The sequence below is a fragment of the Sapajus apella genome, unplaced genomic scaffold, assembly GCF_009761245.1.
Source record: "Sapajus apella isolate SASKATOON/1434 unplaced genomic scaffold, GSC_monkey_1.0 scaffold95, whole genome shotgun sequence".
Lineage (NCBI taxonomy): Eukaryota > Metazoa > Chordata > Mammalia > Primates > Cebidae > Sapajus > Sapajus apella.
This window is the reverse complement of record NW_022437035.1, coordinates 6,622,368-6,732,153: the sequence shown is the minus strand read 5'-3', so window position 1 is coordinate 6,732,153 and position 109,786 is coordinate 6,622,368. Positions and strand designations below refer to the sequence as shown.

The 109,786-nt window shown below is 52.6% G+C and overlaps 5 protein-coding genes and 1 long non-coding RNA gene across 26 annotated transcripts; 4 read left to right on the top strand and 2 right to left on the bottom strand.

Moving 5' to 3' along the window:
- The first annotated feature begins 4,529 nt into the window (after positions 1-4,529).
- On the top strand, positions 4,530-12,707 carry RNF215 (ring finger protein 215). Of its 4 annotated transcripts, none has more exons than XM_032256879.1 (9): positions 4,530-4,905; positions 5,166-5,309; positions 5,787-5,858; positions 5,939-6,024; positions 7,437-7,593; positions 11,149-11,268; positions 11,345-11,488; positions 11,735-11,837; positions 11,924-12,707. In XM_032256879.1, the coding sequence occupies exons 1-9, from the start codon at positions 4,621-4,623 to the stop codon at positions 11,944-11,946; spliced, it is 1,134 nt and encodes a 377-aa protein (XP_032112770.1). In that variant the 5' UTR covers positions 4,530-4,620; the 3' UTR covers positions 11,947-12,707. The 4 variants fall into 4 exon arrangements, 3 of the variants coding, with proteins under 3 accessions (XP_032112770.1, XP_032112768.1, XP_032112771.1); XR_004262297.1 differs by having other exon boundaries at positions 4,536-4,905; positions 11,345-11,501; positions 11,924-12,019; XM_032256877.1 differs by having other exon boundaries at positions 4,536-4,905; positions 11,735-12,707.
- CCDC157 (coiled-coil domain containing 157) lies at positions 12,670-30,141 on the bottom strand. 10 transcript variants are annotated; one of them, XM_032256868.1, is made up of 11 exons: positions 30,028-30,141; positions 24,331-24,589; positions 21,170-21,341; positions 19,847-20,471; positions 19,075-19,152; positions 18,531-18,721; positions 17,164-17,337; positions 16,846-17,014; positions 15,605-15,810; positions 14,907-14,995; positions 12,670-14,821 (listed from the first exon to the last, which is right to left on the bottom strand). In XM_032256868.1, exons 2-11 carry the CDS (start codon positions 24,576-24,578, stop codon positions 14,389-14,391), a joined length of 2,385 nt encoding a protein of 794 aa, XP_032112759.1. In that variant the 5' UTR covers positions 24,579-24,589; positions 30,028-30,141; the 3' UTR covers positions 12,670-14,388. The 10 variants fall into 10 exon arrangements, with proteins under 10 accessions (XP_032112759.1, XP_032112758.1, XP_032112763.1 ...); XM_032256867.1 differs by lacking the exon at positions 30,028-30,141 and adding an exon at positions 29,820-29,948; XM_032256872.1 differs by lacking the exons at positions 24,331-24,589; positions 30,028-30,141 and adding an exon at positions 29,820-29,947.
- On the top strand, positions 30,008-54,584 carry SF3A1 (splicing factor 3a subunit 1). Of its 2 annotated transcripts, none has more exons than XM_032256866.1 (16): positions 30,008-30,220; positions 34,932-35,053; positions 41,005-41,212; positions 42,652-42,909; positions 45,591-45,665; positions 46,117-46,267; positions 46,583-46,776; positions 47,648-47,765; positions 48,075-48,260; positions 49,190-49,311; positions 49,407-49,652; positions 50,236-50,443; positions 50,945-51,099; positions 52,693-52,794; positions 52,912-52,983; positions 54,064-54,584. In XM_032256866.1, exons 1-16 carry the CDS (start codon positions 30,158-30,160, stop codon positions 54,163-54,165), a joined length of 2,382 nt encoding a protein of 793 aa, XP_032112757.1. In that variant the 5' UTR covers positions 30,008-30,157; the 3' UTR covers positions 54,166-54,584. The 2 variants fall into 2 exon arrangements, with proteins under 2 accessions (XP_032112757.1, XP_032112756.1); XM_032256865.1 differs by lacking the exon at positions 54,064-54,584 and adding an exon at positions 53,365-54,040 and having other exon boundaries at positions 52,912-53,047.
- Positions 54,585-58,035: 3,451 nt separating this feature from the next.
- Positions 58,036-62,963, bottom strand: LOC116535632. Of its 2 annotated transcripts, none has more exons than XR_004262295.1 (3): positions 62,658-62,963; positions 60,387-60,816; positions 58,036-58,331 (listed from the first exon to the last, which is right to left on the bottom strand). It is a non-coding gene; the product is annotated as an uncharacterized LOC116535632 (long non-coding RNA). The 2 variants fall into 2 exon arrangements; XR_004262296.1 differs by having other exon boundaries at positions 60,454-60,816.
- A 9-nt stretch (positions 62,964-62,972) lies between these two features.
- Positions 62,973-99,651, top strand: TBC1D10A (TBC1 domain family member 10A). Of its 3 annotated transcripts, XM_032256857.1 has the most exons (10): positions 62,973-63,339; positions 86,449-86,548; positions 91,430-91,537; positions 95,575-95,681; positions 96,349-96,463; positions 96,542-96,607; positions 97,508-97,697; positions 97,810-97,964; positions 98,766-99,146; positions 99,184-99,651. In XM_032256857.1, exons 1-10 carry the CDS (start codon positions 62,990-62,992, stop codon positions 99,253-99,255), a joined length of 1,644 nt encoding a protein of 547 aa, XP_032112748.1. In that variant the 5' UTR covers positions 62,973-62,989; the 3' UTR covers positions 99,256-99,651. The 3 variants fall into 3 exon arrangements, with proteins under 3 accessions (XP_032112748.1, XP_032112747.1, XP_032112749.1); XM_032256856.1 differs by having other exon boundaries at positions 98,766-99,651; XM_032256858.1 differs by lacking the exon at positions 91,430-91,537 and having other exon boundaries at positions 63,067-63,339; positions 98,766-99,651.
- A 2,585-nt stretch (positions 99,652-102,236) lies between these two features.
- CASTOR1 (cytosolic arginine sensor for mTORC1 subunit 1) lies at positions 102,237-106,875 on the top strand. 5 transcript variants are annotated; one of them, XM_032256859.1, is made up of 9 exons: positions 102,245-102,599; positions 103,222-103,292; positions 104,451-104,638; positions 104,723-104,855; positions 105,059-105,185; positions 105,619-105,732; positions 105,897-105,979; positions 106,069-106,163; positions 106,295-106,875. In XM_032256859.1, the coding sequence occupies exons 1-9, from the start codon at positions 102,487-102,489 to the stop codon at positions 106,361-106,363; spliced, it is 993 nt and encodes a 330-aa protein (XP_032112750.1). In that variant the 5' UTR covers positions 102,245-102,486; the 3' UTR covers positions 106,364-106,875. The 5 variants fall into 5 exon arrangements, with proteins under 5 accessions (XP_032112754.1, XP_032112755.1, XP_032112750.1 ...); XM_032256861.1 differs by having other exon boundaries at positions 102,252-102,599; positions 105,062-105,185; XM_032256862.1 differs by lacking the exon at positions 102,245-102,599 and adding an exon at positions 102,650-102,919.
- Positions 106,876-109,786: the final 2,911 nt, after the last annotated feature.

Genomic DNA, 109,786 nt, shown 5'->3' with positions numbered 1-109,786 from the left:
TTTATGGCATTTGCACAGTCTGGTGTGTGACCAAATAACTCATTTCACAGCAAAGGAAGAGAAGCAGAGGGCTCGGATTCACGGGATTCACTGGCCTTATCATGCACCCCATTTCTGGTACCAGTTCTAAAACATTGTATCCTCAACACCACCACCTGCCACCATTGGGGTAACATATTCCATGCTTCACACTTTCTTTCTTTCTTTTTTTTTTTTTTTTTTTGAGACAGAGTCTCACTCTGTTGCCCAGGCTGGAGTGCAATGGTGCGATCTTGGCTCACTGCAACCTCTGCCTCCCGGGTTCAAGTGATTCTCCTGTCTCAGCCTCCTGAGTATCTTGGATTACAGGTGGACGCTGCCATGCCTGGCTAATTTTTTGTATTTTTAGTGGAGACGGGATTTCACCGTGTTCCCCAGGCTGGTCTCAAACTCCTGAGCTCAGGCAATCCACCTGCCTCGGCCTCCCAAAGTGCTAGGATTACAGGCATGAGCCACTGCGCCCAGCCGCCTCATACCTTCATTAATAACTTTATTTCTTCCTAGGTCCTCCTGCAATTTTGCAGGGTAAAAAGACACAGAGGAATTGGGGCCTTTTCCATATAGGTCTCTGACCAGTCCAGGGCCAGGAAACCTTATAATCCAAGAAACAAGCTACTTGAAATCACAGCATGTCTGATAAAAGGCCCTTCCCAGTCATTTAGTCCAAGCTCCCATTTTACAACTGAGGACGCATGCCAAGAAAATGCAAGGGGCGGCGGGGCGCGGTGGCTCACGCCTGTAATCCCAGCACTTTCAGAGGCCGAGGCGGGTGAATCACGAGGTCAAGAGATCGAGACCATCCTGGTCAACGTGGTGAAACCCCCGTCTCTACTAAAAATACAAAAAATCAGCTGGGCATGGTGGCGCGTGCCTGTAATCCCAGCTACTCAGGAGGCTGAGGCAGGAGAATTGCCTGAACCCAGGAGGCGGAGGTTGCGGTGAGCCGAGATCGCGCCATTGCACTCCAGCCTGGGTAACAAGAGCAAAAACTCCGTCTCAAAAAAAAAAAAAAAAAAGAAAAAAAGAAAATGCAAGTGGCTTATCCAGAGGCCCATGGCCAGAGAATGACAGCCCTGTCCCCTCTAGTTCCCCACCCTCTCTTGGGAGCTGGGAGCTGTGGGTTGGACTACTCCATAGAGAGCCCACGGGGCTGAGGGTCCTGTCGTCCATCCCTGGGAGCAGGGTGGCCTGCGTGTCTTAGCTGACATCCCTTCCCTCCCTTCTAAGGTCCTCTAATCCCCTCCTCCTCAGACGCTCCACTCCCAGGCAGGGCCTCAAGGTCACTCATCTCCTTGCGGTCAATCTCCCGTCCTTGGCTGCCTCACTTCCTGAGCTTACGCTGCACCCCCTTACCCCCAGCATTGGCTCCAATCTTCACTGTTTCTTTACCCACTCCCTAACCCTCCTCACCCCAAAAGCGGCAGAAGGGCCTTGGCTGGGCTGGGCTGCACCCACCCACATTGAGACAACATCCTCCAGCTCCTGTTCCTTCTGGGATAACACACCACAGAGAACGGGTTACCCACCAAGTTTGCAAGGGGGGGACCTCTGGCTCCCATTGAGGGAAGGCTAGGATGTGGATATTTGTGGGGACGCAGAACTGTGTTCTAGGTGAGGGACAAGCGTGAACAAGGACCTGCATCTGGTTGGAGTGTGTATGTTGAGGGGTAGCTAGGTCGGTGGGTGAGGGGTAAGGTGAAAGTGGGGACAGGGCAGGCAGAACATGGAGCCAAAGACCTGGCTGATTGCAGGGTGTGTCCTTGCAGCCCTGTCATTGGAGCTGACAGATGGGCTGGGACAGTCACAGAATTGGAGAAGCAAGCCTTTCCATGGGCACCACGGGGCTTCCACAGTGCATTTTGTAGCTTACGAAGAGCGAGTTCGTACATACGAAAGAACATTAGTAACAAATCCAAGTTATCCCAGCTACTCGGGAGGCTGAGGCAGGAGAATCGCTTGAACCCGGGAGGTGGAGGTTGCAGTGAGCTGAGACTGTGCCACTGCACTCAGACTGGGCAACAGAGCAAGACTCCGTCTCAAAAACAAAACAAAAACAACAACAACAACAACAAAACACATCCAGGTAGTGATCCCTTATGCTTGGACAATACGTTCCAAGACCTTCAGTGGATGCCCGAAACCTCAGATAGTACTGAACACATGCTGTGTTTCTTCAATCTGATAACTCTGAGACCTATTAAGTGACTAACAGGTGGTAACCTTTACAGCGTGGGGAGGATTCACATCCTCTCCATCCCACCCTGGGATGGAGGGCAAGAGATTTCATCACGCTACTCAGAACAGCATGCAATTTAAAACTTATGAATTGTTTATTTCTGGAATTTTCCACTTAATATTTTTTTGGACCTCGGTTGGCTGAAGGTAACTGAAACCTCAGGTAAGTGGGGACTACTGTAGACCAATGGAATGGAATAATCTGGCTACATTCAGTGACTCACACCTGCAATCCCAGCACTTTGGGAGGCTGACACAGGCAGATCCCTTGAGCCCAGGAGTTCGAGACCAGCCTGGACAACATGGTGAAACCCTGTCTCTACAAAAAAAAAAATACATAAATTAGTTGGGTGTGGTGGCACACCCCTATGATCTCAGCTACTTTGGAGCCTGGGTAGGAGAATCACTTGGGCCTGGGAGGTAGAGGTTCCAGTGAGCTGAGGTGGCACCACTGGACTCCAGCCTGGGCTACAGAGTGAGACCCTGTCTCAAAAATAAACAAATACACAATTAATTTTTTAATGCTTAGACTTTTACTTTACTTTTTTTTTTTTTTTTTGAGAGGGAGTCTCTGTCACCAGGCTGGAGTGCAGCAGCGCAATCTCAGCTCACTGCAACCTCCACCTCATTTCAAGCGATTCTCTGGCCTCAGCCTCCCAAGTAGCTGGGACTACAGGCGTGCACCACCACGCTCAGCTAATTTTTGTATTTTTAGTAAAGAAGGGGTTTCACCATGTTGGCCAAGATGGTCTCGATCTCTTGACCTCAAAATCCTCTCACCTTGGCTTCCCAAAGTGCTGGGATCACAGGCGTGAGCCACCACGTCCAGCCACTTTTCTTATTTAGGTCTTTATATGAACTTCATATTTTGTACATGATGTGTAATAAGAGTCTCATTTCATTTCTTTTCCTAATGGTTAATTCAATTTCTTAGCACAATTTACCCAACAGTCCATGGTACTGCCTCCACGTTCTATCTCCACAAACACAATACTTTCTCTGACATACACCATCTTTAGATATGTGGGTCAGTTTCTGGCCTGTTTCATATTTCATTTGTCTGTCTTTAGGCTGATATCAGGGGCTGTCTTATTTTCCCATCTCACACTTCTTCAGGAGCAACTTGACATCCCATATCAGTGTTCATACAGGTGTTCACTGTAAAATTCTTTCAATTTTCTGGAGAAAAAGGGTGTTATGGCTCATCTGGCCCTTGCCCTTATATCACGATAAAATTTTTAAAGGCTCAGGTTTCAGACTGGGCCAGCTCCCAGCAGCCCCGACCCTTGGAGAAAATGACAAGTTTTAGGACAGTAGTGGGACTTCCATATTCCAGCAGACATTTGAGTTATTTGCTGGTGCCCATTTCTTCTTCTTTTTTTGGAGACTGAGTCTCACTCTGTCGCACAAGCTGGAGTGCAGTGGCGCCATCTCAGCTCACTGCAACCTCCGCCTCCCGGGTTCTCCTGCCTCAGTCTCCCGAGTTGCTGGGATTACAGGCGCGCGCCACCACGCCCAGCTGATTTGTAAATTTAGTAGAGACGGGGTTTCACCATGTTAGCCAGGCTGATCTCCAACTTCCGACCTGTAGTGATCTGCCCGCCTCGGCCTCCCAAAGTGCTGGGATTACAGGCGTGAGCCACCGCGCCCGGCCTATGGTGCCCGTTTCACAGATGAGGGAAGTGACCCAGCCTCTCGGCCCCACTGAGGCACTGGGTCCCTGCCTGCTTCGTCTTGCCTTGCCCCCCAGCCCCTCTCCCCTGCCCTTCCATCTCCCCCGTCGGCTTCCCTTGCCAGTCTCTGGTTCTCTACCTCCTGCTGTTTAGTGCGGTTGAGACAGGGAGCACCAGGGAAGACGTGACTTGGCCCTGGCCACCCCGTGGGTCCGTGGGGCTGCCGCAGAACAAGGGTCTGTCACCAGGCCCCCTAGACATCCCTTGCTCCTGCCCTTGTCGGACTCTGATCGTGTCTCTGCTCCCCCAGGTCACCCTTTCCAACTATCTCCCTGTCTCCCAGCTGACGCGTCCGCGGCCCGAGCGCCCCGCTGGCTCCAAGCACCTTCCTGTCTGACTTCGCGCTTATCCGCTGCAACCCCGGTTCTGCCCCTCTCCAGCTCCCTCGGCCAACGGCGCCTGAGTTCTCCGCGGCCACAAGGGGGCGCGCGCGGCCCAGTCGGCGCGGGAGCCGCAGAGCGCCCACCCCGTTCCTCCCGGCGCCCCGCCCCGTCCGGCCGCGGCCCCGCCCCTCCCGGCGCCCCGCCCCGTCCGGCCGCGGCCTCGCTCCCTCCGATCCCCCCGCGCCCGGGACCCTCGGCCCCCCTGTTGCGCCAGCCCGCCTGGTCCGGCCATGGGTCCCGCCGCTCGCCCCGCGCTGAGATCGCCGCCGCCGCCTCCGCCGCCGCCCCCGTCGCCGCTGCTGCTGCTGCTGCCCCTGCTGCCGCTGTGGCTGGGCCTGGCGGGGCCAGGGGCCGCGGCGGACGGCAGCGAGCCCGCGGCCGGGGCGGGGCGGGGCGGAGCCCGCGCCGTGCGGGTGGACGTGAGGCTGCCGCGCCAGGACGCTCTGGTCCTGGAGGGCGTCAGGATCGGCCCCGAAGCCGACACGGCGCCCCTGCTGGGCGGTCGCCTGCTGCTGGTGAGCGCTGCTGAGCCATCTGGCCGCATCACTAAACCCCTCTCCCGACCCGCCCTATAGACCCCGCACCCAGAACCGACCTTCATCCTCCACCGAGCGCTGGCAGTCCAGCGCCCCTCCCCAGGCTGCCCAGCCCCCAGCATTCAGGTTTCCCAGAGCCAGATGCGCTCCGAACTCTGGCCTTGCATCCAGTGTGACGACCCCGGCTCCCTCCTCCCCCACACCCGACCTCTCTCTGCTCATGGCCCCTTGCCACGCAGATGGACATCGTGGATGCCGAGCAGGAGGCGCCGGTGGAAGGCTGGATTGCAGTGGCATACGTGGGCAAGGAGCAGGCGGCCCAGTTCCACCAGGAGAATAAGGGCAGTGGCCCGCAGGCCTATCCCAAGGCCCTGGTCCAGCAGGTGCAGGGGAGGTCTATGGGGGAGAGGGGCTGGAGGAAAGGATTCCAAGGCATCCGCTAGAGCCAGGCCCTCTTTAGGTAGGCCCTTAACGAGCTTGCAGAGAAGCCCTGGGCGTGCATGGGTCAGGTCACCCCAGTTTGAAGAATGGAGTCAGTATGGCCTCGAAGCAGGAAGGTGAGGAGAGGCCAGAGAGAGGTTGGGAAGCTTGACCAGCTCTGAGAGTATGGGGTGGGGGAGTTGCTGCTGGCGGCCACTGTGGGGACTCGGGGACTGCCCTGCTAGGACTGGGAAGGAACCCCGCATCTTGACGGGAGGTAGGAAGAAGCAGTTTCCGCCTTTGACCTCAAGGAGCTATGGCTAGTCTCCAGAGTTTTGCTCACTGCAGGGCGGGAGGCCAAGAGCAGCTGGGGCTGCAGGTGGTGAGACAGGTGTGCAGGCAGAGTATATGCTAGCTTCTCGCCTTCTGTCCCTCTGCAGATGCGGCGGGCCCTCTTCCTGGGGGCCTCTGCCCTGCTTCTCCTCATCCTGAACCACAACGTGGTCCGAGAGGTAAATCAGACCAGGCCGTGAGGGTAAGCAAGCTGGGGAAAGGGGGACCCAGGCCTGCTGACCTCCCTGTCTCCCCGCAGCTGGACATATCCCAGCTTCTGCTCAGGCCAGTGATCGTCCTCCATTATTCCTCCAATGTCACCAAGCTGCTGGATGCACTGCTGCAGTGAGTTGGCATTTAGATTTCAGAGGCCTGGGCCTGGGCACAGAGCGCCCCCTGGCTCTCCCACGGGCTGGGCAGGGCTTGGGACTAGGGTCTTACCTGTTAGATTTTTGTTTGTTTTCTTTTTGAGACAGAGTCTCGCTCTGTCCCCAGGCTGGAGTGCAATGGCACAATCTCAGCTCACTGCAACCTCTGCCTCCCTGGTTCATGAAATTCTCCTGCCTCAGCCTCCTGAGTAGCTGGGATTACAGGTGTACACCACTATGCCCGACTATTTTGTTTGTTTGTTTAGTAGAGATGGGGTTTCACTATGTTGGCTAGACTGGTCTCAAACTCCTGACCTCCTCGTGATCTGCCCGCCTCAGACTCCCAGAGTGCTGGGATTACAGGTGTGAGGCACTGCGCCCAGCCATTTTTGGGTTTTTTTTTGAGACAGAGTTTCGCTTTTGTTGCCAGAGCTGGAGTGCAATGGCACAGTCTTGGCTCACTGGAACCTCTGCCTCCCAGGTTCAAGTGATTCTCCTGCCTCAGCCTCCCAAGTAGCTGAGGTCACAGGCACCCACCACCACACCCAGCTAATTTTTTGCATTTTTAGTAGAAAGACGTGGTTTCACCATTTTGGCAAGGCTGCTCTCGAACTCCTGACCTCAGGTGATCCACCTGCCTTGGCCTTCCAAAGTGCTGGGATTACAGGTGTGAGCCCCCGTTGCCACTGCTGCTGTTGCTGCCCCTGCTGCCACTGTGGCTGGGCCTGGCAGGGCTCGGCCCACCTGTTAGCTTTAAGACTGCCCTCTGTGCTGGTAATGGTGGCTCATCCCTGCAGCACTTTGGTAAGCTGAGGCCGGAGTATCGCTCAAGTCCAGGAGTTTGAGACCAGCCTGGGCAACATGGCAAAACTCCGTCTCTACAAAAAATACAAAAATTAGCTGGGCATGGTGGCACATGCCTGTAGTCCCAGCTTATCAGCAGGCTGACGTGGGAGGATCACTGAAGCCCGGGAGGCAGAGGCTGCAGTGAGCTGTGATTGTGCCACTGCACTCCAGCCTGGGTAACAAAGGGAGACTCTGTCTCAAATTTAAAAAAAAAAAAAAAAAAAAGACTGTCCACTCCAGGCTGAAAAATGGGTGAGGGGATGGGAAGAAGGTTCCAGAGCCTGGAGCTTGAAGCAAGGAGGTGGCTCTGTGGGCAGAGGGGACTGGCCCCAGCAAGGAGGAAGGTGGGCTCCCTGGGCTTGCAGGCTTCCTGGCCTTGCTGGTGTGAAAGCTGGAAAAACCAATAGAGGGCAGAGGGCTGGAGCAAAGTGGAAGGCCTACGGGGGTGACATTCTTAGGTATCCTTTTCCTGCAGAGCTGGGGTGGGTGGATCTGGGCCTTCCAAGAGTCCTTCCATCTGGCCCTGGTGACTTTCTCTCCCAGGAGGACCCAGGCCACGGCTGAAATTACCAGCGGAGAGTCCCTGTCTGCCAATATTGAGTGGAAGCTGACCTTGTGGACCACCTGTGGCCTCTCCAAGGATGGCTATGGAGGATGGCAGGACTTGGTCTGCTTGGGAGGCAGTCGTGCACAGGAGCAGGTGGGTGCTAGCAGATTACAAGGGGCCTGGGGAGAGGAAGCTCATGGGGCCGCATACATCGCCTTGTCTTGCAAATCCTATGGCTTCTCCCCGCCTTGGTGGCAGGGACAGCCTCTCCCAGCCCACAGGAATGCCGTGAGTGTTCAGAGACATGGTGAGGTGAGCGCTTAGTGGGGCGCCTGGGCCAGGTCACGTGCAGTGCATGTTAGCTGCTGTCCTGGTGTTCTCCTGCAGCATTGGGAAGCCTTATTCCACTGCCTGTAGAATAAAGTTCAGGCCCCTTCACTTGGCTTTCACAGCTCTGCATTACTCACTCGCTCTGTTTTTCTAGCCCTGTTTCCTATGCTCTGGCTACCCTGTGCCAGTGACCACACATACCCTGGCCTTCTGCCACTGGGCCTTGTCTATGCCTAGCTGTAGACATGGACAACCTTTCTCTCCGTGTCCACATGTCCTAGTCTAGCTAGAACCTTCACAGCTCACCCTGCCACCCTTCTTTGGAAAGCCTCCCTCGCACCCCAGCTTGAAGTCCCCTCTCTCCCTCTTCTGTATCACAGCAAGGCGTGGTCAGGCCTTTCCTGGGCTTCTCAGGACAGCCTATCCTGCATGTGATGGGGCACATCACTGTCCCAACAGCCAGGACGGTGTTTTATCGTCTCTGGATTTCCAACACTTGGCGTCAGGCCATTCGGGGGTATTCGGTCCACAAGCATTTCTTGAGTCCCACAGTCACGTCTCGGTCTCCTGGTGTGCAGCCTCCAGCAGGCGTTTGGCCAATGTGGACCGTGCAGGGCAGCTTCAAGATGGGCGATCTTGGGGTCAAATCCTGGTTCAGAAACCTTAGCTGACTGATCTCAGGCTGGGAGTTTCTCCGCTGTGGCCTCGTGTCCCTTTGCGAACAGGGACGGTACACTGCGTATCCCCGTCATGGGTGGCCCACACAGGCCTCTGGACAGAGCAGGCATCAGCGAGAGGCCTGAGGTGGGGCTGTGCACAGTCTGCAGGTTGCTCTGGCTGCTCCAGAGAGCAGAGCTGAGCAGCTTGGCCAGGCTACAGGCCAGGGTCAAGGTGGTCCCAACCCAAGTATTGGGTGGTCAAAGCAGCTGAGGTGTCTGAAGGGTGGTTGGGGTAGGCATCTCAGTGGCTGGCCTGATGGGCATCAGGCTCTCAGTCCTGACCCCAGGGCCCAGTCACCATCCCTCTAGCCTCTGAGATTCCAGAGCAGTAGCACCCATGTATCAGGAAGGTCTGATGAACAGCAGTGGCACCATCCTGGCTCACGGCAGCCTCGACCTCCTGGGTTCAAGGGACCCTCCCACCTCAGCCCCCTAAGTAGCTGGGACTACAAGCACATGCCATGATGTCTTGCTAATTTTTATATTTTTTGTAGAGATGGGGTTCCACTTTGTTGCCCAGACTGGTCTCGAACTCCTGAGCTTGGGCAATTCTCCCACCGTGGCCTCCCAAAGTGCTGGGATAACAGGCATGAGCCACCATGCCTGGCTAATGAACAGTCCTTACTGCTCTGATGCCAAACCCCATCCTGCCTTCCATCTTCACCTGGAGCTCAAGCTGTGTTCTCCAGGATGCACTGAACCTGGCGCACATAGGGCTCCCCAGCATGCACTGAGCCTGGGCAGGCTGGGTCTCCGCATGAGCCTGGACAGGTTGGGTCTCTGGCCTGCACCAGAGCTTCAGGCTAGCCGTACCTTCAGCCCACCCAGCTGGCTGCTCTGAGGCTTACGCTGTCATGGCCACTCAGTTCTGGCATGGGGCTCAGGGGAGCGTCACTTTGTCTCCTGATGGCCAGGGCTGTGTTTTATCATCCCTGGATTTCTAACCTTTGGCATCAAGGGTTTTCTGTCCACAAGTATTTCGAGTCACTTCTCTGCCAGGCAGTGATGCCCCAGTCTTCTGGTACAGCCCCCAGCAGGTGTTGGCCAACGTGGGCTGCTCCAGCCCTGGGCTCATGGGCGCCTAATCTGGAGGGCAGATAGGCCAGAGACATGCTGTCACTCTGCTGGGGTGAGCAGAGTTGGTGGTGGGCCCAGGACCCTCTAAGGCATAATAAAGGCACTCAGCCTAGGGCTTGGGGACAACTTCCTAGAACAGGTGGCACTCCCAGCTGCAGCTGGAGGAAAGAAGGGGCAGGATGGAAAGGCAAGCTGGGGCTCACAGATGCTTCCCAGTGAGGGCCCCCAGAACACCTCCACTCTGGACAGAGGAACGGCTCGTGGCGTGAGCAGCACTCAGGCTTGTCTAGAGCAGTGGCCTCTTCACATCAGGCCGTCTCTCAGCCCCTCTTCCCCACATGGCAGTAGATGAACTTCGGCATTGGTCAGGAAGAGAGAGCTTTGAAGTGAACGAGTGTATTAGTCACACACATACGCAGACCCTGTGCAGAGGCGCACCTCGGAGGGTCGTGCCGTGTTTTGCTTACTCCGCAGCACCATCTCCTGATCCAGCTGTTGAGTATTCTAAGCCCAGCAGCCACACCACATCTTGAGTTGAGTCAAGGTCATTGTGGTTCCCTGAGTCACTGTGAGGCTGCCCAGGGCCCCCAGGTTTTAAAGTGTCCTCTCAGTCATGCTTCTTTTCCAAATTCACTCATTCCACAAAGCCGGCGGGAGGCACTGGGTGAGAGTGGTGAGCACATCAGCTGCGGCTGCCTCCCACTGATGGGAGCGCACAGACCAAGGGCAGTTGCAAGGGAACGCTGGGTAGAGCAGGTGTGGGGAGGGCTGGGCAGCGGTAGGTTGGGCGGGGGTATTTGCCCAGCCATAGAGATCAGGGAGCTTCTAGAGCAAGTAGAGGCAGTAGCCGAGGAAAGGGGCGAGGTGGAAAAGGATTTTCAAGACAGGAACAGTGTGGAAAGGCACAGACACAGGAGGGAGCCGGCAGCACAGAACGCTGAGAGGAGGCAGATGACACTCCAGGGAAGGAGCTCAGGCAGGGGAGCTGCGGGGCCTGGGGTGCAGGGGAGAGCCCTCTGGCTGTGGGTGGTAAATGGTGGCAAGGAGGGTGTGAGAGACCCCCCCAGGAGAACAAAGCAACAGGCCTTGGGGGCTGGCTCCCTCCCGTACTGGGGGGGTGTGAATACTCAGCCTGGATGGGTGAGTGGGTGATGGCAGGGCCTGAGAAAGCCGACCAGGAGGAAGTGCAGGAGGATGCAGGTGGGAGAGTGAGTGGGTCCCAGGCTGGGTGCTGGTTTGCTGGGTGCTGGGTTGGGGAGTCTCTGAGGCTACCAGATAGAGGCTTCTGTGAGTGTAAAACATCAGGTTTGTTGCCCAGGACAGCCCTGGGCTGGGAATGGACGTGGCTGTCCTTGGAGCTGGATGGGGAGACGTGTAGGGCAGAGCGAGAGCAGCAGCAGCGGACCCTGAGGAGCACACGGGGAGGAATGGAGCCTTCAGAAGAGGAAGCCAGGGACTGCAGGGACACAGTGGTCTTCAGCACCCTTCACCTGCCTGCTCCCTGGTGCTCCTGGGGGTGGATGTTCCTGAGGGAAGCATGTGGGGGCGGCCCCATGTCCCTGATGACTGCTTCCCTCCGCAGAAGCCCCTGCAGCAGCTGTGGAATGCCATCCTGCTGGTGGCCATGCTCCTGTGCACAGGCCTCGTGGTCCAGGCCCAGCGGCAGGCATCGCGGCAGAGCCAGCGGGAGCTCGGAGGCCAGGTGGGAGCCAGCCCCAGGGAGCCCCAGTGCCATGAGCCCCTGGGCCTGTGAGACCGTGCCTGTTCTCTACCCACAGGTGGACCTGTTCAAGCGCCGCGTGGTGCGGAGACTGGCATCCCTCAAGACACGGCGCTGCCGGCTGAGCAGGGCAGCACAGGGCCTCCCAGAGCTGGGTGCTGAGACCTGTGCTGTGTGCCTGGACTACTTCTGCAACAAGCAGGCTAGTGCCCCGGGTAGAGACCAGCAGCCATCAGCTCACCTGTGATGCCTCCCACCTTATTCCCGAGACCCTGGAACTACCCCTAACAGTCCCTTCTTCCAGCCGCCAGGGCTATAGAGCAGAATTTGGGGGTGTGGGGAAGCCATGAGGTTTCAGTTCCCCAGCTGAGGCGAGGGGCATGGGACCAGGCACCCCATGTGGAGTCCTGCTTCGATGGCCTGAGCCCTTCCTCCCCAACCTCTGTAGTGGCTCCGAGTGCTGCCCTGTAAGCACGAGTTTCACCGAGACTGTGTGGACCCCTGGCTGATGCTGCAGCAGACCTGCCCATTGTGCAAATTCAACGTCCTGGGTAAGCACCAGGGGTGGGGGCCCTCGGCCTACTCCACCTGCTCCTCACCTGATGCCTCCCTCCCTTGTTCTTCCCCTCCCCTGCAGGGAACCGCTACTCCGACGATTAACTGCCCTGCTGGACGCTGCACATGGGGACGGACCCTTCCTGCCTGCACCTCGGTCCTCAGCCTGGGTTCCCAGGACAGGACAGGATGGGACAGCAGGACGGACGGGATAGCAGGCCCAGTGGGTGGAAGGATGAGGGCCCCACCATGTCCACACTGGGAAGGAGAGCCCCACAGCTTCAGACTGAGGATCTAGGGCCGGGACCCGTCAGTCAAGGAAGAGGTCACTTTGGGACCTTCTCTGTAATCCTGGGACGAGAGTCTGCCCTCCTCACAGGCAGCTCCCAGGTTAATAGGAAAAGAGAATATGGGGCCAGTGCGGCTGTCCCCAGGGTTCGGGGAGCTCCCTGTGGCCTCTCAGGGAATCCCTGGGGGCTGAGACTGCAGTGGCCAGGCTGCGTGCTTATTTATTGGAGGGTGGGTTGAGGGAAGAGCTGTCTGGCCTTGGGATACCCTGGCCTGACCATTTTCTGGGATATGTCTTTGTCAAGGCTGTCTGCCTGTTGCCCTTGGTCCTTGGGTGCCGGGAGCCACGGGTCCTGCTGCCTGTCCAGCCTGGCTCCCTTCCTGGGCCTAGCTAGGACCAGAGGCCTTAGAAACCATCCTGTCCTGGACTCCTTGGCTGCAGCTTTGTGCTGCTGACCGGGACACTCAACTCACAGGATCAATGTGGTGCATCAATAAGGGGCATCCATTTTTTTTTTAAAAGAGTTGGGGTAGGGAAGGTTTAATAGTAAAATAAACATGGCTATATTTTAACATAAGATGTAAAATGTGTACGGGTGTTTTAAGATTTAAAAAGTCACCTTAGGTTCTACTGCCTGTGGTAAATGGAATTCTAAGATGGCCCCCAAGATTCCCACTGCCAACCCACCATGAACATGCCCTGTATTAATCTAATCTCTGGAACTGTGACTAAGGGATTTTATGCTCATGGTTGGGTTATGTGGTACGGCAAATTGACCTGAAGAAAGGGAAAGTACTGAGTGGGCCTTGGCCTAACCACATGAGCCCATTAAAAGTTGTTTTCTCCTGGTACAAGAGGAGGAAGTCAGGGATTTAAAGCATGTGGGGGATTCGGTGCCTAAGAAATTCTTTGTTGCTGACTCGAAGATGGAGGGAGCCCCATGGCAAGGAAAGTGGGCAGCCTCTAGGTGGTGAGGCAGGAGCTGGCCTACAGCAGCCAGTAAGGAGATGGGGACCTCAGTCCCATGGCCACAAGGATCGGAATTCTGCCACCAAGTGGAATGAGCTTGAAAGTGGATTCTTCCCCAGAGCCAGCAGAAAGGAACACAGCCTGGTAGATGCCTCGATTTCAACCTTCTGGGACCCTTAGCAGAAAACCCGGCCACACGGAACCTAGACTTCTAACCTCCAGAACTGGGAGCTAATGAATACACGGGTATGAAATTGGTGGCGGCCTGAGAGAGTTGCTCAGCTGTGAGGTCGTTCCCCTGGACTTGGCCACAGGCCTCCTGGCTCAGGGTGCTGAGGGCTGGTGCTCCCCTGTGAGGGGGGTGCCTGGGCCCCTCAGAAGCAGGAAATTAGGCTGACCATGGACCCTCTTGACCCTCCTCTGTGAACTGAGGTGCTCTGACGGCCTCTTCACCAAGGAAAAATGCTTCAGGCACCTGGGAGCGTGCACACTGAGAAGGCCTCAGCAAGTTTTTGGAGACCGTCCTTCACAGGCAAGTGGCTCAGGGCAGACTGGTGGCTTCATGAGGAAAACGGGAGCCCCAGATGCTCGGCTGCATGGCATCCTGGGCTGGGGAGGGGGGCAAGGGACAGGCACGGGACAGCCAGGGCTGGGAGGATGTCCTCTGCTTGAGGGAGGCCTTGCCCTGCCTTCAGTGGCCTCCTGGACTCTGACCTCCAGAAGTTGGAGAAACCTTCATGATGGGCACCATTTCCTAAAGGAGAGGAGTTCCTCAGTGAAAGGAGGCTTACCTCGTGGGTCCTTAATGTAACCAGTGCAGGTCCAGAGCCAGGGTGGGAGGCTGAAGGCATCGCTCCCCTCTGCCTGCCTCAGAAGTCCTCAATGGCCCTTCCTCTGTCCACCTTCACCTGACACCCATCTGAGTCTGTGCAAGACACTGAGCCCAGGTTCACCCCTGGGCCCTTGCTCTGGGGATAGAAAGACGGCCCTTCACCTGGGCCAGGTCCTAGGAGCTTTCTCTGCCCTGGGTGTACTCTCCTATCCCACAGTCTCTGTCAGGAGGGAAGCAGGAAGGCCCCTTTTACTGAGGGCCAATAGGGCTAGGACTCTGCTGGCTGATGACCTACATGGCTGGGGACTCAGTGGCCCCTGCCCAGGACAGGGAAGGAAGGACTCTTTCCCCAGCTCAGCCGTACTGTGAGGCCAAGATTGCTGTGGGCGATTGGCTGGGCCTTTATTACAGTGGGAGCTGCCAGCCACCTGCCATCTAGCCCCAGCCCTACCACAGGCTACATGGGCCGCTCCTGGGGCTGGTGTGCAGAGCCGGCCTGGCCCCAGCCAGGTGACAGTCTCCTCTTCAGCCTGACCAAGGCCCTGATGGGGCTCTGGGTAGAGGTGGCCGAGTGGGTCACATCCTCCAGCAAGGACTTGCTGGGCTGGCTGCAGGGCTGCTGAGGTGGGGATGCGTGGGGCTGCCGAGGTGGAGAGGTGCGGGGCTGCTGAGGTGGAGAGGTGCGGGGCTGCTGAGGTGGAGAGGTGCGGGGCTGCAGAGGTGGAGAGGTGCGGGGCTGCTGAGGTGGGGATGTGCGGGGCTGCTGAGGTGGAGAGGTGCGGGGCTGCTGAGGTGGGGATGTGCGGGGCTGCTGAGGTGGAGAGGTGCGGGGCTGGCTGGGCAGGGTCCTGTCCATCCTGCTGCCAGGAAGGTGCTGTCTGCCCAGGGGCCTGAAGGAAAACCAGATCCAAGATCCTCTGTGAGTGGGGGGGATGCTCCACCTACCTGCCCTGCCTCTGGTAAAGCCTCACTCACCCTGGGGATGTGCTCTGGGTCTGGACTGGCGGTGTTGCTCCCGGAGTTCCCTTGCTGGAAAGGGACAAGAGCTGGTCCTGTCGGATCAGCTGCAAAAAAAAAAAAAAAAAAAAAAAAAAAGCCGGTCTTAGAAGGGCCCAGGAGTCCCCTCCCCACTGTACAGAGAGGGTGTTGTAATCAGGGATGACGAAGGAAGGCCTGAACGCATACCCACAAGCCCTTCCACCTGGGGCGGGGCCTAGGAAGCCTTCTAGGGCCTATTCTCAGCTGCAAAACCTCAGGCAGACAGCAAGTGTGGGGAGGTTTCTTTCTGGCATGGCTTTTTTTTTTTTTTTTTTTTGTAGAAACAGGGTCTCACTATGTTGTCCAGGCTGGTCTCAAACTCCTGGGCTCAAGTGATCTGCCTGCCTTGGCCTCTCAAATCGTTGGGATTACAGGCATGAGCCGCCACGCCTGGCCTGACAAGGCTTCTTGTTGCACTTAAAGGCATGAAGGGCTATAGAGGATATGGGATTGGAAGGCACTGGATCCTAAACATCCTCACGCCTTCTAGAAATGTGAAAAATGTTTCACAAAAGCACAGCCTAAGGCCTCGTGCAATGAGGTGGGCTCCCATAAGTTCCTGGGGCAGAGTCTGAAGACCTCTGCTGGGTAGGGGCTTCCTCCTGTTCCCCAAGGGCCTGCCCTCTCAGGCCTACCTTGAGGCCACCCTGCTGGGCCACTTCCCGGATTTTGGACAGCATTGATTGGAGCCGCCCGTTCTCCTCCTGTAGGACCCGGATGCGGATGTCGTTGGCCTGCACTTGCCTCTCCATGTGATCTGTGACGTTGCCAGAGTCTATGGGACATGGTATCTGGGACTCCACCCTGCTCGATCTGCCTCCTGTGCCCAGTGGGACAGGACCTTAGGAGGGAGGCATAGCAGCTTGGGTGGGTGGCCTGGCACCTGGCCCAAGGGAGCTATTAGTATACCAGGCCTCCCATCTCACCTTCCTTTTCCTGAAGCCTTGTTCCCACCTCCCTGTCCCCCTACCTGCTGGGAAGATGACTATTATATAAAATTTCAGAGCTGGGTGGGGCCTAGAGCTCTCAAAAGACTTGGCAAATAAGCAGAAGAGTGAATTTCTTCCTAGGCCCCGTTTCAGACAGGCCAGAGACAAAATGAGCTGTCCAAGGTCACAGCCAGCTCAAGGGTGGGAATGGCAGGAATTCGGCAAGGCTGCTCTCTCCCCTGCTTTTGTGATGGATGCTTCCTTCTGGCTCCATGAGCCTGGGAGAATTGCTGCCCCTTCTGGTTCAGTTTCCTGCTTTGTAAAAAGGGGCTATGACCTGCCTCACAGAGTGGGTGAGAAGGGGACAGAAGGGCCTGGATGACGTCTTATGGCAGCTAAATTGCAGCAGATCTTCCTGCCAGCTCTGTGAATGGATTCGCCCCAGCACTTTAGGGGGCTGGAGGGGCTGGGAGAACCCAGGTCACCTGATATCCAATCCTGTGCCAAGATGGGTACCTAGCACTTCTGTGCCATAGGGTCCAGGACAGCAGGCAGCTGGGGGCTGTCAGTGGAACTAGTCCCATGGTGTGGTTTGGGGACCCATTCCAAGGACCAAGAAGGGGGACACAGGCAAGTTGAGCGAGGACTGGCATGTGACGTGGTGAAGAGCATGGGCTGCAGGCACAACCACCTATGTCTGGATTTGGCTGTCGTGACTAGAGGCAGTCACATCACTATTAGACTTTCACGTCCCTGTCTGCACAGAGTGGATAATGCATGAAGTGCTTGCATACTGTGGTGGGTCCACAGGGCTGCACTGCTGGCCGCCTGGCTTTACCACCCTTGCTATAGGCTTGGGAGCTGCAGACCCCAGTGTCCTGCCCACGAGCCCTCAGCTGCCGGTCCTGAGCCCTGGCATGCCCTTGGCACCATCCCCAGTCCCCTACCATGGATCTGGGTCTCGGTGGGCTGGTGCAGGTCTGGGAAGGCCACCAGCAGCCGCTCCCGCTCCCTCAGCTCTACCAGCTCCCGCTCCAGCTCCAGGATGGTCAGCCGCAAGTCTGTAGTCACCTGCTCCAGGCCTTGCTTCTCTCTCTGCAGGCTCTGCAGCAGCTCCTGGGGCAGAAGAGGCTCAGGCCTGGCTCCTGAGTGAGCCACATGGCACTGAGGACCCCTGGGGCACCATCCCTACCCCCAAGACACAAGACAGGCCTGCTGGCACTCAGCTGACCAGAAGCTTCTCTGGCAAAAGGGAAGACACCCACCCTCACCTGCTGGGCCTGGAGCTGGCACTGCCCCTGCTCTCGCTCGCTCTGCAGCTGCTCTTCCACACTGGCCCGCTGGGCCTCGGCCTCATCCAGGCTGCCCCGCAGCTCCTCACGCTCCTGGTCCAGGCTGTCCAGCTGCTTTAGCAGGGCTCGCTGCTTGGCCTGCAGGGACTAAGCAGGAATGGACAAGCAGGGAGGCTGTGAGACCCACAGGGTAGGCCCAGCCACATGGAACTAAGGAGGCTACAGCATCTACTACTCCCATCCCTGCTCCCTCATGTGTGTCTAGGGAATGCTGGTCACACATGTGGAAGGGCAGGGGTGGGGGGAAGCCGGCAGCAGGCAGATGCACATCTGGTCAAGGCCAAGACCCCCAACTTAAAGACCCTGGCCCTTGGAACACAGTTGGCTGGCTCTGGGGGTCTCACCCCCACTTCCTTCCAGTCACACGTAGACCCCACGTGGAGAGGAATTCTGGGAACTAAGTTTTTCTTCTCCTTGGGTCTCCAGTGTCACATCACCCCCCACCACTGAAGCCCACACTTCCTAATGCCCACTGAAGGGAAAGCAGGAAGAACTAGCGCCGGTCTGCTCCGAGCCCTGGCTCCACCTTTCGCTAGCATGTGACCTTGGGCAACTTCCTTAACCTCAGTAAGGCTGCATTTCCTCATTCGTAAAGTAGGGGTGACAAGAGTATCTGCCTCCTGCTGTAGCAAGGAGTAAGCATCAGAGGCTGTGGAGCCAGAAGCCAGTGGCTGGGTCACAGCAGACACCTGATACACGGGGCTGTGACGGTTTGCAGGGCACACAGAGCTTCCCCTGTCCTGGGCCCATGCCTGACCCTGGGGACTCTCAGCTGAACTCCCTGGCTCTTGCTGAGCTTCTGAGGGTAGCCCAGCCAGGGAAGCCCCAGACCTGCCCCCTTCACTGGGCAACAGGTCACCTATTCCCTCAACCATGCTTCTGAGGACTCCCGCAAGGCCCCACTGCCCAGAACACAGCTGTGCCCGGGGCCCTGGCTCACCCTCTGCCTGCCCTATCCTTCCACTGGCTGATAGCTGATGTGGTCATGCCCCCCTGCACCCCTTAGCCATCTGGCAGGAGAGTGTGGCATATCTGCTCATCTTTCCCTGTGGGGCACTCCTCCAGAGTGAGGCCTCATTAGGGAGTACCTGTCCCTAGGTCACTGTTCCCCAGTGCCTGGCTCAGGGCAGACTCTCTGTGAGGGTGAATCAACCCCACACCTGGAGGTATCTCGGGGAGCAGATGCCCAAACAGATGAGCCCCTATTCCCTGCCAGCACAGCCCTGTCTCCCTGCAGCCTATGCTGTGGGTTCCCAGGCTGGTGAGGGCCCTGGCCTCACCTCCTGGTGGCGGACCATGCTGTCGACACGGGCCTTCTCCTTGTCCAGCTCCTTGCTGGCCCAGCAGATCTGCTGGCTGGCGCCCTCCAGCTGCCCCACCAGCAGCTGCACCTGCTCCTCCAGATGCTGCACCTGCCTCTCCGCCGCCGCCCTGCACTCGCCTTCCTCCTGCAGCTGCTGGGCCTTTGCCTCTGCAGCATTGAGCAGGTGTGGGATGGGGTAGGACAGGGGAGTGCTGTAGTACCTCAGACCCCGGACGGGACCCAAGCGGGAGATCACATCTCTGGGCCTCAGAGTCCTCAGCCACAAAATGGGATCTAGACCCTGCCTGAGGTGGGTCTAGAAAACAGAAGGTGCTTTCTGGGTGGGAGGTGGCACCCCAGCTTGGCCACTGCCCAGCAGGGTGGTTGGCCAGGCCCACCCTCCTGTGGCTGGTTCCCTTCATCTTTGCCCTGGATGCTCAGGGGACAGAGACAGACGATGCTCATCCAGCCACACGACTAGCTTGAGATGTGGCATGGGGGCCTAGGACGGGGCTCCTTACCCACAGCCTGCGTGGACTCCTGCTGCTGTTTCAGTTCCCTCTCCAAGGTGGCCATCTTTGTCTTTAGGTCACTTGTTTCTATGGCAGCCAAGAGAGAGGCCCTTCAGAGGGTCCCATGGGCCTGGCCGGTGACCTTCATGCCCAGTGTGCCCTGTGCAATGGAGGCAGCCCATTGCCTGCAGAGGAGCCGCCTGTGGTTGTGGGAGGAGTTCTGGGGAGTTGGTGGAGGGGGCTGGGCCCTCGTCCACCCTGCTTCTCATGGGCTGGCTGCCATGTGTCTGCACCTCTCTGGGCCTTGGTATCATACATGGAGGCAACCGTGAGGCTCAGAAAGGGCAAATCCCTCAGACCTCATATCAGTAGGCACTGGCCAACTTCTAGTGCCAGGAACTGAGTCTCTGATGGCTTTTGCCAAAACCAGAGAGGCTGCTCTGCTTGGCTGGAAGTGCCAGGGGAATAACTCTCTGGAAGTAGCCCTCAATGATTGACAGTGCAAGTGGATACCTACCCCAGCTCCCTCCCCGACTGAGGGACGAGTCTGGGCAAGCATCCTAGCCCGGCTCCTGGTGGCCCCAGCGGGACTGAGCTTGCAGTGTCAACGCCGGATGAACACACGCTTCCTTGCTGCCCTCCCTTCCCTGCCTCTTGCCTGTGCCCCAGCCTGGGTTTCCTCCACACAAACCACTTGCCCTGAAATCCCTGTCTCATGCACCCCTGCAAAGGCTGTGGCAGAGCCCCTGGGCACCAGGCGTCCAGCCTCTGGGGCACAGACCTTCGAGCAGCTGCTGCTTGTCATGCTCCCACTCAGCCAGGCACTGCTCATTCTCCTCCGCCTGTCGCCGCCGTGCCCCCTGTTCCTGTTTCAGCGCCTGCTCCAGCTTGCACACCTGCTTCCTCAGGCCATCCTTCCGCTCCTCAGCCTCTGCCAGCTGGGCCCTGAGGGCCTCCACATGCTTACTGAGGCGCATCAGGTCTTTGCTCTGCTCTGCTGCCCAGCGGCCCACTGTGGCAGCTGGCAGTGGCCTGAGCCCCATGCTGTCCTGCACCAGTTGCTGGAACTGGCCTAAGGACGAGGGTAAGTTCTGGCTCTGACACAGGCTGATGACCACCTTGCCCACCTTCGACAGGCTTCCCTGGACGCTGGCACACGCGTCACAGGGCACCAGGGCCGTCTCAATGGTCTGGGAGTAAACACTCCTGGTGTTCTTGGAGGCCGTGGCTGGACACTGCAGGGAGGGTCTGACGGGGATGCTCTCTGGGTCTTGGCAGGTCTGGGGCAAGCCTGGCATTGGGGAGGAGGGTTTGATGAACTTGGCAGTCAGACATTCAGGGCTCCTGGCTGGCTCGTCCTTGGCAGTGGGCTTGGAGGTAGGGGTCTCCCTTTGGTTTGCCCCTTTCTGTGTTCAGAAAAAGAAAAGGGAAACCAGGTGAGAGAAAATGGAGGGAGGCGACTGGTTCCCTGGGCATGTTCTGTGACAGTGTGACAGCCTTACCTGACACTCAGACCCTCAGATGTTTTCTGACACCAATGTAAATAAGAGAGAACTTTCTCCCTCTTTTTCTCTGACTTAACTTACCACACCCAGGCCTCCTCTCTAAGGCCCATACCCCAAACTCCAGGCTTGATCTGATTGTATGCATGGCGTTGGGAGGGCGATGGTGATGGTCGCAGCTGCTGGTTACTGGGCTCTTGCTTAGTGGATGTGCCTGCTTTCATGTCACCATAGCCACTCTCAGTTTTAGTTTCTTCCCCATCATGGTGACAGTGGCCCTTCCCCAGTGGGTGCCTGTGTGGATTATGGGATAGCCCGTAACAAACGGGGCTCACATGACCTCCGCTGTCTGAACCTCAGATTAAGAAACTGAGGTTCAGAGGACGCAGGATTTTTCCAAAGTCCCACAGGGACATCAGAGCCAGAGAGCAAGGCATGACCACCCAAGGCCTGAATTCTTAACTGCCACACTGTGTGGGCCTTGATTGGGAGGGTGGTGGAGGCCAGTGAAGGCTGCGGTGCACACGGTGGTAGGCTAGGAAGCCAGAGTGGTGGCGAGGTGTGAAGGCCACCACAGTAGGGAGACAGAGGCTGGGACCTACCTGGGGGAGCGCCTGCTGGTGGAGCATGCCCAGCCTCAGCAGGCTGTCCCAGAAGCGCCGCACCGTGAGCCCCACGGACATGCAGGGTCCCGCAGCCCGCGTGGGGGGCATCATCTGCTCTGAGCCAAGGTTCTCCAAGTAGCTCATGCAGCTTTGAAGCAGTAGCAGGAGCCTGTGGGCAGAAATGCCAGATTGCTGGGGCCCTGGCTGGTGCCAATGTACCCTCAGACCATACAACTGCAGCCCTGGCTCTGGGGAACTGGCCCAGACATCAGGGACTTGGAGAGTCTCAGAATACGCTCTGCTGGGCCAGCTTCAAACCTAACCCAGGGGCTGCTTCCTCCAGGAAGTCATCCCTGGCCTTAATCTCTGCTTGGGAGCTTCTGCTGGGTCTCCTGGGTGGCACTTCTGCCTGGCTCTTCTCCACTGGACCAGGGCTCACTGTGAAGCCGAGCCTAGCCTTACCTCAGTTGTACCCTGAGTCCTTGAAAAGTGCTGGGTGAACAGCTGCCCTGCATCCAGTGACCCAGAGCCTCTGACAGATGACAGAGCTGAGACCAGGAGAGGGGAGGAGCTTGCCCACAGCCATAGGTTGATAAGGCAGAGTGCAGTGTGTGCACAGTCTCCTGAGGCTAGTCAAGGGCTTCTGCAGGGTGAGCTGCTTCTGCAACAGTGGGGACCTGCGTCACGACAGCTAGGTCTCTGTCCTAACCTCTAAGTTCAAAATTAGAGTCAGGTGTGAATTATAAGAAAACACAATATTATAATAAAAAGCTAAGTTTGCATTTGCATGGGAACCGAGCTATTTTAAAGAAGTATTGTGTTGACAACACGCACCAGGAAGATAAGTGAAATTAGCTTGTTGCAGGTGCAGCGGACTCTTCCCAAACCCTGTGGGGCCTTGGGTAGAAAGGGCCTGGGGGAGGAGGTGCCAACCGCCTCCAGGCTCTGCCCCTCTTTGACCAATGTGTCCTCCTCTGCAAACATGGACAACAGCACTTGCCATGGTGCCAGGCAACACCAGGGAAGGGAGAAGCACCTGAAAAGAGGACACATCATGACCCTGACAGGGCAATCCGTCTGCCCAGACGGACCGACCCTAGCAGTGGGAGACTGCGGTGCTGCTGTCTGCAGCCTTAGCCGTGATCCCATCCCTGCCATGAACTGAGCAGCTCAGTGCTACACCATGTGGTGGAGGCCAGGGCCCCAGACTCCAGGGTTCACAGGCTGGTCTAGGTCTCACCCAGCAGCCTCTGCCAGGAATTACTTATACACACAGGAGCCCAGAGGAGGCTTTAACTCAGACAGAGGTAGGCAGAGGGGTCAGGCAGGGCAGAGGGCATGTCAGCGACAGCTTCACGGAGAAGGGGGTGGGTAAACCTAGCCATGACAGATGGGCAGGGCATTCCTAGCAGAGGGACAGTGTAATGCATAAAGTCATGGAGGAAAGGAGGTGTGTTCTGTGCTCATCATTCAGCCACTCAGAGGTTACAGATGGTGCTTTTGTACCAAGGGCTCCTCCTGGCCTCAGAGTGGCTTCTCTGTCCCTGAGCAGTTCATCCTGAAACCACTGGAGACTGAAGTCCCTCTCACATTTTCTATCACCTGTCTGGCCTTCAGGGCTTTAAGGTTGGTTTTATGTTGGGTTTGTTTTTTTTTTTTTGAGACAGAGTCTTGCTTTGTTGCCCAGGCTAGAGTGCAGCGGTACAATCTCAGCTCGTTGCAACCTCCAATTCCCAAGTTCAAACAATTCTCCTGCCTCAGCCTCCTGAGTAGCTGGGACTACAGGCGTGCACCACCATGCCCAGCTCATTTTTATATTTTTAGTAGCTTCCCAAGTGGCTGGGACAATAGGCACACAACGGCTGGGCACAGTGGTTCACGCCTGTAATCCCAGCACTCTGGGAGGCCAAGGTAGGTGGATCACCTGAGGTCAGGAGTTCAAGACCAGCCTGGTCAACATGGTGTAACCCTGTCGCTACTAAAAATACAAAAAATTAGCCAGGAGTGGTGGCAGGCACCTGTAATCCCAACTACTGGGGAGGCTGAGGCAGGAAAATCTCTTTAACCCAGGAGGGAGAGGTTGCAGTGAGCCAAGTTCGTGCCACTGCACTCTAGCCTGGGCAACAAGAGTAAAACTCTTGTCTCAAAAAAAAAAAAAAAAAAAAAAAAGGCATGCACCAACACACCCAGCTAATTTTAAAACTATTTTTATAGTGATGGGGTCTCCCTTTGTTGCTCAGGCTAGACTCGAACTCTCAAATGATCCTCCCAATCGGCCTCCCAAAATGCTGGGATTACAGGTGTTAGCCACCATGCCCAACACACCATGTCATTTTTTTTGTTTGTTGTGTTTTTTTGAGACAGAATCTACTCCATTACCCAGGCTGGAGGGCATTGGTGTGATCTCAGCTCACTACAACCTCTGCCTCCCACGTTCAAGTGATTCTCCTGCCTCAGCCTCCTGAGTAGCTGGAATTACAGGCACGCACCACCATGCCCAGCTAATTTTTGTATTATTAGTAGAGACAAGGTTTCACTATGTTGGCCAGGGTGGTCTTGAACTCCTGACCTCAAGTGATCCGGCTGCCTTGGCCTCCCAAAGCACTGAGATTACAGGCGTGAGCCACCGTGCCCAGCCAACCATGTTAACTTTAGAAGTGATGGGGCTGCAGGAGAATCCACGAGGCTCTTCCCAGAGGGTTATGATTTGGAAAAACGCATCCTGTGTCTGGCCTTGTGATATGCAGAGGGAACAGCACAACCCACAGGACAACAGGAAAGAGAGCCTGGGATGGAAACTGTGAGAAGCAACTATGGTGTCCCGGACACAGAAACCCTGAGGAGGCAGCTGGGAGTGGCTGAGAGGCCCAGGTCACAGCTGTGGTGCAACAGAAACCAATGGAGTAGAAATCAACTGCCTGAGGTGGACAGGCTAGGCTAGGCTAGCCTAACACGGCATAGCACAGCACACAACACAAGATACATGATAAAAGTACTTGACCACTTTGAAAGTCCGAAGCCGATGTGGCTCCGACAGGTTCAATGGTAACTGTGTTACCAACATCACCCCCGCCTCTGGAGGGGCTTCTGCAGCTGCCACTGGTTTCAGGGGCAGGTACCAGCATCCTGAGATGACCAGGTTTGGTCAAGGCCCTCACCTGTCGATGACCAGCTCCAGCAGCACAGCATGGGACAGCTGTGTGAACTCAGGGTCACCTGGAACATGGTCATAGTGCTCCAGCAGGGCCACCATGTCAATGTCACAGGCCACGCGATCAGGGAACTTCCAGGAGGGGAAGCGCACGGGCCCAGCGTGGGAGAAGACGTCTACGATGGCACCCTGCAGGTCGGTGAGGTCGTTGCGCAGGCTGTCCATGCAGGCCTGGCTGCCCAGCAGGTGTGACATCCTCACAGCTCCTAGGGCGAGCACAGAGGAGCCCTGCCAGCTAGAGCCGTGTGGCTGCTGCTGGAGGAAACTCCCTGAAACCGTGGGTAGGCTGAAAGTCTACCCCAGACCCTGGGAGAAGTTTGTTTCCCAGCCCCACGTGACACAAGGCCTTTAGAACCTGGTTCTGAGTGGCCTCACCAGCTTCTCAGTCCCCCTACCCCGAGCACATACTGCAGAGTCCATCACTCCACAAGTCCTTCCTGAGGGCTTATATGTGTCAGGTCCCGTGCTAAAGGCTGGGTGGGTTCAGCTATGAACAAGAATATGCCTGCTGTCCTTTCCTCCCAGAGTGAATCCTGGAACAGGGTACACACAACTGAAATAGAGAGTTACAGCTACAGCGTGATGGGGAGTGTTGGGCCACACCAGGCCACTGTCATCTCCTGCCTAGACCACTGCAGCAGTTTCCAGCTGGGTCACAGGCCTACCCTCTCCAATCTTCTGAACACCTTCAGCTCCAGAGACCTGGACCAAACTCTATTGGATCACGTCATGCTGGCCACAATGTCTCAGTACTCCCTTTGGCCTGTGGACGAAAAGCCACCTCTGGACACCTGCCTGCCTCCAGCCTGAGCAGAGGGCATTCTTCGATAGTGCTGGCTTCGACTGAAGAACCTACTGTGTACCACTTCCCTCAATCTCCCTCATTTCTACAGAGGAGGAAACTGAGGCTCTGAAAAGTTAGGGAGCTTGCCCGAGGTCACTCAGGAAGCTGAGATTCTGAGTCCACAATCTCTGCTCTGTCCTCAGGCCATGCTACTTCCAGAGTAGCAGTGTCCAGGAGAAATATAACACAAGCCACACATGGGATTTTAGGTATTTCTACTAGCCACTGATGGGCTACAGGAAATGGTACCCAAAAATATGGCACCTTGGAAATGCAAAAAACTGCAGAAGCAGGAAGGCCACCCTCATCTTCCCCTCATCCTTCCTCCCTAAAGCAGACCACCAGGAAGGTCAGTCTGTAACCTCTCCCTTCCTTCTACCCTGAAGACCCTCATGTGACAGGTATGCTGCCCTATACCCAGATGGGAAGAAATGTCACACAGGGATACCAAGAAGAATCTGAGAAAACAGCCCTTGCTAGATCCATTCCCTCCCTCATTTATTACTGTTAGATCGTATCTTTTCTTTTCTTTTTTTTTTTTTTTTTGAGACAGAGTCTCACACTGTCACCCAGGCTGGAGTGCAGTGGTGCAATCTCTGCCTCCAGGGTTCAAATAATTCTCCTGTTCGGCTCACTATAACCTCTGCCTCCTGGGTTCAAGCAATTTTCTTGTCAGACCATTCCTGTAGTCCCGAGGAGCTGGGACTACAGGGACACACCACCATGCCCAGCTAATTTTTGTATTTTTAGTAGAGACGGGGTTTCACCATATTGGCCAGGCTGGTCTCCAACTCCTGACCTCAGGTGATCCACCCAACTTGGCCTCCCAAAGTGCTAGGATTACAGGCGTGAGCCACCGTGTCTGGCTAGATCATACCTTTTGGTCCACCAATCATAATTCTGAATGACTATCCATGAAAACACAGATCTCCAGGCTGGGCGCGGTGGCTCACGCCTGTAATCCCAGCACTTTGGGAGGGTGAGACAGGAGGATCATGAGGTCAGGAGTTCAAGGCCAGCCTGGCAAACATGGTGAAACCTCGTCTCTACTAAAAATATAAAAATTAGCTGGGCATGGTGGTGCGCGCCTGTAATCCCAGCTACTCGGCAGGCTGAGGCAGGAGAATTACTTGAACCAGGACCCAGGAAGCGGAGGTTGCAGTGAGCCAAGATCGTGCCACTGCACTGCAGCGTGGGGTACAGAGCGAGACTCTGTCTCAAAAAAACAGAAAAACAAAACAAAACAAAAACCCAAAAAACACAGATCTCCTTGTTTCTTTGGGTTTTCATTTCTGAAGGTTTCCATGTCAGGAAAAACTTTTATTAAATACATTCGTATCCTTTTCTCTTGTTAATATGTTTTTAAATTTTATTTCTCTTATTTATTAGAGTCAGGGTCTCACTTTGTTGCTCAGGCTGGAGTGCAGTGGTGCTATCATAGCTCACTGTAACTTCAAACTCCTGGGCTCAAGTGATCCTCCCACCTCAGCCTCCTGAGTAGGTAGGAGTACAGGTGGGTGCCACCACACCTGGCTAATTTTTTTTATTTTTTGTAAAGACAGAGACTTGCTGTGTTGCCCAGGCTGGTCTTGGCCTCCTGGCCTCAAGTGATCCTCCAGCCTTGGCCTCTCAAAGTGCTGGGATTATAGGCGTGAGCCACCTTAATCTGTCTTTTATTAAACCTGTGATGGATGAGGAAAATATATTACTTTTTCTCCTCTACTAACCATTTCAAAGTTCAAAAGCCACGTCGGCTGGTAGCTATTGTACTGGATGGCGCAGAGGGTCAGATGCTGTGTGTGCAATCAGCAAATGAGGACTGAGCATCTGCTCCATGCCAGGAGGCACTGTGTCAAGACCAGGAACACAGCAGGGCAGAGGAAGCCCTGTCCTCCAGGAATTACCAACGATATCTGAGGGTCTCTGCAAGGGGTAAGCTTGTGTGTGCCAGTCTGACCCGTGGGATATCACCCAAGTGATATGTGTCTGCCTCATGACACTCAAAACACACATGCCCACATCCTGCACTCCTGTTGTCTTGCCAACTGCCTCTCATGAGCTATTGCTGCCCAAGAGATTTTGTGTCTCCAAGGAAGGAGGCAGAAACAAAGGGAAAATAACATAGGCAAGTATTCTGGGTTTCCTTCCTGGAATGGGCATGAAGGAAATAAAGCAATCAAGAAGCCCCAACCTGGGAGGAAGTGTATTCAAGTGGCAAAGCACCTGGAATTCATAAGCTTGCTTGTGAAGGCACCAGGAAACGCTGATCTGCTCATCTTCAAATAACTACAGCTGCCATATGAGGCCATCTTGGATATCAACTCCCACTAGATCTTGGTTCAGATAATTAGCAGTAAATTACCTCACCTTGTTTCTTCTGAAAATTGAGGTCACGCAGATATAAGCATGGTTTAAGTACTTACGTGCTGGGTGCGGTGGCTCATGCCAGTTATCCCAGCACTTTGGGAGACCAAAGTGAGTGGATCACCTGAGGTTGGGAGTTCAAGACCAGCCTGACCAACATCGCAAAATCCCGTCTGTACTAAAAATACAAAAGAAAAAATTAGCTGGGCATGGTGGCACATGCCTGTAATCCCAGCTACTAGGAAGGCTGAAGCAAGAGAATTGCTTGAACCAGGGAGGCAGAGGTTGCAGTGAGCCAAGATCGCACCATTGCACTCCAGCCTGGGCAACAAGAGCGAACCTCCGTCTCAAAAAAAAAAAAAGAAGTACTTATGTGCGTGTCACGTGAAGACATAAGCAATCTCTGTAATTCCTGGGTCTTGAGTGGAGGACTCAAGTACTGCACTGTCGCTGTGACCACACAGGTGACAGCAGTAATTGAGCCCGTACGAAGCTACAGCAGCTAACTCTGCCTCTCCTCAGTTTCCTGGGGCTCAAGGTGGACTTTTGACTCCCAGAGAAGAGAGAAGGAGCCTTTCCTACACTTCCGTTCAACATTCAAGCACCTTCTCTCTCTCAGAACTAGTACCCTACCCCTACTGAAAGATTGTCTACTTCCCAGCCAGGGGGACTGCTGAGATTCAAAGTCACCACCATGAAAACACGGAAAACTCTAAAACCAGCTATGTGGCAAATGTCAGTCTCAAACATGACACTGTTAATTGCCTGGATCCCTGGGGACACTGAAGGGACTGAGTGAGGACAAAAGAGTAACTGCACTAGTAGAGTAAGAAGCCTGGCTTGAACTTGCATTCCTACTCTACCAACTTCAAACTTCACTATCCTCATTTGTAAATATATTGCTATAAAGAATAAGTGTACTACGTGAAGTGTATTGGCTCATAGTAAGTGACCAGTACATCCTAGCTATCATTATTCTACATTAATAACAACATTGAGGCCGGGCACAGTGGTTCACACCTGTAATCCCAGCACTTTTCGAGGCCAAGGCGGGTGGACCACAAGGTCAGGAGTTCAAGACCAGCCTGGCCAATATGGTGAAACCCTGTCTCTACTAAAAATACACAAATTAGCTGGGTGTGGTGGTGAGCGCCTGTAATCTCAGCTACCTGGGAGGCTGAGACAGGAGAATCACTTGAACTTGGGAAGTGGAGGTTGCAGTGAGCAGTGATTGTGCCACTGCACTCCAGCCTGGGCAACAGAGCGAGACTCTATCTCAAAAAAAAAAAAAAACAACAACAACAACAGTGACATACAGCTATGGTGTGTGGGGGAAGGAGAAGGCTTGAAAGAGCAACCTTTCCTATCACTCCCTCATTTCACAGGTGAGGAAACTGAAGTCCAGGCACAGGTTCGGAGCCAGGTCCCCACTTTCTGAAGTTGGGGAGGGGAGGAAGGAGAGAGGGGAATCTCAGGAAAGGGTGAGAAGCCGGCAGGGTGCCAGGTAGGCCTCCGGGGAGTGCGGGTAGCTTGCAGGGCCTTACCTGTTAAGAGTGAGGGATGAAGCCTAAAGCAGCAGCCCTGCGGTGGCGGCTCACGCCTGTAATCCCAGCACTTTGGGAGGCCAAGGCGGGCGGATCATTTGAGGTCAGGAGTTCGATACCAGCCTGACCAACATGGTGAAACCCCGTCTCCACTAAAAATACAAAAAAACTAGCTGGGTGTGGTCGGTGCCTGTAGTCCTGGCTACTTGGGAGGCTGAGGCAGAACAATAGCTTGAACTCGGAAGGCAGAGGTTGCAGTGAGCCGAGATTGAGCCAGTGCACTCCAGCCTGGACGACAGAGCCAGACCCCGTCTTAGAAAAAAAGTAAAAGAAAGCAGCCGCCTTGATTTGAGAGGGAGGCCCCAGGGGGGCTGGAGGGCGGGACTACGAAAGGCAGAGGGTGAAAGCAAGAAAAGGCAGACCCATGGGAAATGGGAATTAAGGAGGGAGGATTCGGAAGAGGGGCTTGGAGGATGTGAAATCAAAGAGGAGACTATGGGAGTAGGGAAGTGGGGCTCTGAGGTGGCGAGCCTGAGGGGACCCGGGCTCTCCTAAATAAGGCCAATGGGAGTGAGCTGGGCTCTTGGGAGGCGGGGTCGAAGGGAGTGAGGCGCTGGCCTGTGGAGTAAAAGAGCCGCGAGGTGAGTGCAGCGAGGGTCAGGCGGGTGATGCAGAACATCTCACCTGCCTTCAGCTTCACAGCTTTAGCCTCTGTGTCTGATCGGCTACCGAAATTGTATCCAGCGCGCCTGCGGCACCTGTGATCCCCGGAAAGCCCTAGCCTGGCCCAGGCCGTTGCCTTGGCAACGGCGTCGAAAGCTGCGGTGCCCGCGGGGAGGGATGGGAAGCGCGCCACGGAGAGGGGGAGGTCCCGGAAGTGCGTCAGTCTCACCTTCGCGGTCACAACTCGCTCGGTCGCCGCCATCTTGCGAGCTCGTCGTACTGTCTGAGCGGGGAGGCTGCCTTGAGGCGGCACCCCTCACCGACACCGAGGCGGACTGGCAGCCCTGAGCGTCGCAGTCATGCCGGCCGGACCCGTGCAGGCGGTGCCTCCGCCGCCGCCGGTGGCCACCGAGCCTAAACAGGTACTTCTCCCCCAGCACCTCAGCCTGCAGCCCGAGCGTGGGCCTGGGTGCTCCTCACTCGCGTAGGAATAAGCGGCAGCTATGAACGGCTTGGAGGGACTGCAAGTCCCAGGAGGCTGCGCGTTTTGCGCGCTTCCCACGCTACGGTGTCGTTCTGGTAGTGAAAGGAACCGCCCTGAACAGGGTTCTCCAAAGTGGTCCGCGGATCCGCAGCATCGGCACGAGCGGAGAAAAGCGGAGTCTCCGCCCTAGACCTTTTTTTTTTTTTTTTTTGAGACAGAGTCTCGTTTTGTCGCCAGGCGCCAGGCTGGAGTGCAGTGGCGCGACCTCCGTTCACTGCAACCTCAGCCTCCCAAGTAGCTGGGACTACAGACGCGCGCCACCACGCCCAGCTAATTTTTTATATTTTAGTAGAGACGAGGTTTCACTATGTTGGCCAGAATGGTCTTGATCTCTTGACCTCGTGATCCGCCCGTCTCGGCCTCCTAAAGTGCTGGGATTACAGGCGTGAGCCACCGCGCCCGGCCCCTAGACCTTTTAAATAGGAATCTACGTTTGAACAAAATCCTAAGGTGATTGATTAAAGTGTAAGAGGCAGTGATCATTTGATCCTCTGAGAAGATCCTCTGATCTTCTGTGGCAGTTGGGGCCACTGGCCCCAGCCTTTGCCCACTAATGCCTAATTTCTCAGCCTGCGTGGTATCTTTGGATGTTAATTCTCAGAATCTGTTTCGGTGTCTCCCCCAAGCCAGACACTATAGTAGGCCCCCACGTTTACCAGAATGAATGGGGCACAATCCTGTCTAGGGAGCTCACAGGCTAAAGGAAGGCAGACATGTGAGAATGCTCACCAAATGTTTATTGTCCCCCTGATGACCATCAATGATACAGTGACAGCCCGCCCATAATAAAGCTCTCCAATGTCAAATGTGCATAAACTATTGTAGTATGGTGTGATATGCTCTGTGATAGAAGTTTCAGGTACAAATCTAATCAGCATTGCTTGCTGGGGTAGAAGGGATATTAAGGTAGGGGAAGCTCACAGGAGTGAGAGATAAATTCCTTCTTTTAGAAAAAGGAATAGGTGGCCGGGCGCGGTGGCTCACGCCTGTAATCCCAGCACTTTGGGAGGCTGAGGCGGGTGGATCACGAGGTCAAGAGATCGAGACCATCCTGGTCAACATGGTGAAACCCCGTCTCTACTAAAAATACAAAAAATCAGCTGGGCATGGTGGCGCGTGCCTGTAATCCCAGCTACTCAGGAGGCTGAGGCAGGAGAATTGCCTGAACCCAGGAGGCGGAGGTTACGGTGAGCCGAGATCGCACCATTGCACTCCAGCCTAGGTAACAAGAGCGAAACTCCATCTCCTCAAAAAAAAAAAAAAAAAAAAAAAAGAAAAGAAAAAGGAATTGGCCAGGCGCCGTGGCCTTGGGAGGTCAAGGGGGGTGGATCACGAGGTCAGGAGTTCAAGACCAGCCTGATCGGTAAAGTGAAAACCCATCTCTACTAAAAATACAAAAATTTGCCCGGCATGGTGGCACGAACCTGTAGTCGCAGCTACTTGGGAGGCTGGGACAGGAGACTTGCTTGAGCCTGGGAGGCAGAGGTTGCAGTGAGCTGAGATTGCATCACTGCACTCCAGCATGGGTGACAGAGTGAGGCTTCTCCTTCTCAAAAAAAAAAAAGGAGTAGGAGTTTGTCAGGTAGGTGACTAGGGAAGGGAAATAGCATCCTTTATTCATCCAGCACATATTTATTGAGCACCTGCTGATCACCGCTTTGGGTTCAGAATAAGGGGGGGACATGACTGAAGAAGCCATGCCTTTTCCACAGATATTTAAGTGCTTGTGTGTCCCTGGAATTTTTCCAGGCATTGGGGAAAAATAAGGTAATGGCCAGATAATATGCACACAGATACTTAGGTAAGAATCAAATGATGTGTCTAGTCAAGAGTAAATGAAGAAGTGTTGAAGGGTAGACTTAGGAGAATGGTGGCAGGAGATGCAATTCTTACTTAGGATTTGAACTTTTCATTGTAGACAATGGGAAGAAAAGAGAGGGTTTTTTTTTTTCCTAGTCAGAAAATTCATCCATGATCAGGAAAGGGAGGGTTTTAAGCCAGATAGTGACATTTGTGTTTCAGAAATTCAGATAGGCAGACGTGGAGAATCACTAGGAAGATGGAGGTCAGTCACACTGTTCAAAAGAGGCTTAAGGCCTGGCCTAGATTGGGGCAGAGGGTGGTGAGCAGGTTCTCCAGCCAGAGTGATATGTTAGAATCCTGGTTCTGCCAGTTGGAATAAGCTCGCCGTCTCTCAGTTCTGTCATCTGTAATGGGAAGATACTAAGAGTACTTGGCCCGGTCCGGTGGCTCACACCTGTAATTCCAGCACTTCAGAAGGCTAAGGCAGGCAGATCACTTGAGTTAGGAGTTTGAGACCAGCTTGGCCAACATGGCAAAAGTCTGTCTCTACTAAAAATAAAAAATTAGCCATGTTTGATGGTGCACGTTTGTAATCCCAGCTATTCGGGTGAGAATTGCTTGAACCTGGGAAGTGGAAGCTGCAGTGAGCCAAGATCATGGCACTCCACTCCAGCCTGGGTGACAGCAAGACTGTCTCAAAAATAAAAAATAATACTTAATCTCATAGGCTTCTTATAAGGTCTATAAGAGTTAATACATTTAAAGTACTTGGGAAAAATACCAGGGATCTACTCTGTGCTTGATAAAAAATTGTTTTATTTTTATTTTATTTTATTTCGAGATGGAGTCTTGCTCTGTCACCCAGGGTGGAGTACAGTGGCATAATTTTGGCTCACTGCAACCTCCACCTCCCAGGTTCAAGCGATTCTCCTACCCCACCCTCCTGAGTAGCTGGGACTATAGGTGCCCGCCACCACACCCAGCTAATTTTTGCATTTTTTAGTAGAGATGGGGTTTCACCATGTTGGCCAGGCTGATCTTGAACTCCTGACCTCCTTGATCCGCCTGCCTTGGCCTCCCAAAGTGCTGGGATTACAGGCATGAGCTACCACGCCTGGCCAAAATTGTTTTATTAAGACACAGGGTGTTGTTCCATCGCCTAGACTGGAATGTAACGGTGCGGTCATAGCTTACTGCGACCTCAAATTCCTGGGCTCAAGCAATCCTCCTACCTCAGCCTCCTGAGTCAGTGGGATTATAGGTGCAAGCTATTGTGCCCAGCTTGATAAATGTTACTATCATTGAGTGTGGAAGCTGAGGAAGAGAGAGGAGCCCCAACTTTCTATCGTGGATGACTGGGTAGCTACTCCTGAGGAAAGAGGTTAGAGACAAAAGTGCCCAGGAGTCAGCTGGACCCAAAGCTGTTTGGTACACAGGAGTGTTCTGGGACATTGAATTGGGCCAGATTGTTTAGCCTAGAGGCAGTAGGGGAAGTGGAGGACGCTGAAAACTGAGAAAACCAAGAACAGAATTGGGCGGGGTCGGGGGGTGGGAATCACCAACTATACAGAGCAGGAGGTAAAACGGGGGCCAGGAAGGAAACTTGAATGGAATAATGAGCAAGACAGGAAGAAGGGAAGAACGGGGCCGGGGAGTTGAGCGTTTTGTGAAGGAGTGCTCACCATTCGTGCCCAAATAATGGCGGTGGATGGCTGTGAGCAGTTGTTTTTGACTTTGCTGAGAGCACTTAAAATGAATGGGGACCAAATGGCAGGTGAGGAAGTGAGACTAGCAAGACTGAAGAGAACTCAGGATGTTTAGCTGCCAAAGGAAGGGGTGGGAGAAGGTAGTGGCAGAAAGGAACCTGAAGGTAGAGGAGAAACCTCATTTTTCTAAGATAAGAGACTTGACCTTTTGTTTACTAAGGGGAAGAAGCTGCTGGAGAAAATATTGAAACTTCTGGGATAGTTAATGCTGAGCATTTCGGTGGAGGTTCACAAAACACTTGAGCGTTGAATGGTGGTTAAGATGTGGAACAGAGGCAGAGAGAGAGGGCATTCAGGGCAGAAGAAGCTGTCAGCAAATAATTTTCCATTTCTTTATTAAAAATTCCATGCCAGGCCGGGCGCGGTGGCTCAAGCCTGTAATCCCAGCACTTTGGGAGGCTGAGGCGGGTGGATCACGAGGTCAAGAGATCGAGACCATCCTGGTCAACATGGTGAAACTCCGTCTCTACTAAAAATACAAAACATTAGCTGGGCATGGTGGCGCGTGCCTGTAATCCCAGCTACTCAGGAGGCTGAGGCAGGAGAATTGCCTGAGATCAGGAGGCGGAGGTTGCGGTGAGCCGAGATCGCGCCATTGCACTCCAGCCTGGGTAACAAGAGCGAAACTCCGTCTCAAGGAAAAAAAAAAAAATATTCCATGCCAAGCCCAGCGCTGGGTGCAGGTTTACAGACAAGGCCTGGATTCTGCATTGGTTTCTCAGTATGTAGTCGGAGTCCCTGCATCTGAATCACCTGGGCATTAGGTAAAAATGCAGATTCCTGGTCTCACTGAGACAATCCAGCTGGAGAAGAGCCAGGGAAACTACTCTTTTCCCGGGTCCCCAGGAGCATCCCTGGCAGGTGCAGTGAACTTAACTGCTTTTCTGAAGCAGAAGGTCCTAACCAGAGGGAAGTCTGAGTGAAAGTCTACCCTGAATGATGTCCTAGAGGAGTTTCACAGTGGAGAACCTGTGCCGAACCAGGGACTTGAAAACCTTCTTTCTTTTCCTGTTTTCACAGCCCATAGAAGAAGAAGCATCTTCAAAGGAGGATTCTGCACCTTCTAAACCAGTTGTGGGGATTATTTACCCTCCTCCAGAGGTCAGAAATATTGTTGACAAGACTGCCAGCTTTGTGGCCAGGTAACGGAGCTACTTGGTTGGGTCAGAGGTGGGTTTCAGCATGCAGAGGTTTCAGCACTGAATCAGCACAAGGGTTTTTAAAGGGGCATTGGCTTGGGCCTTTTAGTTAATAAAAAAACCACAACATGGCAGTGGGTTGGGCAGTAGGCAGGATTGGTGTCCCTGACACAGCACAGCGATGGCCAAAGGGAGAGTCACACTAACCCCATGGTCACCAGGAGCCTCTGCTTCCAAAACGGGCCTGAGGAAATGCCTGGAGAGCTACTTCGTCACAGATGGTGTGTGTCTGTGCCTGAGCTGCTGGCCTGAGGAAGATCAAAAGGGGAGTGTGTGCAAAGACCACATCCCAAGAGCCTTAGATGACCTATCTGCAAAATGGAACAAAATGCCATCTCAGAGTTGTTTGCTGTGAGACAGAAGCAAAGTCATGGGACCGTATGCCAGTGCTAGCTGTCTTCTCAGATGGAATGGGAATTGCTCCGAGTTCCTCCCGTCTCTTTCCACTGTACTTACACTCACATCCTTAGATGGAATTTTTTTGATGGCCCCTTGACTCCAAAGGTCAATACATCCTCTAGGGTATTTAAGGTGTTCCTTTGGCAGCCCTCAGGTCATGTCCAGCCTACAGATGTTTTGCTTGTCCTCACGGTAATTTTTTCAAAATTCAAATTTGTTGCCACTATTTTAAAATGAGGACGCCAGGTGCTGTGGCTCTTCGCTGAGTCTTAGCACTTTGGGAGGTCAAGGTGGGAAGATCACTTGAGCCCCAGGAGTTTAAGACCAGCCTGGGCAACATAGCGAGACTCTGTCTACAAAGAATAAGTTGTTTGGCTGTGGTGGCATGGGCCTCTGGTCCTAGCTACTCAGAATGCTGAGGCAAGAGGATCAGTTGAGCCCAAAAAGTTGAGTCTGTAGTGAGCCATGCACTCCAGCCTGGGCGACAGTGAAACCCTGTCTCAAAAAAACCAAAACAAGTAAAAATGAGATTTCGCAATCAATCTGGATTTCTGGACAGCTCCTTCATGTGTGGAAGCAGGCTCAGTCAGAGTGTGTGCTCTCCAGGGACCCATGTCACTCCCCTGAGGCAGTGCCTCAGTCAGTGTAATCATGTAACCTTATTCCTTCCTTTCCCAATCTATGAAATTAAACATAAAGATCAATAAAGATTACTTTGGTTAGACCTTCTTGCCTTTTTTGAGATGGCGTCTCACTCTGTCACCAGGCTGGAGTGCAGTGGCGTGATCTTGGCTCACTGCAATCTCCGCCTCCCAGGCTCAAGCGATTCTCCTGCCTCAGCCTCCCAAGTAGCTGAGATTACAGGCATGCGCCACCACACCTGGCTAATTTTTGTATTTTTAGTAGAGATGGGGTTTTACCATGTTGGCCCAGATGGTCTCAATCTCTTGACCTTGTGATCTGCCTGCCTTGGCCTCCCAGAGTGCTGGGATTACAGGCATGAACCACTGCACCCAGCCTACTTTGCTTAGACTTTCATTGTGTCAGATCTGTAGATTCATCTCATTACATTTCAGGGGCTTTGATTAACCTGGGTATTAGGTTGAAAACTGCTCTGTACTTGATTGAACATTATGATGGTGATGGTGATTGGGTCATGTCAGATTTAAACGGTAAGTGTGTGAGATAAATGTTTAATGGCTCTTAGTAATGTTCATGCTTCCCCTTTTCCCCTGATATTTTAAGAGCAGAATATACAGAAAAGAGGTGTTGGGTTAAGAATCACCATATTCTCATTACCAAAATAGTTTCTGCCAGCTGTTTTCACTTTTTTGTTTCCTTCTGTCCTTGACATCCTTTTTTAGATCCTTGTAATACTAGCAGAGATACTTTTACATTCCACTCTGTGTTCCTGCCACCACACTCAGCTAATTTATTTTTTTATTTTTTGTAAAGATAGGGTCATTCTGTGTTGCTCAGGTTGGTCTTTAACTCCTGGCCTCAAGTGATCCTCATGCCTTGGCCACCCAAATTGCTGTGATTACAGGCATGACCACTGCACCTGGCCTGTTCCCAACATTTCATTTTGGCAAATGAAGCTGTGGGGAAATCTCTGAATACTTTCTTTCCCTTTTAGATTGTTTCCTTAGAAGAAAATTCTGTGTGGCTCATTATTGGCTGAAAGAGCATCCTTAAAAGATTTCATAAACATTTTGCCAAGTAGCTTTCTAATTTTGTGCCATTTTCGGCTGCTGAAGAAATAAGAGTGCATCCAAGTTCCCTTAAAAATAAATACATGTGTCGGGCGTGGTGGCTCACACCTGTAATCCTAGCACTTTGGGAGGCCAAGGTGGGTGGATCACCTGAGGTCAGGAGTTCAAGACCAGCCTGGTTATCATGGTTGAAACCTCATCTTAAAAAAAAAAAAAAAAAGAAAAAATCAATCAATCAATCAGTATATATGAGGCAGGAGCAGGGCTGGGAACCAGGTTAAAAAAAGAAAGAATCAATCAATCAATCAATCAATAACTGTGACCAGCCAGGTACAGTGGCTCACACCTGTAATCCTAGCAATTTGGGAGCCTAGGGTGGGAGGATCACTTGAACCCAGGCCTTGGAGACCAGCCTAGGCAACATAGTGAGACCCCCTTCTCTACAAAAAATTAAAAAAGTTAGCCGGGCATGGTGGTGCATATCTGTAGTTCTAGCTGCTCAGGAGAATCACTTGAGCCTGAGGGGTCAAGGTTAGGATCATGCCAGTGTACTCCAGCCTGGGCAACAGAGCAAGACCCTATCTCAAAACAAAACAAAAGAATACCAAAACCATGCACATCCTAGATTGGTTTTTAGCTATGGTGATTGCTTTTGTAGACATTTCTAAAATCTGTGAGCTGGGTGTGGCTCACAGATTTTCCAGCACTCTGGGAGACCAAGGCAGGCAGATCACCTGAAGTCAGGAGTTTGAGATCAGCCTGGCCAACATGGTGAAACCCTATCTCTACTAAAAATACAAAAATTAACTAGGTGTGGTGGTGCATGCCTGTAATCCCAACTACTCAAGAGGCTGAGGCAGGAGAATCACTTGAACCCAGGAGGCAGAGGTTGCAGTGAGCTGAGATCATAAAACTGCATTATAGCCTGAGCAACAGAGCAAGACTTCATCTCAAAAATAATAATAAATAAATAAAATCTGTAACCTTATCATTTATGTTGCAACGAAGAGACAGACTAGTGTTGAGTTAAAGCAGGCATGCAGAAATCTGTGCTTCACTTCTCCTGAGTTCACATATATCTATGGAGCATGCAGTAGAAATCCACAACTGAGCCGTTTTCTAAAAGGAGTTTTTTCACTAGGTTAGGCTTATCATTTCCTGCATGTTCCTGTCCAGAAACTAAAGTGGAAATTACCCTTAAAAAAGCCCCACCAGCTGGGTTGAGTCAGAATCATGTCTTTTTCTGTTGAAATCTATTCCTTGTGGTAGAGAGTATGATTCTAAAATTAACGTTAAGATAATTTAAAGCAACAGAATAGCTTGGAATGAACCTTCTCATTGTTTCATCTTTCACATTGTTCCCAGATGGGGTAAAGTTATGGCTTAGGCAGCGATACAGGAGATGACCAGGGCCCCTTTTTCTAGGAGCCCTTTGTCTGTCCAAGGCATTTGCTGGGTATAGAGGTCTAGTTTAGCAGGATTTAAGCATGCTTTCACCTTCATTCTTATTTGTGGTTTGCATTATTCAAGGAAGGGGGATAATTTTTTTTCCCAAAGCATGAGGTTCCAGTTGGACTAATGCACTGTCAAATTGAGACCTCAGGGTATTAGTCACCCTGCAGGGTATGACCAGGTCTTGCTGAGGAGCCAGTCTGGGTGTTGGTCACTAGTGTGGCACACATTGCTGTGGTGCCTGATCTGGGGCACAGCACTGCCTGCACCATGTCTCCTGTGTCTCTCTTAAATTAAGAAAAAAATTTTTTTTAGAGATAGAGTTTTGTTTTGTTGTCCAGGCTTAGATATGATCTTCTGGACTGAAGTGATCCTCCCGCCTCAGCCTTCTGAGTAGCTGGGACTGCAGGTGTGCGCCACCGTGCCAGGCTCCACCACCCCCTCTTAAACTCACGGGGCAGGGATGTGAAAGGCAGAAGCGAGTAGAGCCAGCCGGCTGGCACCAGACGCCAGGGCCATGTCTTGATGTGTTTGGGGCAGCTCTGAGTACAAGGTTCTGGCCAGAGGAGCAGTGGAAAGCCCCACAGACATCTCACACTCAAATCATCTAAAATGTTTATGGAACAACCCGTCCTGACCCCTTGCATTTGCTGGCTACTGTATGATTTGAGAAAACTTTGAGGGCCAGGTTCAGTGGCTCACGCCTGTTATCTATCACTTTGGAAGGCCAAGGCATGCATATCACTTGAGCTCAGGAGTTTGGCACCCGCCTGGGCAATGTGGCGAAACCCCATCTCTACAAAAGTATAAAAAAAATTAGCCAGGCATGGTGGTGCATGCCTGTAGTCCTAGCTACTCAGGAGGCTGAGGTGGGAGGATCCCTCGAGCCCAGGGGGTAGAGGTTACAGTGAGCTGAGATTGTGCCAACACACTCCAGCTTGGGTGACACAGTGAAACCGTGTCTCTAAAGCAAAACAAAACAAAAGACTTTGGCATCTCCTCAATAATATTTCAAGGTAGAAAGGGAAACTGGTGTTAGCTACTTTTTACACATGGGGAAATGGAAGCAGTGAGTAGTTGGTAACTTGCTCTGGGTAAGAGTGAGTCAGTAGTGAACCTGAAACTTGAATGTGTTCCTATCCTGTGTCTTTAAGATTTGTGTATTTTCTGACTGACACAGGTGTTGTATGTAAGCGTGGCACTTTGAAGGATTACCATTGGGACTTTTTAAAAATCAGCATTCCCTAAACATCATTACAGGGATATTTTTTCATTATCCTGAGGTTTTGAAGGCTTGCTGGGAACATGGGGGTTATCCAGGGGACCATTCCAGATGCAGACAGTGGTGGGAGGCCTCCCTGCTGATCTTACCACACCCCTGTCATCTGAAGGTGCCTTATACAGCTGTGCGAGCTTGGGTCCTTGCTGTGCATGTTTCCTGTGTGGGCCTTACCAGTATTACTGGGTGATTTTAGGCAGTACTTGAACAAGGCATTAAACCAAATAATCTGGTTTTTTGTTTTTGTTTCTTAAAGACAGAGTCTCACTTTGCTGCCCAGGCTGGAGTACAGTGACACAGTTCTTGCTCACTGCAGCCTCAGACTCCTGGGCACAAGGGATCCTCCCACCTCAGCCTCCTGAGTAGCTGGGAATACAGGTATACCGCCCATGCCCAGCTAATTTATTTTTTATGTTATTTTCTTTTGTAGAGATAGGATCTTGCCTTGTTGCCCGGGCTCAAATCATCTAAATTTTCTTGTCTTTCAGTCTTTCTCGTTACTCAGAGGACAAAGCCTAGGTTTGGTGCTCATGTACTTTTTACACCTACCTCTCCAGTACTTGCTACCCCTTTGAACTAAGAGAACTAGTCTCAGCAAACTTCAAGACAAACTTTGACAATATTACTTTATTTGCATTGTATTCACTTTTGACTACCTTTTGTGGGTAAAGGCGTACTGATTTTTTTTTTAAATTTTAAGTAGTAATATATACCCTCCATTTTAAATAGATTTTTCTAAGTAAATAAACTTTATTAAAAGAAATGAGCAATAGCCTAAATGGTTTTGGAAATGGCAGAACTGGAAGAGGAGCTAAGGAATGACTGAGTTCAGGGAGACCCTGTGGCAGAAGTGGCCTGGTTCAGGCTGAATGAGACAGATGGCACTGATCGCTAATGCCAGGAGGCTGGAGGAGGATGTCTGCTGTGTCTGGAGGCTGGGCTGGTTTGAGCAGTGGGTGGTGGCAAGAAGGGTGTTCAAATGGGCGGTGTTCTGGATCTCAGCCGGCACAAGGGGTGTGGTGTGAATTCTTCCTGTTTTTTTCTCCCTCCAGAAATGGGCCTGAATTTGAAGCTAGGATCCGACAGAACGAGATCAACAACCCCAAGTTCAACTTTCTGAACCCCAATGACCCTTACCATGCCTACTACCGCCACAAGGTCAGCGAGTTCAAGGAGGGGAAGGCTCAGGAGCCGTCAGCTGCCATCCCAAAGGTCATGCAGCAGCAGCAGCAGGCCACCCAGCAGCAGCTGCCCCAGAAGGTTTGGAGCCCAGCCCCACCCCGCCTCACTTATGCAGGGCTGAGAGGGAAGCAGGGATAGGGAGGGGGTACACAAATAACTCTGCTATCCAAACCTCACAACCACCCAGGGAGAGAAGTGAGGCCGTCATCCCCATCTCAGAGAGGCAGGCTGAGGCCCAGTCAGCAAAGTACTGATGATAGTCGCTGTTTCCCGAGCACTGCTTGTCAAGCTCTGCGCTTTACTTCAGGAGTCTTGTCTCATTGACTCTTCACAGAGGCTGTAAAACAAATCTGAGAGTTGGGGGAAGTGGGATTTATTCCAGGCCTTGCTCAGGGTGTGAGGGCAGTGCCATGATGTGTGAAGGACTTCCTACCTGGTTGTGCTGAAGGATGCAGTGTGGCCTGTGCTATCCCTTCCCTTCTGTCTCTTCTTCCCAGGATCCCTCCATCTGGCCTCCCCTAATACCACCCTCCCTGTGCTGAGGCCCAGCACTAGGGACTGTTAGGGTTATGAATGAAGAGAGAGGCTGACATGTTGTTCCTCCTGTCCAGACCTGGGCAGTTCCCTTCATTTTTCTGCACTCCTTAACCGTGGTGGAAAAGACAGCCCTTCCTTTTGCAGTGGGATATAGAGGCTGAAGTCAGGTTCTAAGACCTTGCATTGCAAGGGACTACTCCAAGGCCTCAGGCTACCTTGGTTTCCTCATCCATAAACAGGTAAAGCATACCTGTTCTGCATCATGCTTCATGCGGAGGTCATGGAAACATTTTGTACAGTGGGGTCCTGCACACATGCAGGCCTTACTGTACTTCTATCCCTCTTGGGTGGGATTTTTTGTGTGTGTGTGTGAGACAAAGCCTTGCTGTTGTACCCTAGGCCAGAATGCAATGGCATGATCTTGGCTCACTGCAACCTCTGCCTCCTGGGTTCAAGCAATTCAACTGCCTCAGCCTCCTGAGTAGCTGGGATTATAGGTGCCTGCTACCACGCCCAGCTAATTTTTGTATATTTAGTAAAGATGGGGTTTCACCATGTTGGCTAGGTTTCTCTTGAACTCCTGACCTCAGGTGATTCGCCCGCCCCAGCCTCCCAAAGTACTGGGATTACAGGCGTGAGCCACCGCACCCAGCCTTGGATGGGATTTAATAAGCTATATTTTTGTTGGATCTTCTGTCATCCAGTTTTGCCTCTCTATTTCAAGACAGGTGCAGCAGAGATGCAGAGGGGCGTGGTTCTCACTGGAGCCATTCATGGAGTTGAGGCCATAGTTGACTGGGAACTCAGTGCTCTTGTGATTTAGAATTCTCTCACACCAAGTGCTAGTGGTGCATACATAATCAACAGAATTCTAGAGGTTCACAGCCGTCCTGCTGAGGGGTGCGTGCCCATGCCCCCTCCCCTCCTCTAGAGCTTGTCCACCCCTGTGCCTCTCGCCTCATACTCCCTTTGCATCTTAGGTCCAAGCCCAGGTAATCCAAGAGACCATCGTGCCCAAAGAGCCTCCTCCTGAGTTTGAGTTCATTGCTGATCCCCCCTCCATCTCAGCCTTCGACCTGGATGTGGTAAAGCTGACAGCTCAGTTTGTGGCTAGGAACGGGCGCCAGTTTCTGACCCAGCTGATGCAGAAAGAGCAGCGTAACTACCAGTTTGACTTTCTCCGCCCGCAGCACAGCCTCTTCAACTACTTCACGAAGCTAGTGGAGCAGTACACCAAGGTGCCTGGGCAGGGTGGGGCTGGGGTCCTGCGCCCAGGGAAGGAAGGCATCTTACCCTTGGAAGCACTGTGTCTACTCACTGTCTACAAGGACATCGTTTCTCCATGGGGCCTCTGAGCAAACATTATGAATCCCAGTTTGATGTAAAATCCTGATTTCTGTTCAGTTATTTCTGTAAGTGCAACACAGACTGCTTGTTTCCAAAGGGAAGGGAAACACATGGTTGCTAACTACCATTAGGCGATTGCCTGCTGTGTGACAAGGCCCAGTGGTGCTTGCTGCTTGTAAGTACATTTCCATTTTCAGTTGCCTAATAAGGTCCTAAGAAGAAGCAAGCCTTTAACAGTTGCCTCATTTTACCTAATTTAGTCCTCACAAGAAGCCGTAGGTAAGTGGTTTTTTTCCCCCAGCTTTCAAAAGCAGAAACAGGCTCAGAAAGGTGAAGTCACATACTCAAGGTCTGTCAGCTAGTAAATAGCTATGCTGAGATTTAAACCACATTTGACCCTAAAACTTTGGTTCTTCAGCTTATAAAGTACCTTACATTGGAAATAGCTCTTAAATAGGCATTGAGAGACGCTTTGATGTGTTATACGTCCATATAACTAATGTCACTAAGAAATTATGTATGCAGCTTTTTCTCATTTAATCTCCAGTAGCCTATAAGGTAGTCACTATTGTTATGTTCACTTTACAGAGGAGAAAACTGAGGCCCAGAGAAGTTAACATGGCCAGGGTCGCATAGCTAGGAGGTGACAAGCCTGGGGTTTGAGCTCTTGGCATTTTTACTCCAGACCCTAAGAGCTCAATTACCATGTGAGACAGAGCTGCAATCAAGACTCTGGACAAGGCCAGGCGCGGTGGCTCATGCCTGTAATCTCAGCACTTTGGGAAGCTGAGGCAGGCGGATCACCTGAGGTTGGGAGTTCAAGACCAGCCTGGCCAACATGGTGAAACCCTGTCTCTACTAAAAATACAAAATTAGCTGGGCATGGTTGCTCATGTCTGTAATGCCAGCTACTTAGGAGTCTGAGGCTGGAGAATCTCTTGAACCCGAGAGGTAGAGGTTGCAATGAGCTGAGATCACGCCATTGCACTCCAGCCTGGGCAACAAGAGCAAAACTCTATCTCAAAAAAAAAAAAAAAGAAAAAGAATCTGGACAATTCAGTTCTGGCATTTAAAATAATCAGAATATAGGCTGGGTGTGATGGCTCTCACCTGTAATCCCAGCTCTTTGGGAGGCCAAGGTGGGCGGATCACCTGAGGTCAGGAGTTCGAGACCAGCCTGACCAACATGGAGAAATCCTGTCTTTACTAAAAATATAAAATTAGCCAGGCATGGTGCTACATGCCTGTAATCCCACGTACTCGGGAGGCTGAGGCAGGAGAATGGCTTGAACCACCCAGGAGGGGAGGTTGTGGTAAGCCGAGATCACACCATTGCACTCAAGCCTGGGCAACAAGAGTGAAACTCCGTCTCAAAAAAAAAAAAAAAATAGAATATTAATTTATTGCAAAGTGCACTGGTATAGCTTTGCCTGTGGCATATTTTTCTTGCTACGTACATCATAGTGGTTGCTTTCCCTTTTCAGTGGGATGGTCTGTACATCTGTTCTTGATATCCAGAAACAACACCTCAAAGATCTGACTTGAGAGGATTTCCTAACTTTACTCACTCTAAGTATATAATTAGAAAAAAATTGTAAAAATGTGTGTGTTTAGAAAATGACCAAATCCAGAAGCTAGTATGGCAGCTAAAATAACAATCATTGAAGGTCCAAGGCCAAAGGGTTACTATAAATATACAATATCAATTTTAAGTGAGCACTGGATTAATTTCTCCCAGTGGACTGCTTCCAGTGTTAAAGGTCCCACATTATTTTTTATTCTGTTACATTCCTGTTTTTTTTCTTCTTCAGAACTTGGGTATTGGCATTTACCACTCTAACTTGAGTACTAGTGTCTGTTTCTAGCCATGGAAGACTCTAAGCAGATAGATTCTTGGGGTAGAGGTACAAGGAGGCTTGGAATAGAGCTGAGCCACTTTGCCAGTGGCAGTAGAAGCCGTTGGGGCTGTTTAGAACAAAGGCCGCATTTGTTCTCTCAGTAAATATACATCGTCAGACATTATTCAGGGTGCTAGAGATGTAATCGTGAACAAAAGAGAGAAATCCCTGTCTTCGTGGAGTGTCTAGTCTAGTGAGAAGTCAAGTGCAATGTTAGTGTCTGTCAGATGGTGCTACATACTATGGAGAGAAAGAAAGCAGGGGCAGAAATAGAGAGAGGTGGGGCAGGTAGGCTATGGTTCTGAATAGGATAGTCGGGATACCTGTGTAATATTTTCAAAGGGATAAGAGCAGATCAGTCTCATGAAAGCAGCCGTCTCATACTGGCCGTGTTCTAGGTAACCTGCTAGTGTTTTGCGTGCTTTCCTGCTAATCCTTAAAGTAGCCTTTTCAAGTTCATGGTGCCAACTTTGGTGGTGCCACTATTTTGGAGAAGGAAATAAGTTACTGAGGTTAAGTAACTTGCCCAAAGTCCCACAGCCAAGTGGAACTGGAATTGGGACACAGAATCCCATGCTTCTCATCTCCTATGCTTTAGCACAGGCCCAGGAAGGTTGCCTCTTTGTCCTGCCTTATAAAGCACTGACAATTGCTTTAACTCTTCTGTATTTCAGATCTTGATTCCACCCAAAGGCTTATTTACAAAGCTCAAGAAAGAGGCTGAAAATCCCCGAGAAGTTTTGGATCAGGTAAACTGAATTGGATTTCTTGCAACTAGTTACTGATGGTAGGTTCTGTTTTATGTTCAAAAACGGTCTCTGCAGCAGTACCTTGTTATGTTCCAGTCACGGGAATGGTGGGAAAAAGGCCTTGCTGGCTACAAAGTCCAAAGAAACCTGGAGTCCAGATGCTTCCCAACATACCACAACTTTCTGCTTTGCTCTCAGCCTCAGTATGTCTCCTTTCTTACTCTAGCTAGAAGGCAGAAGGCCAACTCCCAAGCCAGTCACAGGGTAGAATTTCCATTCTTTCCAGACTCTGGGTATGGGTGGAACCAGGTACAAATACCATAGTTTGGAACCGTAGTTCCATTCTGTTTTGAAGGAGGCACTGGCTTTGATGAAAGCCCTGGAGGTGGTAGCCTTATCAGGAGCAGACCCTGCTTCAGCTTAGCACCAATCTCTTTTCCCATCCCTGCAGGTGTGTTACCGAGTAGAATGGGCCAAATTCCAGGAACGTGAGAGGAAGAAGGAAGAAGAGGAGAAGGAGAAGGAACGGGTGGCCTATGCTCAGATCGACTGGCATGATTTTGTGGTGGTGGAAACAGTGGACTTCCAACCCAACGAGCAAGGTGGGTCTGTGACGAGTGACTCCAGATGGGGAGCCAGGAATTCTGAGACTTCCCGGGATACCTTGCGCAAGTGTTCCCAGAGAGCAGCAGAATCTCTCAGAGGACTTTATCAGTATCTATTTCCTCTCTGCTCCCAAAAAACTTCAGTTCTACCACTTTGCCCAAGATAGATTCAGTATGTACTTGCCAGACCCTAGATGGGCGTCTGGAGATAGCTGGAGAGAAAACAGACATAGCCCCAGACCTTGGAGAGCTCAGACAGGGTAAATAGATGGGTGTTTGATAAGGAATGCCTTTGCCTCTGGCTCCTTCTAGGGAATTTCCCACCCCCCACCACACCAGAGGAGCTAGGGGCCCGAATCCTCATTCAGGAGCGATATGAGAAGTTTGGGGAGAGTGAGGAAGTTGAGATGGAGGTCGAGTCTGATGAGGAGGATGAGAAACAGGAAAAGACGGAGGAGCCTCCTTCTCAGCTGGATCAGGACACCCAAGTGCAAGACATGGATGAGGTAAGCTGCTGGGTGGGCCTGTGGGTTGACCTTTTTCCCTGAAGCCCCTGGAGATAGAAGTACTCTCCACTAGTCAGATCCAGCTCCGTTGTGAGCCTTGAAAGGAGGCGTGGGGCCTGAACAAGGCTGTACAGCTGCCCAAGCCCAGGCAGCACAGAGCCTCTTTCCAGCTCCAGCAACAAAGATTCATTCATAGGCAAGGATCTAAAAGCTGTGCCGACCTGTTCTGTGGCTGCCTTCCTGGCCCGGACACTCTGCTCTCACTGCCTCATGCCAGCCCTCAGCTAGGGAACTCTCTGCATGACCCTATTCTGTTTTGATCTCTCAGCTGGGCTCCAAGCTCCCAGAGCTCTTGTAAATGTAGCCCACACTTCCTTTCAGGCATCCCTACCCCCTTCAAGCCCAGGCCCTCCAAGCAGGCATGGAGTCTCCAGAACCAGACCATTCTCCCCCGCTCGGAAAGAATTTGTGCATAGCTCGAGAAGAAAGGGCCCCTGTGTCTGTGGGAATTGACTTTTTCTCTCCCTCCCAGCATTGCTGTGTGAGCGGCTACCATTGATTGCCGACTCGCCCCCCCACCCCACTGGCCCCCACAGCATGTTAAGTGCCCTTGGCCTCTTGGGACTGCCTGGTGCCAGCTGCTGGAAATGCCTGGGAGGAGTGCTAGGACCATGGCCCCAGCACTCCCATTCATGCTGTGAGGAAGCAGCTTGGCCTGCTGCCGGCTGGCCTCAGCTGCCCTGGGAGGCTTAGCACATGGATGCTGGCTGGCAGAGGCCAAGGCTCCTTGCCACCCAGAGAGCTGCCAAGCTCAGCTATAGGGAGGTGGCCTCAACCCCTCTCTGAGTCCTGCTATTGCTTTGCTTTTCAGGGTTCAGATGATGAAGAAGAAGGGCAGAAAGTACCCCCACCCCCAGAGACACCCATGCCTCCACCTCTGCCCCCAACTCCAGACCAAGTCATTGTCCGAAAGGACTATGATCCCAAAGGTAGGGTCTGCTTCCCCGCCCTCAGGCTGACCAGGAAGGTCCTGTGTGCCCACGTGTGTTCCTCACACCCGTCTTTCTAGGAGGGCTTGAGGTGCAGCTTATTGTAAAAGCATTGCCAGCCCATCTGTTAGAGGTTTCATGGTGGGGAACAGGGCCCAGTCATCTCTGGTGCCCTAGTGCCTTTCACAGTGCCAGGCATAAGAAGGACACTGAATGGATGCCTCGATGAATGATGCATGAATGAAATACCACCCACTTAACCCAGGTGGCCGCCCACCAGTGTTCTTACTGAAACATGTTTCCTTTTAGCCTCCAAGCCCTTGCCTCCAGCCCCTGCTCCAGATGAGTATCTTGTGTCCCCCATTACTGGGGAGAAGATCCCTGCCAGCAAAATGCAGGAACACATGCGCATTGGACTTCTTGACCCTCGCTGGCTGGAGCAGCGGGATCGCTCCATCCGTGAGAAGCAGAGTGATGATGAGGTGTACGCACCAGGTGAGGTGGGGGTTCCAGGAGAGGCCATGGTAATCTCCAAATTACAGTCAGCTGTTTCTGAGCAAACATGAAAGCAACAGTTGAGGTCAACTAAAGCTTTTGAGGAGAGATGCAGCCTATGATATTGCGAGAGAACTCCCCACTTTCCAGCAGGACTCCCCAGAGAAATTCCCCAAAGGCAGACATGAAGGAGGTGACATGTGCCTGTTGACATCCCAGAGCAAGCTCAGGCTTTAGCTGAGGGGGCTTCCTGTGACTGTTGAGGAGAGCACTGATGGTTGGAGTACCCTGAGCTGCTTGGAATGGGGCAGGAACTGTGCCAGAGGTGGGAGACGGGGCTTCTAGTTTTGATTCTGCCACTTACACCATGTGGCCCTTTGCACACAGCTGCCCTCTCACCAGCCTTTTCATTTTATTTATTTATTTATGTATATATTTATTTATTTGAGATGGAGATTCACTCTGTCGCCCAGGCTGGAGTGCAGTGGCGCCATCTTGGCTACTGCACCCTCTTCCTCCCAGGTTCAAGTTGTTCTACCTCAGCCTCCCGAGTAGCTGGGATTACAGGCATGATCCACCACACCTGGCTAATTATTGTATTTTCAGTAGAGACAGGATTTCATCATGTTGGCTAGGGTGTTCCTCCCGCCTTCGCCTCCGAAAGTGCTGGGATTACAGGCGTGAGCCACTGTGCCCAGCTTACCATCCTTTTATAAGTCAGAGGAGTTGCACAAGCACTGGGTTTATTGGCTTAGTACCTATAGGGTAGCTTTCCCCAAGCCCAGAGAAGAGTGCTGTGTTGGGGCCCCAGGTCACCCTCATCCCATGGAACCAGCCTCCACCCTGCACACCAGGAAAGCTACTCTCTTGTCAGGACACCTGGTTTAGTTTCCCTTTCTATCTTCTGCCTTTCTTTTGTGACTGTACAGGTCTGGATATTGAGAGCAGCTTGAAGCAGTTGGCTGAGCGACGTACTGACATCTTCGGTGTAGAGGAAACAGCTATTGGTAAGAAGATCGGTGAGGAGGAGATCCAGAAGCCAGAGGAAAAGGTGCGGCTAAAGTGGATCCTAGTGCTTTCTCTGCCATCCATCTTCCACACTTGGGCTTAGTTCCAGGAGCATTGTGGCTTTGCTTTCACTTGCAGGTAACCTGGGATGGTCACTCAGGCAGCATGGCCCGGACCCAGCAGGCTGCCCAGGCCAACATCACCCTTCAGGAGCAGATTGAGGCCATTCACAAGGCCAAAGGCCTGGTGCCAGAAGATGACACCAAAGAGAAGATTGGCCCCAGCAAGCCCAATGAAATCCCTCAACAGCCACCGCCTCCATCTTCAGCCACTAACATCCCCAGCTCGGCCCCACCCATCACTTCAGTGCCCCGACCACCCACAGTAAGCCAACATCTACCCTGCAGCAACTGGCTTTTTAGAGCTTGGTTCTTGAGGTTGGACACTGTTGGCTGAGAAGGGAACTGTCTTATAGTGGGACCTGAGTTTTGGGTGGGTCAGTTTGAAAGAGAAAAAAGCCTTTAAGTGCAAGTGGGCACCTCTAGCTTGATCTGTTTGTGGAGGAGGAGGATAGGAACAGGGAGGGAGGTGAGTGGCAAATGTAAGAAACCAGTTTGCGTCGGATTAGGGCTGTGGGGCTTATTGGGTCTTTAAGGACTGCTGGCCTGTCTCCAGGAGGCTTAGTCGAGGTCTCAGCCTCTGAAGTAGCTCTCTCAGTGTTTGCCACAGCGGCTGGTTGAGTTTGACCCATGAAAGTCCCAAGCAGAGAGAGTGTCACCCTGGGGCTTTCAGCAGCTCAGTTCCTATTGGATGCTGAGTGTAAGGCCACAGTTTCTCAACCCCAAGGGGCCAGGATGGAGCTGTCTAACCTCCAGCCTCAGAGCTACAGGTGGCCAGTTGCCAACTGTGTGTGCACCCGGAGTCCAACTTTGGCTTCCTTTAACTTGTGGGTCTCTTTCCTGCGCAGATGCCGCCTCCAGTTCGTACTACAGTTGTGTCCGCGGTACCCGTCATGCCCCGGCCCCCAATGGCATCTGTGGTCCGGCTGCCTCCAGGCTCAGTGATCGCTCCCATGCCGCCCATCATCCATGCACCCAGAATCAACGTGGTGCCCATGCCTCCCTCAGCCCCTCCTATCATGGCCCCCCGCCCACCCCCCATGATTGTGCCAACAGGTCAGTATCTCTTGTGTCACTTTCCAGGCCATTGGGTTAGGGACCACAGGCCAAGTACTGTCAGCAGAGCAGTGGCTTGATGCCTAGTGCCAGCTGTTCCAGCAGGGAGTCCAGCTCAGAGGAGAGCCCTGGCTTCCCATGTGAAAGATCCAAAACCCTAGAGCTGGGAGCCACAGCTCCTGGTAGAAATGGGAGGCTGAAATGGTGTAGCTGGTGCCTGTGCATTCAGGGGTCAGGTCCCCAACAGGCTCAGAGACCTTAGAAATGCTTATTGTTGCCTGGCACTAGCTCCTTCCATCAGTCCTGCCCTCCTGCACACCTCTGTTGTCCAATCCATGCAGAGTCCCAGGTTCCCCCGAGGAACCTGCTAGCTGCCAGACTCAGCAGGGAACACAGCACTTCACACCTCTGACTAGAGGAAACTTTTGCACCCTCCCCTCTCAGCTTCTCACCAGCCCTGAGTCCTGGGCCCCTTCAGCCCTCTTATTCTTATCTTTGCAGCCTTTGTGCCTGCCCCACCTGTGGCACCTGTCCCAGCTCCAGCCCCAATGCCCCCTGTTCATCCCCCACCTCCCATGGAAGATGAACCCACCTCCAAAAAACTGAAGACAGAGGACAGCCTCATGCCAGAGGAGGAGTTTCTGCGCAGAAACAAGGTATGTGATCCCAGAATGCTGCTGAAGTTTCTAGCTGGAGAGTTCAGTCCCACCCCTGTCATACGCTTCCCAAACTGACCGTGTTCCACTCCCAGTCTTGCTTCTGGGGCCTAGGTCAGCCATTGGAGGCATCTAAGGGCTTCTGAGCACACAGTGAATGTGGGGCCAACAATTGGAGGAGCAGAGAGCATTAGTGGTGATGGGAATGGTGGTGGTGGCAGAGGTGGTGACTGTAGTGGTCCTCCTGGTGTGGACTTACAGAGGCCAGCAGGGAGAACAACTCACTTGTGGGAGAGACCCTAGGCACCTGGAGGAAATTTTGTATGGTGTTTTAAAGTTTAATACGGCCTTCCTCCCCAGCTCGAGCCCTTAGGAGGTGATTCTGCTGGGCTCCTGGAATAAGGGGATGTGGGGACCTTGTCACTGCCAATCTCTAGGGAGGCTGTCAGGCTGCAGTAAGGAGGCAGAAACAGCCCCAGCCTCTGCTCCCCCAGTGTATTTGACCAAATTATTTATTATGGTGGTGTGTTTTGTTTGTTTTGTTTTGTTTTAACAAACTCTGCCTCCCTGGTTCAAGTGATTCTTGTGCTGCAGCCTCCTGAGTAGCTGGGATTACAGGTGTGCACCACCACACCCAGCTAATTTTTGTATTTTTAGTATTTTCATAGAGACGGTGTTTTGCCATTTTGGCCTGGCTTGTCTCGATCTCCTAGCCATAAATGATCTGCCACTTTGGCTTCCCAAAGTGTTGGGATTGCAGGCATGAGCCATCACACGCACCCTATTTGTTTGGTTTTTAATAATCTAATTTATTAAACACTTAACTCAGCTGGGCATGGTGGCTCACGCCTGTAATTCCAGCACTTTGGGAGGCCGAGGCAGGTGGATCACAAAGTCAGGAGTTCAAGACCAGCCTAGCCAAAATGGTGAAAACCCAACTCTACTAAAAATAAATAATTAGCTGGGCACAGTGGCAGGTGCCTGTAATCCCAGCTACCCGGGAGGCTGAGGCAGAAGAATCTCTTAAACCTGGGGGACGGAGGTTGCAGTGAGCCGATATTGTGCCACTGCATTCCAGCCTGGGCAACTAAGGGAGACTTTGTCTCAAAAAAAAAAAAAAACAAAAACGCTTAACTCAAGTAGCAGGACAGGATAGAGCTAAGTAGTTTACAGACACTTGTATTTAATACTCAAAACAGTCATGATCACCCCTGTCTGATGGTTAATGACACTGAGGCTCAGACAGACCTTGTTACCTGGGAAGCTGAGTTGGGAATCCAGGTCTTCTGACCCTGCAGGTCATATTCTTTTCCCTTGGGGTGTGCAGAGTATTTTCACCTAAGTTCTTCACTTTAGCTCCAGACTCACCAGGAGACAAGATAAAGATTGTTTTTTTTTTTAAAAAAAGAAACCTAGTCTTGCAAAGGGGGAGTGACTTCTACAGCCTCACAAGTGGTATCAGTGGTGAATCAGGCCAGAATCTAGCAGCCCAGATTCACCGATAACATTGTCTGGATAGGCCTAGGATGGCAGAGCAGAGTTCCTGACTGGCTCAGGGCCCCCTGGGTATAATGACCACCTCCTGTTTTATAGGGTCCAGTGTCCATCAAAGTCCAGGTGCCCAACATGCAGGATAAGACGGAATGGAAACTGAATGGGCAGGTTCTGGTCTTCACGCTCCCGCTCACGGACCAGGTATTATGGGTTGCTGCCACAAACTGGCATCAGGTGCATGAGAACCAAGAGGTGAGGGGAAAGCTTCCTCCAGCTGGCCTTAGCAAGGAGTTGAATGACCTCTGCTTGATTCCACAGGTCTCTGTCATTAAGGTGAAGATTCATGAAGCCACAGGCATGCCTGCAGGGAAACAGAAGCTACAGTATGAGGTGAGTCAATTTGTCCACAGACCTGGCCCTTGGATCCTGACACCTCTGCTTACACAGAAGCTAAATCTCTCGGCCGGGCGCGGTGGCTCAAGCCTGTAATCCCAGCACTGTGGGAGGCCGAGGCGGGTGGATCACGAGGTCAAGAGATCGAGACCATCCTGGTCAACATGGTGAAACCCCGTCTCTACTAAAAATACAAAAAATCAGCTGGGCATGGTGGCGTGTGCCTGTAATCCCAGCTACTCAGGAGGCTGAGGCAGGAGAATTGCCTGAACCCAGGAGGCGGAGGTTGCGGTGAGCCGAGATCGCGCCATTGCACTCCAGCCTGGGTAACAAGAGCGAAAACTCTGTCTCAAAAAAAAAAAAAAAAAAAGAAGCTAAATCTCTCACGGAAACAGAAAGGGGAGTGGAGTGATATCTGGTTGTCGCCATCTGAATCCATCCTAGAAGTGATGATGCTGGGTGGGAGTGCTGGGGCAGTTGTGCCCAACAGTGCAGGGCTCTGGTAGGGACACAGTACAGTCTTATAAGGGATCTGTAAGATTCTTTGCCTCAGTGACTGGGGATAGAGATTTAGGGACAAGACTTAGGCATACTCTGGTTCCAGTGATTGGGCTATCCCTGCTGGTATGACCTCAGGCAGCCTGACATGGAGGTGAGAGTCTAGCCCAGCCTGATGCCTGCCAGGTCACATGGAGAGATTATGTTCTTCTTCTCTAAACTTTAACAAATCCCTGCTCTGGGCCTCAGTTATCTCTATAAATTGAGGCTGTTGGACTAAGTAATTCCTAAAGGTCTTGTGATTTCAGAGTCAGAGCTCCATGGGGTTGGTCAGGACCAACTTTTGGGGGAGTTAAGCTTTTGGGTCAAATGTTGATAAAGGAGAGGTACATAATTGGTAGGAAGAAAGCAGACAGTGAGAGGAATGAGAGGCCTCTAATCCCCAACACGCTACCGTCTCACAAGCTCCCGTATTCGCTAAGTTCAGAGCACAAATGGACCAAGTGCACAGTTGTAAGGTTGCAGCAGTATGCTTGAAGCTGGGTTGCCCCATGCTAAGGCATGCTCTCTGTTTTCCAGGGTATCTTCATCAAAGATTCCAACTCACTGGCTTACTACAACATGGCCAATGGTGCCATCATCCACCTGGCCCTCAAAGAGAGAGGCGGGAGGAAGAAGTAGATAAGAGGAACCTGCTGTCAAGTCCCTGCCATTTTGCCTCTCCTGTCTTCCACTCTCTGCCCCAGGCCCAGGAGCCCACCTGAGGCCTTGGGCCCTGTCTGCATATTTGTTTCCCTCTTACTCAGTTTGAGAATTCAAATTGTCCTGCCAGGAGTTCATTCCCCTGACCCCTTCCCACATTGGTAAGAGTAGCTGGGCTTTCTAAGCCACTCTCTGGAATCTTTGTATTAGGGTCTTGATTTGAGGACATTGAGCTCTTCAAGCAGCCATTAGCAACTTGAGAGCCCAGGGATGTCCTACAGGATAGTTTCATAGTGCTAGGTGGCACTTGGCTAATAGAATATGGCTGTTAATGTCATTAATCATTTTGTACCTTGACATGGATTGTCTAATAAAACTGTTGGACCCTTCTTGTGAAATCAGTTACATAAGACTTGTGCACTGTCCAGACTCGAGGCACAGGTAACACTGCACAGGGCCATGTGACTTCTCTGCTCTGAGGATTCTTGCGTTTTGTAACTAAATTCTTGTTGCCATCATACTTTTTATGTATTAGAATCATATTCGTATTGCCCTTTTAAAACATTGGGATCCTCCAAAGGCCTAGCCCCGTGTATTTAACAGTGTAATACAGGAAGCACACCAGGCACCACGACAGACAAGGATGGATGGTACAGTCCCTATGTCAGTGGGCGGTGGAGACACGTGCAGATGGCACTGGAGGTTTCCTGCCAGCCTGGCATCACCCATTCACCTCATTGACTGGCTCTGTGGCTCTGGGCAGATGCCTCACAGGTGTGTGGATATGATGATGTTTCTTTAAAATGTATTTATTTAACAAATACTTAATTGTGCTAAGGTAATGTGCCAAGGACTTTATAAAATTCAAATAATTTACTATTTTAAGGATTTTATCATTTTAACTCGTAATCCTCATGCGAGTATACCTGTTGAACACTTGGGCAAACTGAGGCACAGAGACCATGAGTTGCATGCCCATAGTCACACACTATGAAAGTGAAAAGAGAATGTGTGCAAAACACATCACAGTCCTGGTTTCTGAGTAAAGGCAGGCTGTTATCTTTAGAATCAAGCTATCACAGGGAGAGAGGCGATGCTGTGGGTGTTGAGGGAGGAAGGTGAGAGCCTGTTGCTAACAGTTTCCTGGTTTTAAAGCTAAGGCTGATTTCATTGGGAAGATCTCACGTGTGTGTAGCCCCTGAGAGTTCCCAGTGCCTTTTATTTACGGTCCTTCCATTTGGCCCTCTTAGCTGCTCCATCAGGTCATCTCCAGGGCTCAGAGGGGTGAGACCATTTCCCAAGGTTACAGGACCAGCTCTCTAGTCACACCCTACTCCTGCCTCTCCCCATCAGCGAAGGTCAGTACCAGTTTTATGGCTTTATTAAAAACTGTTGGGTCCCTCCCATTTTTAACTTGACTGATGGGATGTCACTCCTTACGGTGTCTGACATTTGCCTCTGGCCTGGTTGCTAGAAGTTTGCCCCAGGGGCCAGAGTTGAAATTTGGCTTCCCAAAGTGGGCTTTGTGGTTTGGGTGCCTAAAGTGAGGCCACTGCTGGTTGCCTGTCCGTGGCCAAAACCAGAAATCCCCCTGAGCACTACCTGAGTCTCATTCCAAGAAGGAAGGGGGTCAGGAGATCTGGGGAGTCTCATACTCCAAGCTCTCCTTTCTTTCTGGGAGCAGTGGGCAGGTCATGGTGTCAGGGCACTCACCCCCACAGACTGGCAAAGCCTGCAGAACCTCTGTGGCTGAGTCTGTGACCGGAGGCCAGGAATGCTGCTGGGTGGAATGTGAGTGAATGGGCCCTTTGAGCTGCCCTCTAGAGAGTGAATCCAGTTTCCCGGAGTTCCTGAATGAACATCTGTCTTGGCTTACTCAGACGCAGAAGCTCCATTGACCATGAGGCCTTGTGAACATTGGTGGCCACAGGCCCAGTGTGCTGCCTGGCACTGCACTGGTTTAGGACCCACAGCATGTACATAGCGTCCTGCTGTTTATAATACAAAGCTGCTTTGCACAGCTTTTCTGATTCTTCTTGTAATCTCCTGAGGATTATCTGCCCCATTTTTAAAACGAGGTAGAATACCCAAGGTCATGTAGCCAGTGAATACTCTGGAAAACCAAAGCAGCTCACCCCTTCCTGGAGACCACACTCTGCAATGCTCCACCAGACCATACTATGAAATAGGAATAAATGCTCCTGTCGCAGGACTGCTGGGAAAACGGGTGGGGCGGGACTTGACTCAAATCATAATTTTGAAGACTTGTACACACAGGGCTCCTGGAATTGTAGAAATTAAAGAATTTCACTTTCGGTTCTACCCACTAAAGTACTTGTCACGTACTTTTAGAGGAGGCCACTGATACCATTTCACTTTAATATCGATATATTGTATTAGTGAATATATTAAATGGTCACATTGGGTTATGTTAGGCTATATACTTGGATGGAAGTATGTGTTGTACTATTAGCAATTATGTCGTATTTCATTTATCCCTGTCATTAAAAAATCAGACAAGAAAGCATAATATAGCTCTACTCCTGGGCACACACACGTGCCAGTGTATAAGATTTTTAGAAGTTTGCTTTTTTGTGTGTTAGACAGTCTCCCTCTGTTGCCCAGGCTGGAGTGCAGTGGCGCAGTCTCAGCTCCACCGCCTCCTGGGTTCAAGCGATTCTTCTGCCTCAGCCTCCCAAGTAGCTGGGACTACAGGCGCACATCACCATGCCCAACTAATTTTTGTATTTTTAGTAGAGATGGGGTTTCACCATACTGGCCAGGCTAGTCTTGAACTCCTGACCTTGTGATCCACCCACCTCAGCCTCCCAAAGTGTTGGAATTACAGGTGAGAGCCACCGCACCTGGCCTAGAAGTTTACTTTTGAAAAATAATAGCAAAATGTAAGATCTTGGAGTTATGATCATGACGTCTACCTGATAGGGAGATTTACTCTTTACTATTCAACATTGTTGCATTTTTTAAATTCTTCATTGTAGGATTCTGCATTAGAGGCTGGGCACGGTGGGTCATGCCTGTAATCCCAGCACTTTGGGAGGCCAAGACAGCTGGCTCACCCAAGGTCAGGAGTTTGAGACGAGCCTGACCAACATGGAGAAACCCCATCTCTACTAAAAATAACAAAATTAGCCGGGCGTGATGGTGCATGCCTATAATCCCAGCTACTCAGGAGACTGAGGCAGGAGAATCACTTGAACCCAGGAGGTGGAGGTTGTAGTGAGCCGAGATTATGCCATTGTGCTTCAGCCTGGGCAAGAAGAGCAAAACTCCGTATCAAAAGAAAAAAAAATTGCATTGTTATATAAAAGAGCATTCTGCCTGGTGGATGCCCTGACACCATGCTCTGCTCGCTGCTCCCAGCATGTAAGTCAACAATTCTAGGTACCCCTGGGTGCTATAATCCATGAAGCAGGACAAGATAAACTCATTCTAGGCACGGTGGCACACCTGTAGTTTCAGCTGCTTGGGAGGCTGAGGTAAGAGGATTGCTTGAGCCAGAGAGTTCGAAGTCTGCCTAGACAACATGGCGAGACCTCATCTCTAAAAAAGTTTTTATTTTTTAATAAAATAGATCATTACGGAGAATACTGTTACTACTGTTGCCTTAAGCTGAATTCCATTAAGCCCATCAGTGTTCCCTCTCCCTGAACAGCTCCTGTTGATTAGATCAGGGGTATGCATGTGATACTTAAATGTATAATGGGATATACCTGAGGTTAAGAGTTTGAGACCAGCCTGGCCAACATGATGAAACCCTGTCTCTACTAAAAATACAAAAATCAACCAGGCCTGGCGGCACATGCCTGTAGTCCCAGCTATGTGGGAGGCTGAAGCAAGATAATCACTTGATCCTGGGAGGCAGAGGTTGCAGTGAGCCGAAATTGCACCACTGCCCTCCAGCCTGGGTGACAGAGCGAGACTGTCTCAAAAAAAAAAAAAAGTATACTGTGATGTATAAATGGTTGACCCATGAAGGAATGCAGCCTCCTCACCTTTGAACAGAACCTAACAGAAGACTTGTGTGGATGTGTGAGGCCTGGAGCTGGTACCATAAAGGGCACTCACTTGAGGATGAAGCAGCCAGCTGTTCTTGCCACCACTCCTGGCAACTATTTACTGTCCAGCTGAAGGAGGACAAAGAAAAAAGGAGGGAAGAGCAACATGAGCCCATAGTGCTGGTGCTACAACCTCTAGCTCAAACTGCTCCTAAAACTTACCACATTGATGAATCGTTTTACGCTATGGAGCCCACTAAGTATAGGTTTGGCTTAAGCCTATTTGAGTGTTTTCTGCTACTTGGAATATTAATAAAAGATTCCTGTTATCCATGTTGTGATAAATAAGCTTTATAGTTTCCTTGTGCTTCATAAGCTGCTGGGTACCAGCTGTCTACCTTTTGAGCCTCAACCCTGCAGTCTATTCTGAATTAAAGATACGGCATCTGAGGCTGGGTGCAGTGGCTCACTCCTGTGATCCCAGCACTTTGGGAGGCTGAGGTGAGTGGATCACATGAGGTCAGGGGTTCGAGACCAGCCTGGCCATCATGGTGAAACCCCGTCTCTACTAAAAATACAAAAATTAGCTGGGCACAGTGGTGCACGCCTGTAGTCCCAGCTACTCAGGAGGTTGAGGCAAGAGAATCGCTTGAAGCTAGGAGGCAGAGGTTGCAGTGAGCCAAGATCGTGCCACTGCACTCCACCCTGGGCAACAGAGCAAGACTCCATCTCATAAATAAATAAATAAGGCATTTGGACTTTTTCTCATGGCCAGTGCTCACAGGTTTCCTGGGCACATGCCAACTACACATTCCAGGATCCAGGAGAGAGGCCTATGTCTGCTCCTTGAGCCCAGCTGCTGGGAATGACCCAAGCAAGATGAGACTCTGGGATATCAACACATTCTATCTTCAAAAGAATGTCTATAACAGCCAGTTCACCAGGATGTTCCACAGCATTGCCTAAGCCCTCTTAAATTCTGTATTCCAGTGAACCACATGATTCTGCAGGCATCCTTTTTGATCATTTATTCATTGGCTCACTGCTCCCCCTGCTTTCTTACTTCAATCTAACAACACAGCTTGCTTCTTCTTCAAGGGGAAACAGCATCTGCAGCCATGCTTCTAGTATACTATTCTCAGCCCTGCAGAGGAGCTCCCTCATTTTCGGCCCCCACCACCTCCCCAACACCTACTCCAGCATTCTCCATACCTTACCTGGCTTTATTTTCTTACCCTCACTGCCTGACAAATGTTCTATGCTTGTTCATGTTGTTGCTCCTCCACTGGTCCGTAAACTCTATTGGGCCAGGACTCCATCTCTCTCAATCACTAGAGCAAGCTTGTCCAACCCACCCATGGCCCAGGATCGCTTTGGATGTGCCCCAACACAAATACATAAACTTTCTTAAAACATTATGAGATTTTCTTTTTGCAATTTTTTAAAACTCATCAGCTATATCATTAGTGTATTTTATGTGTGGCCCAAGACAATTCTTCCAGTGTGGCCCAGGTAAGCCAAAAGATTGGACACCCCTGCACCAATGTCTGGCTCGTTATAGGTGTGTTAAATCCATTGGCCGTGCATGGAGGCTAACGCCTGTAATCCCAACACTTTGGGAAGCCAAGGTGGGAACCACTTGAGTTCAGGAGTTCCAGACCATCCTAGGTCACACAGTGAGACCTAGTCTTTACAAAAAATACAAAAGTTAGCAATTTTGCACAAGGATACCCAGTTGTTGAGGGGTACAGCCATGAAGTGAAGTCTCCCAAGCCATGTGCCATAGATTAAATTGGGCAGAATCACCTGCTGTAGCCACAGGCTGTAATGGGGAACACTTAAAACAATAATGAATTTGCAAGTGTTTTTGCAAACTTCAAATGCCACCATCCTGACTGGCCGGCCTTCCTTCCTTCCTTCTTCCTTCCTTCCCCTCTCTCTCTTTCTTTCTTTCTCATGGAGTCTTGCTCTGTCATCCAGGCTGAAGTGCAGTGGTACAATCTCAGCTCACTGCAACCTCCGCCTCCCAGGTTCAAGCGATTCTCCTGCCTCAGCCTCCCAAGTAGCTGTGACTACAGGCTCCTATCACCATGCCCAGCTAATTTTTGTATTTTTAGTAGAGACAGGGTTTCACTATGTTGACCAGCTTGGTCTTGAACTCCTGATCTCAAGTGATCCACCTACCTCAGCCTCCCAAAGTGCTGGGATTACAGGCATCAGCCACTGTGCCTGGCTTCTGGCCATTATTTACTGGACTTCTCCATGTGCCAGGTGCTTAGTGCATACTGTTACAGTAAAGTCTCAGAACAACTCTTCGAAGGATGTATTTTTTCAGGATTTCCAATTTATAGGTGAGAAAATGGGCTCAGAGAGAAGTCATTTGCTCAAGAATGTCTGGGCCACTTGGCATCATCAACTCTGCAGTAGGTGACAGGCTCCACTTGGGGCCAACCTGGAAAGGCCGGAGCTTGTCCAGGTGAGTTCTTGTGATTGGCAGCCTGGAGGAGGGTGGGGAGGGCTGTGGTGACAGCTGCCCTGCCCCCATGCGTTGGGCCTCCCAGCCTTGCCTGCCACCTGAGCTCCAACCGCCACCTCAGTCGCTGAAATTCAAATCCTGGTAATTTGATTAAAGAAAATCAGAATCTGGAGCATCAGTGGAGTAACATCTATGCAATCTCCTAAAGATGAACACTCAGGGTCTCTAATCTGCCCCTCCCCAAATATCCCTGGGGTGAACATCTCTGTATTTGTGCCTTCACAGAGCTGAATAAGAACATGTTTGGGATATGACCCTAGGAATAGAATTACGAAGTCAAAGGGTCTTGGATACTTTGCTGTACTTGAGGATTCACATCTGCCCCAGGTATGTCTGGCTCCTCCCCCTCCCTTTCCTGGGATAGGCCCACACCACCATGAAGGACCCATACTGCCCCTCCTGGGAGCTGGGATTGGAGCCCACCACTGTGTCTGGAGTCACTGAAGAGAAGGAACATCCTCCTCGACTGAGGGTTTAAGACCAAAATAGCCTATGCCCACTCCCATATTTGCTCTTGCCTTGTTTACAGAAAGCCAGAAACCCATGGAATGTGAGGATTGCACAATGAAGTCATCAAGAATGTCTGGGCCACGTGGTGTCAAGGTGAAATCACTCAAGGGTCAAGACCCCCTCTTGGGGCTCGCCTTGGGGCCCTGAGGAGTCTGTCTGAGGCCCTGCAGCCAGGCCTGAGTCTTCTGGTCCCTTCACCTCTCTAGGCTGTCTCTCCCACAGGTCTGCAGGGAGTATCAGATGACAACATACTGTGACTTGTAAACCATAAAGTACTAGACATAAGTGAGGAGATATCATTATATTATAGATCCACGAGTTGACAATCTCGGGGGTCAGAAGTCAGCTGCTGGGGGCTAAGCCCATATAGATAAAATTGGCCCATCCCTGCAAATATAAGCAGTTGGTAAGAGCTAAGTTCAAATCCTGGCTCTATTTACAGCCAATTCTGTAATTTTGGGACCTTAGGCCAACTGACTGACTGACTTTACCTCAGTCTCCTTAACTGTAAAATGGGACTAATAATGGTATATACTTCATTGCTAAAAGATCACAAGACACTTTGCAACAAATTTGGAAAACAGTTTGCCAGTTCCTCAAAAGGTTAAACAGTTACCATATGACCCAGAAATTCCACTCCTCCGCATCTATCCAAGAGAAATAACATAGGCCCACACAAAAGCTTGTACCTGAATGGTCAGAGCAGCAGCATTCATAATGGCTAAAAACTGGAAACCCGTGAATGGACATCACTGATGAATGGATAAACATAATCTGGTCTAGTCCTAACTCCCAGGAGGGGCAGTATGAGTCTTTCAAGTCCGTGTGGGCCTATCCCAGGAACGGGAGGGTAGGAGCCAGACATACCTGGGGCAGATGTGAATCCAGAAGCACTGATACATGCTACACTGTGGATGAACCTTGAAGATGACAAAGAGAACAGAGTCCAGACATAAAAGGCCATATATTGTATAATTCCATTTATATGAAATACCCAGAAAAGGCAAATCTATAGAAACAGAAAGCAGATTAGTGGTTGCCAGGGATTGGGGGAAAAAGGATGCAGAGTGACTGCTAATTGGTAGGAGTTTCTTTTGGGGGGTGATGAAAATGTTCTAAAATTAGAGTATTGTGATGGTTGCACAACTCTGTAAATATGCTAAAAATCACTGTACACTTTAAACGTGAATGTATGGTATGTTAATTATGTTCCATAAAACTGCTGGGAAAAAGATTCCAGGAGAAAGTAGGTAGAGCTTCGGGCAGTGAGTGGCTCAGTAAACGCTGATTATTATTAATGATTAGGTCTCACGAGATAATTTAAGGCGCCAGAAGCAGTGAGTGCGATGGGACTGCCAAACTTCTGGCTCAGGCTGGGCCTTTAAGCCTCTCTGCGTCCCTGAACTCACCTGGGTCTTCTCAAAGTTCCTCATAAATCAATGAGCGGAACAATCCCCACCCACGTCCGTGGGGTCTCGCGAGGAGCGGGGCTGAGGAGGCAGATGAGGAATCCATAGAGGAAGCCCTGGGCCTCCGGCTCATGCTCTGCAGTGAGGTGACAGGCCCGGCTTTGGGCCAACCCGGAAAGGCCCGAGCTCGTCCAGGTGAGTTCTTGTGATTGGCAGCCCGGAGGAGGGCGGGGACGGCTGTGGTGACGGCTGCCCCGCCCCCTCACGTCGGGCCTGTCGGCGCCCGCCGGGGTAAGGTGGGCGGGGCCCGGGGTCTGCGGCGCCCATTGGGCATGGGGGGAGAGCTCCCGGGAGGGCCTGGAGCCCCGCCCCCGTCCATGCGGCGGCCAATCGGCTCCGCGCGTGGGCGGGGCGTCGGTGGCGGCCGGGTGGCTGAGGTGGCCGCTGGGGCTCAGGCGGCGGGCGCGGCCGGGATGGCGAAGAGCAACGGAGAGAATGGGCCGCGCGCGCCCGCGGCCGGGGAAAGCCTGTCGGGAACCCGGGAAAGCCTGGCCCAGGGCCCCGACGCCGCAACCACCGATGAACTCAGCTCTCTCGGGTCCGACTCCGAGGCCAACGGCTTCGCTGAGCGCCGCATCGACAAGTTCGGCTTCATCGTGGGCTCGCAGGGCGCCGAGGGCGCGTGAGTAGCGCCGGGGGTCGGGACCAAGCGCGGTACCCACGAGGGGGGGCGTCGACGCGGAAGGAGACGCCCTCGGAACTCGCCGACACGTTCCCCTCCCAAGCAGGGACCACCAATCCCCCTTCCCTCCTCTGCCCCACCCCCACCACCCCTGCCTTTCCAGACCCGCCCCCTTCGCCGTCCTACTTCCGACCCAGGGGCGGACGGGCCCACACCTCCACCCCGCCACCTCCACCCTCCAGACAGACTGACCCGCCCCCAGAAGGGTCAGTGCCCTCCTCCCAGCCGTGGGACAGAACGACAGACACTGCCCCAAACCCACCCCTGCCACAAAGGCCTTAGGGATGATTGTCTCTGCCATCCCGACAGGCCCCCAGATGGCTGCCCCCCACTCCCGTCCATAGACACGTATTCTCCATCCCTTTCCCTCCCACAAACGCCCTTGTCTCCCCACCCCACTGCCCCACACCAAGAGACCTCAGACCGACTTCAGGACTGACTGCCCTGTCCCCACCCCGTCCCAGGACAGACTGACCCTTTCCTCGAGGCAGACAGACCTCTGGATGGACTGACACTGGTCACTTCCCTCCCACACAGCCCCAACCTGGGAAAGACAGTCTCTTCTCCTCATGGAAGGGTCAGAGAATGGGGCCCCTACCCCCTCATACACAGCTTCCTCCACTGGCACTGGCAACAGGTGGGCAGGTACTCCCCCTTCTGGGCAGAGCACCTACTGGGCAACAGCACCCCACTATCAGGACAGACAGTCAGCTCCAGCAGCCACAGGAGCCAGTTGTGGGCTCTGTGCATGTCCTGGGGACATGCGCCTCCTCCCAAAGGGAGATCTTGGGCATGGGAGGGGGGCAGGCAGGGAGACAACAGCGTTCCTGTTCATATAGCACCGCCAGATGCCCTATCCGGAGAGCACCCAGGCACCCAGCTGGCAGACAGAGAAATGTGGGGCCGTGGAACAGCACCTTCCCTCCATGCTGGGCCACACGTTGCCCCACAGAACCCCCCGAGCCCAGGCCTCAAAGATAAAGCGTACGGGATGTCGGGCCCCTCAGGAAAGATGGACTCCATACCCCACTCCCATCCCAGCTGTACTGTCACTTGAGATCAGTGTTGTGTGCAGAACTGACAAACCTCCCTCCTGATGTGTGCTTTCCATCCCAGTCACCAATAGGAGCTTCTGGGACCCTGCCATGACCCTACTCCAGAGGATGTCCTTTCTCCCCTTTTCTGACCATTTGAGATTGTCCAAGGTCACCCCAGACTCTCTCATGACTTATGGAAGCGCTTTCACTGTCTAAGAACACCGATCACTTCCGGGATTTTCCCCAGCCACAGAGCCTCTTATTCACCTGGACTCTTTCTCCCTTGGAGAAATCCAGGCCCCTCCCCTCAGGGGAGTTCCCTGTTACCCACTGGCTCTGTCTCCTCTAAGCTTAGTCCAGGCCTTAGAGAGAGGGCGCCCCTCATTCTGAACCATCACCCTGACTGATGCTTTGTCACAGTTCCCCAGGGATTCGCTTGTGAGAACTTAGTGGGGACCTGGAGTGTTTTGAATTGAGGAGCAGTCACCAGGGATTAGGGCCCAGGGAGGGGTGTGGTCTTGAGATCTGGGAAAGGAGTTCCCAGTTGCATTTATGGGACCTTGGAAGGAAGAGCTCAGATTTGTCAGAGAATGCTACGGCATGAGAATTCCTACTACATGCTTCTCAGGCAGTCAACCAGATCTTGGGGTGAAGAGCAAATCGATATATTAGGAAAAAGCCAGACTTAGGAATTACACTTGCTAGCTTCATGACCTTGGGCAAGATCCTGAATCCCTGAGCCTGTTTACTCACTGTTAAGGACAACAGTAACTCCCACTTCCCAACATTACTTTGGGGGTTAAGTGAGATCAGATATGTGAAAGTGCCTAGCACAGCGCTTGACACAAATAGTGGCCCAGAAAATGTTAGTTTTCTTTCTTTCCTTCTAAGGGTCTGAGAAATGAAGAGAAAAATGAGGGCATATCTCTGGTATTTGTGGGCAGAGTGAGGCTCCAGTGGAAGCACCTCCCTTTGGCCGTAGTCACCATCCAGGCAGCCAGACATCTGTCTTCCCCACCCCACAACCACAAACATGGGGTGTGGCTCTGTAGACACCCTCTACGTCACTGCTGTCTGTAGGTGTGGGGCTGAGGTGGGATCCCAGGTCCACTCCTCTCTCCTCCTTCCCTCACTTTCTGGAGCCTGTCAGTCAACCCAAAATCTCTGGTATCTGAAAGCTTCAAAGTTCCCTACTTAGTTTATATTGTGGTTTCAAAAAAGCCAAGAGTAAGTCCCTGCCCAAGGCCATAGAGGGGAAGTTATGAGAAGTTTCAGGGTGACCACCCTGAACCCAGTCTCGTGGTTGAAGGCTAGGAGTCCATGTTCTATGCTAGAGAAGTGAAACATTAGCACTCATTGGTAGTGTGGAGATTGGTGGGGACTCTGACCCCAGATTAAAAGTCCATTTCAGCTACCCTGGGCCAAAGGTTGTCTCAAGACAGTTGGGTTGTGGAAGTTGCCAGGCCTAGGGGTAAGAAAGCAAGCAGGTCATAGGTCACCTCACTCAGGTGACTATTAGCTACATGGCATGAGGAGATAAAAAAATCATAGACTGCACTGTAAAGGATCTTTTTTTTTTTTTCTTTTTGAAATGGAGTTTCTTGTCACCCAGGCTGGGGTGCAATGGTGTGATCTTGGCTCACTGCAACCTCTGCCTCTCGGTTCAAGTGATTTTCTGTCAGCCTCCTGAGTAGCTGGGATTGCAGGCACCCGACACCATGCCCATCTAATTTTTTGAATTTTTAGTGGAGATGGGGTTTCATTGGCCAGGCTGGTCTTGAACTCCTGACCTCAGGCAATCCGCCTACCTTGGCCTCCCAAAGTGCTAGGTTTATAGGCGTGAGCCACCATGCCCAGCCTATAAGGGATCTTAATAGATTGACCAGCTTAGCCATTACGTATACAGATGAGGAAACTGAGGCCTAGAGAGAAGAATAACTTGCTTAAGATCACAGCATATTAGTGGCAGAAGTAGGACCTGAACTTAGGTTTTCTGACCCCCAGGTCAGTATGGCTTCCACTGGCTTCACTGTTCATAAATACAGCCTTTGGCCTCTGTAGGACATCAGGTGTCAGACAGGTAGAACAGAAGGGTCTTAGCAGTCACCTGCCTGCTCTTACCTTCCCTGGCTTAGCCCAGCACTTTGGACTCTCTCAGCAGTATATGAGGCTAATAGAAGTGGCCCAGAAAGATAAGAGTATGTTGTCATTTCCAGTTCATTAGACTGATCAGCTTCAGGACTGGGAAGAGGCTCACTCATCTTTTTCTCTTTAGGCCTGCAGTGGACTAATTAATACTTATTTACTGGGAGACATTTCAAGTCAGGAAGCCGAAAATGGCAGGACATGGTGGCTCACACCTATAATCCCAGCAGTTCGGGAGGTTGAAGCGGGTGGATTGCTTGAGTTCAGGAGTTTGAGACCAGCCTGGGCAACACGGCGAAACTCCGTCTCTACAAAAAAATACAAAAAATTAGCTGGGCATTGTGGTGGGCACCTGTAATCCCAGCTACTCGGGAGGCTGAGAGGTGGGAGGATCACTTGAACCCGCGAGGTGGAGGTTGCAGGAAGCCAAGATTGCGCCACTGTGCTTCATCCAGCTCTTTTTTGAGACAGAACATGACCCTGTCTCAAAAAGAAAAAAAAGGCTGGACGTAGTGCCTCACGCCTATAATTCCAGCATTTGTGGAGGCTGAGGTGGGATGGGAGGATTGCTTGAGCCCAGGAGTTCGAGACCAGCCTGGCCAACATGGTAAAACTTCATTTCTACAAAAAATACAAAAATTAGCTGGGCATGGTGACATGTACCTATAGTCCCAGCCACTCGGGATGCTGAGGTGGGAGGATCACTTGAGTCCAGGAAGATGGAGGTTGCAGTGAGCCAAAATCATGCCACTACATTCCAGCCTGGGAGACCTTGTCTGAAAAAAAAAAAAAGTCCAGGTGTGGTGGCTCACGCCTGTAATCCCAGCACTTTGGGAGGCCGAGGTGCCGAGGTGGGCAGATCACAAGGTCAGGAGTTTGAGCCGTCCTGGCTAACATGGTGAAACCCTGTCTCTACTAAAAATACAAAAATTAGCCGGACATGGTGGTACGTGCATGGAGTCCCAGCTGCTTGGGAGGCTGAGGCAGGAGAATCGCTTGAACTCAGGAGGTAGAGGTTGCAGTGAGCCGAGATCATGCCACTGCACTCCAACCTAGTGACAGAGCAAGACTCTGTCTCAAAAACAAAAAAAAAAGCTGAAGGTGACCTCAGAGATGGCCCTCATCATACAGATTGATAAACTGGAGGCCTGTGAGAAATTAGTCTCCTCTCTTCAGTCTATTAGGAGCAAAGCTAGGAATTGAACCTGGGATTCCTGATTCCCTGTCCTAGGCCTTTCCATTTCTTCACTTTGTCTGTCTTTGGAGCCTACTCTGCAGGGAAACTTTACTGAGACTGAGATGGTCCCTGTCTGCTTTTGAGTAGTAGCCACAGGTAAGAAAGCAGCTAGCCAGTAAATAATCCTGTGGGTGGCATAGACCAGAGTGCTGACAGCATTAGTTCTTCTGGCTTGGCTGGAGACCGAGTGGGGCACTGAAGCCCAGGAAAGGCCAGGCGCAATGGTTCATGCCTGTAGTCCCAGCCCTTTGGGAGTCCGAGGTGTGTGGATCATTTGAGATCAGGAGTTCGAGACCAGCCTGGCCAACATAGTGAAACCCCATCTCTACTAAAATACAAAAATTAGCAGGGCGGTAGTGACACGTGCCCATAATCCCAGCTACTCAGGAGGCTGAGGGAGAATTGCTTAAGCCTGGGAGGTGGAGGTTGTGGTGAGTTGAGATCACACCACTGCACTCCAGTCTGGATGAGAGAGTGAGACCCTGTCTCAAAAAAAAGAAAAAAAGAAGCCCAGGAAGGGCCAGATGAGGAGAAAGACATGTTTTCAGCAGGGAAGCATGGGAGGAGTGATGATACCTTTCCTGTCACTTTGGGGCAGGAAGAACAGACTTGTTTAGTGGTCCTTCTGTAGCATAGAGGAAATCGTCAGGAAGGGAAAGAAGGATACAAGTTGTATACTAGGTCTCCTGGCCTGAGGGAAGTGACCTGAGAGAGGTGGTCCCTGACCTTCCTCTTCTTTTCCTATATGATTGTCAGGTCTGGCCTCCTGAGGCTGAGCGCTTCCTACCCAGCTTCAGTCCACTCAGTCGGCAGGCCAGATGAGATGAGGAGCTATGTTCTCTGGATCCCATGGGTGTTGGCTTCCTGTTATGGGAGCAAGGGATCTGAGCTGGGCCCAGGGAGAAACATCTGGAATAGCAGTTGCCTTCTTCAGTTCCCATTCCCTGGGCCTTTCATTACTAGCCAATTTTGGAAATCATAGAACTGTCTTAATTGGCATCCCTATAGTTTAGTGTGTGCCAGTTTTTACTGGAGTGAGGTCAGGGCTCTCCTGGCAGGCCACATCTGACTCTTTGCCTTACCACCACCTTCTCTAGTTTGTAAACTCAGAGCATCTACTTTTCTTGAGCTGTTACGGATCCCAGGAGGGCATGGAGCTGGCGATGGAGTGGACCCTGGGTGGCCCATCTGGAAGGGGGCATTTGTACATATGGGGCCCTGGTCTGTGACTCTAGACCACAGGCCCTCCCATTTTCTCTCATTTTTCCCTTCTTAGCCTCAAAGGAAAATCCAGTTTGGTGGCCCTGTGAGTGTTAGGGCGTCAGACAAGACCTGACTTGGTAAAGGAGGGAGCCAGAACACCAGCTGCTACCCTGGGAAGGTGCCTGCGTGTCCGCCTGCTAGGAAACTCTAAGCTGTGGGAAAGAGATAAGACAGTAGCACCTACTTGATGTTTTGTCCTACCAGCATCTGGGCCTGAAACAGGAACTCCCAAGGGGCAGCGAGGCCTGGCTCTGGCCCAGCCACCCAATCTCTTTATACCAAGGTGGGTGAGAGAAGGTGCTGTGTGCTCCCTCCTCACACAAGCGCCAGAGTCTGACTGGCTGTGTGATCTTGGACATGTTGCTTCACTTCTCTGAGCCTCAGTTTCTCACCTGCAAAATGGTTTTGATAACACTGACTTTGCAGGATCATTTTGAGGCTTAAATGAACTAATGTTTGAAAAAGTCTGGCACAGGGTAGGTGCTCAGTGAATGTTCTCCCTCTTAAAGACTGGAGTGGCTTGTGGTTCTATCTTTTCATTTTCTCCTTTCCATCTTTGGCTATAATGATGAGCATCAATGAGGCCCAGCCCCTGTGGGCAGGAGTGAACCCTAACCCATGGTGACTCTTCACTTCCCCTGAGAGGGGGGGTTATCCCTGTTCTGTGGATGAGCACACTGAAGACCTGAGGAGAAGGTGCCCAAGATTTGCCAGCTGGTAAATGGCAGAACTGGGACTAGAACCTGTTTCTTGGCACTGAATCCAGTAGTAACTACGCCTTGCTAAGGTGGCAGCAGGCAGGGTGCCAGGTGCTTACAAATCCTTAAGGCCCCCACACCCAGGGCAGGAGTTAGCAGGGATTTGGCTGCCTCCCCATCCCAGTATGGAGGGCAAGGCAGGTCTCAGTACAGTGAAAGGTGATGGCCATCAAGCAGGAGAAAGGCACAGGGAGGAAGATCCTTGGAGAGGTCCTGGAAGCATGGCCAGATCAGGCCTGGCCTAGTCCTCCCATAGGCCGGAGTCCACATCACATTGGTCTTGACCCCAACATGCTATATAATGGCCATTTGACTGACATCTCGTCTGTGCCTTTTGGAAGAAGTGTTACTTTGTAGATTAAGCAGAGATTATGTTCCTTATACCAGAGAGGAATCTAAAGGTTGAAGAACTCTTGCTGTTAGTGAACTGTGGAGCCAGATCAGAGAGGGATTCCAGGTCCTTCGACTCTCACCCAGTGCTCCTCTAGCTACATAGCACTACCCATTCTCTTCCTCAGTCAAGCTTATTGAGCCTCCAGGCTCAGGATGCATTGCCGACTAGAGCAGAGCCCTGCCATCACCCATCCATTGTCCTAGCTGACCCCTTTATCCTGCAGACAGTGCACCTGAGGGATAGGAGGCCTCCTTTAAACTGATTAGTCTGTCCCTGGTAAATCTATAGCCGCAATCCTGGGTCCAGAGACCCTCTCCAGCAGGGAGAAGGCTGTACTGGCCACCCCACTGGCAAGTCAATGCTTCTGATACTTAGCCTGCTTAGAAGCCACCACCTAGGATTTCAGGACAGCTGCCAACTTTGGCTTTCTCTGTCTCATCCTTCCCTTTCCCATCTTTCCTGCCCCCACCCTACCCTACTCCATTCTATGTCCTGTTCAGTTCTTCAGAGGCTGCCATAGTTTAGCATGCACGCCTCTTCAGGTAGAGAAATAGAAAGCAGACCCAGCAGCCTGGGAGAGCAAGCCAAGGCTTACTTTTGCCAGCTTATCCATCTTAGCAGTGAGCTTAATTTACCACACATTTATTGAGCACCTACTCTGCCAGACCCTGTGATTTGGACAAGAGATACAGAACTGAACAACACGTCTTGTGTTTTATTGGCCTCAAGGCAGTCACAGACTTGCTGAAAAATAGAACCACAGATAAATCTTTACAGTGTTGAGTGATGAAGGCTAAGGATATAGACCTGATCCTGCCCTCACAGGGAAATCAGACATTAAACAAGAAGTTATAACTTGAGGCATTCAGTTGCTCTGAGAGTATAGAGGAAAAAGCAGCCAGCCCCACCTACAGGAGCCTAGAAAGTAGTAGCATTTGATCTAGGCCTCAGAAGAGGCAAGGCAGGGCAGTCCATTGGATGAGAGGGACCCCATGTACAAAGTCCTCCCAAAAACAGTTGTTTGAGCATGTATGCCAAGAGCAGAGGTGACAAGAGGAATGGGAGGCAGCAGGATGATAACAAAGCAAGGGGAGGTTAGGGAAATGGGTTGGGTGGTCTGAGTCTAGCCTTGACTGTCAGGCTGAGGCCTCCTGTGGTGCTTAAAGGTTAGTCCAGGTCTGGCATGGAGGAAGGCATAAAGAGGAGCTGGACCGCAGGCAGTCAGACCTGTTGGGAGAATCAAGGATAGCCTAAAAGGGCTGTGGTGAGGCCTGGAAGAGGTCTGGAGCAATGAGAATAAAGAGGCTGGCAAATCGGCTGGGCGCAGTGGCTTATGCCTGTAATCCCAGCACTCTGGGAGGCCAAGGCAGGTGGATCATAAGGTCAGGAGTTCAAGACCAGCCTGACAACACAGTGAAACACCATCTCTACTAAAATACAAAAAAAAAAAAAAATTAGCTGCGTGTGGTAGCTCATGCCTGTAGTAATCCCAGCTACTCAGGAGGCTGAGGCAGGAGAATCACTTGAACCCAGGAGGCAGAGGTTGCAGTGAGCCGAGATCGCGCCATTGCATTCCAGTCTGGGTGACAGAACAAGACTGTCTCGCAAAAAAAAAAGGCTGGCAAATCATTCGGGCTTGGTTCGTGACTGCTGTGTGGGCTGATAGAGAGGTAGGAAGGCTCTGGACTACCTGAAGTGGCCTTGGCCTCTTACAGAGTCCATTCTGTAGCCCTCTGGCTATAGGGAAGCAAGGCCAACTGTGGCCTTCCTCTGAAGTGGGCAGTGGGCTGCTACTGACTCTGCTTTGTCACAGCTCTGGGCTCCCCAAGGTGCCTGGTATGGCTGGCATGCTCAGGGCACATCAAAGAGTTCCTTGTCTCCTTCCAGCAGGAGAGTGGGCTGGCTGACCTGGTTGGGGAATGAATAGGATAAGTGGTGTTGAGCTTCATGGTCTCTGCCTGGCAGACATGTTGGATGGCAAGGAAGGATGTAAGGAGAACCACAAGAGAGGAGTGGATCCTGAGGACATGGAAAACCTACCTTAGGGTGGTATGGCAACTGGGGAGGGTGGGTTTGGGCCTTTGGACACAGCATAAAGTGATCAAGGGGAGGCAGATGGCAACTGGGGGCCTGTTTGACCTCACCTAGCACCTTTATTCTGTTCTTAGAGGTGGTACATTGGCTGGGACAGCATCTATGAGAAGGCAAACCCCTCAGCACCTACAAGAGACACCACCAGCAGCATCTTGGAGATGAGAAATTCTGGCTGGAAATGCAGATTTTAGGTTAGTGTGTGAGAAAGGGCTCTGAACCAGGCACAGGGGTCAGAGTGTCAGTGATAGCTCCATCACTGACCTTTTAATATGTGACTTAGGCACATTCCTCATCTGACCATAGGGCTGATGCTTCCAGTTTTTCACCCAGCAGTTACTATATGTGCAGCCTGTGCTAGGCTCAGGATATAGACCTGATCCTGCCCTCACAGGGAAATCAGACATTAAACAAGTAGTTGCAACCAGCCTGGGCAACATAGTGAGAGCCCATTTCTGAAAAGATAAATTAGCTGGGTGGTGCGTGCCGGTAGTCCCAGCTACTAGGGAGGCTGAGGCTGAGCCTGGGAGCTTGAGGCGGCAGTAAGCTATGATTGTGCCACTGTACTCCAGCCTGGGTGACAGAGCAAGACCCTGTTTCTAAAAAAAAATTTTTAAGAGAAACAAGTTACCAGATGTGGTTGTATATAAAGGACTGTGAGGATCAAATGAGGTAATTAGATTAAGAGCATGGTGTAAACAAAGACTGCTGAACAGAGATCTGGAGACCTCAGCCCTGGGCCTTATTGAGCCACTAACTAGCTGTGTGACCTTGAGAAAGTTGCTTAATCTTCACCCTCCCAGGTTCAAGCAATTCTCATGCCTTAGCCTCCTGAGTAGCTGGGATTATTGATGCCTGCCACCAGGCCCAGCTGATTTTTGTATTTTTAGTAGAGACAGGGTTTTGCCATGTTGTCAGGCTGGTCTCAAACTCCTGACTTCACATGATCCACCCACCTTGGCCTCCCAAAGTTCTGGGATTACAGATGTGAGCCACTATGCCCGGTGAAAATTGCTTAATCTTTTTAACTTTAGTTTCCCCCACATAAAAATAACATAGTTTGTATGTATGTGTGTATGGTTTTTTTGTTTGTTTTTGGGATGGAGTCTTACTCTGTCACCGGGCTGGAGTGCAGTGGTACAATCTCAGCTCACTGTAACCTCTGCTGCCCGGGTTCAAATGATTCTCCTGCCTCAGCCTCCTGAGTAACTGGGATTACAGGTGCCCACCACCATGCCCAGCTAATTTTTGTAGTTTTAGTAGAGATGGGGTTTCACCATCTTGGCCAGGCTAGTCTTGAACTCCTGACCTCGTGATCCATCCAGCTCAGCCTCCCAAAGTGCTGAGATTACAGGCATGAGCCACTGTGCCCCACTGTTTGTTTGTTTTTTAAGAGACAGAGTCTGGTTCTGTCACCCAGGCTGGAGTGCAGTGGTACAATCACAGCTCACAGCAGCCTCAACCTCCCAGGCACAAGCGATCTTCCCACCTCAGCCTCCTGAGTAGCTAAGATTACAGGCTCAAGCCACCATGCCTGGCTAGTTTTTTCCCTTTTTGTAGCGATAGAGTCTCACTATGTTGCCCAGGCTGGTTTCAAACTTCTGGGCACAAGCGATCCTCCCTCTTCAGCCTCCCAGAGTGTTGCGTTTATAGGCATGAGACATCCTACTAGCCAAACTAAGGTAGTTTTAATGGGATGGTGTTGAAGACAGCTACATCTGACATCCTGAGACTGACCTTGGAGTATATGAAAAGTGCCTTGAAGCCTGGGTAATATAGGGAGACCCCATCTCTACAAATAATTTAAAAATTAGCTGGGCATGTTGGTCTGCAGCTGTGGTCCCAGCTACTTGGGAGGCTGAGGCGGGAGGATCACTTGAGCCGGGGAGGTCAAGTCTGTAGTGTGCCATTATTGTACCATTGCACTCCAGCCTGGGCAACGGACTAAGACCCTATCTCAAAAAGTACACATATATATGAATAGTGCTTTGAGATGTTCTCCATGTGGTACCATGCAAGTTCGGGAGGATCACCATGGCACATACCACAGAAGCTAGTGCTCCCAGCATGCTCTGTTCCTCCTGTGAGAGGATCTCTCTTATTGATTGATTGAGACAGGGTCTGCTTTTTTCCCAGGTTGGTCTTGAACTCCTGGCTTCAAGTGATCCTCCTGCCTCTGCCTCCCAAAGTGCTGGGATTAGAGGCATGAGCTACCATGCCAGGCTGGACTTCTCTTTGTGTGTAGGGTATAGGATCAGTGTCCCTCAGGTCTTTGGGGAATGTAATCAAATCAAGGGATGCTTTGATTTATCTAGCTTTTTTTTTTTTTTTTTTTTGAGGCAGAGTTTCACTCTTGTCACCCAGGCTGGAGTACAATGGTTCAATCTCAGCTCACTGCAACCTTTGCCTCTTGGGTTCAAGTGATTCTCCTGCCTCAGCCTCCTGAGTAGCTGGGATTACAGGCACCTGCCATCACACTTGGCTAATTTTTGTATTTTTAGCAGAGACAGGGTTTCGCCATGTTGGCCAGGCTGGTCTCGAACTCCTGATCTCAGGTGATCTGCCTGCCTCTCTTTAGTCTGCAAGGTGCTTTCATTTCCACTGCCTCACAGTAAACCTTATAGGAGCAATGGGAAATTTGTAGGCTGTTATTTTACCCTGTTTACTGATGAGGAAACCAAGGCTGAGCAAGTGATGGAACTGGGCCTGGAACCCAGCACTCCTCCTTCCCAGTTTTCCATCTTACCAAAGTTAGTGACCACTGTGTGGCCTCTCCTTCCCTTCCTGTCCCAGCTGTAGGACTTCAGCCCAGCCCCAAGTGTCTGCACTTCTCCTATCAGGCTTCTCAGGTTGTTTTTGTTGCTAAATTATCATGGTGGATGACACAATTCCTGCCCCAGGACTCCACACACAGCTCCTCATATATATCCCAAGACAAGGCAGGAGCAGCTGGGTCATGAGTGGCCCAGTGAAGGAGCATAAGTGTGGAGAACTCCTGTCCTTTCTCAGATCTTTGGGCCTTGGACACTGTGAGTCCAGAAGTGATCTTCCCCGGCCAGCCACTTTTAGAGAATGCTGCTGCTTTCCCTTCCATCTCTGTCTTGACTTCAGAAAAAAGGAGAACCTAGGCTGGGCACTGTGGCTCATGCCTCTCATCCGTGCCTGTAATCCCAGGAGGTCAAGGTGGGCAGATCCCTTCAGTCCAGGAGTTCAAGACCAGGCTAGAAACATCATAGTGGGCCGGGCGCGGTGGCTCAAGCCTGTAATCCCAGCACTTTGGGAGGCCGAGGCGGGTGGATCACGAGGTCAAGAGATCGAGACCATCCTGGTCAACATGGTGAAACCCCGTCTCTACTAAAAATACAAAACATTAGCTGGGCATGGTGGCGTGTGCCTGTAATCCCAGCTACTCAGGAGGCTGAGGCAGGAGAATTGCCTGAACCCAGGAGGCGGAACTCGACGTTAGCCCAAACCGCGCATGTCCACTGCAGGGTAACATGAGTGAAACACCGTCTCAAAAAAAAAAAAAAAAAAAGAAACATCATAGTGAAACTGTATCTCTACTAAAAATACAAAAAATGAGCTGGGTATGGTGGCGGCATTGGGAGCGGGGTTATTATTGGGATTAAGGGAGATGTTGTTGGTAAAGCTCCCAGCACAGTATGTGTCACAAAGTAAGGGCTCTGTGGAACATGGTGGCTCTCACAATTCGAGTGTGAATTACCCTCTGAGATTTCACCTCAAGCATTTAGGTAAGGGAGCAATGCAGCATTGGGGTGAAAATCTGGCGTCCCTCACATGCTCTTCCAACCCACCCCAAGACCCTGGGGATTAGGCAGGAGCCAGTCCCACTCAGCTTGTACTCTGGAGCTTCCTGGCCTGCCAGGGCAGGTTGGGAATCCCCCATAAGTTCCTCACTTAGTCATCTGGAGCAGGGCCCTGACCTGAGGACCTGATCTTCCCTTTCCTTGGCCTGTGAAGATAAGCAGAAGTAAGAGCAAAGGTGGGCCTCCTGAGACATTCAACTCAAGGCTTGTAACCAGAATGCTGCCCAGGGCCTCTGTCCTCCTGGGTGGTGGCAGTCACTTGGGGAAGGGGTTCGAGTTTGCTTAATAATTACCACCACCCTCCTCTGTGGTTTTTTGGTGGGGTTTTTTTGGATGGATATAGTTCAGTTTAGTTTTGTTTTTGAGTCGGGGTCTCCCTCTGTCACCCAGGCTGGAGTGCAGTGGCACGATTATAGCTCACTGCAGCCTTGAACTCCTGGGCTCAAGTAATCCTCCACCTCAGCCTCCTGAGTAGCTATGACTGCAGACATGTACCACTATGCCTGGCTCATTTTTTTTTTTTTTGAGACGGAATTTCGCTCTGTCGCCCAGGCTGGAGTGTGCAGTGGCACAATCTTGGCTCACTACAACCTCTACCTCCTGGGTTAAAGCGATTCTCCTGCCTCAGCCTCCCAAGTAGCTGGGATTACAGGTGTGCGCCACCACGCCCAGCTAATTTTGTATTTTTAGTAGAGATGGGGTTTCACCATGTTGGCCAGGACGACCTGGCTAATTTTAAAAACAATTTTGTAGAGATAGGGTCTCACTCTCTTGCCCAGGCTGGTCTCAAACTCCTTGCCTCAAGCAATCCTCTGGCCTCTGCCTCCCAAAATGTTGGAATTGTAGGCATCAGCTACTGTGCCTGACACCATGTAGACTTTCATCCTGAGCTTCCTGTTCTGCTTCTGAGTGACCCCCTCCGTCCTCCCAGGATAATCATGGTAATGCCATTTCACAGAGGAGCCTGTATGGTGGATAAGGCTTTCACCTACATCACCTTATTTAATTCTGTGAGAATATTTATCATCATAGTCCCCATTTTACAGAAGCAGAAGCCAAGTCCCAGAGAGGTAAAGTGACTTGCCAAGCATCACACAGCTTGTATCTCTGAGTCCACTGAGCTCCAAGCTCCTCAGGAGCAAGGCTGTACACCCAGCCAGGCGAACAGCACTCAGTGCTGGAGTTGAGTGACAGAGCGGGATGTGAGAGGGCCTGGATTCACTTGCCAGTGCCATCCCCTGCTTGACTTGGACTTTGGCCAGTTATTGTCTTGCTGAACACCTGAGTTTCCTTATCCACAAAAGGGAGTTGATAATTAAAGGACCTATCTCATGGGCTTGTCAGGATTAAATGAAATAATGTAAGTTAAGTGCTGAGCACAGTGTCTGGTACATAGCCAGCATCTGGTAAGTGTTCTAACAGACATTCAGTTAAGTTAATTGAATATTAGAATTGTAATGTTATAAAATGCCATCGTCAAGCAGATCTGTGCTCAGCCCTGTGCTCGGTTTTGAGGAAGATCTAGAGCTGGTACCAGGCCAGAGAGAGAGTGCTCTTTATCACGCTCTTACAGTGCTTTACCCACCTGATCTCAAGGCAGAGGACTGACTGTATTCCCTCTCACTGCTGACAACACTTAATGAAACTCATAGTGTCTGAGGTCACCAAGCTAATGAATCAGTCAACACACATTTGTTGAGCACCAGCTAGGTATCAGGCACTGTGCTAGGCTTGGGACACACTGCAGAGAATGAGGCCAGAGAGCCCCTACCCTCCAGGAACACACCTTCTCATGAAATGCTGCCTCTGCAGAACAGCCTTCAGGTGGAGAAGCTGCACCCGTACCACTGGGCAGCTCACATTCCCCAAACACGCCATTCCCTTCCCTATTAACTTGCATTTGAACATACTGAGCCTTTTGCCTGGTGTGTCCTTTCCCCTTTCTCAGCCTAGCTACTTCCTGTCACCCTTCAAACTCCAATTGAAAAGCTAACTCCCCTTTAAAGCTTTCTCCAAACACCCCGCCCTCACCCTGGGGTCTTTTTGCAGTCTCCTAGCTCCTTCTACAAGCTCCTGTGATAGCACTTCTTCTCTGTGTGCTAGTTACTTACCCACCCATTTGTCTCTGCCAGATTGACCTCCTCAAGGCAAGGACCACATTTAATTCATCTTTGTAGATTCAGGGCCTGGAACACAGGCTCTAGAAAGGTGTGCATGGAATATAATGAGGGCCTGATTGTGTTCTGTCCCTAGAGTGGTTAGGAAAGACTCTGTAAAGATGAGAAGGAGTTTGGAGTGAGGCTTCCCAAGAAGATGGCACCAAATTTGAATGGGGTTTGAAGGAAGATGGCTCAAGGGCAGGGGCCTCTAGAGATGGGACTGGGGAGGAAGGGGTGTACAGGGAAATGGAGGGCCTTGAGAGTCAGGGCCTGAAGTTTCTTTGTTTTTTTTTCTGTTGTTATTATTGTTCTTTGTTTTTTATTGAGAGAAAATCTTGCCCTGTGACCCAGTGGCCCAGTCTAGGGTGCATGATCATGGTTCACTGCAGCTTCAAATTCCTGGGCTCAAGTGATCCTCCCACTTTAGTCTTCCGAGTAGCTGGGACTACAAGGCGTGTGCCATCATGCCCAACTACAGGGCCTGAGGTTTCTGTTGGATAATGAGGGCAGTAGAGAGTCATGAACGAGTCTGGGCAGAGGAGGGGCCTTATATAAACAGTGAGTCAAGGCTAATGTGGGTAAGATCTATCAATGAGATCTAGCAATTTGGTAAGGATGAGTGAGGGAGCCATACATGAGTCAGGGTGGCCCCTGAATGCCTACAGTGAGATTGTGATCCAAGGACCCAGTCACCAGCAAGAGAATTTCAGGCAGCACTCTGCCTGGTAGGTGCTGGGATTTGGAGAAGGGTTGTCTTCCACTGAGAATATTCTCAGGCAGCACGCAGTGACTAATGCCTATAATCCTACCACTTTGGGATGCTGATACAGGCGGATTGCTTGAGCCCAGGAGTTTGAGACTAGCCTGGGAAATATGGCAAAACCTTGTCTCTACAAAAATTACAAAACTTAGTGAGTCATGGTAGCATGAGCCTATGGTCCCAGCTTCTTGAGAGGCTGAGGTGGGAGGATTGCTTAAGCCTGGGAGGCAGAGGCTGCAGTAAGCTGAGATTATGTCACTGCACTCCAACTTGGGCAACAAGAGTGAGACTCTGTCTAAAAAAAAAAAGAGAGAGAGAGAGAGAGGGAATAGCCTCCATACCTTTCTGCAGTTGTCAGGGAGAGCTGCTTTGGGGGTTTCTTCTGTAGTCTGCACCCTTCTCTAGCTGAGTGCATCAAAGGAAGGTGGATTCCTTGGTTTTTCTTTTTGGGAGCCAGCAAGGCTGATGCCTAAAGGAACCATTTCTCACAATGAGTAGGGTGGAGCTGAGCAGAGTGGAGAGCTGGGCAGAGGCCCAGGGCACCAAGGCCAGTGAAGGGTGGAGAGAACCTGTTTACCATTGTGCACTGACCCAGCACTGGAAGGAGCAGAGCCAGGGAATTCCTCATGGGAAAGAGAGGCAGGCCCAGAATTAGCCTGCATTGCGAAGGAGGGAGAATGAAGCAAGCAGACTCTCTCACTCAGACAGGGAGCCTGGACACTGCCAGCCAGCTCTAATGCAGGGACGGCTGGGCCCCAGAAGGGAGTGCCAGGCTCCCATCTTCCTTTTTCCTACCAGCTCACAGTGTGGCCTCGAGCAGATCACTTACCTTCTGGGGAGGGGATGGCCTCACTGCATGAGCTCATAGGTTTCCCAGTCCTGACAGTCAGCCATTTGCACACCACAGGCCTACCCTTCCTGCACTGTGGTTTCCCATCATCACTTCTTACGGAACTGGTCTAAGAGCTATCAATACCTTCATTCACTGCCACCCCTTAGGGTAGTCAACTCCAGAGGCTATTGCCCAGTATGCAAAACAGGTCAGCCTTTTGTTTATCCTCACCTCACTTCAAGCTCTGGGTGGAAGAGAGAAGCCCTCTGGATCAGTGATTGGCCATGCTCCCCCTGCACCTCCATTTCCCAGTTTTCCACACTTTGGTGGGACTTCCTCCAGCTGCCTCCTCTTCATCCTGGAGACCCAGGTGTGAGGGGTTATTTTCATGTTACTCTTGCCTGTCTCAGCACAGAAGGTGATGAACAAGAGGGGAGGGAAAGCGACAGGGATTGAAGCCCTAGCATGTGCGGGGTGCTTTATATGTCTTGGATAGTTTAGTGCTCAAGTGGCAGCCTCTACTTCCAGGCTATGTAACCGTGGGCAGATTACTTCACTGTGCTGAATCTTAGCGTTCTTGCCTATTAAATGGAAATAATTAAAGCTATTTCCTTGGGGGATTATGTGCCTGTGCAGTGCTTGGCAGAGCTAGTACATGGCCAGCGCATGAAATGTGTCAGCTTATTGCCTCACATCATGTTGACCAGTGCTCTCCGAGGAGGTGGCACTCCTCCTGCATTACAGATGAGGAACTGGAGGCTCAGAGAGTAGAGCAGCCAGTCCAGTTTCACACAGCTGTAAAGCCTTAGGGCTGGGATTAGCGGCCAGGAGTTTGAGTTTGTTTATCATGAGCACATGAAGTAATCTCTCAGAGCCTTCATTGCGTCATGAGTAAAATGGCAGTCATCATGCCCTGTCTACCTCAAAGGCCTGTGTGTGGGACCAGTCAGATGAGGAAAGAGACACATTTATTCCTTATTGCAGCCCTGTAAGATTATGAGGTGTGCGTTATGACTCCACTTAAAGATGAAGAAGTTGAGGCTTAGGAGGTCACATGTTTTGTGCATGGTCTCCCAGTTATTAGATGGAGGAACTAGAGTACCTAGCTCAGTTGACTCTATTTATTCTCCTCTACACCCCACCTGGTTTCTTCAATGGGTGAGATGAGGATCAGTCCCGTGGTCTGTGACCTCAGACTTTCTGCTTAGGGTATATTTCTCTTCATTTGGGCTAATTCAGGGAGTGAGGTTTGGAGGGGGGGTTAGACCGGTTCCTTGGTATCAAGGTTTGTCTTCCATGACAGGCTAGGATAAGGAGGTGATGGGCATGGGCACTGCCCCTGCTGAGCCTGCCTAGCCAGAGGTGCTGAGATGTGCTTGGGCAGAAAGCAGATGTCTAGAAGGACAAGGGAAGAGAGAACCCCCACCTTTGGTCTCAGTCGCCTTGGGAAGCAGTCTTGTCCATCCGAACTTTTGGAAGCCTCCAGCCTCTGGGTTTTTGGAGAAGGCTGGGAAACTGGGAATCTACAGAGAATGGGGTCAACAGAGTGTCACTGCTGCCTTGGACCATGACATGGCACAGCATGGCCAGGTCTATTTCAGCCCAGGAGCCTGACAAGATCTGTGATTAGGTGCCACCTCTGTCTCCTCTGAGCCTTTCCTCCTCAGAAGCTGGGGCTGCCAGCAAATGGCAGATTACCCAGGCTTACCATCTCCACCTGAGGTTGTGCTGGCAAACCATCCCGTCCAGTGTACTGGCGTCTCTGAGCATTGCTAGGTGCAGGCAGGCCACTTACTGGGGCAGTTAGAACACTGGAGGAGGGGGTTAGACTATCTCCAGCGGCTTGGGAGCCAGAGATGGAGCCACACAGAAGCATCTGGAGAAGGGCCTGGTTTTCCTGCAGCTTTCCCCAGGGAGTTGGAAGTATCACATAGGCCACTGTGCAGAGGGGAAGCCCTGGGTCAGCCACTTATTTATTAGCTTTGTGACTTTGTCCAAGTCATACAACCTCTCTGATCAGGCCAAGTTTGTCATGGGCCAAATGGAAATAGTAATTATTCTGTGAGGGCCCACTTCACTGGGCTCCTAGAGGGACACAAAACATTTCTAAGGTAGAAGTAGCTTGTAGCCCCGAATGCAGGCAGATGAGGGTAATGATGTTATGGAGAAAACCAGGCAAGCAGCTGTTGAACACCTGGAGGTGTGTGGTGGCAGTCACAGAAGAAGTTCAAGGCCTGGTCCAGTTGGGGAGGGACAGTGCTGAGGAGCATGAGGAAGTGGTAATGAAGTGCTTATTTCACACTTAATGACTTCACTCATTTATCAGTTGGTGCTGAAATCAGTTTTAGGGGCTTGTGACCAGCATTAAAAAATAAAAAAGAATAGGCTGGGCTTGGTGGCTCACACCTGTAATCCCAGCACTTTGGAAAGCCAAGGTGGGCAGATCACCTGAGGTTCGAGACCAGCCTAACCAACATGGAGAAACCCTGTCTCTATTAAAAATACAAAATTAGTCGGGCGTGGTGGCACATGCCTGTAATCCCAGCTACTCAGGGGACTAAAGCAGGAGAATGTCTTGAACCTGGGAGGTGGAGGTTGTAGTGAGCTAAGATCCTGCCATTGCACTCCAGCCTGGGCAACAAGAGGAAAAATTTTTCTCAAAAAAAAAAAAAAAAAAAAAGAAAGGAATAGAATAATATAAAACCAATCTGGAAATATCAGAGTGCATTAGTACATGTTAGGGCAACTTGTTTCCTAAAATGTATTCTGGCTCTGTGTGTGTGGGGGGCAGGGAGGTGTCTCAGTTTAGAAAGTATGAGAAATGGTGTTTTGAGCCAGGCTGAAGGTCTTCAGGTTGGAGGACAGTTAACATGATCTGGGTAGGCAGGCATGAAGGCTGTGTCTGGACAGGCATGCAGGCTGTGTGGAGGCTGAGGGCTTGGCCTGTGGAGGCAGCAAAGTGTATAGGGGTCAAGAGCATGAGCTGTAGAGTCAGTCAGTCCTGGGTTTGAGTCCCAGCTCTGCCACTTATAGCTACATGGTCTTAAGGAAAACTCTTAACCTTACTAAGCCTTGGATTTTACTTTAAAATGGGGAGAATGATGTTATAGTAGCGTTATTATGAAAGGTACATGTGATAAAGGTATGTGAAGCATTGAGTAGAAAATTGGTAAGTAGTAACTCATCTACAAATGGTAACGACTGTTGCTGATATTATAATTGTTGTATTTGTGGATTTTAGTGTCATATTGGGCTCTGAAGGGCTACTGTCACTTGGAGAAGGGAGAAGAAAGGGCCTTCAGGTAGGGATGAGTGGATTATGAGGGATAAGCATGTGTATGCCTGGTATGGGAGGGGTCTGAGAACTGTGTGGCTTCAAAGGGGTAATGAGATTACAGGTAGAAGATATTAGGACAATGTTGGCTTAACTGGGAAAGAAAGTTTTAGCAGTGGAAACTGTTTAACAATAGGGTGACTTTGCCTGGAGGTAAGGAAGATCTGTCCCTGGTTGAGTTCCAGCAGTGGCTGAGCCACAAGAGACTGGTGTCACTTGGCCCTTTTGGCTTCAGAGACTCCCTCAGGCTACCCTAAGGAAGGAGGGGTTTTCTGGAGGATGAGTGAGGCCCCTAGATTTGCGACACCCCCCCCCCGCCCCACCCCGTGGGCCATTTGGTCCCTTATACTGGGCCAGCTTCTCTCTCACTAGCAGCTGGTTCATGTCCTTTCCATTGTCAGGAGGAAGCCACCTCAGGGCTTTACACTGCCACATTGTTTTCAGGGACCCCTCTGGCTCCAGGTTTATCTCACAGCTCCTCTCTGGGCATCCTTAGAGGATCAAATTCATAAGATAGACTGGGCACAATGGCTCACGTCTGTAATCCCAGCACTTTGGGAGGCCGAGGTGGACGGATCACGAGGTTAAATCGAGACCATCCTGGCCAACATGGTGAAACCCTGTCTCTACTGAAAATACAACATTAGCTGGGCGTGGTGGTGCGTGCCTGTAATCCCAGTTACTCGGGAAGCTGAGGCAGGAGAATAATTTGAACTGGGAGGCAGAGGTTGCAGTGAGCTGAGATTGCGCCACTGCACTCCAGCCTGTCAACAGAAGGAGACTCTGTCTCAAACAAACAAAAAAAATTCATAAGATAGGCTGTGCAAGCATATAGGGAAACAGGCTCAGAGAAGGAAGGGGACTTGACTGTTGTAGAAAGGATTTCCATATCAGACAGCAATTGGATCAGATGTTTTCTAAGATCCTGACTGGGTTAACTGAAGGGTATGTGAATCTTCTGATTTTTAAAAAATAGCCTGCGATGTTTCAGGAGCACATCCTGTGCCTAGAGACATCTACCTGCAGTTAGAGAGCACAGGGTATGCTGAGTGCTGGATACAGCCAGACCTCCAGGGTCTCCTTCTCACCATCTCCAGGTAGATTAAACTCCTCTGCTGTTAAAGGAAAAGCCATTCAAATGACCACATTGCCTCAAAATGTTCCCAGTTTAAGATTTTAAAAACCAAAACAGATCTTTCCATTGACATGTACATTTAAAGTAGTAGTGGGTTGTTTTGTTTCTGAGACAATCTTGCCAAATTAATGGTGTAGCTTAAAATCAGTGGTGTCTTAGAATCCAGGAAATATGGTAGTTTGTTTTGTACTCTTTTGAAATTCCGGTTTGAGGTTTGACATTGGGGGTTTGAAACTGCCAAAGCTGTTATCTGGCATCAGTTAAAAGAACTCTCAATTTAACATGTTCCTCTGTGTATCTGCAGTTGGGAGAATGGGTGGCTGTGAGTCCCTGCAGTTAGATTTTATCAATAAAGCCAGACTGAGGGGTGAGATATCAAATAGACATATTTAATCACCTGTGAGTTCTTTGGAAACTGGTAATCTCAAGTGAAAACGTGGCCCTCTGTAAGCCTCAGTTTCCTCATCTGTGCAGTGGGGATATTGGATCAGCCATGATATACATCCATAACTGCCAGAACTTCCTGTTGACTCGGTTTGGGCACCCTTCTGACTGGTTAACTAAGAAGGCTCATCCCCTGACTTGTTGCATAAGCAGTGCCTTATAGGTGGTGGTATCATGGCCGGGGAGGTATGGGCCCTTAGTTTCTGCTCCTGTGATGTTTGGGGGTTGCCTGTAGATACATATCCCTTTGTAAATTACCTGACCCTTTGTAAAGGCATGTCCATGATTTGCTGTTATCAAGAAAAGCAAGGAAAGGAGTAACCTCATGGCCTAGTTCTGCCTCTAGGTGGTTCAAGATGGAGTGACTTGTATCCATGTGTTGAGGAGACCGCCTTTGCCTAGGCTGTAGTCCTTCCTCAGACGTTCAGCTTCAAGGCTGCTCTCAGGCCTGGCAATTCCCCAGATAAAATGCACTGAAGAAGACCTTTGCTTTTGTGTCTTAGAGGCCTCAGCTCTGCCAGGGCCCCTCCCTCTGCTCTTCCAACCAGTAAAAGTCACAGCAGCACATTTCCTTCCGGCAGAGAGAGAATCAGAGACTCAGGCCTGGGCCAAGCCCCAGCCCCACCGTGTCCTGTTCCTGAGAACCTCCTCTGAGCTGCCTCCAACCCTGTGCCCCTTTCTGAGAGGTCAGGCAGCACTGTATGCTGACTCTTGGCTAGGACCTGACTTGGATATGAATCTGGGTTTTTCCACTGATTTGCTGTTGGACGCTGAGCAAGATAGCTTCCCTGGGTATCTTACCTCTCTGAGCCTGTGTCCCATCTGTCATAATATCTTATTCTGTTAAAAAGCACAAAAAAGCACCTTGGTGCTGAGGTGTTTTCCCCATATTCAGTGCCCACCAGAACATCGACTCCATGAGGGTCAGGACTTGGTTCTAATCATGGGAAGGCATCTCCACAACTCGCCAGGAGGCCCTAACCCTAGAACAGTGCCAACACAGCTGTGCTCGCTGCCTAGTCAGTAGATCTACAAATATAAGAAGTGGTATTTGATGGGGCTTTGAAGTGTGTGTAGGATTTTGATGGGTGGAGACAATTTGGGAAGCATTCCGGCAAAGGGACTGGCCTGAGTGAAGGCTGAGAGGTGGGAAAGGGCCAGGGCATAATTGGGGAAACTCTGAGTAATGAGTTTGGCTCAAGTAAAGAGGTAAGCATGTTATTTCTGTACTCGTTGGACTAGTTTTTGTGTTCAACTCTGCACCTTGTACACAGGCCCTCCGAAGAGGCTTGTTGACTACAGCAGACCCAGGACAGGAATGCTTTGCTTTGATGCACAGATGCAGACACTCACTCAGCCTCTGCCTCAGAGAGGCACGTGGCCCCTGGCCACATTAGGGGAGTAGGCACTTGAACCACCTGCTGTCTCTAGCTTATGGCTTGAGGTCGTGGGTGGGGAGGTGGTGTGTTCCCTCTCATCTGCCATAGGACAGTCCTGAGGTAGCTGTCCTGAAGGGAACAGCAGGGATGGTAGGCAGGAAGAAGGGAGGTCTGACCAGGCTGGTGGCTGGGAATGAAGCCAGGGCCTTTGCTTACCTTGGCGCCTCTCACAGGCCCTGCCCTCTGCTCCACAGGCTGGAGGAAGTCCCCCTGGAGGTGCTGAGGCAGAGGGAGTCCAAGTGGCTGGACATGCTCAACAACTGGGACAAATGGATGGCCAAGAAGCACAAAAAGGTGAGGGGCCTGGCCTCAGGTCTCGGACTGGGACTTGGCAGCCTGGGGAGGAGGAGGAAGAGGGAGGAACTTCATCAGCTTAGGAAAGCAGGGGCTTCTCCAACAGCCAGATGCCTTAGGTGTCTTCCAACTGCCAGTGAAAGACAGAAGCTGGCCTGAGGGCAGGGGGAAGGTTGGGCCCTCTCAGATGACTTCAGATTCATGCAGAATATTGTCCTGTAGTTAAACCTCAAAGCCTCTCCTAGCCAACAGCTGCAACACAGCTTTCCTGTAGCCTTCCCAGGAGGACTGAAGTGCTGCTTACTAGCTATCAAGGAGGACTTCATAATACTGCCGGCAGCTAGCGTGTATGGAACATGCGCTTTGGTGCTGAGACAATTCCTTACAGTACCCTAGTATGAGATTAGTAATAGTAGTATCCCCACTTTACTGATTACCTTGTCATCCAGATTTGAACCCAAGCAGTGTACTTTTAGCACCTGCCCTCTTAGCCGCCACAGTACGAGGCCTTCTTTACCCTCTAGATTAATTTGATGACTTCCCTGTTGACTCCTGACCAAAGCAAAAAGAAAGAAGTACCCTCACATTTTAATAATAGTCTTAATAAAATGAAGTCACCCGGAAGTCCTTTTCGAGTTAGGCTGTCTTCAGACACTAGCTCTATCGCCCTGTGGGAATGTTCTTGCCCACCACTCTTAAGTGTGTGTGTTGATGTCCTTGGTTTTCCCCAGCATGGTGTAGTTACTGCCTGGCCTAGAGGGGGCCTGTTCCAAGCCTCATAGCTGGGGTCTCTCTGTACAAGTTTTCAATGCACAGAATGAACCCTATTGCCCGCTTTCATCATCTGACACTCTAGCATGGTCCAGGCTGGCACAGATGGCTGCAAGGCTCACAGAAAGCCCAGGACTGATGATCAGGTATATAGACTTGGGCCCCGCCTCACGCCTTTCCTCTCTTCACACCTGTGGCTAACTGTGGAACTTCTGCACAAGTCACTTCACCATCTCAGCCTCAGTTTCTCTGGCCAAGCGGGAGTGATAATCCTGTTGCTCCCCACGAAGTGGTGGTAAGTGCTACAGAGACTGCGTCAGAGGCTGAAGCACTGTGCTGTGAGAGGAGAGGCTCACCCAGACCTGGGCTCCTGCTTGCTGTTCTCTCTTTTTATTTTTTGAGACTGAGTCTCGCTCTGTCACCCAGGCTGGAATGCAGTAGTGTGATCTCAGCTAACTGCAACCTCTGCCTCCCAGGTTCAAGTGATTCTCCTGCCTCAACCTCCCGAGTAGCTGAGACTACAGGCGCATGCCACCATGCCCAGCTAATTTTTTGTGTTTTTAGTAGAAGCGTGGTTTCACCATATTAGCCAGGATGGTCTTGATCTCCTGACCTCGTGATTCGCCTGCCTCGGCCTCCCAAAATGCTGATATTACAGGTGTCAGTCACCCCACCCAGCCCTCTATCTCCTTTTATTTGTTTATTGATTGATTGGTTGATTGAGACAGGGTCTCACTCTGTCACCCAGACTGGAGAGCAGCAGCATGATCTTGGCTCACTGTAGCCTCAACCTCCTAGACTCAAGTGATCCTCCCACCTCGGCTTCCCGAATAGCTGGGACTGCAGGCACATGCCACCACACCTGGCTAATTTTTTTATTTTTCATAGAGATGGGGTTTCGCCATGTTGCCCAGGCCAGTTTTGAACTCTTGAGCTCAAGCAATCCATCTGCCTTGGCCTCCCAAAGTGCTGGAATTACAGGCATGAGCCGCCACACCCAGACTATCTCTCTCTCTTTTTTTTTTTTTAACAATGTTAAGACAGTTATTCCTCAGCTGCTTCCTGCCTGACTCTGGGTCTGTTTCTCTCCCTCATTGTTCCTCTGGCTCGTACCCTGATCTGTAGCTTGCTCTGCAGCAATCTGTTTTGGTGACTGGTGGTTGGCAGGGACCTTCAGCGTTCTTGAAAATAGGGATTCCAGAGGGGAGCTTTGGGGTGCACCTCTCAGCAGAGAAGCAGCTGGCACTTCCCCTTTTCTTGTCTGGCACTGTGGTTAGAGCCCGAGGCCTGCCTCTGCCCAGCTGAGGCTTCCACAGGAAGTGCTTCAATCCACCATGCCCAGAGGCCCCAACCCACTGTTTCTCTGCAGTCCAGAACTACCCCCTGGGTGTCCCTCCTGCCACCTCAGCTGTGGCCACACCGGGCCCTGCCCTGGGGGCTCTTCCAGCCTGCCTGTGGAGGCTTGAGTTCTTCCTCTGGTCAGGAAGTCCTGGCACAGGAAGGATAATACCTGTTTCAGGAAGTGGGCTCATACCTAGTTCTGCTGGGAGGGTGGCTTCCTTTCCCTGACTCCTAGCCATGTCTAGGACAGAATTCTGGTCCTGCAGGGAGGCAGGGCTGGGGCTGGAATGCTGTCTTCCCACAGGGCCCTGCCCTCCCTGAGTTCAGCAGGCAAGGGTGTGGCCTCACTCAGCTTTCATCAGAGACCTCCTTTCTCAAGGCCTGGCCTCAGAGAATGGTAATCCTTTGTGGTTTCTGGGAATACTTTCTCATGCTTTATCCTTACTGGTCCCCACAATCCTCCCTAACGCAGGCGGGGTAGGGATGACCCCCTGCAGCACCTTTATGCTGAGGAGGGCACAGTGGGAAAGGCTGGCTGTACTCCCAGCTCTTCACTCCCCATGAAGTGTTCCATGGCACTCCTGGAGGAAGCCAAGTATGATGGGGGCTGCAATGACGTGGGGCTGCCTCTTGCTGAGCTTGGCTCTGTGGGAGAGCCTAAAGGGCCTGTGGCTTTGGGCTAAAGCACATCCTTTTGCCAAAGGCTGCCCAAGTTGGCTTCCTTAGGGAGACCCTTGTCCCACAGCTGCAGGAAACTTCCTTGAGTCTAGGGCAGTTCCCTTCAGCTCCCTTCCTCTGCCTCCTTTCTAGGCAGTCCCAGCAGCTCTCACTTGGCACCTATGACCAGCCACTGCTATTCTCCCCCCGCCACCCTCAGCCTGTCTGCCTGGCTCCTTCCTGGTTCTTGACTCTCTCTGACCCTTGGAAAGTTTTCTGTTGTTTGCACTGGTCATCAGGAAGGCCAGGGCTTCTGTGCTCCCTCCTCGGAGAGCTTCCAGCGGGACTGTTGAAGGGAGTTTCTAGGTGAGGGTAAGTTAGGTGTGAGCTGAGGCCCTGGGCTTCTGTGTCAAGCATCCTCCTGGGATGGAGGGGCAGAGAGGAAGCCATCACGTACTGAACACAGACTGCATAGACTGTGTTTCAGGCCCCACGCTAAGCACATTTTCCCCCTCTAATGGACTCTTTCCACAGCTCTGCACAGTAGTAGATATTATCATTCGGATCTTACAGTTGAGAAGTGGTTGGCTCAAGTTCAGTGCTAGATTCAAACCCACATCCAGATGTTCTTATGCCCCGAGTACCCATTCCCCTTATCACAGGTCAGGCTGCTTAGGGCAGGGGTTGAGGGAATATCATTGGCCATCTCATCCCTCTGCCACCACAACACTTCACAGGAGTGATGCCTCTGCCTTTGTCCTCACCTTCCTTGACGGGTCAGGGCAACTGCCTTCAGAGCCTCGTTCTGGTCCCAAGCCCAGGAGGAGCCCACTAGTGAAGTGGAAAGTACACGGGGCTGGATCCCTCCAGCCTGTGCAGTACAGCTAGGAGGTAGTAGGGTTTCTGATTGTATGACGAATTTATCTGCACTCTGCTTGTGTGATGAAATTTCCCGCATGAATTTTCCCCCACCCTCAATTCCCCGATTGTAAAAGACATGATAGTTTTGATAGTTTTCAAACTGAGTTTTGCCAGTGGAAAACTTTTCCTGATTAAAACAGCTAGCCGGAATTGAGCACTAGCTCTGGGTCATGAGCTGCCTCAAATACTCCCTCCCTCACTACTTCCATTCTGTGAGTGGCAGGGAAGACCTGGGCCATTTTAGCAAGGGCTGAGATCAGGACTCACACCCAGACCAGCCGTCTATCCCCCAGGCCGGTGATCCTGAAAGCTCAGTGTCAACAATAGGAGAGAGGGGATTCTTGACCAAAACAAAGACGGAGCCATTTGAGCAGCCCCCATCTTCCTTCTGGGTTCTGTTGAGATTTCTCCCCGCTAGGCTGATGGTGTCTTGCCACATGGCTGCTGAAACCAACACACCCGCATGAAAGTGCCCGGGGCACACCTCTGAGCACATTCTGGTTCATCGCATGAGCTACCTTCCCTGTGGCTGTAGCTGAGCCCCACACAGTGCAGTGCCCTCCCTGGGGACAGACTATGGGGTTCACCCAACTAATATGGTCCTTTTTTCTTTTTCCGAGGCAGAGTATCGCTCTATCGCCCAGGCTAGAGTGCAACCTCCGCCTCCCAGGTTCAACCAATTCTCCCGCCTCAGCCTCCCAAGTAGCTGGGATTCCAGGCGCCCGCCACCATACCTGGCCAATTTTTTGCATTTTTAGTAGAGATGGGGCTTCACCATGTTGGCCAGGCCAGTCTTGAACTCCTGACGTCAAATGATCTACCCTCCTTGGCCTCCCAAAGTACTGGGATTACAGGCGTGAGCCACCGTGCCCAGCTGTATAGTTCCATTTTGATTCAGAAGATAGTTATGAGGGTCTGGAATTCCATGGTAGACCTCAGGAATGCCTGCGTCTTCACTGGACCAGGGATGTGGGACTCTGCCATCACCTGGCATTAGCATATCTGATTGCAGTTACCTCCCCTCCCCAACTGTAGGATCTGCACAGTAGCAACAGTAGGAAAGTCCTCTTTTTTCCCCGTTTCTGCTCTTGTTGCTGTGTGCACTGAGGACCCACTGAGCACTGGCAAGGGGGTGGGCTGGGGGAGCTGCATGGGTGGCTGCATGGTCTCAGCCGTCCTTTTGATTTTCAGATTCGTCTGCGGTGTCAAAAGGGCATCCCACCTTCTCTGCGGGGCCGTGCTTGGCAGTACCTATCAGGAGGCAAGGTGAAGTTACAACAGAACCCTGGAAAGTTTGACGTAAGTTTCCCTTCCTTTGCACTTCCTTCTGCATCTCTTGGTGTCTTTCCCATGGCAGCAATCCTCCACGTGATCACCTAGATCTCACAGGATAAGCAATCTATGAAACCTCCAGTCATGTGTCCAACTCTCCAGGCCCCAGCAGCCAGACTGGCCCAGTCCTGAGTACCTGTGTCTCCTGGAGGCTTTGCACAACTGAGGCTCCAGCCCTGAGCCGCCCTCAGTGGAATGGCCAGATTTGCCACTCCCTATTCCAGCTCTTCTCTTGATGACCACTCAGGATTTGCCTTCCTGGGCTCAGTAGGCTACACCCTGCTCTTGGTCATTAGGAGAAGACACTCAAACGATTTCCCTGACTGCCTTGGGCCCCGTGCTCTGGGCCTGTGGGGGCTTGACCAGTAGGACCCCAGAACTTCAGTGCCTCCTGGCCTCCCATCCTCTACTGTTTCTCCTGCCTTGTCCAAGCCTGGCCAGCACAGCCCACCCGTGTGTCTTGTGGGGTCATCAGCCCTGGGAGTAGCAGAGCCAAACTTGAGGGAGCTGAAGAGAACTGCCTAGGTATCCCAAGGGGTCAGATGCCAGTCAGTGGCCAGAGAGGGTGCCCTCTCTTGTCATCCCTCCTCCTGTCCCAATATCCCTCCTGCTGTCCCCTGCCTCATGGCTGGCCAGAGTAAAATATCTCTCCATTCAGAGCTGGGCCACTCCTCCAGCCTGCTCCCCTAGGTAACTATGGGGAAGCAGTTGGATTCCCTGGGGTTGCCCTGGCATACCTGCCAGATCTGGCCCCAGGCATCAGGGTTTCTTGCAGGCCCTTGGGACTGGTGACAGGCAGACAGGGAGAGAGAGTAGAGCTGCCCACCACCAGCTCTCTGTTGACATACCTCATGCTTCTTCAGTGAACACTCCTGCCAAACTTGTTTCTTGAGATGGCTGGGCAGTGGCAGGGCAAGGTAGCCTAGAGTTTCTGCTATTGACCTGGAGAGGGTGAGAGCTGTTTGCTGGCAACACTTGGCCTTGCCCGGGCAGGGAAGCTGGTAGAGTGTCTGGCTGGGGTAGGTCTGAATCTGGCTGATTGGATTATTCCCCAGAGCACCAATACCAAGCCCCACTGGAGCAGCCTGTTGATTCCATAGTCTTCCTCCCATACATCTCTCCCATTTTGAGGGGCTGCATTCTGGGGAAAGTGGGAGGCTCAGGGGTGGGAGCCCCAGTCCAAGTCCATAGTTAACATCAGGCTGCCAGAGCCAGGCATGAGAGCCAAGAGCGTGGGCAGCCTGGCCAGCCTCCTGGCTGTGTGGTTCAGCAGGTGTGAGCATGTATGCAGCAGAATGCAGAGCTGTGTGCGTGTGTATGCAGAGCTGTGCTTCCAGAGAGGAATCAGCCACCCCCAGGGGGTCTGGAAGGTTGCTCGTGTGAGGAGGTGGATGTGCAGAGAAGGCCTTCTTGATGCTCTGAAGCTGAGTGATGTGTTCCTGCACAGTCCTGGCGGCTGGAAGAATGGTTTGTGAGCACACTGGAAGGACTTTGCCTATGGGTGACCCAGAGGAAGCATGAGAAGCTCCCCCTGGTTGCTGTGGGTGCATACGCCAAGGCAGGGTACAGTGCGGGGCTGTGATGCAGGCACCTGTTTCTGTGCTCTCTCCCCAGAGGGCCCCCGATGTAATACCCAGTCCAGGCGGCCCCTCCCAACCTCAGCAGTCAGGGCAGCTTCTACAGGCCCTGTGGCTCCTTCTTCTGCACGTGCTATTTCTTCCTCCTTTCTTTGGCAGGCAGTACCTCCGTGTCCTTTTTTTTACCTGGTTTTCCTTTTCGTTTTGTTTTTGTTTTGAGATGGAGTCTCACTCTGTCACCCAGACTGGAGTGCAGTGGCGTGATCATGGCTCACTGCAGCCTCCGCCTCCCAGGTTCAAGTGATTCTCCTGCCTCAGCCTCCTGAGTAGCTGGGACTACAGGCATGCACTACCACACCCAGCTAATTTTTGTATTTTTAGTAGAGACAGGGTTTCACCATATTGGCCGGGCTGATCTTGAACTCCTGACCGCGTGAGCCACCACACCTGGCCTTATACCTGGTTTTCTTCTCTGGCTCCATCTTATGATGGTGCTAGTACCTCTCAGGCTGGTGGAGGCTATAGGCCCTATGACCACGGTACCTGCTTGTCTGCTGGTACCCTTTCTATCTGCGGCTTCCCCCTTTTCCTTTCTCACCAGCCATGTGAGGTCAAATGCCTTAGGCTGCTGAGATGCCTGATGAACACATTCTAGGAACTGAGTTTTGGGGTTTTCGGGTTTCTACCTCATGGGAACTGTTAGAAGAATTTGTGGGGCCCTCTTCCCCTTTCTGATGAAAGCAAACCGGCACTGTGCTCAGACAGTACCTAGAGGTGCATAGTACACAGACCCACACCTCTCCGTGTGGGCCTGCCACAGGGCCCCAGCCCCTCTCTGTCTCCTCCAGCCTGAACACTGTCAGCCACTCCTCTCAGTATTTACTCTCTAGTCAAGTTCCTGGCACCCTGACACCCCCATTGAGGGGCAGAGAGGGAAAGGGGCTTGTATGAAGTCTCCTGCTGATCAGGGCAGGGCCTGAGTCTGCACGCACTGGGTGTGTCTGCTGATGACCTGGCCTCCTTCCTGAGGGCCTGGTGTTGCCCCAGACCTGCAGGCAACTTGTACTTAAACCGACATCTCCATGGAAGTGCCTGGGCCAGTCGGGCACGGTGGTTCACACCTGTAATCCCAGCACTTTGGGAGGCTGAGGCGGGTAGATCACAAGGTCAGGAGTTCAAGACCAGTCTGGCCAACATAGTGAAACCCCATCTCTACTAAAAATACAAAAAATTACCCATGTGTCGTGGCGTGTGCCTATAATCCTAGCTACTCAGGAGGCTGAGGCAGGAGAATCACATGAACTCAGAGGCAGAGGTTGCAGTGAGCCTAGATCACGCCACTGCACTGCAACCTGGGCAAGAGTGCAAGACTCTGTCTCAAAAAAAAAAAGTGACTGGGCCATGCCTTTGAGCACATTCTGGTTTGTCTCATGAGTACTCTGCTTCCCTTTTCAGCCCTATGGGTTTTCTCCTTATTTACTTTTTCTTTCTTTTTTAAAAATTGAGGTATGCATTTACATAGAGTAAAATGCACAGATCAGTGAGTTTTGATAAATAATACACATCCATGTAACCAACATGCAAATCAAGGTAGAGAACATTTCAAATGCCCAAGAAAAGATTTTCTGTTTTGTAATGGCTTTGTTATTTTGTAAAGGTGCACATACTGAAATGTTCACAGAAGTTCAAAAGAAAGAGTAAAACTTTGTTGAAACCCCGGCACCCAGAGAAGTATCTGAGGTTAATGGTTTGACAGATGTCATGTCCTTCCAGAAAGAGCTCTGTACAGATCTCACACATACCCCCCTTCCTGGAGAGGTGACGCCATCCGCCTGGGGAGGCGCTCAGCAGAGGGGCTGGGATGGACGGTTCGAGTCAGACCTGGCCTCCAGTCCCAACTCCACCATTTTTCTAGCCATGAGGCCTTGACACTCAGTTTTCTCATCTGCAAACAGGCTGTAATGATAGGTCCTGTCTCTGGAGGTTGAGGAGAACGATCAGTGAGGCCCACAGGTACCCTGTGCCCAGCTTAGTGCCTGGCTTGGAGAAGTGGGAACAGCTGGTAGCTATTGCTCAGAGAAGCAGCTTTCTGTCTTAAGGATGTAACATAATGTATCTAACCAAGTTCTGAATAAAATGTCTGGAGGTCCTTCCAGCTACAGCTCGAGTGGACACTCTTGCCCTCATCGGTCTCCTAAAGCCAGGTTTAAGGTTTCCAGGGCGCTTCCCTCCTTGCCCCCTTGCCCCTGTCCAGGAATCCTTACCTGAGCTTATCTTCCTGTCCTTGGGAAGGCCCATTCTGTGAGGGGATTGGGTGGGCACTGCCCCCAGTGGAGGGCCCCCTCCCCTAATCCCTGGGCAGCCATGTCCTGTCAGCAATGCCCACCTCCATCCTCCCCAGCCCCTAATATGTGCCCTTGCTTCTAGGAGCTGGACATGTCCCCTGGGGATCCCAAGTGGCTGGACGTGATTGAGCGTGACCTGCACCGGCAGTTCCCTTTCCATGAGATGTTTGTGTCCCGGGGTGGCCATGGGTGAGCAGGCTGGGCCTTGGGAGGTGGCTCTAGGTCCTGTCTCCAAAGGGGTCTGAGGAGGGACAGTGAGTTCAGAGATTCAGAAGTTGGGTGTCCCCAGCTCCATTGTCAGCATTTGTTTTTTTGTTTTGAGTCTGATGTGTGCTGTCGGCATTTCCTCTTACCTCTGGGGTGGTTTCATCATTGACTCTAGAGTGTTAGAGGTTGCCCGGCCTGGCCCTCTTCGGAATACAGGTTTTGTTGGGGAGAAAGAGGGACAGAGGGAGTTGGGTGAGTGGAGGGTATGCAGGGGAGAGATGGGGCAGCCAAGGGGACCAAGACAGACACAGGGGACAAAGCTGGCCTGGCCGAGGGGCCACAGCTGCTGAGTGAGGGGCCCCTACTTCCAGCCCTGACACAGCCTTACATCCGCCCTGGCCCTGCTCCCTTTCTCTTTGAGCCTCTGCCCTCACCTGTCATAGGGGAGCCCTTCCCCACCTCCTTCCCCGGGCACGTGAAAGTCCAGGTGCTGCAGTAGGAGACTGACCCCTTGGTGACCACAAGCAGATCACCTCACCTCTCAAGGGAAGTGCAGATTCTAAGGCAGGCTGGTCCAGTGGGGAATGGGTGAAGGCCGTGAGTAGCAGAGTCACCCTGGTCATCACTGCTCTACCCGGCCTCTCCACAGCCAGCAGGACCTATTCCGTGTGCTGAAGGCCTACACGCTGTACCGACCTGAGGAGGGCTATTGCCAGGCCCAGGCACCCATTGCCGCCGTCTTGCTCATGCACATGCCTGCTGAGGTACCACCAGGCCCCGGGCAGGCAGGGGGTGGGTGGGGAACCCCCAACAGCAAGGCCTCACATCTCTCTTGCCCACAGCAAGCCTTCTGGTGCCTGGTACAGATCTGTGAGAAGTACCTGCCTGGCTACTACAGTGAGAAACTGGTGAGTGGTCGCCTGGCCTGGGACCTGCCCCAGGCTGGACACCCTCTGTGGCCCCTCCAGGCCCTTCTCTCATGGTGACTCCTGCCCAGGTTAAAACCTTCCCCGCCAACATGGTGAAACCCTGGCTCTACTAAAAATACAAAAATTAGCCGGGCGTGGTGACGCACGCCTGTAGTCCCAGCTACTCGGGAGGCTGAGGCAGGAGAATCACTCGAACCTGGGAGGCGGAGGTTGCAGTGAGCGGAGATTGTCTTACTGCACTCCAGCCTGGCAACAGAGCAAGGCTCCATCTCAAGAGGGATAACGAAAAAAAAAAGAAAAAAGAACCTTCCCAGTCTTCTGGTGCCTTCAGGCTGAAGTCCCAAGGCCTGCCGAGGTTAGGTCTCTTGGGGTGCGACGTTATCCCTTCCACGCTGCCTTTCATCTCAGCCTCTAGCTGCTCTGGCCACTTGGCAGGACTGAAATTCTCCCAGGGCACCAAGTTCCTCCCTGCCTTGGCCTTAGCCTTGGCCTTGGCCTAAGCTAAAATCTGCCTGGAAGCTCCTATCCCTGTGCTCTGAAAACTTCTCTTTTGCTTCAGCTTTTAGCCCTCAGGGAGCTTCCTTGACCCTGACAGGCAGGACCCTCCAGCACATGCTTCAGAGCAGTCCTGCTCCTGCCTTGCTGTGCGCACTCAGCCCTCCCCCTCCCCTAGCTGCTTTTGCTCATGTGCCCTTCTCAGGATAAGCTCCCCCAGGGGACCAGCTGGCTCTGGTTTGCTCATCATCTTATCCTAGCACCTGGCAGAGGCTGATACCCTGCAGGCAGTTGCTGCCTGAGCCTGCTGGGTGCTAGGGTACAGTCCCTGCCCTGGCTCCTGCTGCCCACCGTCATGGCCCCATGGCCTCGATGTCTCCCCAGGAGGCGATCCAGCTGGACGGGGAGATCCTCTTCTCACTCTTGCAGAAGGTGTCACCAGTGGCCCACAAGCACCTCAGCCGACAGAAAATCGACCCGCTCCTCTACATGACAGAGTGGTTCATGTGCGCCTTCTCCCGAACCTTGCCCTGGAGCTCTGTGCTGCGCGTCTGGGACATGTTCTTCTGCGAAGGTACTGGGCTGGTCTTGGGGGCAGCATCCCTGTCCCCAGCAGCCCACAGGGGGGCCTCTTTCCAGAGAAACCCCCAAAAGGCCCATTGCACTTACTACCATCCCCCATGCAGGAGTCAAGATCATCTTCCGGGTGGGGTTGGTGCTGCTAAAGCATGCGCTGGGCTCCCCTGAGAAGGTCAAAGCCTGCCAGGGCCAGTACGAGACGATCGAGCGACTGCGGAGCCTCAGCCCCAAGATCATGCAGGAGGCCTTCCTGGTCCAGGAGGTACAGCCCATGCCTGCTCCTTGTCACAGGGAGGGAGGAAGACAGGTGGGGGATCCTTTGAAGGGGGTCCCACTAACCCTCAGGTCCTGAAGGTGGGTCACCTATGCCAGGACCATTGCTATGTGGCCCAGAACGTGTGGGTGGACCTCATCCTTCTGTCTGGTAAGGAGCATGGGGCACAAAGAGGCCTAGCTCTACAGGGCCTTCTGGATCTGCTTGGGAATGAAGAGGAGTGGCAACCCACACCCCTTCTTTCTCCCTGGCACCCAATTCACAGTCTTAGCTCTATTTCCCTTGCTTCTTTCTTTATGGATACTTGTCTCTCAGGGGCTATAATTAGGTAGCACATGCATGGGCATATTTACACATGAGGAAATGGAGGCTCACAGAGGCAGGATCACTAAGCAACTCCCCCTAAAGTCACCCAGCTAGAAGGTGGTGGAGCTGGAATTTCAGCCTAAGCAACCAGGCTGCCCTGGGCAGTGGTGGGGGACACATTGGCAGAGAGCAGGTTTTTTTCTGTCTGGGTCTTATCCCTTTGGCCCCATAGTCGGGCAGGTGGACTCGTGAAGCTGTGGGCAGCTTTCCCCTCTGAGGTGGTGGATCTCAAACGTCCAGCTTACCTGGCACTCAGCTCTGGGGCTTGTGACTGCAGCTTGGGACTAGACTCTCATCCTTCCTGGGGTCAGTGTTTAGTGGCCAGGGCTGGGGGATGCTGAGGGAGACTGGGGGCCCAGGGTGGGAGGCAGAAGGAGAAGGTCCTTCTTCTTGGTGCCCACTTGCCTCGCACTGCCCCCGCAGGTGGTGGAGTTGCCCGTGACAGAGCGCCAGATTGAGCGCGAACACCTCATCCAGCTGCGGCGCTGGCAGGAGACCCGGGGTGAGCTGCAGTGCCGCTCCCCACCGAGGCTGCATGGTGCCAAGGCCATCTTGGATGCAGAACCCGGTCCCCGGCCCACCCTACAACCTTCACCGTCCATCCGCCTCCCCCCAGATGCCCCTCTCCCTGGTTCCAAAGCCAAGTCCAAGCCATCCAAGCAAGCCCAGAAGGAGCAGCAGAAGCAGACAAAGGCGAGAGGGCAGCCGGAGAAGCCCCCAGCCCCAGATCAAGCCATGGTGGAGGCCGCTGCAGGAGATGCCTATCCCCCACAGCATATGCCCCCGAATGACTCAGCCCCCCAGGTCTCAGCCCCTCAGGTCTCAGCTCCTCAGGACTCAGCCCCCCAGGCTTCAGCCCCTCAGGATTCAGCTCCCCAGGTCTCAACCCACCACCGCTCCCAGGAGAGCCTGACGTCCCAAGAGAGTGAGGACACCTACTTGTAACCTTGGCAGCTCAGGCCTCCAGGGCGGGGTCTCCACACACCTACACGGTTCATGAACTGACATTCCACGGCCTGCCCACCCTCTGAGGGCCAAGCCGCCTGGTCACTGGGCTGGGCTGGAGTCTGGCTGGTCCAACACAGATTCTGCCTGAGCCTCCTTATTTATTTTCTTTACAGTGGCACTCGGGCTGGTCCAGCCAGGGCAGGCAGAAGCTAGGGACCAGGGGGTGGGGCCTCCTTCAGCCCCCTCCTCCTAGGGGATGCTCCCCAGGGCTAGGGTGCTGGGGTGAGGGGAAAGGGTGGGGTGTTCTTTGTGTAAAATAGAAACATGGTTTTGTACAGAAATAAACAGCCTTGTGTAGAGAGCTGGTGTGCAGCCAGGGGCTGGGAAGTGGGTACCACCTTGGTCACCTTGGTGCTCAGCATCTCTTCTCTTTGCCCTACAGAGCCCCTCCTCCTGGGCCCCAGCCCAGCACCAGAGCCTCTCTGAGAGGTACCTTTGCCAGAGAACATGCTGAGTCCCTGGCCAGCCTTCATTCTTAACCCCCATTTTCTTTTCTTTTTTTTTTGAGATGGAGTCTTGCTCTGTCGCCCAAGCTGGAGTACAGTGGTGAGATCTCGGCTTACTGCAATCTCCACCTCCCGGGTTCAAGCGAATCCCCTGCCTCAGCCTCCTGAGTAGCTGGGATTAAGATGCCCACCACCACACCCAGCTAATTTTTTATATTTTAGTAGAGATGTTACCACGTTGGCCAGGATGGTCTAGATCTCCTGACCTCGTGATCCTCCTGACCTCATGATCTGCCTGCCTCAGCCTCCCAAAGTGCTGGAATTACAGGAGTGAGTCACCAAGCCTGGCCATTAACCCCCATTTTCATTCACCCCATCCCCACTGCCTCATGTCTACCTTCTGCCGTAGATGAGGGACAACAGGGCTGGAGCTCAGTGCTGGGCAGAGCAGGGCATGCTCCCCAGGCCTTGGTCCTTACCCACCACCAGGGGGACAGGAACTCCTAAGGAGGATATTTCAGGGCCTTCCTCCTTCAAGGTCTGGCCTGGATGCCACCTCAGGCATCATTAAATTTCTGAGAACTCATTCTGGAGGGGTGGTGGGAGGCCTGGGGTGGAGCACCATGAATGTCCTCACAGGCTCAACCCAGGCCCTCAGGCAAAGGGGAGAGGGGCAAAGTGTGGACCTTTGATGAAATGCCAACTTCCATTTACTGAGCACTTGCCATGTGCTAGGCTGGACTGGTCAGGTAGGCTCAATTAGCCCATTTTACAGATGAAGAAACAAATAGGAGCTGAGTGGGAAAGGAACCACCCGGTCTCAGCTAGATCTGCACCAGGAGCCCCTCACTCAGCCTCCTCTCCTGACCAGGGCCCAGGAGACCTGACTGCCCTTGAGGGCCCAGGCAGGCACTTCGGTCATAACCTGATGACTGGTGAGGGCAAGGACAGGGTGTCCCTGGGAGAGGCCCCCCTTCTGCTGAGGAAGCAGCTTTTCCAGTCAAACAATAGTGCTGTTCCTGGCAGATGACCAAGCTGGGCCAGGCCAGGCCATAGGAGGAGGGGGCAGGAGAGGGAGGAGCAGAGCCTCCCTGGGAGCTTTCAGGCTTCGCCTGGGCCTGGAACATCCTGTCCTGGTACAGCTGGGGATACTGAGGCCTAGGGAGGTGAAAGAGTCTCAAGAGACTATCAAGGCAGGCCACTCCACTTCCTGCCTCCTCTCCCTCACCCCTATGGTTTCCCACCCCATCTGCACCTGCCATTGACGAGATGGGCTCAGCTTTTGAGAAGCTCCTCCTTCCCCTAGTCCTCCAGGGGACAGGCCAGGATGTGGTGGCTACACAGTGTTCCACAGGAATGTGTCAAGCCTGAGAGTCCAGGGAGGAGGCTGAGCTTGGCTTCCATCTGCCTATGGTGGGGGCTCCGGAGCAGGCAGAGGGCCTGCTCAGGCCTGCTGGGTCCCAATCAGGCCTGAGGCCTGCTTTAATCTGCTTGGTTCAAAGCCTCACATCTGAGGCCTCAGGGTGCTCAGGCCAGACAAGGGTCCCCTGGAGCATTCTCGGTCCTGCGTGGAGCCAACATGGACATGCTGATGCCTGCTCAGCCTTGGGATCTCCTTAGACCTGTGGAGGCCTGATAAGACCTGGGGTGTCTGCCAGTGCTGGGGACCTCCTTGAACATGAAGCAAATTTAGATGTGTACCTGCCAGCTAAGGGCTGCAGGCTTTGGGGCTCAAGTTTCAGGCTAGAAGTCCGAGTACCCAGTGCACCTCAGCCGCATGGGCCTGCCCCCCAAAGTCCAAGCACTGGGCATTACTGGCTGAAGCACTTCTGGGTTTTGTTTGTATCGAGGGACTTCAAGCCTTAGGCCTTGGCCACCTCTAGCCCCCAACCCAAAGTATGTCACTCAGGCAGAGGTGGCTAGGACTCTATCTCTGTGCCCCTGGTGGGGAGCCTTCTATTCTGAAAGTTGGGTGAGAGGAACAAGTGGGGCCACCAGGCCAGGTTTCAACTTGTCAGCCTCCTCGGCAAGCAGGGAGGAGTTATGTATCAATCGCAATCCAATGCTGGCGGCCCCGCCCCCTTGCAGCCCTGAGGGGAAGGAGAGCAAAAGGTGCAGGGTGGACGGCGCTGCACAGCAGACCTGTACCTCTCATCGCTCTCGGGGCTTGGGGGCAGCGCTCTGGTCCCAGACGAGCTCCAATTCGTCTCGCGGCCCTTCTGTCTCAAGGACCTCAATCATAAACCCACGTGTGTGCCAGAAGGACAGAAAATTCCCCCCGCCTCTGGGAGGCTCCCACTCCCTGCAAGGCTGGCGTTCCGCGGAAAGGGCGGAGCCCTGGAAGGGGGCGCGTCAGGGGCGGGGCCTGGAGGAGTCCGACGGGGTGGGGTCTATCCCCGAGCCCGTGCTAAAAAAGGCGGAGCCATTCGGGGCGGTCTCCGTAGGCTGGAGAGAAGGATGAAGTTCTGGCTTTAGGAGGAGGCGTGACCACCCAATAGGCCTCGCTTCCCGCGGGGCGTGGCCGTCAAGGAGCCGGACGCCGCGCGGGGCTGGGCGGGTCAGCTGCGTAGCGGGCGGTGTGGACGCGGCCAAGCAGCGGCTCCTTTAAGTCCCTGGTACCACCCCCCCCGCCCCGCCTCCCTCGCGGCCTGGGTCTAGTTGGCGGCGGGGTCGGGGCCGCGCGGGTCGCGATGGAGCTGCACATCCTAGAGCACCGGGTGCGGGTGCTGAGCATCGCCCGTCCCGGTCTCTGGCTCTACACCCACCCACTCATCAAGCTGCTCTTCCTGCCCCGCCGCAGCCGGTGCGCGCCCGGGTTCTGGAGCGCAGATGGGGGCAGGGGGCTCTGCTGTCGCTCCGGGCCAGGGTCGGAGGATTAGGATCGCCTTAAGGCAGGCAGGCAGGCGGGCGGGACCGGGTGGGGAGGGCTCTCCCCCTCCGGCCGCCATCCGGCCTGGGCCTACCCTCCCCGGGACCGCCGCCTATCCGGCCCCGTGAGGCCCCCTTGCCGGGGTAAAGCGCAAACAGCTTGGGATGGGCAATGCTTATTAACTCAGTGGAGTCATATGGGGGCATTCCTACCTGGCCACAGCGGGGAGCTCCTACCAGGACGCCTCCCTTCAGGTCAGAGGGGCTGGACTAGGGCTTCCAAGGTCCGACGCCCATAGTGCTGTCGCCGCGGGTGTGAACCTCTCCTCCCTCGAAGAGTGGAGGGGCGGAAGGCTCTGAAGAGATTCGGGAAGCCTAAAAGCAGCTCCCGACACTGGAGATGGGGCCCTTACCCCATTGCCCTAGAAATTAACGGCCGAGGTACGGGTAGAAAGGCGCTGGGCCCGGGGTCGCGGGGGTGTCTCGGGGCAGATGGGGAGAAATCCACTCCCCACCCCCAGTTCTCCAAGCTGAAGATGCTCCCCACCCCCAACCAGGTGCAAGTTCTTCAGCCTGACGGAGACCCCTGAGGATTACACGCTTATGGTGGACGAGGAGGGCTTTAAAGGTGGGGGCTGGTCTGGGGAACTGGAGGACGGGAGGGGCTTGTCGCGCTCCCCTTCTGTAGGGTTCTCACTTGTTGCTGAGATCTGTCCTAAGCGCTTAAGCAAGCAGATGGGTCAGGGTTCGAATCCTACTCCACCATTCCTTGGCTGTGTGCCTTTGAGCAAATCACTTCCCCTCTCTGAGCTGTTTTCTTCTAACGTAAAATGGGTACAGTTATGATTCTGATAAATAGGATCCCATGAGGGCTTTATAAACTTAGCACTACTGAGGGGCACTCAGCAGTCCTAGGCCCGCAGAAGGGTCTCTGTTATGGCTCCAGGCAAGTGCTGCTGTTAGAACTCCCTGGACGTTATTTCCTCCTGGTCTTATCTCCCTGATTTGGGTCACCTCCTCCCCTGCTTGTCTGGGAACTCCAGGAGTCTGAGGGAAGGAATGCAGGAGCAGGCAGCCATCTCAGGAAAGGGTCCTGGAGGCCTCCTGGCTGTGCTGGGGCGAATAGCAGCCACCCAGGCCCTGGCCCTTGCTCAGGACTGGACGCCAGCCTGGGCCCTCCCTGGGCCCTGGAGGTGACGTCTAGCTCCTCCTCCTGCTGCTGGCCCGGCCCATCCTCACAGGCTTGGAGTCTCAGGTCAGCTAACTGGAGCTTGGCCTGTCCCCCTTCTCCACTTCAGGCCTTAGTTTCCCTGTTTTTGCTGCAGGGAAGTCTGGGTCTGCAAAAGGGGAAGGCAATCCCCCAGCCAACCTGATCTGTGAATGCCCCCTGGTGGTGCCATGTGGTATAAAGCTTCTGCTAACCCACAGAACATACAGGAGTGAGGTAGATATTGTCCCATTTTACAGATGAGGAAACTGAGATTCAAATCACCTGCCCCAGGTCACAAGACAAATAAATAGAAAAGCTGGCATTTGGACCCAGGTCTCTCTGAATCTGGACCTCTGATCTTAAGTGGGAAATTTAAATGCCACCAGGCCAGCACCTGAAACCTTTCCGTCTTTGCACACATATGGACCTCAGGAGCAGAACTGAGGGAGACAGCCCCAGCCTCCAGACCTGCCCTTACCTTGATGGAGCCCTCCAAGGCACAGAGAAGGAAACAGGCTCAGAGAGGGGCAGGGGTCAGCCTTGCAGACCTTGACCAGACATGTCCCCTGCCCACAGAGCTGCCCCCATCTGAGTTCCTGCAAGTAGCTGAGGCCACATGGCTGGTGCTGAACGTGTCGTCTCACAGCGGTGCAGCAGTGCAGGCTGCTGGGGTCACCAAGATCGCCCGCTCAGTCATCGCTCCACTGGCCGAGCACCACGTGTCTGTGCTAATGCTGTCCACTTACCAGACTGACTTCATCCTGGTGAGTTTCCTGCTGGTGCTGATGAGGGCAAGGTGGGAACAGGTACCTGGGAGCCCATGTGATGTGCCATCTGCTGTGGCCTAGGTGCGGGAGCAGGACCTGTCCGTGGTGATCCACACGCTAGCCCAGGAGTTTGACATTTACCGGGAAGTGGGCGGAGAGCCCGTGCCTGTGGCCAGGGACGATTCCAGCAACGGCTTTCCCCGCACTCAGCATGGTGAGGGCCGCCACCTGACCCCTCAACTTGGGCAGGGCCTCCCTTTCCCACTGGGGCCCTTCCCTTGTGGGCCCCAATGGGGCAGCAGGGCCCAGGTCAGTTCCTGGATAGCAAGACCCACCCCTGGCCCAAGCTTCTCCCTGACTGGCCACCAGGGGGAGCCCCAGCCCACAGACACCTTTTCACTGCCTGCTGTCCTCCAGCAGGGCCCAGCCCCACGGTGCATCCCATCCAGAGCCCACAGAACCGCTTCTGTGTCCTCACACTGGACCCTGAGACGCTGCCAGCCATCGCCACCACCCTCATAGATGTCCTCTTCTACTCGCACAGGTGGACCTTGGGACTTCGTCTTTGTCTTCATACTCTGTCCCACCGCCTTCTGCCCATTTGTCAGTTTTGCAGCTCTGCCTTGTCCTCTCGGGGTTCCTGGCAGCCCATGACAGTCACCTGTGCTTTGCTGATGTTTGGGGAAGGTTCTCCCTGCAAAGCTGGATCCCTTTCCAGTGGTGTTGGCAGATCCACCCTTGAGCCGCGCCCTGGTCTGCCCCTCTGACCGTGGGGTCCTTTGTTTTTGGCACAGGCTGGGTTTATTACCCTCCCCCATCCCTACCCACACCTTTCAGAGGGCTGGACCCTTGGACGGGGAGCAGAGCCTGCCTAGGCCACCATGTCAGCTCCTTCCCAGGGTTCTGGAAGCTGATTGGGTGAGGGGGCAGTAGGCTGGGTGCCTGGCAGAGCCCCTAAACCTCCTGTCCCTCCCCAGCACTCCCAAGGAGGCAGCCTCTAGCGGTCCTGAATCCAGCTCCATCACGTTCTTTGCCTTCTCCCTCATCGAGGGTTATATCTCCATTGTCATGGATGCTGAGACACAGAAACAGTAGGTGACCCTTGTCCCCGGGTGGGCCCCAGGTCCCAGCCAACCCCAGAGAGGGAAGAGGTGGGGCATCAGACTCTGAGGTCAGCAGGTGAGCCTGTCCTAGAGCTCACGGTCAGGCAGGGGTGGGTGGGGGTGCCCTGCCCATCACCCACCTCCCTTCCCAGGTTCCCCAGTGACCTCCTGCTGACCAGCTCCTCAGGGGAGCTATGGAGGATGGTGCGCATCGGTGGACAGCCCCTGGGTTTCGGTGAGGGCCATTCCCTGCACTGGGGGGTTGGAGAGTGTCTGGGGAGCAACTGGCATGTGCCATATATGCCCCTCCTCCGCCACCCTCAGATGAATGCGGCATCGTGGCACAGATCGCGGTCCCGCTGGCTGCTGCTGACATCTCCGCCTACTACATCAGCACCTTCAACTTCGACCATGCCCTGGTGAGCACCTTGGGGGAGCTTCTGGGGGGAAAGTGAGGCCCAGAAATGTGGGTGGCAGGAGGTAGTCTCGGTTGGACCAGGAAGTCAGGGGGTGCCCAGCTTCAGCCTTGACCCTTCCCTCCTGCCCTCAGGTGCCCGAGGATGGTATCGGCAGCGCCATCGAGGTCCTCCAGCGGCGGCAGGAAGGCCTGGCTTCCTGAGACTGGTGGGGAACAGAGCAGCCCCCCTGTTCTCCCCTTGATCCAGGCTTCCAAAGACTCCTCTAAGCTATTTCCTTAAGCTCTGGAATGAGCCCCCATTCCTGCCAGGGGACCTCGTTCTGCTCTCTGTGTGTAAGCTGTGTGCAGGCACCGGCTCTTACGTGGACACCTGTGTGTACTCGCTGGTGGAGTGGGCAGCTGCTTGCCTGATCAGGTCTGCCAGGCAGGGGAACACGGTGCTCGGGGCTTAAGCCCCCAACCCATCACTCCCTGCACGGCCTCAGGGTTTGCACAGTCCCTGCCTGAGGCCCGAGCCATTCCCCCCAGCCTTCCTGGGCCAGCTGTTCCCCTGGACAGGGCCCTGACCTCCATTCTGCCTCTGGTGGGGTCGCCTTCCCTGGCCAGGTGAGTCCTGACAGTGCCTCTCCCTCCTGGGGCCTCCAAGAAAAGTATTTTGACATCTCTCTCTCTTCTGTTTTTATTGCCTTGTTAATAAAGGACTTTGTAGTGACTGGGTTGGGCTGTGGTCCTTGGGGGTCATCTGAGTGTCCGCCATGGCTCCATCTCATGGGCCCCTCAGTCTGGGGTCTTGGTCTCTCTCTGTGTAGCTTACTGGGGGCCGGGCTCACCTGGCTTTGCCTCATTCACCTCTCACCACAGCTTAGTGAACCATCACCATTTTCCAGACGAGGAACCCGAGACTTGGGAGGTGACGTGACTTAACCAAGGTCACATGATTCCCATTCCCATGCCTGCCTTTGAAATCTGGGCTGTTCCCAGATTTCAGAATAGCTTCCAAATAGCCCAGAGGGTTCTGAACCTGGGCAGAGACTCCCAGATCCTCCTGTCTGGGGAGCCTCCCAGCCTTCCCTGCCACCATGGATATGGCTGGCCTGCTATGAAACCCACCAGGGAGGGCCCGAAAGCACCTTCCTTTCCTCCAGGCCACTGCCTGCCTTCTTTTGGGCCTCGCCTGAGTTCTGGCTGTCCCTCTTGCTGGCTGAGAGATCAGTCAGTTCTTACCACCAGGGCTGTCCTGGAGTTGTTCCTAAGGTTCAGGGCCAGGAGGACAGGACAGGGGCCTGGGGGCCACCCGGAGCCCACTCTGTCCTTGGGGGCTGCCTCCCTGCTCGGTGAGGCTGGGAACCTGCAGTGATCTGATGGGGCCCCACAGATGTCCCAGGGAGACTATCAGGTACCCTCAGCCCAGACCCGCCCATCCTCAGGCAGGGAAGAAGGGTGTGACTTCTGTGTACTCAGAGGTCACGGTGGCTCCTCAGAAAAGACAGAACAGGGACAGGCCTCTGGCAATGCGCCTGCCCTGGCCCTGGGGAACAGGGGTCTGGGGCCTCAGGCGTAGATCAGAGGAGCCAAGAGCACAGCACAGCCTGGTGAGTGAGCAGCCGGGGACCTGGGCCAGCCCCTTCCCTCCAGCCTCAGTTTCCCCATGTGCGTGGAGACCTAGGAGACACTCCTTCAGGAACACTGGGAGGGGGGCATTTCTTTGGAGGATGTCTTTTTTTTTTTTTAGATGTAGTCTCGCTCTGTCGCCAAGGCTGGAGTGCAGTGGCGTGATCTCAGCTCACTGCGACCTCCCAGGTTCAAGTGATTCTCCTGCCTCAACCTCCTGAGTAGCTGGGACAAGAGGTGGCTGCCACGATGCCTGGCTAATTTTTGTATTTTTAGTAGACACAGGGTTTCACTACATTGGCCAGGTTGATCTTGAACTCCTGACTTCAAGTGATCCGCCTGCCTCCGCCTCTCAAAGTTTCACACCTGCCCGGCCAAGTTTGTCTTTTGTTGGGGGGGTGATGGGGGGAGGTGTGGGAGTCCCAGTTCCTCTCCCTTGAGGGCCTGGTCTGGGTCCTAGCTTGGGGAATGTATAGGCTTGAGGTGGGGGCTTCAGAGTCAGGATTCTTGGGGCTGCTTAACCTACAGCTAGCGGGCTCCCGGCCCCATATCCAGCCCTGGGGCTCTCACCATCTGTGCCTGTGAGTCACTGCCTGGTTTTGTGTTCCTGTCACCATGGCTCTCCAAGGGCCTTAGGCCTCTCTTGGGTCTCTCGTACCAAGTCCCAGCCTGGCCTTGGCTAGTTCTTGGGGTTGCCCATGAGGCTGGCCAGGGTGAGGGGCCACAGGTGTCCCATTGCAGGCTGCTCTGACAGACCTGAGGTCATGTGCCCATGTGTGTCTCTGCCACATACCCATGTGTCTGTGTGGCGGGTTTTTAGCTCCTAGATAATAGATCCTTAGGGGTCGCTGGGCCAGCTTTTCGCCTCCAGCAGGTTACACATAGGGACATCTGCCTAGGAGTGCTGGGGAGATCATGAGACCAAGCTGGGCTCAGGGGCACAGAGCTTGGGAGGTGTGGGGGGCACCTTCCAGGAACGTGACCCTGAATCTCACCCACGACTGATGCTGTGTATCAGGTCAGACTGACCTTGAACTGTCTCAGGCAAAGGCGGGGACTCACGAAGCTACCTCCTTGTCCCATCCAGGCCCCCAGAGAGTCCTGGGGTGAAGGAAGCTGGTCTGGGCAGCCTGGGCCCAGGGCTGGGCTCCATGTGGGTCATTCATAACCCAGGTTGGGGGCACTCACTGGCACGAAGTGCCTGACTTCATAAAGACGACAGCAGAGCCCATGGAGGGGCCTGCCCACGGTCCCTCAGGGAGAGGGAAGGGACTCAGCCCTCCGACTGCCAGCCTGGTGCCCAGCATCTGCAGGGAGGATGTGGGCCTGGGTGGGTGGGGACGGGAGATGAGGAAACCCCAGCCAGGCAGAGTCAGAGGCTTACTTCCACCCTTTCGCATCTTCATGCCAAGACAGAGGAAGTGACCTCCTAAATTCCCCTCCTCCGAGACACTGGAGCAGAGATTCAGGATTTCAAGTCCTCATCTCCCTTCCAGGCAGGCAGGGCCACCGGCTCCCATGCTTTCCAAATGGTTCCACAGCTGGCTTTTTGGTTTTCTGTAGAGGTGAGAAGAAACTCCACATGCTCTTGATCTTCCTCTGGGACCCAGGATCCTGCCGAGGGGGAAGGGCCTGAGCAGGAGGCAGGAGAAAAAGGTAGTGGGGAACGTTGAGCCGTCTGTGGCTGGCTTACTGTGCAAGCACAGGGAAGGCGCGTCCCTCATTCACCTGTGCCGGATGGCAGGTGTTGTGCTTGGTTAATTCTGGTCTATACAGTGAACGTGTTGCTTAAGGAGAGGGGATACGTTCTGAGAAATGCATCATTAGGCAATTTGGTGGTTGTGTGAACATCATAGAGTGTATTCACATACATCTAGCTGGGCTAGCCTGCTACATACCTGGGCTAGCTGGGCTAGCCTGGGCTACAAACCTGTACAGCATGTTTCTGTACTGAATACTGTAGGCAGTTATAATGCAATGGCAAGTGCTTGTGCATCTCAACATAGAAAATAA

Bases quoted from the DNA above. Each gene is read 5' to 3' on its own strand.
- RNF215 (XM_032256877.1), top strand. From the start codon at position 4,621: ATGGGTCCCGCCGCTCGCCCCGCGCTGAGATCGCCGCCGCCGCCTCCG. The intron at 5,859-5,938 runs GTAAATCAGACC...GTCTCCCCGCAG, and splicing joins ACCACAACGTGGTCCGAGAG to CTGGACATATCCCAGCTTCT. The intron at 11,269-11,344 runs GTGGGAGCCAGC...CTCTACCCACAG, and splicing joins AGCGGGAGCTCGGAGGCCAG to GTGGACCTGTTCAAGCGCCG.
- CASTOR1 (XM_032256859.1), top strand. From the start codon at position 102,487: ATGGAGCTGCACATCCTAGAGCACCGGGTGCGGGTGCTGAGCATCGCC. The intron at 105,186-105,618 runs GTGGACCTTGGG...GTCCCTCCCCAG, and splicing joins GTCCTCTTCTACTCGCACAG to CACTCCCAAGGAGGCAGCCT. The intron at 106,164-106,294 runs GTGAGCACCTTG...TCCTGCCCTCAG, and splicing joins TCAACTTCGACCATGCCCTG to GTGCCCGAGGATGGTATCGG.
- CCDC157 (XM_032256868.1), bottom strand. From the start codon at position 24,578: ATGTCACACCTGCTGGGCAGCCAGGCCTGCATGGACAGCCTGCGCAAC. The intron at 20,472-21,169 runs GTAGGTCCCAGC...TTCTGAACACAG, and splicing joins ACCAGCAGGCGCTCCCCCAG to AAAGGGGCAAACCAAAGGGA. The intron at 18,722-19,074 runs GTAAGGAGCCCC...TCAATGCTGCAG, and splicing joins GGAGTCCACGCAGGCTGTGG to AGGCAAAGGCCCAGCAGCTG.
- TBC1D10A (XM_032256856.1), top strand. From the start codon at position 62,990: ATGGGGGGAGAGCTCCCGGGAGGGCCTGGAGCCCCGCCCCCGTCCATG. The intron at 63,340-86,448 runs GTGAGTAGCGCC...TCTGCTCCACAG, and splicing joins TCGCAGGGCGCCGAGGGCGC to GCTGGAGGAAGTCCCCCTGG. The intron at 96,464-96,541 runs GTACCACCAGGC...TCTTGCCCACAG, and splicing joins TCATGCACATGCCTGCTGAG to CAAGCCTTCTGGTGCCTGGT.
- SF3A1 (XM_032256865.1), top strand. From the start codon at position 30,158: ATGCCGGCCGGACCCGTGCAGGCGGTGCCTCCGCCGCCGCCGGTGGCC. The intron at 46,268-46,582 runs GTGGGTCTGTGA...GGCTCCTTCTAG, and splicing joins CTTCCAACCCAACGAGCAAG to GGAATTTCCCACCCCCCACC. The intron at 50,444-50,944 runs GTCAGTATCTCT...TTATCTTTGCAG, and splicing joins CCCCATGATTGTGCCAACAG to CCTTTGTGCCTGCCCCACCT.